This window comes from Rattus norvegicus, chromosome 1, assembly GCF_036323735.1.
Source record: "Rattus norvegicus strain BN/NHsdMcwi chromosome 1, GRCr8, whole genome shotgun sequence".
Classification (NCBI taxonomy): Eukaryota; Metazoa; Chordata; class Mammalia; order Rodentia; family Muridae; genus Rattus; species Rattus norvegicus.
The window spans coordinates 102,571,712-102,715,890 of record NC_086019.1 but is presented as its reverse complement, the minus strand read 5'-3'; the positions used below and the strand labels follow the sequence as shown (position 1 = coordinate 102,715,890).

General features: G+C 40.1%; 1 pseudogene; it reads right to left on the bottom strand.

The window, feature by feature from the left end:
- Window positions 1-34,575: 34,575 nt before the first annotated feature.
- Vmn2r116l-ps12 (vomeronasal 2, receptor 116 like, pseudogene 12) lies at window positions 34,576-122,973 on the bottom strand (annotated as a pseudogene).
- Between the last annotated feature and the right edge of the window lie 21,206 nt (window positions 122,974-144,179).

Below are 144,179 nucleotides of genomic sequence, written 5' to 3'. Positions count from 1 at the left end.
CATGCTACAGGCATATCACACAATCCTACAGGAGGAACGATTGTGTAGTGATCTAATCGAATTCTAAAGGAGATGCTTAATAGGCAAATGGGAGCAATAAATAACCTCAAAGATAGATTATATAGTGCATTATTAACTTTGAATTTTTTAAATGCTAATGAGCAAAATAGCACAGCTGCTGAAAGACTTTGGATTGTGGAAAAAACTACTGAACTAAATAAGCCTGTTCATATTAATGATATTCTGACATCAGAATTGAAAATGGGAAATATGTTGTGCTGGGGGAGGGGTTATGCCTATGTTTCCACAGGAAAAGAAAACCTGTGGGTTCCTTCCAAGTTGATACAGATCAGACATGAGAAAGGGAGACGACCTGAACAACTTGGTGACCAGGAAGAAAAGGGAGACTAGCACAATCAACAAATAGATGACGTATATGTGGTGTTTAAGTCTCTGTATATAGAGACGTCTCTGGGACTGACTGAGACTAAAATGTCTATATGCAGCCAATAACATTTATTGGGTACAAATTTCTTATAACTTGTCATTTCATACCATTCTTAAGATTACATGTATACAAAATTATATTATAGTTTAATTATGTGATCAAACTAACCTCTGAAGAAAGGCAGTCATCTCTCTTTATTGATCTTCATTAACCAATCTGTGCACCCTGCACACTCCATGTGATGTCTTTACAAAACTATATGATGCTTGTAAGTTTTGTGTGTCACAGGATGAAAGAAGAGAAAGACAGCCCTGAAAATATCCACACTCCAGGATGCTGAGAGCCTGGGATCTTCCATTCCAGCTCTGTATTTGCTTCTACCTCAACTACATCGAAGCTGCTTCTTTTAAAGACTTGCTTCCAGAACTTTTCCAGAACAGCTAGCTTGCCTATCTAGCCTTTCACACTGTCATAGTCAAAATGTAAGCTAAGCAGTGAAATTTCTCAGCACATAGTGACTAGAAGGCAAATGATGCCAGCTAGCTCTCCTATGACAAAGCCAATTTTCCTATTTTCCCTTGGGCCCCAAGAAGGGAATTCTTTGCCCCAATTTAGCTGGAAGCAGACAAGGAAGATTTTTGTCCCAATTCCTTATGTTGGGGGTGGATGGTTCTGCTTATTTTATGAATTATAGATATGTTGTCATTTAAGGGATACTTTATAAATGTTGCTTTGGATAGGGAGGGAACTGGAGAGTTTAAACCCAGGAATTTCTACCTTTCCTTTCCTCTTCTCTATCCTTCCTTCTTAGGTGAAGGGGAAAGGGGTGGAAGAGAAAGGGGGATATAATACATCATAGAAGTTAGAGAAATAGACAAATAGGGATAGGTTAGCAAATTTATATACAAAAATATTACATAGCTATATCTTACATTGGTAGAAATCTTTGCAATTAATACAACGTTGAAGTTATAGTCTCTTACATTGATATAGACTTTATTTGATACAAATTTAAGGTTTTCATTAGCATGAATTTTTATTGATATGAAATTGGGATTAATATTGTTACTCTCATATAGGCATGTGCCTATACAACACATTGAAGAATATAAGGCTTAGACCCAGTCCTATAACTGCGATTATAAACATTGTTAAGGACCAAATAGCAAACTCATGGTTCTGAGTAATTAAAAGTGTGTCTTTGAGACAATTCAATTAGAAATGGCCAAGAGTAGTCAAGGCTCAACAGTTCAGAAACGCTTTGTGTAGACAAACAGTCTTCAAACATGCCAGAAGTCCACAGAATATGACATTTATGGACATTTCTTTATTAAAGATCACTTGACTAGAGACCTATCTGCTCCTGACAGCGACCCTTCTTGGATTCTAAGAAGAAATGGAGAATCAATGGAGTTGCTCCAATTGTGGCAAGACAGCCACGAGGTAAAAATTGTCTCAATTCATCTACAGACAAAATACTGTCCAGAACAAGGACAAACTGTGCAGAATAGTTAACTGATAATCTCTGCCAAGACTGGGTAATCAGGCCTTCAAAATTCTGCATTACAAAGGTCTGTCAGATGATCCTGAGCCAGAAGACTGAAGATTAATGCTCCAATGTCTTGAGGAATGAGGGACTGTCCAGGTGAACAGCAGTCTTTATAAATTGGCTTAAGTTTTGGAAGCTGTGTTTTGTGCTTCTCATATTTTCAGGGAATATTAGTCACTCTTGGATTCTGACAGGGGTGAAGACTGGTTGAAACCCAAGCAGTTTAGCATTGATTTAGACTTAAGAAGATGGTTCTCAGATGTCATAAAATCTAAGCCAGTATGCATACTAGGTGTAGAATTATAAGTCTTTTAAGTTAGGATAGATGGCAGAGTGCCTTATTGACTAGGTGTTAAGTGTATCTTATACTTTATAAATTGTAGAATGGTAATAGTGGTACTCAATTTATATCTGAGGAAAAAAAGCTTTTTAACTGGACAAAAGGGGAAATGTGGGTTACTCTAATGCTTTTGTATTTGATGCTAATTATGTTTCCCCAAGAGGGGCTGCCTAGGATGCGGAGTGAATCATGTGTTCAGGTGAGTTCAGAAGTTTCTTCCCATTTTAACTTGTAAAATAAAGGTGAGAGCCTGTGATTGGGCAGGGGAAGTGAAAGTGGGGCTAAAAAGTTTTAGAGAGAAAGAGTGGGAGAGAGAGAGAGAGAGAGAGAGAGAGAGAGAGAGAGGATGGCTCAAGAAGAGGAGGTAGAAGCAAGATGAAGCTGAAGCACATGGTCTGGAAAAACTGGGATCACATAGCTGGGGAATAGAATAGTGTAGTGGTAGATCTGCCCAATCTAGGTGCAAAGCTTGTATTCATATTAATTGAGTTGTGCTTTATTTGCATGGACTTATTTTGGTTGGAGAATTTACCGCAACACAGTTACCCTCAGTTCTTTTTCTTAGCTTGCTGATTGTGGGTCAAGATGTGATGTTTCAGCTGCTGCTCCAGCCACCTGCCTTCACACTTTCACTACATTATCATAAGACTCTCACCCCCTAGAAACATAAGCACATTTAAACCCTTTCTTTTTTTTTAAGATTTATTTATTTATTATATGTATGTAGGTGAGGACACTGTCACTGTTTTCAGACACATCAGAAAGGGGCATCTAGTCCCATTACAGATGGTTGTGAGCCACCATGTGGTTGCTGGGAATTGAACTCGGACCTCTGGAAGAGCAGTCAGTGCTCTTAACCGCTGAGCCATCTCTCCAGCCCCAATCCCTTTCTTTTCATAAGTTGTCTTGGTTATGGTGTTTTGTCAGAGCAAAGGAAAGAAAAGAAACCTAATATGGTGACCTTGTTAAAAAGAGAAAAAATATGTTAACTTAAGATTCAATGTATAGATTACTGTACTGGTTTGATTGGAGCCTTGAATTCAGTTAGCTTTATCCATGTAACAAACTATGTAAAGACCCAATGACAAGGACCAGCTTCTTCTTGTAGAGAAGTTCTGAGGAAGGGATGTTTGGGAGCAGTGAAACAAAAAATTAGAAGTTAAATGGTGGCTCAAAACTGGAGGGCTGTGTTCTGCTGGAGACACCTTTCCAACGTGCTTTCTTTCTGTTCTGCTTTATTTCTCTCTGCTCTGCTTTTTCTGGAGATATCCAGACAACTCTCTGTATGTTTTGCTCCAGGAGTTCTCTGCTATTCTAAAAAAAATCTCCAGACAGCTCATCCCCAGTAGATCATAAGCCCAGCATTTGATTTTATATATCAATCCAGTCATTACTTCAGGTTTCCTTTTCATTATCATATGAAATCGCATCCCTTGACTCCAGCCCTTTAATTCTTAGGAAACAGCAAGCACACATTAATTTATAACATTACAAAAGAAGTCAGAGATCTGCCTGCCTCTATTAAGCACAGATGCTAAACTAGCTGGGTGGGACCCCACACTGAAGTGAGGATTCCTACCACACCTGGGCCTACACTTCCTTTGTCCTAGGCTCAACCTTTAACTCAGGGATTTGCTTGCCTTTGTAAACATAAACAAACAAACAAACAAAAAAGCTTAGCTGTGTGGCATCTACTGCAATTGTTACTCCCTAAATCTCATTATCACCTCACTTAGTATATTTGTTACAAGTTGTCTTATAGTTTAGCTGCCTCTGTTCCTTTAGATTTGTGAAGCCCCTCATATTGCATTCTTCTCTTTTGCAGAATTAAAAAATTACATATTTTCAAAGTTGTATCTTTAGAATTTGTTTCCACAGCCTTAACGACTGTGCTGAATGTACCAGCATTTACCATTTTTCTAAGACAGTAGCCACACCTTTGCCTTCTGACCTTGTACTCATTCTGATTATCATGAAATCATCTCAGTTAACAGGGAGGGCATTCATTAAAAAAGGAGTGTAAAATATGTACATTATTATATAAACAAGCTTTATGCCCATTTTTGCAATCAACACTTGTGGAGGCCCCCATCTGATAGCCCTGTCCCACGGGCAGGAGGCATGTCATTCTGTCCCCACCAAGGCCATGCTGGACCTGGCAACCCAGAATAAGGAAAGAAGATCATGGAGATCAAGATGAGTATGACCTGAATCTGAGACATGAACTGTTGAGAAATCCCAGCAGACAAAGTTACAGAGATGCTGGTTTGTTTCTCAGGAGTCTCCAGAAAGGCTTCTTAACCCTAAATTTCAAAATTCTGGCCCCAGACTGACTGGCATGCTCTGCCTTCACTCTTTGGCTTTCCAGTCCTTTTTTTATCATCCTTACCTCTTGCTCCATCCCCAACTGTATATAACTCTCTGACCACACTCTTGTTCCCATGCGTCTCAGTCTGAGAAAACTCATCACCCGTTATCTTCCTTTCTGTATACGAATGGCTTGAATCTCCCAGATGTCTCTTCCTAGTCAGTTCTCAGACATTCTTTTCTCTTTTGCTTCTCATTAAGAATCTCAAGACATCCCATTTCCCTTTGGGGCCTGATTATTTTGTTTTGTTATGTTGCGGCTTTGGAGATATGAGCTTGTGATCAAGTAGGATGTGAACTCACTATTTAACATACTCTAGCCTTGAACTCATGATCCTTCCTGCCTCTGCCTCTATAAATAGCAAATATCTACCAGTTAATTTTCTGTTACAATCAGATTTTCTCTCCGGCATTTCCTCATGGTGTAAGTCAGACTAGCAATCTATTCATACTTGATGATCTGTCTCCAATACCTGCAACTAAGAATGACTTATACCCTTGTTTCAATGCATAGAATATTGCACGATTGAAATTACTTGACTTTTAAGGTTACTTCATAAAATGTCAAAGAATGTTTTCATTGTTGATGTAAGTAAATACATTCTCTAGAAGCCTTCAGCCGCCATGTAAGATTCTGATTCACTCTGAGGTCACAAGGTTTAGAAAACACAAAATAGTGAAGATGGAGAGAAAATTATAATGCCCACCAGCTTCCAAAGCTTCATCATAGTGGCCCAAGGTTTATCACATATCAACCACAGAAAAACATGGATCACAACCATCCAGTCAGACCCCTCTAAATCTCCTATCATATAAGAGGTAGGAGCAGCTCAAAGGTACTATGGTTTAAGGTAATTGTAGCCATGCATCAGCAAATAGCTATAACACTTTCCTTCACACATAATAACTGAGCTGACCTGAAGGTCTACCACCAGACTCCATTGGCAGGTCTCAAGGGGGTCTCAGAATGACCCACCAATTTGATCAAGTTTCTTGAGTTTAAGCAGAGACCAGATGAATTGCCTTCAGCCTTTCTAAAGTGGCTCATGGAGGAATTCTGCCAATGTATACCCTATGAACCCAGTAGTGAGGCACACAAACCTACTGTGACTATTGCTTTTATAGACGAGGCTAATAGAGATATCAGGAAAAAACTTCAGAGGCTAGAGGGACTACAGGATAAGTCATTGAGGGATTTAGTGCAGGTTGGTGAGAAAGTCTGAGACAGGAGGAGAAGGAACAGAGAACGAGAAAGAAAGATGAAAGAGATGATAAAAGAAAAGTGACAGAAAAGGAATTTACAGAGAATATTGGCTACAGTAGTAAGGGAAAGCAGAGAAGAGAGACTCCAACCAAAGAGAGACAGAACAACATGTTGAAAAGGACTAGTGTGCATATTGTGAGGACAGGGACCACCGGGTCCAAGAGTGCCCTAATAAATGGAAGCCAGGGGCAGGAAATCCCAGGACTTGGGAAAAGCACCACCAAACAATGAAGGTGTTATTCCTGGGGGATGACAGTGACTAGGAAGGGCAGGGTTCAGATTCCTTCCCCAAGCCTTAAAAGTGGAAGGGAAACACACCCAATTCTTGTTGAATACTGGGACCCAACACTCAGTCTTCCTCCAAGCTGAAAGGCTAGTCTCCAGCAAAAAAAAAAAAAGGGTTCAAGAGGCCACTGGGACTAAACAATATTCATGGACTATCTGAGGAATAATGCACCTGGGTGTGGGCCGGGTATCCCACCCATTCATGGTCAATCCTGACTGCCACTATTCCTTGCTCAGGAGAGATCTGCTCTCCAAGGTGGAGGCTCAGATACACTTCCTTCCTGAGAGCCCTCAATTGAGAGGGCCTTCTGAAGAACCTGACCAGGTCCTTACTATTAGGCTGGAGGACAAATACAAATTGTTTGAGACCAATACCAAAAGACAGAATATTACTTGGTGGCTGGAAAAGTTTCCTCTTGCTTGGGCTGAAATGGCTGGGCTAAGTTATGTGTATCTGCAGGCTGTGTATGTGGAGCTTAAAACCCAGGCTGATCCTGTCTCAGTGTGCCAGTACCCAATGTTGGGGAAGGCATGAGCAGGTATTAAGCCACACATCTCTCAGCTCTTTCAGCTTGGGGTGTCACTTAGTGATGTTTAGCCTGGAACACACTGCTCCTGCCAGTTAAGAAGCCAGGCACTAGCGATTATCACCCAGTCCAGAACTTAAGTAAACCATGGTAGAGTGGCTGACATCTACCCTAATGTGCCTAACCCCTACACTCTGTTGAGTTCTTCACCAACCTTCCAAATTTTGGTACATTGTTTTAGACTTGAAAGACACTTTCCTCTGCCTCACCTTGGCACCCCAAAGTCAATAATACTTCACCTTTGGATGGAAAGACCCAGAGGATGGGACCACCAGTCAGTTTACATGGACTAGATTCTCCACTGGTTGGGCTCAATCTGGCCACCATGTGTGAGGTCCGAATTGAACCTGTTCCAGAACCTCTTGAGTGAGACTCATGGAGGCAATAATCAATGCAATAGCAAGAGGAGTTTAATTCCCACATGTCAGGGTCCTCCCAATTCAAGGGTAGATGTCCCTGAGCAGACTCTGACAGGAAATTATATACCTTACAAATAATTGGGGCAGAATTAAAATAATTGGTAACTAGTCAGGGTATTATTGATGGGGCAAAGTGACCTCCAAGTTGACTCATAGTCAGTGGACCATTCTGGAATCTCCAGGGGGGACAGTTGTGAGTCAAGGGGAAGTGAGTTGGGAGTTACAGGTGGCTTTGTTTGACAGTTTGGCTTGTAGTTGCTCTGGAAACTAACTACTCCTTGGAATGGAGGGGTTTTGTGCTTGGAGGTTTGTGGTGGAACTTTCCCACTGACCTTAGGTTGACCCCAACTCTGGTTCTTTCACTTGCTGCCTGGTCCCGTGTGTGTGGAGCCACCACAGCCCAAGGGTCAAATACTGGCAGAAGCCCATGGGTGAAGGAAATGTAAGACTTGGAGTGAGTCTTATCTACCACAAGACCCCTCAAGTGAGACATGAGAATGGATTTTGATGCAAATCCAAGAGGTTTATTTTTCTGGTGCATCAGGGTCAACCCTCAATCAGCCCCTTGTGGCAAGTGATGAGAAAGCAACCCCGAATGGCTATAACAAGAAGTTTTTATACATTTTAAGGGTGCAGGTTACATCAGCAAGGTTACAGTTTAAACTTATTGGCTAAGCATATTGACCTTTGAATCTATTGGCTAGCAAGCATATCAAATTTGAACTCTATTTGGGACTACTCTGCAGTTTTTCAAGAATTTTCCTACCTTCCAAGAACTGTGGGTAGAGAATGGAATTTGGCCTAGCCTTGACTCAAAGTGGGAAGCTAGTACTTTGTCTAATCTTAACCTGAGGCAGGGGTGTAAGGCTGGCAAAAGCCCCTAGGGTCCTTCACAGGAACCCCATAACCTACCTACTTTCTACCAGGCCAAGCTTCTTTTTTTTTTTTTTTTCCGGAGCTGAGAACCGAACCCAGGGCCTTGCGCTTACTAGGCAAGTGCTCTACCACTGAGCTAAATCCTCAACTCCCAGGCCAAGCTTCTTAATGGCTCTTACACTTTAGTAAGAACTAGGGTCTTTCAGAAAGACCTCTCTGACCAACCCCTGCTGGAAGCCGAGGCTATCCGGTTTACAGATCTTTCTTCATGAAGGTCAGAGATGAGTGGGTGCTACTGTGGTGGACCGCACAAATGTCAACTGGGCTGGCTGTGAAAGACCCAGAGTTGAGGCCAATCTGGGGTGGGTGATAAAATTCCCACCACAAACCTCCAAGCACAAGGACCCTTCCCTTCTAGGAAGAAAAAAGCTGGTTCAGCTCCTGGAATAGCTGCAAGCCAAACTGTCACACAAAGCTACCTGTGGCTTCCAACCTATCCCCCCTCGATAAGTCTTGAATAGTACAATGAGTTGATCTGAAAGTTGTTTTGCTCTACCAAATGCACATAGTACCCTGCTTGATTACCATTGTGCAAATTCTGCCTCCATTGTTTGAATTCTGCCCTAATTGTTTGCAAGGTATATAATCCCCTGTTATAATCTGCTCAGGGTTATCTCCCCTTGAAGTGGTATGATCCCCACATGTTGGAATTAAACTCCTCGTGCTTTTGCATTGATCACTGTCTCTGTAAGTCCTAGAAGAGGTACAATTCGAACCTCACAACTGACTCTCCCTACCACCTCCCACATGTTGGCCCAGAAAGTAGAGCTAATTTCCTTTGGAGCCTGGGGCTAGCAAGAAAATTAACATCTATAGGATTAGCAGGTGTGCCTTTGCTGCCAAGAGAAAGGACTGCTTACGTCAGAGGGAAAAAGAAATAAAAAACAGGAAATCTTGGATCTCTTGAATGCCTTGATGAAGCTAGCAACTGTGAGCATTATTCATTGACCAGGACATCAGAAGTGAAGAGATTCAGTGGCACAGGGCAATAATCAGGCAAATCAAGTGGCTCAAGAAGTGGCTATGCCAGAGCCTATTCTGGTTATGGGCCTGCAAAGAGACATCTGCTGGGAACTAGAATTGGACTAAGGGATGGCTTCACTTAGAATATACAACAAAAGAAAAGACCCAAATTGCTTAGAAGAGGAAGGACAATGACACACTCAAGAGGGGAAAACTGTACTTCCCAGAGAATGAACAAAAGAGTCACTTAGCCAAATGCACAAATGGACTCATTTAGGGGATAAGAAGCTCATCCAAGCAGACAAGGACCTTAGGTTTTCAGCCAAGAGAGACAGTAGAATGGTGTAAGGTACGTCAGCAAGTAAATGCTTATATAGCCAAGAGCAAATAGGGCAAGAGACCTAGGGGAGAATGACCTGGGGTATATTAGGAGGTCAATTTCACAGAAGTTAACTCAGGAAAATATGGTTACAAATACCTGTTAGTATTTGTAGATTCTCTAGATGGATTGAGGCTTTCCCCACTTAGCAGGAAACAGCTGCTTTGGTAGCCAAGAAGATAGTAGAAGAAAACGTCTTGAGGTTTGGAGTGCCCAAGGGAATTGGATCAGACAATGGTCCTGCTTTTATTCTAAGGTAAGTCAGGGTTTGGTAAAGATATTGGGGACTAGTGGAAAACTCCATTGTGCATACTGTCCCCAGAGCTCAGGGCAGGTAGAAAGAATGAACAGAACCCTAAAATAGACTTTAATTAAATTGACCTTGGAGATTGGTGCTGACTGGGTTGTGCTCCTTTTAACCTGACCCCTTTTAAGATCCTGTTTGGTACCTCAACTCCCTTGGTGTCCACTGGGCCCTCCCTGGAGGTATCCCAACACACTGATAGGAACCTCTTCTTGAGGCTCCAAGCCTTTCAGTCAATACAACATGAGATGTGGCCCAAACTGTCTGCTTTATATACTCCAGGAACGATGGAGACCCCTAACCATTTCCAGACTGGTGACTGAGTCTACGTCCAGAGGCATCAGGCATAGTTGCTGGAACCCCAGTGGAAGGGATCCTTCTTGGTATTGTAAACCACTCCTACAATCCTCAAGGTAGATGATATTGCAGCCCTGGTGCATGCATCCCATGTGAAACTTGCAGATGCCCCACTCCCTGGAGACTCCTGCTACCCACATGTGCTGGTCCATCAAACCTGGACTGTGGTTTCCAGTAGAACTGGAGATGAGGCCATCTCCCTGACTGCCTCCAAACCTCTGGTGGCCTGCCCTGACTTTTGCCCTGTGCCAGTTGGTGGCAGGACTTGATTCATGGGACATCCCCACCCATGATGGGAGTGCTGGCAGAAGCCAACTGCCCATATGGGAAAAAGCGGGTGCTGGGATTGGGGGTGGTGATAGGATGTGCATTCCCTGCACAGAGGTATCATCTGTGGGAGACTCCTACTTACGTTTGCCCTGGAGATAGAAGAAACCGGACAGAAGTTCATAGATGCAGGGGACCAGACCAGCTTTATTGCGGTCTGGGGATGCGGGACTACAAGAAGACACATACTGGAACCCCTCCTCCTCTTGGGACTTGATCACAGTAAAAAGAATTTATACTTCTGAGGGGGCCTTACCAGGGGGACTGAGGGTATTGGGGTACCTTCTGTGCAAACACCACCTATAATGCAATAGTAATTAGATTCACTCGGAAAGGCAATGAAGCAACAAGATGACTAAAGAGAAAAACTTGGGGACTCAGGTTTTACAAATTGTGCTATGATGGGCAGGTGAGAGAAGGGCTGGCCAAACAGGAGGGGGGAGGGGGGAGTGTCAGGGCTGGTTTGAAGCTTGGTTTAATTCGTCCTTTCAGCTAACCACCTCATATTCACCTTGTTAAGACCCCCAATTGCTCTGCTATTGTTGCCCTTTAGACCCTGCATATTGAACAAGCTTATAGCCTTCATAAAAAGAGAGAATAGGTGCAGTACAGTTGATGGTCCTATGCCAACCATGTGAGACCCTGAGGACAGGACCTGAGAATATGAGTTAGTCACCAGAGACCCCTGAGCACAGCTCCAGGATTAGGGCTTGTACAAGAAAAGGGAGGGAATGAAGGACTCTAAGGTCTTTTGCCAATCTTACACCCACCGCCTCAAGTCAAGACTAAGCCAAGTTCCATTCTCCACCCATAGTTCTCCAGAGGAGCAGGAACATTCTTGAAAAACTGCAGAATGTACTGACTGATAGTCACCTGACCCTCTGGTCCCAGATAGAGTTCAAATGCATGCATATGCTTGTTAGCCAATAGATTCAAAGGTCAATATGCTTAGCCAATAAGTTTAAACTGTAACCTTGCTGATGTAACCTATACCCCTAAACTGTATAAAAACTTCTTGTTATAGCCTTTTGGGGTCCACTTCTAGTCAATCGCCATGAGGGGCTGCTTGAGGGTGGACCATACCTGGTCCTGTTTCCCTTTCCCTTCCCCAGCTCAGTCCCATCTTCCACTCTTCTCCCTCTGCCTCCCATGATTATTTTGTCCCCCTTCAAATTGGGATTGAAGCACTTTATTTTTTAATATATCATTATTTTCTATTTATTTTAAATATTTATGTATTTATGTATTTATTTATTTATTATGTATACACCATACAGCTTTTTGTCTGCATGTATACCTGCAGGCCACAAGAGTATACCAGATCTCATTACAGATGGTTGTGAGCCACCTTGTGGTTGCTGGGAATTGAACTCAGGACCTGGGATGAGCAGACAGTGCTCTTAAGCTCTGAGCCATCTCTCCAGTCTGAAACACTTCTTGTTTAACTGTTATGGTCTGTGGAGTGTATCATTGGTACTCTGTACTTTTTGGCCCTGGCACATAATGCAGCAGAGGGCTGCCTTGTCCAGCTTCAGTGGGAGAGGATGTACCTAATCCTGTAGAGACTTTATACCCCAGGGATAGGGGATGACTGGAGTAGGGGCTGGGGGACCGTCTAAGAGGTGAAGAGGAGGGGGACAGACTCTAGGAGGGGGGAACTTGAGGAGGGGCAATATTTGAGATGCAATAAATAAAATAAACAATTTAAAACATGAATAAAATAAAAGCTTGCAAACAACACACCAAAATTAATCCAAATATATATCACTTAATTAACTTATTTACAAATAAATTTTGCATTTGAAATGGTTCTGTAGAAATTCACATTAATTTTTACTCTTTCAGTATTGAAGGTATTTCATACACTTAACTTCCAGCAAGATGAAAATAAGCATTTCTAATAGTTCAGAGAGTGTCCTGAAAAGGGTAAGGGGAAATAATCAGAATGGAAAGCGAAAGATAAGGGTACCTGGGCTCAGTTGAAGCTGCAGTCCTCTATTCCCCAAGAAACACACTTTGACAACAAATGGGAAAGATCCTGAGCTGCCTGATCCTAGTCGATGTGAATCAGAGCTTAATGTTCAAAAAAAAAAAAAAAAGTGTGGAAAAAGAAAAAAATTCAAATAACAAAGTGAAAAACTCCAAACCATAAATAAATAAATAAATAAAGACCAAAAATGATAAAACCACAAGAAAAAGGGCTGAACAGGCAGAGAATTCTCAGAAGACATACTTTTAATAATTCTCTGTAGTGTTATAACCTAACATGTAAGGGAAAGGCAAATTAAACTGGTTTAAATTTCCATCTCACATGGGTCAGAAAGCTCATCATAAAAGGACAACAAGGTTCTGCTTAGGATGTGAAGAAAAGGGAGCCCTTATACACTGTTGGAGGGGAACTTAGTGGTGGCAATGTTAATGAAGTCAGTAGGGTTTTTGTTGTTGTTCTTTGGTTGTGTAGATGTGTTTTTGAGATAGGGACTCATTATGCAGCCTCAATAGTGTTTTCTAAAATTACTAAAAGTAGATCTACCCTGTGATCCAGCTAATCACGACTAGCTACACATACACTGGGAATCCATATCGTAGCAAAGAGATGCTAACATATCCATGCTTACCACTACTCCTTCCACAATTTTCACAAAGGCAAATAAATGGACTCAGTCTATAGGTTCAGCAACACAGATAGATGTATAATGAACTCTGGCATAAATTTAATGGAATTTTTTATTGGGTCATCAAAAATGAAACTCATAGAAAGATGGAATGAATTGGAAAATATGAGTGAGGTACTTGAGGACTAGAAGGACAATCCCACCACGTTCTCTCTCGTGTACAGATACTAACTTCTGATTTCATGCATGTGCAGCTTCAGCTCTGTCTCTCTTCGGTGACTCATCGCTGTGTGTGAGGCAAGCACTCCATCTTCTTGGGGAATGAGCTGTGGTTCAGGCTGAAAGATGGATGGGCATTGTGAAATGTTTACTGACGACAGTGTAACAGTAAGGAAAGAAATTCTGGAAAACCAGGTGGTGCTTGAGATGCAATAAACGGGTATAGTTATCAATAGTGATGTGCTTAAAAATAACAGATACATAAGGAAAATTGATATTTCATGTAGTTTATTGTAATTATGACAAGCAGTGAATGACAGCTGAGCCTACTCTTTTGGATCTTTATCTTTGACCATGAAACTGTGTTCCCTAAATCATCACCCCTGTACTCTGTTCTCAGTGAGAAGATCTAGGACCATCTGTGAACTGGCCATGATCACACATTGCTGTGTAATCCTGGTATTTGAATAGTATAGATAAGAAGATCAGAGTAAGTTCAAGGCCAGCTTGGTCTACATAGTACTAGAGCATCCAGGGCTAGAATATATTTACCCTGTAGACACCTCAGATTATCCTTGGCTTTAGTCTCATACCCTACATTAGGTCTACTGATTCATTTACAGTGTTGGATGCATTCCCCATTTTATTGGCCTCTCCCCATTTAGCATTAGTGCTAATGTCCACCTAGTTCTACACTGTTTCTATTATGCAACTTAAAAAGGAAAGTTTACTTCTCTTTTTAAGTTTCTTTCTTAAAGAAGAAAGTTCAATCCTCTGGGGATCCTGAGATACCCCCAGTCAGAACATGATGGTTCATCTCATATTTTCACTTTTAGTGTTCCATATGGCTTCACTTTCCTGTTTCCTGATAACCCTTCCTGGTTTTCAATCTTTGAAAATTTAAAAAAGGTCAGGTGTGGTGGGAAACAACTTTGGTCCCAGCACTTAGAAGTCAGAGGAGGCCATGGGATGTCTTGAGAGTGCAAAGCCAGAATGATCTACATGGCCAATTGTAAACCTGCCAACAGAGTGAGCTAATCTGAAACATAAACAAATGAGAACCCTTTAAAGGTCAGGAGAAAATAAAGAGACACTGGTGAAGAGAAGTTGTTGTTCTTGAAGATGTCCTGGGTTCCATTCACAGCACCCAGATGAGGACAAAAAAATCATCTGTAACTCCAATTCCAGGGGGGGCTAAACTTTCTTCTGACCTCCATAGGCACAATTGTACACACAGGCAAAACACATGACATAAATCTAAAAAAAACCCTTAAAAGTACTAGAAAAAGTACTTTAAGGAGGATATAATACCACAGTCTCCTAGAAATAGATACAAACGCTGGTAGTAAACAATGCCCCTGGCCATGTGAGACAGCGTTGGACTTTCAGTGCATCACATTCCTTCGGCCTTGTCCCGTTGTAAAGAACTTTGATGGCGGCCTCCTTATCATTGGAGCGTTGAGTGCAGCTGTGGTCTTTCTGAGAGAATAAGAATCACTAGATGAGCCATTGTAAGTACTGGCAAGATTTACCTCTGTCAGTGGTAGCGCTCATGCACTCCTTACCACAAGTGGGAGGTGTGTATGCTGAGGTAACCATTAAGAAAGAACCGGAAGTGACCTAAGGGGACACACCCTCTTGGATCCTAAGGAGTTTGTGGTTAGGACAGCGCGTGTGTTTTGATATGGACCATTGGAATTGTGGGTGTCTGTGGGTGGAGTTTGTTCCTGGCTCTGTGGGCTGCAGCGTGAGGTGAGTGGTGGCCGGGCTGCTAGGAAACTGGGCTGTCACGCCTCGGTTTGTGCTGACTGACGGCTGCAGATGAGTATCAGCCCTGTTTTCATTCTTGTCTTTCGCTTCTCTTTTGTCACTTCCCCATGTGTTCTGCCGTAGGATTTTGCCACGTCGTTCGTGAACGTTGTGCATTCAGGACACAGTTTGGGACAGACTCAGTGCCTGGGTGCTGCAGTGTCCGAGCCTGGGACCAATGAATGGTGCTTGTGAAGGTGACCGCGGTGCTTGCTGAAGGTGACCGCGCCATATTCTGGTCCCTTATTATTTAAGCGAAAAACTCCAAGGAGTAAGAGAAAACGGGAAAATGAGTTTATGTACGTTTGGCCCAAACTACGGACACAGTATCTATGATCAGCCTAAGCAGCATTAGCAACAGATTGCTTCTATTAAATAGAAGGACCTGTGTGAAAGCCAGGACATCGGGGTAAGCTATTTAGTATGGTCCCAGTCATCTGAGCTGGGCTATAAGGCTTAGTGTTTGCCCTAGACACCAGGTGTTCTGATCATTTTCCTTCCCTGTGTCATATTTCCTACATGGAGCTGAAAACAGAAAGGGGATTTTTTTTTTTTTTAAAAACCTAAACCGAATTCAATTTCTATTGCGAGTTTACCTACCTATTGGGGTCTGTTGCAGATGTGTGGCTAGGTCAGTAGTCTGGCCTGTCCTTCTGACCTGTGGTTGTAGGAAGGGCAGTGGGTTGGTGGGAGGGAAGAGAAAGGTGATCAAAAGAGGTTTTAGGTCAGAAACCTAGGCTTTTGCATCCAAACAGGCCTGGGCCAGCCTCAACTAGTATGTCTCCTGTAGAGACCAGTGATGAGGAAAGGCGGAAAGAGGGAGGGAGCTGAGATGTGGATGAGCAGTGCTGGGTTCCCAGTACCCACATTCACATTGTGGCTTTGATCTGCCAGGAACAGTTCATAGGAATCCCTTGTTCCCGTCTGTCCTCCTGGTGTGCACACAGACAGATAAAACATCCCTGTAAAATAATAATAATTTTTATTATTAGAAAGAAAAGACTGTTAAAAAAATCTTTTTCCCCAGTGAGCTACTTTCTACAAGTAACCCCCCCCCCATCTTTTGGGACAAAAAGGAAAGAAAGTCAGAGGATGAGATTCCATACATTGCTCATGTTAAGTAGACAAATAGTTAAAGTGACCGAGTGTCCCCATGTCTGTCTCTGTTGTACAGAGATCCAGTGTCTCCATGTCCATCTCTCGTGTCCAGATGTGAGGTTAAGTTTAGAAACAAGAGTTATGTATTAAAGTAGTTCGGCAGGCTGTGGCAGCACACAACTGTCCTGCAACCTTAGCACTCTCCATGCAGAGGCTGGGGGATGACTGCATTGTGGAGACCAGGCTGGGCATGAAGGAGGTTAGAGTCAGCACAGAGTAGGAGTCAGAGCCAAAGAGGACAAGACATACAAAAGCGGATTCGTGTGTGTTTCATTTTTAAGTATTTTTACTTTATGTACATAAGGGTTTGACTCGATATATATATAGGCACATCAAGTGTGTGGCAAGTGCCCGGAGAAGCGAGAAGAGGAGATCTGAGACCCTGGAATTAGAGTTTCAGGAGGTTGTGAGCCACATGTGTGTGGATGCTGAACCTGGAACCTTTGCAAGATAACCAAATGCTCTTAACCTCTGAGCCATCGTTTTCGAGTTTGTTTTTTTCTCTTACTACAGCAGTTTTGACAAGCTTAGAAGACAGACAGCATTTGGTTCAAGCACGGAGAGCCCAAGTTTGTCAAAATTACACATCGCGCTTGCCAGCCTCATGTCTATAAATCAAACTAGATTAGCTTTGGGAACATGGCCAGTCAGAGACATGCGTCTTTGACATGCATTGTCCTTGATTTTAAATTAAAAGTTGTTGAGGTTTGGTCTTCTGCACTGCGTATTCAAATGCTGATTTCTGTGTGCTGAGATCTCATTAAAGCCCAGACATGGAAATGATCATGAAGTTTGAAGGATCTCCCATATTAATGTGGTATAATTAATGCTCCACAATTAACTCAAATGAGTGTGCAGAGAGCCAGGGGTCCCAGGGAGAAGAGCAGGGAGAAGGAGCTCACCACAAGGCAGGTGAGGGTACAAGAGAAGAAGGGCCATGAGGTCGAGGAAGGAGGAGATTGTTGCTATGGGATCAGGCACGATTCACCAAGGGGGGTTCTCCATGGGGACACCCAGGAACACCAAGGAGCCAAGCAGAGACCGAATGCAAGTAACTCAGAGAGTGTGGCTGGGAAGTAGCGAGGAAGCATAGGGGCTTAAAACTTGTGCTCAGTTATTCTGATTAAAAACTTATTGAATAAATCAATAGGTCTCTGTCTCAAATATTTGGGGGCTAGTCAGGTTAGGAAAACTGTCTCTTAAATCGAATCATAGACAAAGTCTTTGGTGTTGAAACTCACAGTGACAGCCTGGCACGCGGTGTGTGGTGCCTCCTTTGCATGGCCCGAGCAGACTGTTCCCCGAACCTCAGCGAGTACAGCGTGGGTTCTGTGGGCGTGGAGTCGGCACCGTAGAGTCAGAGAGGAGAGGACATCATGCGTCTAATAGTGGCGCCATTAAATCTTCAGAGATGTCTTTTTAGTAGCTATTATTTCAAATTCAGTTATCCAAGAAATGACTGTGACCAAGACTCTGAGTTAATATGGGTTTATTTTCTTGCCTTCACTCCGAGTAAGGGGAAGCCTAGCTGTGTTGCAGGAGAGCACGGATGCTCTCATTATAGTCCTGTCAAAATCCCTAAATGCTGGGTCTTTTTTAATTTTATTTTTGCCTACAAAGAGGTTGTTTTGTTTTGTTTTTATTTCCTTCCTCCTACCATGGTGTGGGGAGCGGGTGTGGTGGCAAGCCCAAGATGGCGCCCGGGACGCTGCTAAGTCTTATGACTAGCACTTGACTTCCTCATACACCCAAAAGTAAGCCACGCCCATCGTGAGAGCTGCGCAGGTGCACCATGACACAAGATCAGGCCATTTGGCATGGACCTATGAACTGAGACTACATAGACTGGACTGATGGGGCGTGGTTACAGGTTTGTTAGTAGGGGAGTGTGCTTGGGGGTAAGAGATTGCTGCTTGCATGCAGAAAGAAAGGTTCCTGAATAAACTGCTTTGAGAAGAACGTCGTGGTGTCGCTCCTTTCTGCGGGATGGAGACGGAGACGACAAGTGGTGGCCCATATGGGGACATTCGTTCAGAACTCATCACAGTCAGGGTGGCTAGCTGGTAAGTTCCCAGGTAAGTGGGACGAGCTAATCTCTCGGGTTGAGACTATAAGGTTCCCGGTTTTGGGACAAGTTGCACCAAGCACAATGGGGACCTCGACCTCTGCTCAGACAGTTTGCCAGGCCCTCAAGGATTTATTGAAAGCGAAAGGAAGCGGGCTAAAGAAAGACATAGTGGAGAATTTTTTAAAAGCAGTCGACCAAGTTGCTCCATGGTTTCCTGTAACAGGACGCCTGACGATGCCCAGTTGGGAAAAATTAGTGAAAGACTTGAGGTTTGCCGAGGAGCAGGGGGTTTTACCAAAAAGAGTAATGCCAGTATGGAAATTAGTGAAAAATTGCATAGGAGACAAGGAAAGATGTGGTGCAGAGCTAAAAAAGGGCAATGAGGCGATAAGTCAGGTTAGAGAGGAACACTCCCAAAAAAATCAGAGACTGAGGGAACTTCTAGTGAGGGAGATATGTCGGAAGACGTTCTGGAGAGCATTGCAGACAGCTTAGAGAAAGTAAAACTGAAGGTAGAGCCATCAGCTCCGGGGCCGTCTCATCCACCGCTGTATGATCCGGTCAGGGTAGAGGGACATAGTCTACACCCAGCAAACTGGAGGGAACTGCGAGCCCAATGCTTCACTGTATTTCAGGATGTGCAGGGCAATCGCACACATGAGCCGCTAGATTGGAAGATTGTCCAAAGACTGGCCGAAGGAGTTCGTGCATACGGTGTTACCGCTGCTTATGTAGTGGTGCAGTTAGAATCCTTACATCGCTTTTGTATGACTCCTAGTGACTGGCAGAATCTGGCTCATGCCTGTCTGACATCAGGCTAGTATTTGGACTGGAAGGTATACTTTATTGAGTTTGCCGCCGAGCAGGCTGTGGTCAACGCTTGTAACGGGCAGCAAGTTTGGGATCAGGACATGTTGCTAGGACAAGGGAGATTTGCGGCAGCTCAGATCAATTATCCTCTTCAAGTATATGGACAAATCAACACCATAGGGACCAGGGCATGGAAATCCCTTCCTAATAGAGGAGAGGTGAGCAGAAACTTGATTAAGATCATCCAGGGACCCACCGAGGCCTTTGCAGATTACGTGGCTCGTATGGTGGAGGCGGGAGGCCGGGTCTTTGGTGATCCTGATACCACCATGCCACCGTTGAAACAGCTTATCTTTGAGCAGTGTACTAAAGAGTGCAGACAAGCTATTACTCCGTGTAAGGGAAAAGGCTTAGACGTGTGGATGAAGCTCTGCAGGGACTTGGGGGGGGCGGGCTTTGTCTAATTCAGGGTTGGCTGCTGCCGTCATGCAGATGTCCCAAGGACGGAATGGCCAAAAGAATAATAATTGCTTTAAATGTGGTCAGCCTGGCCATATGAGGTGCCAATGCCCACAGCTAAAACGAACAGGGGATCAACGGCCTAAGATGCCTGGACTATGCCCCAAATGCAGAAAAGGTAATTACTGGGCCAATGAGTGCCGGTTGGTTAAGGACATTCAGGGGCAGCCACTTAATACCGGTGCCCAGCCAAAAAACTTGAGGAGGGGCCCCCAACACCAGGGCCCACAAATATATGGGGCGGTGTCAGAAGGATGGCCCAACCTGAATCTTCCGATGCACTGGGGCTGCCCCAGAGAGCAACAAAGGGAAGTGAAGGACTTGACCTCAGTTCCACCACCAGACTCATATTAACCTCCCGAACGGGAACTCAGTTAGTGGATACAGATTTTAAGGGCCCTTTACCTGCTGATACAGTGGGATTGATTTTAGCTCTGTTACCATGCAAGGGTTAATAGTTCATCTCAGGGTGATTGATCCGGATTTTACCGGGCAGGTTAAAATAATGGTGTCTTCCCCTAGAGGCGTCGTTGTGATAGCTCCTGGGGATAGGATAGCTCAATTGCTCCTTTTACCTAGCTATCACTCTAAATTTCCTGCTAAAGATTTGGAATGAGGAAGTAAGGGCTTTGGCTCAACTGGGGTCTCTAACATCTTTTGTTCCTTGGACCTTGACACCCGGCCACTGTTAAAACTGTCTATTGAAGGGAAATCTATATCTGGCCTCCTAGATACTGGTGCTGATTGTAGTATCATCAGCATCAAGGATTGGCCCACTGGGTGGCCAAGACAATAGTCAGAGCAAACACTGAGAGGACTAGGATATGCTCAAATGCCGGAAATGAGCTCTTGTATCCTACATTGGAAGGATGACGAGGGACATTCTGGTGAGTTTCAACCATATGTATTGGCTGTTCCAGTGTCCTTATGGGGTCGTGACCTGATGAAAGAAATGGGCTTTATTTTAACTAATGAAGGTTGCCACAGCACGCAGGCCCGGGATATGATGATGGGAATGGGCTATGTCCCTGAAAGGGGGCTAGGCCGTTCTTTACAAGGCAAAGCCTCCCCTGTGACGGTCCGCAAAAAGACTGATTGTGGCAGTCTGGGTTTTTCATAGGGGCCACTGAGGGAGCTTTACCCATTACATGGAAAACTGAGGATCCGGTGTGGGTTCCTCAGTGGCCACTTCCCTCAGAAAAGTTGAATGCTGCCCAGGAATTGGTACAAGAACAGCTAGAATTGGGCCATATACGCCCTTCTACTTCCCCCTGGAATACTCCTATATTTGTTATAAAGAAAAAATCAGGGAGATGGAGACTTTTACATGACTTGAGAGAAATAAATAGACAAATGGTTTTGATGGGCTTGGTACAGAGAGGGCTGCCATTGCTGTCTGCTTTGCCCAAAAATTGGCCTATAATAGTTTTAGATATTAAAGATTGTTTTTTCTCAATTCCTTTGCATAAGAATGATATGGTTAGGTTTGCCTTCACTGTTCCTTCTCAAATTCATGAAGAGCCTGATAAAAGGTTTGAGTAGATGGTTCTGCCACAGGGTATGGCAAATAGTCCTACTATGTGCCAACTATATGTTGATACAACCTTAAAAGAGGTTAGACAGAGGCTTCCTAAGGTGAAATGTTATCATTACATGGATGACATCCTTATTGCAGCTCCCAGAGAGGAGTTGCTTGATGAGGCGTATAGCTGCGTGGTTACACAGTTAAGGGAAAGGAACTTGGTTGTGGCCCCGGAAAAGGTTCAAAAGGACCTGGTAGTAAATTATTTAGGGACAAAAATAACTACAAACTCGGTGTCCCCTCAAAAGATCCACATTTGCACTGATAAATTATGTACATTAAATGATTTTCAAAAATTATTGGGAGACATTCAATGGGTCCGCCCTTATTTGTCTTTAACCAATAAACAACTACAGCCACTATATGACCTCTTACCAGGCAATACCGATTTGAATTCTCCCAGATGCCTTAATGATGCTGCCAGAGTGGCTTTGAGTTTGGTGGAGCAGGGCATTCAAGTTGCTGCTTTGAAGTGCCGAGATGAGTCACAGCCTATTGCATTGTTTATCCTGCCAACAAAATCATAGCCAACGGGGGTCTTATGGCAAGGGGCTCCCTTGCTTTGGATACATCCAAAGATATCCCCAGCCAAAACACTTGTTCATTATCACACCTAAGTGGCTCAGTTAGCCTTGCTTGGCATTCAGCAATGTATATAGTACTTTGGCATCCCACGAAAGATTCGATAGTTCCCTATAATGTAAAGCAGCTGGAAGTGTTGTCAGCCTCAATAGATGATTGGGCTATTGTGAGGTGCAGTTTTCAGGGCAACTTTGATAATCATTTTCCCAAGGATCCAATATTGCAATTGATTACAGCTCATCCTGTGATTTTTCCTCATATTACTTCTAAACATCCCTTAATGGATGCTCTGGTCATCTTTACAGATGGTTCCAAGATGGATTGTGGAGCATATGTAGTTGCAGGAGCAGCACCAGTTACTATACAATTTCCCTCTGCATCACCCCAAATTATTGAGTTACAAATTGTGATTAAGGTGTTTGAATTATTTCCAGGTCCTTTTAATTTGATCTCTGATAGCCAATATGTTGTTAATATGTTACTCTGTTTGGAAGTGGTGGGCAAAGTTAATTTAAAATCTACCATTGGAAATTTAGTTGTTACCTTACATGATTTAATTTTAAAGAGATCCTCACCTTTTTTTGCACAACATATTCATGCTCATACTGGGTTGCCTGGACCCCTAGCTGAGGAGAATGATATTGTAGATAAAGCCTCAAAGGCATGCATGGCCTTTTTCATTGCTTCACCTGTTGCATTGACTCGAGATTTTCATGTTAATTCAAAGACCCTGTCATCCCGCTTTAATATTTCTCGAGCGGAGGCAAGAGATATTGTAAAAATGTGCCAAACATGTGCCCCATTATTGCCTCAGACTGGAGTGGGGGTCAATCCACGTGGGTTGCACCCTCTACACTTATGGCAAATGGATGTTACCCACTTTCCATAATTTGGAAAGTTAAAATATCTTCATGTTTCCATCAATACAGCTTCTGGAGTTGTTTTTGCCTCTCTACATACAGGAGAGAAGGCACGTCACGTGATTGCACATTGCTTTGAAGCTTGGGGTGCCCGGGGACAGCCTAAAGAATTGAAAACTGATAATGGGCCGGCATATACTTCTGCTTCTTTTGTGTCCTTTTGTAAAATGATGGGTGTTCGATTGACTCATGGATTGCCCTACAACCCTCAGGGGCAGGGCATTATTGACCGAGCCCATCGCACCCTAAAGGAATACTTAATTAAACAAAACAGGGGAATTGCCTCTGCTGGCTCCACCCTTAGGGAAAGATTAGCCATTGCCCTTTTTACCTTGAATTTTTTGAATGAGGACAAACATGAGCGGGTCGCAGCCGAGCCTTACAGCAACCCTGATGCTTCTTCAAAAGGAATTGTCATGTGGAAGAACGCCCTAACTGGTACTTGGCAGGGCCCTGATCCAGTGTTGGTTTGGGCGAGAGGGTCTGTTTGTGTGTTTCATCGCTGTGGGTCCTGGAAAGGCTGACCAGAGCGGTCCAAGATGAACGGAAGGAGGATACTATGGATGTTCCTAGTGTTGCCGATGCTTCCTGCAGTGATGGCTGAAGACCTACGCTGGGGATCTTTATCTGTATTTTCCAAACCCCTGCCATTGACACATTTGGCACAAGTGTTTCCCCGGTTTTTCTCTTCTAATGCTTCGTTACAGTTACCCTTTTTGCCATGGGATGGAGAAATAGCGCCTGTCAGTGATTCATTGGAGCTTCAGCTGAAGGGATTGCTATGCTTTCAGATGATTCAAAATATTTCTCAGAATAGTGATTGCATTCAAATGTATAATCAATCAGCTGCATGGTTTGACATGCCTATCAATAGTTCTACCAAAGCTAATGCCACATGGATTTGAGGGGTGTGGCCTGCCAGTATTTCCAAAGGCAATGATACCATACCTTCCCAACCTAGATGGGCTCCCTTTTGCAAGGATACCCATGAATCACTTCCGCCATGGGCTGGGTGTTAGACTAGAAAGGCAGCATGGGCTGTAAAGAAGTATTTTACCTTTTCTCCTTATATTAGCACAGCCCATAATGGCTCATTTTCAGGATATAATTGGACCTATCAGAATCCTGCTCAGGCAGTAGCTAGTAATCCTTTCAATGTGTGGTTGTTGTGTGGAGTGAATGGTAGTTGCACAGATATCTCTCCTCTGAGCATGTTAGTGGGAGTGGTTGGGGTAATGTAAGCTTTCGTTGGAATGGATCTATAGGGTTTGAAACCTCTGTTTCTCAACTTGCTTATGGGCTTAATGTTTCCTTTAAGGCTATGCCTGTCTGTATGTGGCCTCCTTTTGTGTTTATTGTCTATAATGGGAGTTATGATGATTATGTTGTTAATTGTAGTAGTGGTAGTTGTTTCTATAGTATGTGTTGGAATGCATCTGCATATTCTTTAGCTGTTGTGACTAGGATGTCTCGTTTTGTACCCTGGCCTGTTCAGGCACCTTCTGCTATGACTTTGTTTAGGCAAAAAAGGGATTTTGGCATCACTGCAGCCATTGTTTCTGCTATAGCAATCTCTGCCGCCGCAGCCACAGCTGCAGCCGTATCCCTTACCTTGGTAGTATAGACTGCTGCCGCTGTAAATAGTTTATCCACAGGTGTTGCAGAAGCTTTGGATTTATCCCACAACTTATCTTAGTATATTACAGGAAATTGTTCTCAACCTAGTTCGGGAGCTTAGATAATCCATCATCCATATCAACTCCACCTGTGTGGACGTGTCTTTAGCTGGAGGACTGGCCAATTGGATCACCACAGCTGCCTCTCAGCTAAAAGAATGGGCAGGACTCACTGGACTCGCCCTGTGCCTGATTCTTATGAGTGTCCTGGTCTTTTGGTGCATTTGTCGTATGGGGTTTCATCAGCGCAGAACTCAAGCTTTAATGATTCAGGCTTTTGCAGCAGTGGAGAAATGACAGTCTCCTCAAGTGTGACTTGGCATGCTAGAGAAGTAGTCAAGGACGGGTAAGACTCCCTGGGTGTGTCACCAACCTAAGACAGGGATCAAACCTAAGATGTTTGTCGCCCGATGATGGGTAAGGGGCATTGCTGCAGGGGGCAACCTAAGACAGGCATTCTATCTGCCAAATATAAAGAAGGGGGAGATATGGGGAGCGGGTGTGGTGGCAATCCCACGATGGCACCCGGGACTGCTGCCAAGTCTTATGACTAGCACCTGACTTCCTCATACACCCAAAAGTAAGCCACTCCCATCGTGAGAGCTGCGCAGGCACACCATGACACAAGATCAGGCCATTTGACATGGACCTATGAACTGAGACTACATAGACTGGACTGATGGGGCGTGGTTACAGGTTTGTTAGTAGGGAGTGTGCTTAGGGGTAAGAGATTGCTGCTTGCATGCAGAAAGAAAGGTTCCTGAATAAACTGCTTTGAGAAGAACGTCGTGGTGTCGCTCCTTTCTGCGGGACGGAGATGGAGATAACACCATGGGCGCTAACCTTTCTTTTTTGACAGTGTCTTGGAGTGCAAAGTTGGACGTTGGTGTAGAGGCTTACTTTATGTTGGACGTGCTTCCTATGAGACGGTGTTGGAACAGTTTGTCTTTAGGGCCTTTTAAAGTTAAGTTTCCACTTTCATTTCTAACTCAAGGAATTGATTATACACAGGAACAATATTGATCTCTTAAAATTCTATGGGTCTTTATTACTCATAATAATTTAAAACTTACCAGTTTTCTGCGACTTTGGGATTGATGGGAGAAAGTATGTGTGGTGTCTGAATGATGCACAAAGTCACTTCTCAGTACTGTGCATTACATTCTTGGTGCAATTGAATTAATGAAGTCCTGTTTTGCAAAGAAGACTCAAACATGAGAGAATATTTATCTTTTAATAGATGTTGAAGTGCCAACAAGGACAGTGATGTTGGCGGATGGAGGTTGGGCATGTATCTTAACAGCAAAGGCATTTTACAATACTGAGACCTCATGTTTTGGTATGAATTTCGCTTTCTGTTTCTCATGTGTCTCATGTGCTTTTGACAGTGCATTCAGGAGAAGCAATGTTGTTGTGCAAAGGAAACTTGTGAATGAATCTACTCATGAATCTCACTGCAATGTTTCAGCATATGATATTTTAGGCTGGGACATGGAAACCCAATAGAATACCTCAGTGGAGGCAATGGTGGAACATTGATTTCCTCCTTCTTGGTCCTAAGCATCTAGATTTTTCACCCATAATGAGAGATTGTTTCAGCTGCTGCTAAGCCATAGATTTCATTAGTTATTCTCAGTAGAAGCATCAATGTTGTTTTATACAAATGCCCCGTGGAAATATAAACCAAGAAATTCTTTGGGTGTCTGACTGATAGCCATGTTCAGGCTCTTTGGAAATGTAGGTATGCATGTGTAATATATCACAAGTCAAGTCACCTGCACAGGTCCACAATGTAGTCCTTCGCCTTGCTTACAAATCAGGGTACCTAAGTGCCAAAATGGCAGACCCTAGGCTTGGCCTGCCTCTAGAACCTGTGGGGAAGTACATCTGCCTTTGTTCAGGGAAAGGGGTGAGCTCATGTAGGATTCACGCTTTCCAATCTTTGGGTATAGTAGGAGGTGGGAGTTTGTTGTTGGCTTCAAATCCAGATTATCAGGAAGGTGAAATTTTGAGAAGCAGTTTCTTGCAAAGATCTAAGCAGAAGGGTAATGGTAGATGCCCTGTTCTCAGGTAAATGTATACTCTCTGTACATGGGGAGTGGACACATTGACTGTTTTTACAAGAATGCTGGTTTGCAGAATCCATCACCTTTCCTGTTTCCTCCCTTTTTACAGTGCTTTGTTTTCCTTTTCTCAAATGACTGTCAATGTCAACTCTTGTGAAAATCATGTTATCTGTTTGCCTTTGTCTGTTTTCCATTTTCTATTCTTCAGGATAAATTCTCCCCAGCATACATAACCTGCAGTGTCTTTAAAATTTTAATTTTATAAATAAAAAACAGCCTACTGATAATGGAATTGGGTCATCACTTATGAATAAGGACCCATTTTTTTAATGGCTCTTTTATCTAGAGTTCTATTGGACTTGGTATTCAAGTCTGAGAAAGAGACACAAAGAAATGGTGTGATTCTTTGACAAGAATGATGTTTGAAGCCAAAGTATCAGAAGAGACTTCTTCCCTCCTATACTAAGATGAAATATTTGTGTTATAAACTTGCAGGTCAGAAATGTGTTAGACATAGGTAGTGTCAACTTTTCTTAATTTGTTCTCGTTACCAATCATCTTGACTTTATGTGACTTGAAACAGGGAGTCCTACAAATTGTTCTGGTTGTTACCTACCAAATCACCCTGAACAAGCAATGCCCTTCCTTATGCTGACACCTGCCAGCAATCTCTCCAGTGGGAGTTGGTTCTAATTTTCTTGCTGTGGCTGAGGACCTTCCCCATTATTTACCTTCACCATGATTTTTTTCCTCTTTACCAGTAGTATCAGCTTTAAGGAAATTTACAGAGAAATGTACAAATGTTAACACACCTAATATCACCAAAACATTACTTTTTTTTTACAAAGCTAAAAAGTAGGGCATTCAGGAAAAAAATACTTACTGAAATATGATCATGAGAATCATTCTCCTTTTCACCAAAACAATTTATTAAAATCACAAATGGTAGAACTTAATATTTATACTCACCTTCCCTTTATTTTCTCATGAGCTTTCTTACTTGTTTGTTTGTTTATTGTGTGTGAGTACACGATTGCTGTCTTCAGAAACACCAGAGGAGGGCATCAGATTCCATTACATGTGGTTGCAGGGAATTGAACACAGGACCTCTGCAAGAGTAGCCAGTGCTCTTTACCTCTAAGCCATCTCTCCAGCCCTCTCATGAGCTTTCTATTCTGCTTCTTTTCATAAATGAATGGTTATTACCTCTTTATATAACCAAGTTGTGTTTAATTATTATTTGATCAACTTCTGCTACCTTCTTATTGTAGTTTTCTGTTGAGAACAGAAAGCATATGTCAAAATTCCATTTTATTTATATGCATGGTATAGAAGAGTACATATGTTTTTACATTCTTACCACTCTATTTGGCAACATGACGCTGGAGTTGGAGAATCTAAACATGAAGGAGACTAAGGTCTCACATATTAAACATCTTTTTTCAGGGAATAGGACAGTATATATTTTGAGGGTTAGGCACTTATGAGCAGAGTTCACTTGAGCTGAAGCTACACACAGTTTCAAGGGTGAGGTCACATGAATTAAGGCTGTGTATTGTTACAAGGGTAAGGTCATTAGTTCAAATTGTATATAGCCAAGAGGGCAAGGTCACATTAAGCCAAGCTGTGGTTCTCACACACCAGTGGTTCTCAACATTCCTAATGCTGTTATAGGTTAATACAGTTCATACATGCTCATATGTGGGTATACCTGTGTGTGGGCAGACCCACCTGGACCCACCTGGCAATTCCCATGACCATCAGGAATAGTGTTTTCTAATGTTTTAGGCAGAGTCACAACCTACAGTTTGAGAAATGCTGTTAAAGAACTTTCGGGTGAGCTTTTAAGTTGCTAGAAGAGATTGTCAGGTTGTGTTATGTAGGCACTTAGTGCTATGAATTTTTTCTTCTTAGCATTGCTTTCATTGTCTTCCATAATTTTCAGTATGTTGTGTCTTCATGTTCATTGAATTCTAGAAAGTCTTATATTTTCCTCCTTTATTTGTGTCCTGACCCATTTTTCTTTCTGTTTCTTTTTATTTTTTCATACAATGCATCCCTACCATAGTTTCCACTTCCTTCACTGCTCCCAGTCTCTTTCCCTCTTCCTCCCCACCTGTTTGCCTTCAGAAAACAGCATGCCTCCCAGGTACATCAGCTGAACATGGCACGAGAAGACACGATAATATGAGGCAGAGGCCTTCATATCAAAGCTGGATGAGGCAAGCCAGTAGTGGGAAAAGGATCCCAACAGGCAAAAGATTCAGAGCCCCATCCCCTATACACACATAATACATACCTACTGTTAGGAGTCCCACAAGAGCACCAAGCTAAGCAACCATACATATATGCAGAGAAGCTAGCAGAGACCTGTGCAGTATTCATGATTGCCTCTACAGTCCCTGTGAGCCCATATGGGCCCAGGCTAGTTGATTCTGTGGGCTAGCTTTCCTATTATCTTCAACCTCCTTGGCTATGATAATTCTTTCTCCTCCTCTTCTACATGGTTTCTTCAGTACTGCCTAATGTTTGGCTGTGAGTGTCTGCCTCCGCAAAAAGCTGTTGGAGAAAACCTCTTTGATGAAATTGGAGCTAGTCACTGATCTGTGAGTATAGCAGAATATTATTAATAATCATTTCATTGATTTTGATTTTCTTTTTCCAGTCATGTTTGGTTCTATCCTAGGTCTCTGCGCTCTTCACTGCCCAGCTCCTAACTATCCAGGAACTGTCTGTCATGGCTTCCTCTTGTTGCATGAACCTCAAGATAGTTCCGTCAATGGCCACTCTCACAAGTTTAGTGTCTGGATTGCTCCTGCACATCTTGCAGGCAGGAAAGACTGCATGTTGGACAGATTGTGGGTTGAAACCTTTGTGACTGGATTGGTGTCCCAGTCCTACCACTGGTAGCCTTGCTTGTTTGCAGAAGATGGTTTGTTAGTGCTCGTTACGCCCCATTACTATGGGATTTCACTAGGGTTACTCCCATAATTTCTAGGGAATTTTCATAGCATTAGGCTTCTTTCTCACACCACCCCCAAATATGTCCCCAATTTACTAGACTCCATGTACTTTCTCCTTCCATCAATCTCCCCATACCTAATCCCTCCTGTTCTCATCCCACCCACCCCTAGTTCACCTGCAAAATCTATTCTATTTACTTTTTCCAAGGAAATCCAGAGAGATGTCTCAGGCATTAAAAGGTTAGGCTCACAACCAAAATATCCTTAACCCATTTTTTGATTCTATAGATTGTTGTTCAGTTTTCATGGTTAGTAAGTTTTCTGTTTCTGTTATTCCCTTTCTTTTCCAACTTTAATCCATGGTGGTATGATAGGATGTAGGAGTACTTCAGTTTTCATGTATTCTAAAGACTTACTTTTTACCCAAGTATGTGGTTAATTTTGGAGAAAGTTCAGTTAAATGTCAAGAAATTATATTGTTTTTTTGTTTGGGTGAAATGTGCTGCAAACGTGTGTTATGCCCATTTGGTTTATAAAATTCATTAGCTCAAGTATTTCTCTGTTTTGACTGGATGACCCTTTCCACTTTCTGGTTTTTAGAGACTTTGTTGAGAAGTAGGATATAATTTTAATAGGTCTGACTTTATATATTATTTCATATTTTTCACTTGCAGCTTCTAATATTCTTTCTCTGTTTTGTATGTTTAGTGTTTGATTACTATGTGGCAAGTTTATTTTTTATCCTGGTGCAATCTGTTTGGTGCTCTGCATACTTCTTGTAATAGTATAGACATCTCCTTTAGGCTAGGAAACTTTACTTCTGTGATTTTGTTACTGTGTAGCAATGAACATGTATGTGCAAGTATATCTGTGTCAACAAAATGGTATACCATGTGACATATTATGACACGCTATAATTTCCAAAATGAGACGTTTTTGTTTCCTTTTGTTTTTTTTAAAGATTTATTTATGCACATCAAAACAATCATCCATCATGATCAAGTAGGCTTCATTCCAGGGATGCAGGGATGGATTTATATACGGAAAACCAACAACGTAATCCACTATATAAACAAACTGAAAGGTAAAAACCACATGATCATTTCATTAGATGCTGAGAAAGCGTTTGACATAATTCAACACCCCTTAATGATAAAAGTCCTGGAAAGAACAGGAATTCAAGGCCCATACCTAAACATAGTAAAAGCCATATACAGCAAACCAATAGCTAACATTAAACTAAATGGAGAGAAACTTGAAGCAATCCCACTATAATCAGGGACTAGACAAGGCTGCCCACTATTTCCCTATTTATTCAATATAGTCCTCAAAGTCCTAGCCAGAGCAATTAGACAACAAAAGGAGATCAAAGGGATACAGATTGGAAAGGAAGAAGTCAAAATATCACTATTTGAAGGCAATATGATTGTATACTTAAGTGATCCCAAAAGTTCCACCAGAGAACTACTAAACCTGATAAACACCTTCAGCAAAGTGGCTGGGTATACAATTAACTCCAATAAATCAGTAGCCTTTCTCTACACAAAAGAGAAACAAGCCGAGAAAGAAATTAGGGAAAAAACACCCTTCATGATAGTCCCAAATAATATAAAATACCTTGGTGTGACTTTAACCAAGCAAGTAAAAGATCTGTATGATAAGAACTTCAAGCCTCTGAAGAAAGAAATGAAGAAGATGGAAAGATCTCCCATGCTCATGGATTGGCAGGATTAACATAGTAAAAATGGCCATTTCACCAAAAGCAATTTACAGATTTAATGCAATCCCCATCAAAATACCAATCCAATTCTTCAGAGAGTTAGACAGAACAATTTGCAAATTCATCTGGAATAAGAAAAAACCCAGGATACCTAAAATTATCCTCAACAATAAAAGGATGTCTGGGGGAATCACTATCCCTGAACTTAAGCAGGATTACAGAGCAATAATGATAAAAACTTCATGGTATTGGGACAGAGACAGACAGATAGACCAATGGAATAGAATTGAAGACCCAGAAATGAACCCACACACCTATGGTCACTTGATTTTTGACAAAGGAGCCAAAACCTTTGGAAAAAAGATAGCATTTTCAGCAAATAGTGCTGGTTCAACTGGAGGTCAGCATGTAGAAGAATGCAGATAGATCCATGCTTATCACCCTGTACAAAGCTTAAGTTCAAGTGGATCAAGGACCTCCACATAAAACCAGATACACTCAAACTAATGGAAGAAAAAGTGGGGAAGAATCTCGAACACATGGGCACTGAAGAAAATTTCCAGAACGAAACACCAATGGCTTATGCTCTAAGATCAAGAATCGACAAATGGGATCTCATAAAACTGCAAAGCTTCTGTAAGGCAAAGGACACTGTTGTTAGTACAAAATGGCAACCAACAGATTGTGAAAAGATCCTAAATAATCCTACATCTGATAGAGGGCTAATATCCATAATATACAACAAAATCAGGAAGTTAGACTCCAGAGAGCCAAATAACCCTATTAAAAATAGGGTACATAGCTAAGCAAAGAATCCTCAGCTGCGGAATACTAGATGGCTGAGAAGTACCTAAAGAAGTGTTGAATGTCATTAGTCATCAGGGAAATGCAAACGAAAACAACACTGAGATTCCACCTCACAGAAGTCAGAATGGCTAAGATCAAAAACTCAGGTGACAGCAGATGCTGGCGAGGATGTGGAGAAAGCGGAACACTCCTCCATTGTTGGTGGGATGCAGACTGGAACAACCATTTTGGAAATCAGTCTGGAGGTTCCTCAGAAAATTGGACATTGAACTACCTGAGGATCCAGCTATACCTCTCTTGGGCATATACCCAAAAGATGCCCCAACATATAACAACGGCACATGCTCCACTATGTTTGTAGCAGCCTTATTTATAATAGCCAGAAGCTGGAAAGAACCCAGATGCCCTTCAACAGAGGAATGGATACAGAAAATGTTGTACATCTTCACAATGGAATATTACTCAGCTATCAAAAACAATGACTTTATGAAATTCGTAGGCAAATGGAGGGAACTGGAAAATATCATCCTGAGTGAGGTAACCCAATCACAGAAAAACACACATGATATGCACTCATTGATAAGTGGATATTAGCCCAAATGCTTAAATTACCCTAGATGCCTAGAACACATGAAACTCAAGACGGATGATCAAAATGTGAATGCTTCATTCCTTTAAAATGGCAACCAGAATCCCCTTGGGAGGGGATAGGGAGGCAAAGTTTAGAACAGAGGCAAAAGGAAAACCCATTCAGAGCCTGCTCCACATGTGGCCCATACATATACCGCCACCAAACTAGGTAAGATGGATGAAGCAAAAAGTGCAGGCTGACAGGAACTGGATGTAGATCTCTCCTGAGAGACACAGCCAGAATATAACAAATACATAGGCAAATGCCAGCAGGAAACCACTGAACTGAGAATGGGACTCCTGTTGAAGGAATCAGAGAAAGAATTGGAAGAGCTTGAAGGGGCTCGAGACCCCATATGAACAACAATGCCAAGCAACTAGAGCTTCCAGGGACTAAGCCACTACCCAAAGACTATACATGGACTGACCCGGGGCTCCAACCTCATAGGTAGCAATGAATAGTGTAGTAAGAGCACTAGGGGAAGGGGAAGCCCTTGGTCCTTCCAAGACTCAACCCCCAGTGAACGTGATTGTTGAGCAGAGGGTGGCCAGGGGGGCAGGATGGGGAAGGGAACACCCATATAGAATGGAAGGGGGAGAAGTTAGGGGGATGTTGGCCTGGAAACCGGGAAAGGTAATAACAATTGAAATGTAAATAAGAAATACCCAAGTTAATAAAGATGGAGGAAAAAAAAAGAAAATATGTAAGAAAAATAAATAAAAGCACATTGCTTTTCCAAAAAAATTATTTATTATATATAAATACAGTGTAGCATCCATATAGAAGTGGAGGTGGAAGGGTTAGGGGGATGTTGGCCCAGAACCTGGGAAGGGGAATAACAATCAAAATGTAAATAAGAAATACTCAAGTTAATAAAGATAAAAAAAAAGAGAGAGAGAGAAGGGAGTGCGCTTCTGGTAGACCAGCCTTGTGCTGCTTGGTTTTGGTTCTGAAGGACTGTGGGACAGCCTTAGCACTGGGCACATATGAAGACTCTATGATAACGTTTTTCAACATTCATTTGTCAACATTCAACATTCAACATTCATTGGAATTTATACATTACTTTCATGTCTCTAAGAAAGACTTTTAATTTTTCAATGAAGTATATAACCTCCATATTACATCTGCTGTAGAGTTTTACTAACTCCATCTTCCATAGTCCTCTTAGTAATCTGAGCTAACCTGCATGCTTCTTTCCAATGTGGTGTGCTCATAACAGCCTATGAAAAACCTAATCAGTCACTCCCATCTTGTTTATGAGCTCTAAGTTTGTAAACAAATGCTATTTACAACTCAGGCTCTTTTTTAGTTCCCCAGAGTAAGTGGCTTCATTTTTCTCTCATGCAACAAAATAATGATATATTAAAATAGAAGGAACTTGTACTGCATTCAACACCATACTATTTTTTTTTCTGATCACTGGAAATAAGAACATGTTAAATTGAATCTTGAGAGACACTTTGTTCTAATAATGGTCAGCCTTCAGAGTAGAATATAATAGAATATTCTGGAGTCCAAAACTAAACAAATCAATTATATGATTTTTTAAAGGAAAGAAGGGCACAAAGATTACACCATGGCTGGATATGTTGACACATCTTCCACAGCAGCACTTCGAATGCAAAGTAAAGCACATTGTGTCCATTAGTTGATGATACATTGGTATAAATATGGCAAAGTAGGCCAATAAAGGGTACATAGTAAAATTATGTCACAAAAAACCATTCAATGAATCTAAAACATAAAATAAAATTAATGGTTTCAGTACAAAGAGAGTTTAATAAAATTGGATAAAGAACTATGAGTGTACACAATCACATCATATTATACCTGAATAAGACATTTAGAATGCTGGGGCACTGAATTAAACCATAATATTTAACTTACTATCATAGATAAATTTTAATTTTTAACTAAATTTAAATGGATATTGCTTCTTGAATGTTTTTTGTGCCTGATACCAGGACAGGAGTTTTTTTCTGGCCTTAACAAAATAATGTAGCACTTGGGTGCAAAAATCAATCCAAGGAGTGCTATACTGGAAGCCAAGATGGAGAATACTTCCATAGCCACCATGACCTTTCCCTTCGTGCTGTGATAGACAGGGAGGAAAGTGATCCAAACACAGAAGAATACCTGCATGCTGAATGACAGGAACTTGGCTTTGTTGAATGTGTCAGGCAGATTCCTGGACAAAAAGGCCATGGTGTAGCTCCCAAGTGCTAAGGAGCAGAGGTACCCCAGGACAGTGTGGAAGGCAACTGTTGAACCCATGTTGCACACAATGATGATGTGACCACGCTCGGCATGAGTATCTTGATCAATGAAGGGTGGAGAGGTAACTAACCAGATTCCTCAGATAATAATTTGGATCAGTGTGCAGAAGGGAATGATGAAATTAGGGGCTCTTGATACCATTAACCACCTCACCATTCTAGCTGGAACAGTGGCCTTGAATGCAATAATCACTGTAATGGCTTTGGCCAACACTGTGGAGAGAGCCAGAGTAAACAAAATTCCAAATGCTGTCTGCTGCAAGATGCAAGTGGCTGTCCTGGGCTGTCCAATGAAGAGCAAGGAACTGAGGAAACAGATGAAGAGTGTCAATAGCAGGATATAGCTGAGAGACCGGTTGTTAGCCTTGACAATGGGTGTGTCTCTGTGCTTCACAAAGACAACAAGAACCACAGCTGTGAGCACAGAGAAGCCCAGTGCTGTGATGGTGAGTGCCATCCCCAGTGGCTCTTCATAGGCCAAAAAGCTCACAGATTTCCGGAGGCAGTGGTTCTTCTCTGAGTTGGCATAGTGACTTTCTGGGCACTTCAGACACTGATCCATATCTGTTCAGAAATGAAAGTGACTGTGAATCAATCTTCAGGTCTTTCTTTCTTTCTTTCTTTCTTTCTTTCTTTCTTTCTTTCTTTCTTTCTTTCTTTCTTTCTTTCTTCCTTTTCTTTTGTTTTTGGAGCTGGGGACCAAACCCAGGGCCTTGAGCTTGCTAGGCAAGCGCTCTACCACTGAGCTAAATCCCAAACCCCAAGTTTTCCTTTCTCCCCTTAATAAATTAATTATGCCCAGCTCATTGAAGTGCTTCCTGATTCACCTCTTTTTATTGTTTCAGAAAGACATTTTTAAAGGACTCCGTGCATTATTTCAAATCTATACTGTGCTCTTTGCCTGTGCTGAAAAAAAAATCAAACAGCCCACTGCTTTTGTTCTCCCTTTGTATGCTTTCCTGCAATTTGTGACTCTGTTGCATATATTTTATGAGTCATAACATTTCAGAGCAATATTGTATAATTGCAATTTGATTCTGACATCACCTTATGAAAAACGTCTAATCCTGGACATATTTCTTTTTATACAATACTGTCATTACTGTTTGAAATTCACTTCTTAAATTGTGTTGTCAGATTTGGGACCCATAGTTACTTATTTTCATAAAATCTCTTGGGAACTCCAATTTGGTTAATACCCTGAATGATTTCAAAATAATAAACACTATTACATTTTTGGAGCTTAATTCCTTCACTAGTATAATGTTGTAACATCTATCTATGGCATTATTTGTTAGCACATAGGTAGAGAACTATTACTAGGTATTAAAAATAGTTTTTCAATATTCTGCTCCTAAACATTTGTGAATTTTACCTTGAAGTAAAAAACATGTGCCTCAGTTCATAATGCCATATTTCTATTACATTAAATCTTTTTGTATTTCTGGACACTATCAACCTTATCAAGGGATTTTCTCTGCTTTATATTTTTAAAGATTTTATTTATTCAGTTTATATATGACGGGTGCACTGTCACTGTCTTCAGACACACCAGAAGAGTGAATCGGGTGGTTGTGAGCCACCATGTGGTTGCTGGGATTTGAACTCATGACCTCTTGAAGAGCAGTCAGTGCTCTTAACTGCTGAGCCATCTCTCCAGCCCTCTGCTTTATATTTTGGGCTAGCATTATCAAGGTTATTTTTAGAAGTATGAAGTTTCTTCTCTGATATCTTGCTCTCTTTACTTTAATGACCATGGAACTCTACTCATATTTCCTCAAGCTTTTTACACATACACAACTTGTCCCTTTGCTACTATTATGAGCATTTTGCTGTTGCTTTTATATTGTACAGTATATACTTCAAGAGTAGAATTCTATCTTTGACTTACTTTTTTTTTATATTGAACCAGTTTTTTACTGTTTTATATAATATTCAAAATAAAAACAGTTGACAAGGATATTTAATCCCTCATTCCTTAACTTATTTAAATAATAAAAATGCCAACAAGTTATTTTATCAGGTACTTTCACTGTGTTCAGCTCAAATTTAATAGAGAAATAAAAATGCAATAGATTAAGTGATTGTGCAGCTCCAGCATTCTGGTTGTTTGCTTTTATATTTTGTTTGTTTATTTTGTTGCTTCTATGACAGAAACTATAGAAAATGGAATATGAATGTTTCAGTGTTTCTCATCCCTTTCCCAATGAAGAAGCTTCTGAAATGACAGCCTGATAATACGTATTTCCAAGGTGAAGTCCTTGTGTACTGTTACTCCAATATAGTTTCCCCGGACGCTTACTGAAGAAGTCCACCACAGCCCCACACTGGCTTCCTTGCAGCATCCTGTTGCATCAATGCATCAGCCACATGAGCTCAGTTCGGAAGGGACTGTGTATGGTTACACACCTCCATTAGTAGCTCTTAGCTGCAGAGGTTCATAATGTGTTTGCAAAGACCTTGCTAGTCTGTTCCTTACTTTAGTTGACATAGAAACCCAGCTATATGGTAGTAATTTTGTTTTGAGCATTTTGTAAATGTTCTCCTACAGTCATTTTTACAAGCTGCTTCAATTGTGAGGGAGCAGGGCTATCAAAGGAGTAGAAGTGCTGCAGTCAAATGTCTCATAAAAACACCCATTTTAAAATTCATAGTAAAATTAAAATACTTCATTTTATCTTGAAGTGGCAACTGGAAAATATGTTTTACAAATGAAAACAAGAGACTGGAGAGATGGCTCTGTGATTGTGAGCACTGACTGTTCTTCCAGAGGACCCAAGTCCAATTTCCAGCACCCACATGGAATCTCACACCTATCTGTAACTCCAATTCCAGTACTCTGACAACCTCACATGCTCATATACATAGGTAAAACATGGATGAACATTAAAGAAAAAATAATTTATGTATTTAAAAAATTAAAATGGAATTGCCTTGTAGTTTATCAATATGTAAAGCACTGGTCTTGCTTTTGTGGTTATTGAATTAGTACCATACATTCTTTCAGATACTATGTTTTTATTACCCTGAGAAATCATGAGGGAGGAATTAAGTATTTTTCCCTTTATGGGTGGCCTTGTACTTAATGGAAGTTACACCCACTCATATCAGAAAAGAAATACGTGAGAAACTATATTTCTGTAGTTCAATATAAATCCTTAACATCATAGACTAAATACTTCAGATTAATAGTAGTTGGGTTGTATGTCGCTTGTGGACAAATATTAGATAAAACAATTAGCTCCCTGCCCGTCTTCTTCTTTACAAATATTTTTCCTTATAAGGATAGAGACCTAAAACTTGCATATGATTTTCCAGCATCTTTCCTTTCAGAGGATAAGCTGATAGACAAGTGTGCAGAGAAATCCTGTTGCACTACATCATTATTTGGCTTCACAGTTGTCCAGAGGAGAAATCAGAGTGTCAGAAGCAGTCTGGGCAGCAGCTCTCTACTCCCAGACCCTGTGAGAGAGAGACCCAACCGCCTGGTCAGGTGGGCACTCCTGAGGCTGCAGAGCGGAAGAGACCACCAACACTGCTCACCCCTGCCCACATCCCTGGCCCAAGAGGAAACCGTATAAGGCCTCTGGGCTCCCGTGGGGGAGGGCCCAGGAGCAGCAGGACACCTGCCAGAGACACCGCCGGACCCTGAAGGAAACAGACCGGATAAACAGTTCTCTGCACCCAAATCCCGTGGGAGGGAGAGCTAAACCTTCAGAGAGGCAGACAAGCCTGGGAAACCAGAAGAGACTGCTCCCTGCACACACATCTCGGACGCCAGAGGAAAAAGCCAAAGACCATCTGGAACCCTGGTGCACTGAAGCTCCCGGAAGGGGCGGCACAGGTCTTCCTGGTTGCTGCCGCTGCAGAGAGCCCGTGGGCAGCACCCCACGAGCAAACTTGAGCCTCAGGACCACAGGTAAGACCAACTTTTCTGCTGCAAGAAAGCTGCCTGGTGAACTCAAGACACAGGCTCACAGGAACAGCTGAAGACCTGTAGAGAGGAAAAACTACACGCCCGAAAGCAGAATACTCTGTCCCCATAACTGACTGAAAGAGAGGAAAACAGGTCTACAGCACTCCTGACACACAGGCTTATAGGACAGTCTAGCCACTGTCAGAAATAGCAGAACAAAGTAACACTAGAGATAATCTGATGGCGAGAGGCAAGCGCAGGAACCCAAGCAACAGAAACCAAGACTACTTGGCATCATCGGAGCCCAATTCTCCCACCAAAACAAACATGGAATATCCAAACACACCAGAAAAGCAAGATCTAGTTTCAAAATCATATTTGATCATGATGCTGCAGGACTTCAAGAAAGACGTGAAGAACTCCCTTAGGGAAACACAGGAAAACATTAATAAACAAGTAGAAGCCTACAGAGAGGAATCACAAAAATCCCTGAAAGAATTCCAGGAAAACACAATCAAACAGTTGAAGGAATTAAAAATGGAAATAGAAGCAATCAAGAAAGAACACATGGAAACAACCCTGGATATAGAAAACCAAAAGAAGAGACAAGGAGCTGTAGATACAAGCTTCACCAACAGAATACAAGAGATGGAAGAGAGAATCTCAGGAGCAGAAGATTCCATAGAAATCATTGACTCAACTGTCAAAGATAATGTAAAGCGGAAAAAGCTACTGGTCCAAAACATACAGGAAATCCAGGACTCAATGAGAAGATCAAACCTAAGGATAATAGGTATAGCAGAGAGTGAAGACTCCCAGCTCAAAGGACCAGTAAATATCTTCAACAAAATCATAGAAGAAAACTTCCCTAACCTAAAAAAAGAGATAGCCATGGGCATACAAGAAGCCTACAGAACTCCAAATAGATTGGACCAGAAAAGAAACACCTCCCGTCACATAATTGTCAAAACACCAAACGCACAAAATAAAGAAAGAATATTAAAAGCATTAAGGGAAAGAGGTCAAGTAACATATAAAGGCAGACCTATCAGAATCACACCAGACTTCTCGCCAGAAACTATGAAGGCCAGAAGATCCTGGACTGATGTCATACAGACCCTAAGAGAACACAAATGCCAGCCCAGGTTACTGTATCCTGCAAAACTCTCAATTAACATAGATGGAGAAACCAAGATATTCCATGACAAAACCAAATTTACACAATATCTTTCTACAAATCCAGCACTACAAAGGATAATAAAGGGTAAAGCCCAACATAAGGAGGCAAGCTATAACCTAGAAGAAGCAAGAAACTAATCGTCTTGGCAACAAAACAAAGAGAATGAAAGCACACAAACATAACCTCACATCCAAATATGAATATAACGGGAAGCAATAATCACTATTCCTTAATATCTCTCAACATCAATGGCCTCAACTCCCCAATAAAAAGACATAGATTAACAAACTGGATATGCAACGAGGACCCTGCATTCTGCTGCCTACAGGAAACACACCTCAGAGACAAAGACAGACATTACCTCAGAGTGAAAGGCTGGAAAACAATTTTCCAAGCAAATGGTCAGAAGAAGCAAGCTGGAGTAGCCATTCTAATATCAAATAAAATCAATTTTCAATTAAAAGTCATCAAAAAAGATAAGGAAGGACACTTCATATTCATCAAAGGAAAAATCCACCAAGATGAACTCTCAATCCTAAATATCTATGCCCCAAATACAAGGGCACCTACATACGTAAAAGAAACCTTACTAAAGCTCAAAACACACATTGCAAGTCACACAATAATAGTGGGAGATTTCAACACCCCACTCTCATCAATGGACAGATCATGGAAACAAATTGAACAGAGATGTAGACAGACTAAAAGAAGTCATGAGCCAAATGGACTTAATGGATATTTATAGAACATTCTATCCTAAAGCAAAAGGATATACCTTCTTCTCAGCTCCTCATGGTACTTTCTCCAAAATCGACCATATAATTGGTCAAAAAACGGGCCTCAACAGGTACAGAAAGATAGAAATAATCCCATGCGTGCTATCAGACCACCACGGCCTAAAACTGGTCTTCAATAACAATCAAGGAAGAATGCCCACATATACGTGGAAATTGAACAATGGTCTACTCAATGATAACCTGGTCAAGGAAGAAATGAAGAAAGAAATTAAAAACTTTTTAGAATTTAATGAAAATGAAGGTACAACATACCCAAACTTATGGGACACAATGAAAGCTGTGCTAAGAGGAAAACTCATAGCGCTGAGTGCCTGCAGAAAGAAACAGGAAAGAGCATATGTCAGCAGCTTGACAGCACACCTAAAAGCTCTAGAACAAAAAGACGCAAATACACCCAGGAGGAGTAGAAAGCAGGAAATAATCAAACTCAGAGCAGAAATCAACCAAGTAGAAACAAAAAGGACCATAGAAAGAATCAACAGAACCAAAAGTTGGTTCTTTGAGAAAATCAACAAGATAGATAAACCCTTAGCCAGACTAACGAGAGGACACAGAGAGTGTATGCAAATTAACAAAATCAGAAATGAAAAGGGAGACATAACAACAGATTCAGAGGAAATTCAAAAAATCATCAGATCTTACTATAAAAACCTATATTCAACAAAACTTGAAAATCTGCAGGAAATCGACAATTTCCTAGACAGATACCAGGTACCGAAGTTAAATCAGGAACAGATAAACCAGTTAAACCACCCCATAACTCCTAAGGAAATAGAAGCAGTCATTAAAGGTCTCCCAACCAAAAAGAGCCCAGGTCCAGACGGGTTTAGTGCAGAATTCTACCAAACCTTCAGAGAAGACCTCATACCAATATTATCCAAACTATTCCACAAAATTGAAACAGATGGATCACTACCGAATACCTTCTACGAAGCCACAATTACTCTTATACCTAAACCACACAAAGATCCAACAAAGAAAGAGAACTTCAGACCAATTTCCCTTATGAATATCGACGCAAAAATACTCAACAAAATTCTGGCAAACTGAATCCAAGAGCACATCAAAACAATCATCCACCATGACCAAGTAGGCTTCATCCCAGGCATGCAGGGATGGTTTAATATACGGAAAACCATCAACGTGATCCATTATATAAACAAACTGAAAGAACAAAACCACATGATCATTTCATTAGATGCTGAGAAAGCGTTTGACAAAATTCAACACCCCTTCATGATAAAAGTCCTGGAAAGAATAGGAATTCAAGGCCCATACCTGAACATAGTAAAAGCCATATACAGCAAACCAGTTGCTAACATTAAACTAAATGGAGAGAAACTCGAAGCAATCCCACTAAAATCAGGGACTAGACAAGGCTGCCCACTCTCTCCCTACTTATTCAATATAGTTCTTGAAGTTCTAGCCAGAGCAATCAGACAACAAAAGGAGGTCAAGGGGATACAGATCGGAAAAGAAGAAGTCAAAATATCACTATTTGCAGATGATATGATAGTATATTTAAGTGATCCCAAAAGTTCCACCAGAGAACTACTAAAGCTGATAAACAACTTCAGCAAAGTGGCTGGGTATAAAATTAACTCAAATAAATCAGTAGCCTTCCTCTACACAAAAGAGAAACAAGCCGAGACAGAAATTAGGGAAATGACACCCTTCATAATAGACCCAAATAATATAAAGTACGTCAGTGTGACTTTAACCAAGCAAGTAAAAGATCTGTACAATAAGAACTTCAAGACACTGAAGAACGAAATTGAAGAAGACCTCAGAAGATGGAAAGATCTCCCATGCTCATCGATTGGCAGGATTAATATACTAAAAATGGCCATTTTACCAAAAGCAATGTACAGATTCAGTGCAATCCCCATCAAAATACCAATCCAATTCTTCAAAGAGTTAGACAGAACAATTTGCAAATTCATCTGGAATAACAAAAAACCCAGGATAGCTAAAGCTATCCTCAACAATAAAAGGACTTCAGGGGGAATCACTATCCCTGAACTCAAGCAGTATTACACAGCAATAGTGATAAAAACTGCATGGTATTGGTACAGAGACAGACAGATAGACCAATGGAATAGAATTGAAGACCCAGAAATGAACCCACACACCTATGGTCACTTGATTTTTGACAAAGGAGCCAAAACCATCCAATGGAAAAAAGGTAGCATTTTCAGCAAATGGTGCTGGTTCAACTGGAGGGCAACATGTAGAAGAATGCAGATCGATCCATCCTTATCACCCTGTACAAAGCTTAAGTCCAAGTGGATCAAGGACCTCCACATCAAACCAGACACACTCAAACTAATAGAAGAAAAACTAGGGAAGCATCTGGAACACATGGGCACTGGAAAAAATTTCCTGAACAAAACACCAGTGGCTTATGCTCTAAGATCAAGAATCGACAAATGGGATCTCATAAAACTGTAAAGCTTCTGTAAGGCAAAGGACACTGTGGTTAGGACAAAACGGCAACCAACAGATTGGGAAAGATCTTTACCAATCCTACAACAGATAGAGGCCTTATATCCAAAATATACAAAGAACTCAAGAAGTTAGACCGCAGGGAGACAAATAACCCTATTAAAAAATGGGGTTCAGAGCTAAACAAAGAATTCACAGCTGAGGAATGCCGAATGGCTGAGAAACACCTAAAGAAATGTTCAACATCTTTAGTCATAAGGGAAATGCAAATCAAAACAACCCTGAGATTTCACCTCACACCAGTGAGAATGGCTAAGATCAAAAACTCAGGTGACAGCAGATGCTGGCGAGGATGTGGAGAAAGAGGAACACTCCTCCATTGTTGGTGGGATTGCAGACTGGTACAACCATTCTGTAAATCAGTCTGGAGGTTCCTCAGAAAATTGGACATTGAACTGCCTGAGGATCCAGCTATACCTCTCTTGGGCATATACCCAAAAGATGCTTCAACATATAAAAGAGACACGTGCTCCACTATGTTCATCGCAGCCTTATTTATAATAGCCAGAAACTGGAAAGAACCCAGATGCCCTTCAACAGAGGAATGGATACAGAAAATGTGGTACATCTACACAATGGAATATTACTCCGCTATCAAAAACAACGAGTTTATGAAATTCGTAGGCAAATGGTTGGAACTGGAAAATATCATCCTGAGTGAGCTAACCCAATCACAGAAAGACATACATGGTATGCACTCATTGATAAGTGGCTATTAGCCCAAATGCTTGAATTACCCTAGATCCCTAGAACAAACGAAACTCAAGACGGATGATTAAAATGTGCATGCTTCACTCCTTTTTTAAATGAAGAAAAAGAATACCCTTGGCAGGGAATAGAGAGGCAAAGATTAAAACAGAGACTGACGGAACACCCATTCAGAGCCTGCCCCACATGTGGCCCATCCATATACAGCCACCCAATTAGACAAGATGGATGAAGCAAAGAAGTGCAGACTGACAGGAGCCGGATGTAGATCGCTCCTGAGAGACACAGCCAGAATACAGCAAATACAGAGGTGAATGCCAGCAGCAAACCACTGAACTGAGAATAGGACCCCCGTTGAAGGAATCAGAGAAAGAACTGGAAGAGCTTGAAGGGGCTTGAGACCCCAAAAGTACAACAATGTCAAGCAACCAGAGCTTCCAGGGACTAAGCCACTACCTAAAGACTATACATGGACTGACCCTGGACTCTGACCCCATAGGTAGCAATGAATATCCTAGTCAGAGCACCAGTGGAAGGGGAAGCCCTGGGTCCTGCTAAGACTGAACCCCCAGTGAACTAGACTATAGGGGGAGGGCGGCAATGGGGGGAGGGTTGGGAGGGGAACACCCATAAGGAAGGGGAGGGGGGAGGGGGATGTTTGCCCGGAAACCGGGAAACGGAATAACACTTGAAATGTATATAAGAAATACTCAAGTTAATAAAAAAAAAAAAAAAAGAAAGCAGTCTGATCCAGGTGCTTTGAGAAACACGGCTTCCTCTTCCAGTGTTCCCTCCATGTTCCTGCTGACGTTTGTGTGCCTTGGCACTGACAGCGTTCTTTCTGGACTGTGTGACAATTAAGGATATTTTTTAAACTTAGAGAATACTTTATTAGTTTTTGTAATCAAACCCACGTAGATAAGACCTTACATATTTAATACAGTGTGTTACCCCTGTACAAATGGGAAAAACTTAAGTTCAACATTTCTAGACTAATATGGCTGTTAATTTCTGTACAGTGCCAACTCAACACAGTAAACAGGGATACTTTTTTCCAAAGTTGACAGCACAGCTAAAGTTTCAAAAAATTCAAATTATATATCTGTATATATATTTATATTTATATAAAAAGACCAATAATAGCAGTGTGTTATGCATCAACAGCAGCAACAGCTTTTCCAGGTTCTGCAGTCATGTGAACAAAACTGTAGAGACATCCAGCACACTCCATTAAAAAAAAAAGTAAAAAAACAAAACCCGAGAAAACAGCACAGTTCTGTTACTCTTGTGGTACCTCGCACCATTTTTTTTTAAAATTAGCTTCTCAATCATCATCTGGAAAGAAAACATTCTGAGCAACATCATTAAAAACAGCTCTGATAAAGCACGGTCACTACTACGTATCATAAAGCAGGTACAAGCTATTTTACATCCACAGAGGTATGATACAGTACTGTCCTACATCTATAATACTAGAAGATACAATTTAAAAGGCATTATTTGAGACTTGATTCTACTTTTCCAGCAGAGGGCCCAAAGTATGGTGTGACACAGCTTTGTAAAGAAACATACTCTAGACAGGATTTCCTTTCACTAGTGGCACAGTTCTAAGGATTCATTCTCTCCATGAATGTCAGCTAAAACCGTTATTAAAAAAATGAAATATCCCTAGAACAAAACCGTATAACCACCGGATTCACATGAAGATGACCTAGTGGAGACAAGCTGGACCTCACCTTACCAACAAGCTATCAAATCTGTTACGTTTAAACAGTGAGGCCTCCAAGGAAGGAGATGCCAAGTAGTGCTTCAAAGCTTCGGACCACAATCAAACACAGCATCCTTTTCAACAGAAGCAGAAGCTCATCTGAATATGCTCAAGGATGCTGACATCAACATTTAATCATCTCCTCACTCATCCAGGAAGAAGGGGAGATCAGTTACTACTGGACTTTATTGTGTTCAACCAAATCACCATGTTACAAAAATAGCAAGCTGCCATAATAAAAAATAAGGCTCCTCTATCCAGCACCAGGTAGCTTCATTTTACTTTCAAGCCTAGAAATTGCACACTTGTATATAAACCAATCGAAGATGAGGATTGAGAGTTCATCTTGGTGGATTTTTCCTTTGATGAATATGAAGTGTCCTTCCTTATCTTTTTTGATGACTTTTAATTGAAAATTGATTTTATTTGATATTAGAATGGCTACTCCAGCTTGCTTCTTCTGACCATTTGCTTGGAAAGTTGTTTTCCAGCCTTTCACTCTGAGGTAGTGTCTGTCTTTGTCTCTGAGGTGTGTTTCCTGTAGGCAGCAGAATGCAGGGTCCTCATTGCATATCCAGTTTGTTAATCTATGTCTTTTTATTGGGGAGTTGAGACCATTGATGTTGAGAGATATTAAGGAATAGTGATTATTGCTTCCTGTTATATTCATATTTGGATGTGAGGTTATGTTTGTGTGCTTTTCTTCTCTTTGTTTTGTTGCCAAGACGATTAGTTTCTTGCTTCTTCTAGGGTATAGCTTGCCTCCTTATGTTGGGCTTTACCCTTTATTATCCTTTGTAGTGCTGGATTTGTAGAAAGATATTGTGTAAATTTTGTTTTGTCATGGAATATCTTGGTTTCTCCATCTATGTTAATTGAGAGTTTTGCAGGATACAGTAACCTGGGCTGGCATTTGTGTTCTCTTAGGGTCTGTATGACATCAGTCCAGGATCTTCTGGCCTTCATAGTTTCTGGCGAAAAGTCTGGTGTGATTCTGATAGGTCTGCCTTTATATGTTACTTGACCTTTTTCCCTTACTGCTTTTAATATTCTTTCTTTATTTTGTGCGTTTGGTGTTTTGACAATTATGTGACGGGAGGTGTTTCTTTTCTGGTCCAATCTATTTGGAGTTCTGTAGGCTTCTTGTATGCCCATGGGTATCTCTTTTTTTAGGTTAGGGAAGTTTTCTTCTATGATTTTGTTGAAGATATTTACTGGTCCTTTGGGCTGGGAGTCTTCACTCTCTTCTATACCTATTATCCTTAGGTTTGATCTTCTCATTGAGTCCTGGATTTCCTGTATGTTTTGGACCAGTAGCTTTTTCCGCTTTACATTATCTTTGACAGTTGAGTCAATGATTTCTATGGAATCTTCTGCTCCTGAGATTCTCTCTTCCATCTCTTGTATTCTGTTGGTGAAGCTTGTATCTACAGCTCCTTGTCTCTTCTTTTGGTTTTCTATATCCAGGGTTGTTTCCATGTGTTCTTTCTTGATTGCTCCTATTTCCATTTTTAATTCCTTCAACTGTTTGATTGTGTTTTCCTGGAATTCTTTCAAGGATTTTTGCGATTCCTCTCTGTAGGCTTCTACTTGTTCTCTAAGGGAGTTCTTTATGTCTTTCTTGAAGTCCTCCAGCATCATGATCAAATATGATTTTGAAACTAGATCTTGGTTTTCTAGTGTGTTTGGATATTCCGTGTTTGCTTTGTTGGGAGAATTGGGCTCCGATGATGCTATGTAGTCTCGGTTTCTGTTGTTTGGGTTCCTGCGCTTGCCTCTCGCCATCAGATTATCTCTAGTGTTACTTTGTTCTGCTATTTCTGACCGTGGGTAGACTTTCCTATAAGCCTGTGTGTCAGGAGTGCTGCAGACCTGTTTTCCTGTTTTCTTTCAGCCAGTTATGGGGAGAGAGTGTTCTGCTTTCGGGCGTGTAGTTTTTCCTCTCTACAGGTCTTCAGCTGTTCCTGTGGGCCTGTGTCTTGAGTTCACCAGGCAGGTTTCTTGCAGGGGAAAAGTTGGTCCTACCTGTGGTTCCAAGGCTCAAGTTTGCTCGTGGGGTACCGCCTAAGTCCTCTCCGTGGCAGCAGCAACCGGGAAGATCTGCGCCGCTCTTTCCGGGAGCCTCCGTGCACCAGGGTTCCAGATGACGTTTGGTGTTTTCCTCTGGCGTCTGGATGTGCACAGAGTGCAGTCTCTTCTGGTTTCCCAGGCGTGTCTGCCTCTCTGAAGGTTCAGCTCTCCCTCCCACGGGATTCGGGTGCAGAGAACTGTTTATCCAGTCTGTTTCCTTCAGGTTCCTGGGGTGTCTCAGGCGCAGGGTTCTTGCCGCTCCTGGGCCCTCCCCTACGGGAACCCAGAGGCCTTATACAGTTGCCTCTTGGGCCAGGGATGTGGGCAGGGGTGGGCAGTGTTGGTGGTCTCCTCCGCTCTGCAGACTCAGGAGTGCCCTCCTTATCAGGCGGTGAGGTCTCTCTCCCACGGGGCATCTTTGACTTACATAAGAAACATGATGACTGTGTCATTAACTAATTCATGTAATAATGACACTTTATTTGAAAATTAGGTTTTGCTCATTCTACCAGCTTGCATCAATTATATCTTGAATTGTAAATTGTTATCATGTGTATTTTTACCCTAATATGTCTTATGTATGACTTGGAAATATATTCAATAAATAAAATTGTGCAGGACTTTGTATCTATGAATGAAGTTCTCCTATTCTGTTCATACTGAAAATATCTACGGACATTCCATATAGCTTAAGTGCAGGCAAGAGACATTTCAAAGTTACTTTGAGCGCCCATGAGAATTCATGGTGGTAGGAATTCGTATCAAAGAAGGATGAACTCAATGCTGTCCTTGAGCTTAATCTACTTATTGTAAAAAAATCTAAATGTTTGTTTTTACGTACATCAACAGGTGACATTTTCATTCAAACTCCAAGAAATCTATTTTTTTTAAAAAGAATTATTCATTTCATTTATATGAGTACTAGATTGTACATATTTTCAGTGGGTCCCATTATAAATAGTTGTGAGCCACCATGCGGTTGCTGGGAATTGAACTCAGGACCTCTGGAAGAGTAATTAATGCTCTTTTTTTTCATTGTATGACCTTGTACAAGGTACTTTTTTTTTATTAACTTGAGTATTTCTTATATACATTTCGAGTGTTATTCCCTTTCCTGGTCTCCGGGCAAACATCCCCCTCCCCCCTCCCCTTCTTTATAGGTGTTCCCCTCCCCATCCTCCCCCCTTGCCGCCCTCCCCCCAAAAATCTAGTTCACTGGGGGTTCAGTCTTAGCAGGACCCAGGGCTTCCCCTTCCACTGGTGCTCTTACTAGGATATTCATTGCTACCTATGAGGTCAGAGTCCAGGGTCAGTCCATGTATAGTCTTTAGGTAGTGGCTTAGTCCCTGGAAGCTCTGGTTGCTTGGCATTGTTGTACATATGGGGTCTCGAGCCCCTTCAAGCTCTTCCAGTTCTTTCTCTGACTCCTTCAACGGGGGTCCTATTCTCAGTTAAGTGATTTGCTGCTGGCATTCGCCTCTGTATTTGCTGTATTCTGGCTGTGTCTCTCAGGAGAGATCTACATCCGGCTCCTGTCAGTCTGCACTTCTTTGCTTCATCCATCTTGTCAAATTGGGTGGCTGTATATGTATGGGCCACATGTGGGGCAGGCTCTGAATGGGTGTTCCTTCAGTCTCTGTTTTAATCTTTGCCTCTCTCTTCCCTGCCAAGGGTATTCTTGTTCCCCTTTTAAAGAAGGAGTGAAGCATTCACATTTTGATCATCCGTCTTGAGTTTCATTTGTTCTATGCATCTAGGGTAATTCAAGCATTTGGGCTAATAGCCACTTATCAATGACTGCATACCATGTTTGTTTTTCTGTGATTGGGTTACCTCACTCAGGATGATATTTTCCAGTTCCAACCATTTGCCTACGAATTTCATAAAGTCATTGTTTTTGATAGCTGAGTAATATTCCATTGTGTAGATGTACCACATTTTCTGTATCCATTCCTCTGTTGAAGGGCATCTGGGTTCTTTCTAGCTTCTGGCTATTATAAATAAGGCTGCGATGAACATAGTGGAGCACGTGTCTTTTTTATATGTTGGGGCATCTTTTGGCTATATGCCCAAGAGAGGTATAGCTGGATCCTCAGGCAGTTCAATGTCCAATTTTCTGAGGAACCTCCAGACTGATTTACAGAATGGTTGTACCAGTCTGCAATCCCACCAACAATGGTAGTGTTCCTCTTTCTCCGCATCCTCGGCAGCATCTGCTGTCACCTGAGTTATTGATCTTAGCCATTCTCACAAGTGTGAGGTGAAATCTCAGGGTTATTTTGATTTGCATTTCCCTTATGACTAATGATGTTGAACATTTCTTTAGGTGTTTCTCAGCCAATCGACATTCCTCAGCTGTGAATTCTTTGTTTAGCTCTGAACCCCATTTTTTAATAGGGTTATTTGTCTCCCTGCGGTCTACCTTCTTGAGTTCTTTGTATATTTTGGATATAAGGCCTCTATCTGTTGTAGAATTGGTAAAGATCTTTTCCCAATCTGTTGGTTGCCGTTTTGTCCTAACCACAGTATCCTTTGCCTTACAGAAGCTTTACAGTTTTATGAGATACCATTTGTCGATTCTTGATCTTAGAGCATAAGCCACTGGTGTTTTGTTCAGGAAATTTTTTCCAGTGCCCATGTGTTCCAGATGCTTCCCTAGTTTTTCTTCTATTAGTTTGAGTGTATTCTGGTTTGATGTGGAGGTCCTTGATCTACTTGGACTTAAGCTTTGTACAGGGTGATAAGCATGGATTGATCTGTATTCTTCTACATGCTGACCTCCAGTTGAACCAGCACCATTTGCTGAAAATGCTATCTTTTATCCATTGGATGGTTTTGGCTCCTTTGTCAAAAATCAAGTGCCCATAGGTGTGTGGGTTCATTTCTGAGTCTTCAATTCTGTTCCATTGGTCTATCTGTCTGTCTCTGTACCAATACCATGCAGTTTTTATCACTATTGCTGTGTAATACTGCTTGAGTTCAGGGATAGTGATTCCCCCTGAAGTCCTGTTATTGTTGAGAATAGTTTTAGCTATTGTGGATTTTTTGTTATTCCAGATGAATTTGCAAATTGTTCTGTCTAACTCTTTGAAGAATTGGATTGGTATTTTGATGGGGATTGCATTGAATCTGTAGATTGCTTTTGGTAAAATGGCCATTTTTACTATATTAATCCTGCCAATCGATGAGCATGGGAGATCTTTCCATCTTCTGAGGTCTTCTTCAATTTCTTTCTTCAGAGTCTTGAAGTTCTTATTGTACAGATCTTGTACTTGCTTGCTTAAAGTCACACCGAGGTACTTTATATTATTTGGGTCTATTATGAAGGGTGTTATTTCCCTAACTTCTTTCTCGGCTTGTTTCTCTTTTGTGTAGAGAAAGGCTACTGATTTATTTGAGTTCTTTTCATACCCAGCCACATTGCTGAAGTTGTTTATCAGCTTTAATAGTTCTCTGGTGGAACTTTTGGGATCACTTAACTATACTATCATATCATCTGCAAATAGTGATATTTTGACTTCTTCTTTTCCTATCTGTATCCCTTTGACCTCCTTTTGTTGTCTGAGTGCTCTGGCTAGAACTTCAAGAACTATATTGAATAAGTAGGGAGAGAGTGGGCAGCTTTGTCTAGTCCCTGATTTTAGTGGGATTGCTTCAAGTTTCTCTCCATTTAGTTTAATGTTAGCAACTGGTTTGCTGTATATGGCTTTTACTATGTTTAGGTATGGGCCTTGAATTCCTATTCTTTCCAGGACTTTTATTATGAAGGGGTGTTGAATTTTGTCAAATGCTTTCTCAGCATCTAATGAAATGATCATGTGGTTTTGTTCTTTCAGTTTGTTTATATAATGGATCACGTTGATGGTTTTCCGTATATTAAACCATCCCTGCATGCCTGGGATGAAGCCTACTTGATCATGGTGGATGATAGTTTTGATGTGCTCTTGGATTCAGTTTGCCAGAATTTTATTGAGTATTTTTACGTCGATATTCATAAGGGAAATTGGTCTGAAGTTCTCTTTCTTTGTTGGATCTTTGTGTGGTTTAGGTATAAGAGTAATTGTGGCTTCATAGAAGGAATTCGGTAGTGCTCCATCTGTTTCAATTTTGTGGAATAGTTTGGATAATATTGGTATGAGGTCTTTATGAAGGTCTGATAGAATTCTGCACTAAACCCGTCTGGACCTGGGCTCTTTTTGGTTGGGAGACCTTAAATGACTGCTTCTATTTCTTTAGGAGTTATGGGGTTGTTTAACTGGTTTATCTGTTCCTGATTTAACTTCGGTACCTGGTATCTGTCTAGGAAATTGTCGATTTCCTGCAGATTTTCAAGTTTTGTTGAATATAGGCTTTTATAGTAAGATCTGATGATTTTTTGAATTTCCTCTGAATCTGTTGTTATGTCTCCCTTTTCATTTCTGATTTTGTTAATTTGGATACACTCTCTGTGTCCTCTCGTTAGTCTGGCTAAGGGTTTATCTATCTTGTTGATTTTCTCAAAGAACCAACTTTTGGTTTTGTTGATTCTTTCTATGGTCCTTTTTGTTTCTACTTGGTTGATGTCAGCTCTGAGTTTGATTATTTCCTGCCTTCTACTCCTCCTGGGTGTATTTGCTTCTTTTTGTTCTAGAGATTTTAGGTGTGCTGTCAAGCTGCTGACGTATGCTCTTTCCTGTTTCTTTCTGCAGGCACTCAGCGCTGTGAGTTTTCCTCTTAACACAGCTTTCATTGTGTCCCATAAGTTTGGGTATGTTGTACCTTCATTTTCATTAAATTCTAAAAAGTCTTTAATTTCTTTCTTCATTTCTTCCTTTATCAGGTTATCATTGATTAGAGCATTGTTCAATTTCCACGTATATGTGGACATTCTTCCCTTATTGATATTGAAGACCAGTTTTAGGCTGTGGTTGTCCGATAGCACACATGGGATTATTTCTATCTTTCTGTACCTGTTGAGGCCTGTTTTTTGACCAATTATATGGTCAATTTTGGAGAAAGTACCATGAGGAGCTGAGAAGAAGGTATATCCTTTTGCTTTAGGATAGAATGTTCTGTAAATATCTGTTAAGTCCATTTGGCTCATGACTTCTCTTAGTCTGTCTACGACTCTGTTTAATTTCTGTTTCCATGATCTGTCCATTGATGAGAGTGGGGTGTTAAAGTCTCCTATTATTATTGTGTGAGGTGCAATGTGTGTTTTGAGCTTTAGTAAGGTTTCTTTTACGTATGTAGGTGCCCTTGTATTTGGGGCATAGATATTTAGGATTGAGAGTTCATCTTGGTGGATTTTTCCTTTGATGAATATGAAGTGTCCTTCCTCATCTTTTTTGATGAATTTTAGTTGAAAATTGATTTTATTTGATATTAGAATGGCTACTCCAGCTTGCTTCTTCTGACCATTTGCTTGGGAAGTTGTTTCTCAGCCTTTCACCCTGAGGTAGTGTCTGTCTTTGTCTCTGAGGTGTGTTTCCTGTAGGCAGCAGAATGCAGGGTCCTCGTTGCATATCCAGTTTGTTAATCTATGTCTTTTTATTGGGGAGTTGAGACCATTGATGTTGAGAGATATTAAGGAATAGTGATTATTGCTTCCTGTTATATTCATATTTGGATGTGAGGTTATGTTTGTGTGCTTTCATTCTCTTTGTTTTGTTGCCAAGACGATTAGTTTCTTGATTCTTCTAGGGTATAGCTTGCCTCCTTATGTTGGGCTTTACCATTTATTATCCTTTGTAGTGCTGGATTTGTAGAAAGATATTGTGTAAATTTGGTTTTGTCATGGAATATCTTGGTTTCTCCATCTATGTTAATTGACAGTTTTGCAGGATACAGTAACATGGGCTGGCATTTGTGTTCTCTTAGGGTCTGTATGACATCTGTCCAGGATCTTCTGGCTTTCATAGTATCTGGTGAGAAGTCTGGTGTGATTCTGATAGTTCTGCCTTTATGTTACTTGACCTTTTTCCCTTACTGCTTTTAATATTCTTTCTTTATTTTGTGCATTTGGTGCTTTGACTATTATGTGACGGGAGGTGTTTCTTTTCTGGTCCAATCTATTTGGAGTTCTGTAGGCTTCTTGTATGCCTATGGTTATCTCTTTTTTTAGGTTAGGGAAGTTTTCTTCTATGATTTTGTTGAAGATATTTACTGGTCTTTTGAGCTGGGAGTCTTCACTCTCTTCTATACCTATTATCCTTAGGTTTGATCTTCTCATTGAGTCCTGGATTTCCTGTATGTTTTGGACCAGTTGTTTTTTCCGCTTTACATTATCTTTGACAGTTGAGTCAATGATTTCTATGGAATCTTCTGCTCCTGAGATTCTCTCTTCCATCTCTTGTATTCTGTTGGTGAAGCTCGTCTACGGCTCCTTGTCTCTTCTTTTGGTTTTCTATATCCAGGGTTGTTTCCATGTGTTCTTTCTTGATTGCTCCTATTTCCATTTTTAATTCCTTCAACTGTTTGATTGTGTTTTCCTGGAATTCTTTCAGGGATTTTTGTGACTCCTCTCTATGGGCTTCTACTTGTTTATTTATGATTTCCTGGAATTCTTTCAGGGATTTTTGTACCTCCTCTCTATGGGCTTCTACTTGTTTATTTATGATTTCCTGGAATTCTTTCAGGGATTTTTGCGATTCCTCTCTGTAGGCTTCTCCTTGTTCTCTAAGGGAGTTCTTCACGTCTTTCTTGAAGTCCTCCAGCATCATGATCAAATATGATTTTGAAACTAGATCTTGGTTTTCTGGTGTGTTTGGATATTCCGTGTTTGCTTTGGTGGGAGAATTCGGCTCCGATGATGCCATGTAGTCTTGGTTTCTGTTGCTTGGGTTCCTGCCCTTTCCTCTCGCCATCAGATTATCTCTAGTGTTACTTTGTTCTGCTATTTCTGACAGTGGCTAGACTGTTCTATAAGCTTGTGTGTCAGGAGTGCTGTAGACCTGTTTTCCTGTTTTCTTTCAGCCAGTTATGGGGACAGAGTGTTCTGCTTTCGGGCGTTTAGTTTTTCCTATCTACAGGTCTTCAGCTGTTCCTGTGGGCTTGTGTCTGGTGTTCACCAGGCAGGTCACTTGCAGCAGAAAAGTTGGTCTTACCTGTGGTCCCGAGGCAGCACCCCACGAGCTCTTTGTGGCGGCAGCAATCAGGAAGATCTGTGCCGCCCTTTCCGGGAGCCTCCGTGCACCAGGGTTCCAGTTGGCGTTTGGTGTTTTCCTCTGGCGTCAGAGATGTGTGCAGAGTGCAGTCTCTTCTGGTTTCCCAGGCGTGTCTGCCTCTCTGAAGGTTTAGCTCTCCCTCCCACGGGATTTGGGTGCAGAGAACTGTTTATCCGGTCTGTTCCTTCAGGTTCAGGTGGTGTCTTAGGCGCAGGGGTCCTTCTGCTCCTGGGCCCTCCCCCACGGGAACCCAGAGGCCCCAAATACATTTTCCTCTTGGGCCAGGGATGTGGGCAGGGGTGGGCAGTTTTGGTGGTCTTTTCCGCTCTGCAGCCTCAGGAGTGCCCACCTGACCAGGCGGTGAGGTTCTCTGCCACGGGGTCTCGGAGCACAGAGCTGCTGCAGGCTGGGATCCGCAAGTAATTAATGCTCTTAACCACTGAGCAATCTCTCCAGCCCCCAAGAAGCCTATCTTAAGTGATCTGTGATGAAGGCCAAGAGATATGACTGTGGAAGATCCTGAAATAAGTGATGCCTATCCACACACAAGTACTTTATAATGCATAGGCATTCTAAGGCATAGTGGAAATAAAGTCATAATGATTATTAGATGGGGACTGAGAGTTGCCTCCTACCAGGCAATACACACATAGCTTTAAGGAACTCTCAACAATTAAGGATAATTTTTTTGGTTGTTTCTGCATAAGTATGGGTAGTAATAAAATGAGCAAATTGTATTATCCTTCCTTGCTAAACTATACCCTGCAAAACGGTCAAAGAATTAAGCTAATCATTTCATTTACATAACAGTTGATAACTACACTGGTCCTCAAGTACATTCTAAACTCAAAGGTCATGAGGATGATGATGATTAAACCAAAGAGGTGATGTACCAAATGAAAAACATCATGAAACTGTTAAAGAGATGATGAAAGATGGAATTACTTGACAAGTGCTAGAAGGAGTGAGTGAACCTCAGAGGTATTGAATACATGTGGGAAACTGTAAGAGAATGACATTGACAAAAGAAAAAATATGGAGGATATACTCAACAGAGAATGAGGTAGATTACCTGCAGACCTTCTCTTCTCTTTATTCCCCTAGAGCTTATTCCTCAATGTTGTCTTTCGTGATGCAACAAAACATCAGCTGCAGCCTCCCTTCCTCCCACATCTTCTGTGGATACCACAGATCATCCCACACATATAACAAAAAAGAGTATTAAAAACAAGTGGAAAAGATGTAGCATATAGAGCAGACACAATGCAATTTCAACTGACACCTCATTAGAAACTCTAAGTCCAGAAGGCTCTGGAGGGATCTACTGCAGTCTGTATGATCCTCGCACATATGACTCTACCCAGCTAAATTTTTTTTTAAAGTTCAACTTTCTCTTTAAATAAGACATTTGGGAATGGAATCAAACTTGAAAAACAGTAACACTTATTTTGGCAAGATAGTAACCAAAATCTAAAGTACAAGATTTAAATTATTATTTTAATTATTATTAATTTAAATTTAAATTAAAACACATTAAAGAATAAACCATAACATGGGGGAGGGGAAACACTGCAAACATAAGATACAGTATGTCTAAGAATTTTGAAATAGTAATTTAATGGTAAAAACTGAAAATTTTTGCTGTTTTAGCCAGAGATTAAGTGTATCTTTTGTTTCTCCCAAATATAATCAGAGTTTATGAGTTAATTATAGCTTTTTTCTCAGTACAAAACAACCACCAAACACACACAAAATACTTATTTGCTAATCATTTTCCTGCTCAATCAACATAGATGCAAAAAATACAATAAAGTCAGATTTAAACACTGTCTATCTACAAATCTAGCCATAGAAAAATGTGTGAGTGGCAAAAGTCTAATTTATTGAGGTTAAATACATTGACAAAAACCCAGGAAACAGAATACTCTTACTGAAAAATTAATAGAAACAAAACACATATGACCACCACTACTACCACCACCACCAGCAGTCACAAGAGTACAATAAAAGAAATCAACAGTTATTGGTCATTGATATCCCTCAATATCAATGATCTCAGTTTATGGATTCAGAGATACCAAATATAGGAACACAATAAAAATAGTATACAGAGAAAGTTGATAGCTCTTTGTGCCTACATAAAAAAGAGGAAGTCTTATATAAAGAATTCAACAGCATACCTGAAAGCTCTAGAACAAAAAAGATAATCTGAAGAAATAATAGAAGCCTTATTCATAATAGCCAGAAACTTGAAGCAACCATCATGAATTTTGTAGGCAAATGGGTAAAAGTAGAAAATATTAACCTGAGTGATGCAAACAGGACCCAAAAGGACATACATGGTCCATACTTACTGATAAGTGCATATTAGCCAAAGTGAATACACATGATACAACCCACTGGGCATAAGAAGTTTAGCAAAGAAGGCCCAAGTGAGGAAGTTTCAGTAACACTTAGAAGGGTAAATAAAATAATCACAGGAGACAGAGGGAGGAAGGGAGTAGAAAAGGGGGCATGCTCAGGTATTGGGAGTGGGAGACAGGAGAGAAGCGCAGAGGGCCAGGATAATGAATGCAACCATTTGAATGCTGGAGATGGTTGGGGAGAATCTCTACAAAGTGCCAGAGACCTGTGGTGTGAGAGGCTCTCAGGATTCAATGGGGGTGACCTTAGCTGACATGACCCACAGTGGGATTAGAACCTACAGACACCACCTTTAGTAGATAGATAGGACCCCTAAGGAGGGATGGGTCACCAATTTACCTCCAAAAATTTTGACCCAAAATTGTTCTTGTCCAAAAGAAATGCAGGAACAAAAATGAAGCAGACTCAACAAAGGCAGTCTAGGGTTAGACTGGCCCAACTTGGGATCCATTCCATGGACGGGCACCAACCTGACACTATTATTGATGTTTTGTTGTGCTTGGAGACAGGAGCCCTAAACATGGCTGTCCTCTCAGAGATTCTACCAGCAGCCGACTGAGACAGAAGCAGATAGGTTGGGGACCCATATGGAAGAGGTAGGAGGATTGAAGGAGCTGAATGTAATGGCAACCCTGTAGGAAGACCAACAGTGTCAATTAACCCAGACCCCTGGGAGCTCCCAGAGTCTAAGTCACCAAACAAAGAGAATAAATGGCCTGGTGGATGGCCCCAGTACATATGTAGCAGAAGGATGCCTTGTTTGACCCCAGTGGGAGAGGATATGCAAATCCTATAGAGATTTGATGCCCCAGGGAAAGATCATGCCCTCCCTCCTCCCTTGTGGGGCAGCCTCTCAGAGGTGAAGGAGAGGGAAGATGGGGTGAAGAACTCTGGGAGGTGGGATAGAAAGGAGGGTCAACATAGAAAGGAGGGATGTGTGAAAATAAAATAAGTAATTAAAAAAATAAAAAATTAGGGCTCAAAACAATACAATAACAATAAACAAAACAATCCAAAGAATCAATAAAATAATTTGTTCTTTGTGAAAAATCAGTAAGAAATCCTTCTCTAAGTTAACTAAAGATAAAGACTTTTGAAAGTTTTAAAAATCAGAAACAAACAACCAAACAAGCCCCCCCCCCCCATCAGAAATAAAAAGACTTAAGAAGAGACACTTATAGGATAAGGAGATTCTTTTAAAATTTGTACCCTACCAAACTGAAAATCTAAATGAAGTGGAAATTTTTATCATTTGATACTACTTACCAAAGTTAAATCAAGATCATGTAAATAATTTAAATATACCAGTAACCTACAGCTAGATAGAAGCAGTCATTAAAATCTCCCAAACAAAAACATGCTAGGGCAAGATGGTTTTAGTGCAGAATTCTCCTAGATTTTTCCAGAAAATTTAATGCCAGTATGTCTTTTTTTTTTTTTTTATTAACTTGAGTATTTCTTATATACATTTCGAGTGTTATTCCCTTTCCCGGTTTCCAGGCAAACATCCCCCTCCCCCCTCCCCTTCCTTATGGGTGTTCCCCTCCCAACCCTCCCCCCATTGCCGCCCTCCCCCCATAGACTAGTTCACTGGGGGTTCAGTCTTAGCAGGACCCAGGGCTTCCCCTTCCACTGGTGCTCTTACTAGGATATTCATTGCTACCTATGGGGTCAGAGTCCAGGGTCAGTCCATGTATAGTCTTTAGGTAGTGGCTTAGTCCCTGGAAGCTCTGGTTGCTTGGTATTGTTGTACTTTTGGGGTCTCGAGCCCCTTCAAGCTCTTCCAGTTCTTTCTCTGATTCCTTCAACAGGGGACCTATTCTCAGTTCAGTGGTTTGCTGCTGGCATTCGCCTCTGTATTTGCTGTATTCTGGCTGTGTCTCTCAGGAGCGATCTACATCCGGCTCCTGTCGGTCTGCACTTCTTTGCTTCATCCATCTTGTCTAATTGGGTGGCTATATATGTATGGGCCACAAGTGGGGCAGGCTCTGAATGGGTGTTCCTTCAGTCTCTGTTTTAATCTTTGCCTCTCCCTTCCCTGCCAAGGGTATTCTTTTTCCTCATTTAAAGAAGGAGTGAAGCATTCACATTTTGATCATCCGTCTTGAGTTTCGTTTGTTCTAGGGATCTAGGGTAATTCAAGCATTTGGGCTAAAAGCCACTTATCAATGAGTGCATACCATGTATGTCTTTCTGTGATTGGGTTAGCTCACTCAGGATGATATTTTCCAGTTCCAACCATTTGCCTACGAATTTCATAAAGTCGTTGTTTTTGATAGCGGAGTAATATTCCATTGTGTAGATGTACCACATTTTCTGTATCCATTCCTCTGTTGAAGGGCATCTGGGTTCTTTCCAGCTTCTGGCTATTATAAATAAGGCTGCAAGGAACATAGTGGAGCACGTGTCTTTTTTATATGTTGGGGCATCTTTTGGGTATATGCCCAAGAGAGGTATAGCTGGATCCTCAGGCAGTTCAATGTCCAATTTTCTGAGGAACCTCCAGACTGATTTCCAGAATGGTTTTACCAGTCTGCAATCCCACCAACAATGGAGGAGTGTTCCTCTTTCTCCACATCCTCGCCAGCATCTGCTGTCACCTGAGTTTTTGATCTTAGCCATTCTCACTGGTGTGAGGTGAAATCTCAGGGTTGTTTTGATTTGCATTTCCCTTATGACTAAAGATGTTGAACATTTCTTTAGGTGTTTCTCAGCCATTCGGCATTCCTCAGCTGTGAATTCTTTGTTTAGCTCTGAACCCCATTTTTTTAAGGACAAATATTTTTTTTTTATTTTTTATTTTATTAACTTGAGTATTTCTTATATACATTTCGAGTGTTATTCCCTTTCCCGGTTTCCGGGCAAACACCCCCCTCCCCCCTCCCCTTCCTTATGGGTGTTCCCCTCCCAACCATCCCCCCATTGCCGCCCTCCCCCCATAGACTAGTTCACTGGGGGTTCAGTCTTAGCAGGACCCAGGGCTTCCCCTTCCACTGGTGCTCTTACTAGGATATTCATTGCTACCTATGGGGTCAGAGTCCAGGGTCAGTCCATGTATAGTCTTTAGGTAGTGGCTTAGTCCCTGGAAGCTCTGGTTGCTTGGTATTTTGTACTTTTGGGGTCTCGAGCCCCTTCAAGCTCCTCCAGTTCTTTCTCTGATTCCTTCAATAGGGGACCTATTCTCAGTTCAGTGGTTTGCTGCTGGCATTCGCCTCTATATTTGCTGTATTCTGGCTGTGTCTCTCAGGAGCGATCTACATCCGGCTCCTGTCGGCCTGCACTTCTTTGCTTCATCCATCTTGTCTAATTGGGTGGCTATATATGTATGGGCCACAAGTGGGGCAGGCTCTGAATGGGTGTTCCTTCAGTCTCTGTTTTAATCTTTGCCTCTCCCTTCCCTGCCAAGGGTATTCTTTTTCCTCATTTAAAGAAGGAGTGAAGCATTCACATTTTGATCATCCGTCTTGAGTTTCGTTTGTTCTAGGGATCTAGGGTAATTCAAGCATTTGGGCTAAAAGCCACTTATCAATGAGTGCATACCATGTATGTCTTTCTGTGATTGGGTTAGCTCACTCAGGATGATATTTTCCAGTTCCAACCATTTGCCTACGAATTTCATAAAGTCGTTGTTTTTGATAGCGGAGTAATATTCCATTGTGTAGATGTACCACATTTTCTGTATCCATTCCTCTGTTGAAGGGCATCTGGGTTCTTTCCAGCTTCTGGCTATTATAAATAAGGCTGCAAGGAACATAGTGGAGCACGTGTCTTTTTTATATGTTGGGGCATCTTTTGGGTATATGCCCAAGAGAGGTATAGCTGGATCCTCAGGCAGTTCAATGTCCAATTTTCTGAGGAACCTCCAGACTGATTTCCAGAATGGTTTTACCAGTCTGCAATCCCACCAACAATGGAGGAGTGTTCCTCTTTCTCCACATCCTCGCCAGCATCTGCTGTCACCTGAGTTTTTGATCTTAGCCATTCTCACTGGTGTGAGGTGAAATCTCAGGGTTGTTTTGATTTGCATTTCCCTTATGACTAAAGATGTTGAACATTTCTTTAGGTGTTTCTCAGCCATTCGGCATTCCTCAGCTGTGAATTCTTTGTTTAGCTCTGAACCCCATTTTTTTAAGGACAAATATTTTTTTTTTTATTTTTTATTTTATTAACTTGAGTATTTCTTATATACATTTCGAGTGTTATTCCCTTTCCCGGTTTCCGGGCAAACACCCCCCTCCCCCCTCCCCTTCCTTATGGGTGTTCCCCTCCCAACCATCCCCCCATTGCCGCCCTCCCCCCATAGACTAGTTCACTGGGGGTTCAGTCTTAGCAGGACCCAGGGCTTCCCCTTCCACTGGTGCTCTTACTAGGATATTCATTGCTACCTATGGGGTCAGAGTCCAGGGTCAGTCCATGTATAGTCTTTAGGTAGTGGCTTAGTCCCTGGAAGCTCTGGTTGCTTGGTATTTTGTACTTTTGGGGTCTCGAGCCCCTTCAAGCTCCTCCAGTTCTTTCTCTGATTCCTTCAATAGGGGACCTATTCTCAGTTCAGTGGTTTGCTGCTGGCATTCGCCTCTATATTTGCTGTATTCTGGCTGTGTCTCTCAGGAGCGATCTACATCCGGCTCCTGTCGGTCTGCATTCTTTGCTTCATCCATCTTGTCTAATTCGGTGGCTGTATATGTATGGGCCACATGTGGGGCAGGCTCTGAATGGGTGTTCCTTCTGTGTCTGTTTTAATCTTTGCCTCTCTCTTCCCTGCCAATGGTATTCTTGTTCCCCTTTTAGAGCAGGAGTGAAGCATTCACATTTTGATCATCCGTCTTGAGTTTCATTTGTTCTAGGCATCTAGGGTAATTCAAGCATTTGGGCTAAAAGCCACTTATCAATGAGTGCATACCATGTATGTCTTTCTGTGATTGGGTTAGCTCACTCAGGATGATATTTTCCAGTTCCAACCATTTGCCTACGAATTTCATAAAGTCATTGTTTTTGATAGCTGAGTAATATTCCATTGTGTAGATATACCACATTTTCTGTATCCATTCCTCTGTTGACGGGCATCTGGGTTCTTTCCAGCTTCTGGCTATTATAAATAAGGCTGCAAGGAACATAGTGGAGCACGTGTCTTTTTTATATGTTGGGGCATCTTTTGGGTATATGCCCAAGAGAGGTATAGCTGGATCCTCAGGCAGTTCAATGTCCAATTTTCTGAGGAACCTCCAGACTGATTTCCAGAATGGTTGTACCAGTCTGCAATCCCACCAACAATGGAGGAGTGTTCCTTTTTCTCCGCATCCTCGCCAGCATCTGCTGTCACCTGAGTTTTTGATCTTAGCCATTCTCACTGGTGTGAGGTGAAATCTCAGGGTTGTTTTGATTTGCATTTCCCTTATGACTAAAGATGTTGAACATTTCTTTAGGTGTTTCTCAGCCATTCGGCATTCCTCAGCTGTGAATTCTTTGTTTAGCTCTGAACCCCATTTTTTAATAGGGTTATTTGTCTCCCTGCAGTCTAACTTCTTGAGTTCTTTGTATATTTTGGATATAAGCCCTCTATCTGTTGTAGGATTGGTAAAGATCTTTTCCCAATCTATTGTTTGCCGTTTTGTCCTAACAACAGTGTCCTTTGCCTTACAGAAGCTTTGCAGTTTTATGAGATCCCATTTGTCGATTCGTGGTCTTAGAGCCTAAGCCATTGGTATTTCGTTCAGGAAATTTTCTCCAGTGCCCATGTGTTCAAGATGCTTCCCCACTTTTTCTTCTATTAGTTTGAGTGTGTCTGGTTTGATGTGGAGGTCCTTGATCCACTTGGACTTAAGCTTTGTACAGGGTGATAAGCATGGACCAATCTGCATTCTTCTACATGTTGACCTCCAGTTGAACCAGCACCATTTGCTGAAAATGCTATCTTTTCTCCATTGGATGGTTTTGGCTCCTTTGTCAAAAATCAAGTGACCATAGGTGTGTCGGTTCATTTCTGGGTCTTCAATTCTATTCCATTGGTCTATCTGTCTGTCTCTGTACCAATACCATGCAGTTTTTATCAATATTGCTCTGTAATACTGCTTGAGTTCAGGGATAGTGATTCCCCCTGAAGTTCTTTTATTGTTGAGGATAGCTTTAGCTATCCTGGGTTTTTTGTTATTCCAGATGAATTTGCAAATTGTTCTGTCTAACTCTTTGAAGAATTGGATTGGTATTTTGATGGGGATTGCATTGAATCTGTAGATTGCTTTTGGTAAAATGGCCATTTTTACTATATTAATCCTGCCAATCCATGAGCATGGGAGATCTTTCCATCTTCTGAGGTCTTCTTCAATTTCTTTCCTCAGTGTCTTGAAGTTCTTATTGTACAGATCTTTTACTTGCTTGGTTAAAGTCACACCGAGGTACTTTATATTATTTGGGTCTATTATGAAGGGTGTCGTTTCCCTAATTTCTTTCTCGGCTTGTTTCTCTTTTGTATAGAGGAAGGCAACTGATTTATTTGAGTTAATTTTATACCCAGCCACTTTGCTGAAGTTGTTTATCAGCTTTAGTAGTTCTCTGGTGGAACTTTTGGGATCACTTAAATATACTATCATGTCATCTGCAAATAGTGATATTTTGACCTCTTCTTTTCCGATCTGTATCCCTTTGATCTCCTTTTGTTGTCTGATTGCTCTGGCTAGAACTTCAAGAACTATATTGAATAAGTAGGGAGAGAGTGGGCAGCCTTGTCTAGTACCTGATTTTAGTGGGATTGCTTCAAGTTTCTCTCCATTTAGTTTAATGTTAGCAACTGGTTTGCTGTATATGGCTTTTACTATGTTTAGGTATGGGCCTTGAATTCCTATTCTTTCCAGGACTTTTATCATGAAGGGGTGTTGAATTTTGTCAAATGCTTTCTCAGCATCTAATGAAATGATCATGTGGTTTTGTTCTTTCAGTTTGTTTATATGATGGATCACGTTGATGGTTTTCCGTATATTAAACCATCCCTGCATGCCTGGGATGAAGCCTACTTGATCATGGTGGATGATTGTTTTGATGTGCTCTTGAATTCGGTTTGCCAGAATTTTATTGAGTATTTTTGCGTTGATATTCATAAGGGAAATTGGTCTGAAGTTCTCTTTCTTTGTTGTGTCTTTGTGTGGTTTAGGTATAAGAGTAATTGTGGCTTCGTAGAAGGAATTCGGTAGGGCTCCATCTGTTTCAATTTTGTGGAATAGTTTGGATAATATTGGTATGAGGTCTTCTATGAAGGTTTGATAGAATTCTGCACTAAACCCATCTGGACCTGGGCTCTTTTTGGTTGGGAGACCTTTAATGACTGCTTCTATTTCCTTAGGAGTTATGGGGTTGTTTAACTGGTTTATCTGTTCCTGATTTAACTTAGATACCTGGTATCTGTCTAGGAAATTGTCCATTTCCTGAAGATTTTCAAATTTTGTTGAATATAGGTTTTTATAGTAAGATCTGATGATTTTTTGAATTTCCTCCGAATCTGTAGTTACGTCTCCCTTTTCATTTCTGATTTTGTTAATATGGACACACTCTCTGTGTCCTCTCGTTAGTCTGGCTAAGGGTTTATCTATCTTGTTGATTTTCTCAAAGAACCAACTTTTGGTTCTGTTGATTCTTTCTATGGTCCTTTTTGTTTCTACTTGGTTGATTTCAGCTCTGAGTTTGATTATTTCCTGCCTTCTACTCCTCCTGGGTGTATTTGCTTCTCTTTGTTCTAGAGCTTTTAGGTGTGCTGTCAAGCTGCTGACATATGCTCTTTCCTGTTTCTTTCTGCAGGCACTCAGCGCTATGAGTTTTCCTCTTAGCACAGCTTTCATTGTGTCCCATAAGTTTGTGTATGTTGTATCTTCATTTTCATTAAATTCTAAAAAGTTTTTAATTTCTTTCTTTATTTCTTCCTTGACCAGGTTATCATTGAGTAGAGCATTGTTCAATTTCCACGTATATGTGGGCATTCTTCACTTATTGTTATTGAAGACCAGTTTTAGGCCGTGGTGGTCCGATAGCACGCATGGGATTATTTCTATCTTTCTGTACCTGTTGAGGACCGATTTTTGACCAATTATATGGTCAATTTTGGAGAAAGTACCATGAGGAGCTGAGAAGAAGGTATATCCTTTTGCTTTAGGATAGAATGTTCTATAAATATCCGTTAAGTCCATTTGGCTCATGACTTCTCTTAGTCTGTCGACATCACTGTTTAACTTCTGTTTCCATGATCTGTCCATTGATGAGAGTGGGGTGTTGAAATCTCCCACTATTATTGTGTGAGGTGCAATGTGTGTTTTGAGCTTTAGTAAGGTTTCTTTTACGTATGTAGGTGCCCTTGTATTTGGGGCATAGATATTTAGGATTGAGAGTTCATCTTGGTTGATTTTTCCTTTGATGAATATGAAGTGTCCTTCCTTATCTTTTTTGATGACTTTTAGTTGGAAATTGATTTTATTTGATATTAGAATGGCTACTCCAGCTTGCTTCTTCTGACCATTTGCTTGGAAAGTTGTTTTCCAGCCTTTCACTCTGAGGTAGTGTCTGTCTTTGTCTCTGAGGTGTGTTTCCTGTAGGCAGCAGAATGCAGGGTCCTCGTTGCGTATCCAGTTTGTTAATCTATGTCTTTTTATTGGGGAGTTGAGGCCATTGATATTGAGAGATATTAAGGAATAGTGATTATTGCTTCCCATTATATTCATATTTGGATGTGAGGTTATGTTTGTGTGCTTTCATTCTCTTTGTTTTGTTGCCAAGACGATTAGTTTCTTGCTTCTTCTAGGGTATAGCTTGCCTCCTTATGTTGGGCTTTACCATTTATTATCCTTTGTAGTGCTGGATTTGTAGAAAGATATTGTGTAAATTTGGTTTTGTCATGGAATATCTTGGTTTCTCCATCAATGTTAATTGAGAGTTTTGCTGGATACAGTAACCTGGGCTGGCATTTGTGTTCTCTTAGGGTCTGTATGACATCAGTCCAGGATCTTCTGGCCTTCATAGTTTCTGGCGAGAAGTCTGGTGTGATTCTGATAGGTCTCCCTTTATATGTTACTTGACCTTTTTCCCTTACTGCTTTTAATATTCTTTCTTTATTTTGTGCGTTTGGTGTTTTGACAATTATGTGACGGGAGGTGTTTCTTTTCTGGTCCAATCTATTTGGAGTTCTGTAGGCTTCTTGTATGCCTATGGGTATCTCTTTTTTTAGGTTAGGGAAGTTTTCTTCTATGATTTTGTTGAAGATATTTACTGGTCCTTTGAGCTGGGAGTCTTCACTCTCTTCTATACCTATTATCCTTAGGTTTGATCTTCTCATTGAGTCCTGGATTTCCTGTATGTTTTGGACCAGTAGCTTTTTCCGCTTTACATTATCTTTGACAGTTGAGTCAATGATTTCTATGGAATCTTCTGCTCCTGAGATTCTCTCTTCCATCTCTTGTATTCTGTTGGTGAAGCTTGTATCTACAGCTCCTTGTCTCTTCTTTTGGTTTTCTATATCCAGGGTTGTTTCCATGTGTTCTTTCTTGATTGCTTCTATTTCCATTTTTAATTCCTTCAACTGTTTGATTGTGTTTTCCTGGAATTCTTTCAGGGATTTTTGCGATTCCTCTCTGTAGGCTTTTACTTGTTTATTAATGTTTTCCTGTGCTTCCCTAAGTGTGTTCATGTCTTTCTTGAAGTCCTCCAGCATCATGATCAAATATGATTTTGAAACTAGATCTTGCTTTTCTGGTGTGTTTGGATATTCCATGTTTGTTTTGGTGGGAGAATTGGGCTCCGATGATGGCATGTAGTCTTGGTTTCTGTTGCTTGGGTTCCTGCGCTTGCCTCTCGCCATCAGATTATCTCTAGTGTTACTTTGTTCTGCTATTTCTGACAGTGGCTAGACTGTCCTATAAGCCTGTGTGTCAGGAGTGCTGTAGACTTGTTTTCCTCTCTTTCAGTCAGTTATGGGGACAGAGTGTTCTGCTTTCGGGCGTGTAGTTTTTCCTCTCCCCAGGTCTTCAGCTGTTCCTGTGGGCCTGTGTCTTGAGTTCACCAGGCAGCTTTCTTGTAGCAGAAAATTTGGTCTTACCTGTGGTCCCGAGGCTCAGGTTCGCTCGTGGGGTGCTGCCCAGGGGCTCTCTGCAGCGGCAGCAACCAGGAAGACCTGTGCCGCCCCTTCCGGGAGCTTCAGTGCACCAGGGTTCCAGATGGTCTTTGGCTTTTTCCTCTGGCGTCCGAGATGTGTGTGCAGGGAGCAGTCTCTTCTGGTTTCCCAGGCTTGTCTGCCTCTCTGAAGGTTTATCTCTCCCTCCCACGGGATTTGGGTGCAGAGAACTGTTTATCCGGTCTGTTTCCTTCAGGGTCCGGCGGTGTCTCTGGCAGGTGTCCTGCTGCTCCTGGGCCCTCCCCCACGGGAGCCCAGAGGCCTTATACAGTTTCCTCTTGGGCCAGGGATGTGGGCAGGGGTGAGCAGTGTTGGTGGTCTCTTCCGCTCTGCAGCCTCAGGAGTGCCCACCTGACCAGGCGGTTGGGTCTCTCTCTCACCGGGTCTGGGAGTAGAGAGCTGCTGCGGGCCGGGATCCTCGGGTGTGGGATTTCCAGTAAACACAGAACGTGCCTGGTCCTAGAGAAATTCTGCTTCCGTTTGTCCCAAGCTCACCAGGCAGCTTTCTTGCAGCAGAAAATTTGGTCTTACCTGTGGTCCCGAGGCTCAGGTTCGCTCGTGGGGTGCTGCCCAGGGGCTCTCTGCAGCGGCAGCAACCAGGAAGACCTGTGCCGCCCCTTCCGGGAGCTTCAGTGCACCAGGGTTCCAGATGGTCTTTGGCTTTTTCCTCTGGCGTCCGAGATGTGTGTGCAGGGAGCAGTCTCTTCTGGTTTCCCAGGCTTGTCTGCCTCTCTGAAGGTTTAGCTCTCCCTCCCACGGGATTTGGGTGCAGAGAACTGTTTATCCGGTCTGTTTCCTTCAGGGTCCGGCGGTGTCTCTGGCAGGTGTCCTGCCGCTCCTGGGCCCTCCCCCACGGGAGCCCAGAGGCCTTATACAGTTTCCTCTTGGGCCAGGGATGTGGGCAGGGGTGAGCAGTGTTGGTGGTCTCTTCCGCTCTGCAGCCTCAGGAGTGCCCACCTGACCAGGCGGTTGGGTCTCTCTCTCACCGGGTCTGGGAGTAGAGAGCTGCTGCGGGCCGGGATCCTCGGGTGTGGGATTTCCAGTAAACACAGAACGTGCCTGGTCCTAGAGAAATTCTGCTTCCGTTTGTCCCAAGCTCACCAGGCAGCTTTCTTGCAGCAGAAAATTTGGTCTTACCTGTGGTCCCGAGGCTCAGGTTCGCTCGTGGGGTGCTGCCCAGGGGCTCTCTGCAGCGGCAGCAACCAGGAAGACCTGTGCCGCCCCTTCCGGGAGCTTCAGTGCACCAGGGTTCCAGATGGTCTTTGGCTTTTTCCTCTGGCGTCCGAGATGTGTGTGCAGGGAGCAGTCTCTTCTGGTTTCCCAGGCTTGTCTGCCTCTCTGAAGGTTTAGCTCTCCCTCCCACGGGATTTGGGTGCAGAGAACTGTTTATCCGGTCTGTTTCCTTCAGGGTCTGGCGGTCGCCAGTATGTCTTAAATTAGTCCATAAGAAGCAACAACAACATGCCCATTTTGGTCATGCTTCTTCTTGAGTTTCATGTGGTCCATGGATTGCATCTTGGGTAATTTGAGCGTTTGGGCTAATATCCACTTATCAGAGAGTGCACACAATGTGTGTTTTTTTGTGATTGGGTTACCTCATTTAGCATGATATTTTCTAATTCATTCCATTTACCTATGAATTTCATGAAGTCATTGTTTTTGATAGCTGAGTAGTACTCCATTGCGTAGATGTACCACATTTTCTGTATCCATTCCTTTGTTGAAGGGCAACTGGGTTCTTTTTCAGCTTCTGGCTATTATAAGTAAGGCTGCTATGAACATAGTGGAACATGCATCTTTGCTCTATGTTGGAGCATCTTTTGGGTATATGCCCAGGATTGGTACAGCTGGATCCTACGGTAATGCAATGTCCAATTTTCTGAGGAACCTCTAGACTGATTTCTAGAGAGGTTTTACCAGTTTTCAATACCAACAACAATGGGGGGTGTTCCTCTGATGAATGATGACCAAAATGAGGATGCTTCACTCCTTCTTAAGAGGGGACCAAAAATATCCATAGTAGGGGATAGGGAGGCAAAGTTTAGAGCAGAGACTGAAGGAACAACCATTCAGAGCCTGCCCCACATGTGGCGTGCATATATATATATATATATATATATATATACCAAAATGAGATACGATGGCTGCAGCTAAGAAGTTCATGCTGACAGGAACTGGATATAGATCTCTCCTGAGAAACACAGCCAGAACAAATACAGAGATGAATGCTATCAGCAAACCACTGAACTGAGAATGGGATCCCTGTTGGAAGAACTAGAGAATGGATTGAAAAAGCTGAAGAGGCTTGCAACCCCATAAGAACAACAATGCCAACAAATCAGAGCTTCCAGGGACTAAACACCTACCCAAAGACTATACAAGGAATGACCCATACCTCCAACTGCATATGTAGCAAAAGATGGCCTTGGTGGGTACCAATGGAAGGAGAATCCCCAGTGTAGAGGATTGTGGGTGGGGGGAGGGTGGCTGGATGGGGAGGGGAACATCCTTATAGAAGGGGAGGTGGAGGGGTTTTGGGGCTTATAGATTGGACACCAGGAAAGGTAATAACATTTGAAATGTAAATAAGAAATACCCAATTAAAAAAACAATGACTTCCTGCAATTCATAGGCAATGGATGGAACTAGAAAATATCCTGAGTGAAGTAACCCAATCATAGAAAAACACACATGGTATGCACTCACTGATAAGTGAATATTAGCCCAAAAGATGGAATTATTCAAGATATAATCCACAGAGCACATGAAGTTCAAGAAGAAGGATGACCAAAATGCGGATGCTTCACTCCTTAGAAGGGGGAACAAAATATTCATAGGAGGGGATATGGAGGCTATGTTTGGAGCAGAGACTGAAGGAATGGCCATTCAGAGCCTTCCCAGCATGTGGCATATATATATATATATATATATATATGATCTCCACCAAAACTAGATAAGATTGATGAAGGTAAGAAGTGCATGCTGACAGGAACTGGATATAGATGTCTCCTGGGAGACACAGCCAGAGCGTGTCAAATACAGAGGTGAATGCTAGCAGCAAACCATTGAACTGAGAAAGAGATCCCCATTGGAAGAGTTAGAGAAAAGATAGAAGGGGTTGAAGGGGTTTTCAACCCCATGAGAACAACAATACTAACCAACCAGAGCTCCCATTCATGGGACAGACCCATGAATCCAGCTGCATATGTAGCAGAGGGTGTCCCTGTTGTGCCCCAAATGGAAGGAGAAGCTCTTGTTCCTGCCAGTGTAGGGGAATGTTGGGGAGAGGAAAAGGGGTTTGGATGGGGGGGGGACCACCCTTATAGAAGAAGGGGAGTGCGGATGGGATAGGAGGTTTATGTCCAGGAAACCAGGAAAGGGAATAATATTTGAAATGTAAATAAAAATTATCCAATAAAAGAAAAAAGAGAAAAAAATTTATTACATAACAACAAGACAAAGAAATTGTAAAAAAAAAAAAGTCCTACTTGTTCTTTGTGTATTCAAGTACCATTAGCTGCTGGAAGTAACTCTTAGTGTACCCACAGAAATGAAATTTGACTGATGGATGTATTTTGCTTTGCAGAATTTGGAAAACTATAGTGTATATATCATACAATTGATGTATTTGAGATTTCAATAGGCTTCCGCTTTTAGTTCTGAAAAGGCTGATTCTGTAATTGCACATTTGTTGCTAGTGATGCTTATCATGGGGAAACCTTTACAAATTTAGACTGATAATGGCTCCACAAACATTTCCAATAATATAGAGCTATTTTGTCTATTATAACATAAAGCATATTTCAGGTATACCAGACAATCCAACAGGACAAGCAATTATACAAAGATGTAATCATACCTTAAAGGAGATGCTTAATAAACAGAAAGGGAGAATAAGAACTCCCAGAAATAGACTTAATACTGCCTTATTAGCTTTAATTTGGAATTTGTTGAATGCCACGGAATGATGCAGGGACAACAGTTGTAAAAAACAAAAAGAAGCAACAAAAACAATATTTCTGAAATCATTTGATATGGTACAGTTACCCTGGTACTCAATTCACATAGCACCTGAAAGAAAAATAATTACAGAGTAATATTTTTATGTACATGGTTGCAAAAATACTAAATAAAATTCTTGAAACTGGATGTAACAATACATCCACCAGACAAGATGAATAAGGTTTATCTCAGTGATTCAAAGATAGTAACATACAAAAATAAGTAGATTCAACATTTCATATAAATTAACTGAAAGAAAAAATGAATAATCATATCATTCGATACAGAATAGGCCTTTGATAAAATCCAACGTACCTTCATTATAAAAATTCTGAAGAGATGAGGGACACAAGGGCCATACTTAATTGTAAGGAAGGTAATTACAGCAATCATATAGCCAAACATCAAACCAAATGGATAAAAACACACAATGTAATTCCACTAAAATCAGGAACAAGACTAATTAGTGTATTCTCTACATATCTATTCAGTATAGTACTCCAAGTTTTAGCTAGAGCAATAAGACATCTGAAAGAGATCAATGCAATAAAATCTGGAAAAGAAATCAATGTACTGTCATTTGCAAATGATAGAATATTATACATAACTCAATATAAGACTTCCACTAGAAGACTCCTCCATCTGAAAACCACTTTCAGCAATGTGGTTGGATATGAGATTAACTAAAAATAAATCAGTAGCCTCTCTATATACAAAAGGCAAATGGACTGATAAAGAAATCAGAGAAACACAACCAATTCACAAAAGCCTCAGATAATATTAAATATCTTGGCATAATTCTAACCAAGGAAGTTACAGTCTTCTGTTTTAAAAGCTTCAAGTGTTTGAACAAAGAAATTGAAAGAGATATGTGAAAATGAAACATTATTCTATGCTCATGACATCTATGGGATTAACACATTAAAATGAACACCCTACCAAAAACATTTTAAAGATTCTATGCAACCCCCTTAAAAATTCTAGCATGGTTCTTTGGAACTTTAGAGGATAATTCTCAACTTCACATGGAAAAACACACAATACCCAAAATAGTCCTGAACAATGAAATCATTGCTGGATATATCACCATCCTTGATTGAACCCTGTTTAACAGAGATATAACAAAACCTGCATTGTATTGGCATAAAAACAGACACTTTGGTCAATGAAATTGAACTGAAAACCAAAATATAAATCCCAATACATATGGACACCTGAATTTGATAGAATTCAAAAATACATACTGGGAATAAGGCAGCATCTCCATCAAATGAAAATGGTAAAATAGATTTCTGCATGGAGGACAGAAATAGCTCCATATTCATTGCCTTGCAATAACCTCAATTCCCAATGTTCCCAGACCAGGACATAAAAGAAGAGACACTGGATCAGAGAGAAGATAAAGTGGGGCGTAACCCTGAATTCATTGGAACAAGTGAAGACTCTTTTCACTGATAGCATAGGCACTAAGGTGAACAATTAATATATGGGACTTCATGGAAGTGACAAATTTGTAAGACAAAGGACACAGTTATTTAGACAAAGCAGTTGCTAACTAATTGATAAATCATTTTTTTACCAAACTATACATCTGACAGAGCACTAATGTCCAGAATATATAAAGAACTCAATAAGCTAGATATGGAAAACAAATTATCCAACTAGAAAATAATGTAGAACCCTAACAAAGAATGTTCAATAAGTTGAGAAAAACTTTAATGTTCAACATCGTTAGACACATGGAAATCTAATATAAATCAGATCTACTTTTGGTTTACACCCCACATTGATAACTGAGATCAATGGTACAATGATACCTCATGTTGCTGAGGATATGGAGTGGGAACACTTCTCCATTGTTGGTGGAAGTGAGACCTTGTATAACCACTCTGGACATCAATAAGTTAACTCCTCAGTACATTAGGAAGTGAGCTATCACAAAAACTAGCTATACAACTTTTTAGCAAACAACCAAAAAACACCCCATCCTAAATATTAAAACACTTCCTCAAACATGACCAATGTAGACTTATATTCAAAATAGAAACTAGAAATAAATTACATGCCACCCAACTGAAAATGGATAAAAATCATGGTATGGTTAAGTGTTGGAATATTATTCAGCTGTGAAAAAATGACATCATGAAATTTGCAGGAAAATGGATACTAGAAAAAAAACCATTCTCTTGAGTGAGATAACCCAGACCTAGAAAGACAAATATGATACCTATCACTTACAAGTTGATATTTGTCCTTAAGTAAATAATAAGCAATTTACAATAAATTGACTCAGAGATGTTAGGTCAGTTGTTCTTAACCTTCTAGTGCTGTGATCTTTTAATCCAGTTCTTCATGTTGCTGTGATATCCAGCAAAAAGTTACTTTTTTGTTATTTCATAACTGTAATTTTGCTATTGCTATGAATCATAATGTAAATATATTCCCCTTAATACTCTTAAATGACCCTTGTGAAATAGTTTTTCAATCCCCACAGACTGAGAAATGATGGACAATTTGAATCTCTGAAAGTGATTCTATTGAGGACTCCTAGTAATAGATGATAAGGAATCTCCTGTAGCCAGGCTAGAAGTACTGGAGCTAAATCACTTTCATTCACGTTTTTGGCCAAGAAAGTCTTATGGAATCACCAAATAATTCAGGCTGACAAAGGCCTAGTTTCCAAAAACTGAGAGAATGGGTCCTTGTTTCAGAGGACAACATTCATACAAATTACTGAATATAGAAAAGTTGACCTGGTGCCCACATGGAGCCTTGATGCCTGTGTTTTCTCAGCCATTTGTGATTCCTCTATTTAGAATTCTCTGTTCAGATCTGTACATCATTTTTCAGTTGACATTTTTATAGCTATTTCACTAAGTTCTTTATATATTCTGGACTTTAGGGATTTTTTTTTAATTTGGAGTTGGTAAACATAATTTATTGTCCTGTAGGGAGCTGCTCTGTTTGGTTGTTTTCACTTATAAACTTGCTCTTTTGTAATGAGAGAAAGAACATGAGTTCATCCACATGTTGGAAGGGAACTGGGAGGAACAGAGTGAGGAAAAACTATAATCATGATACTTTTTAAAAACAAATTGTTTTCACTAAAAAAAATAAAATAAAATTAGTAGTGAATTCAAAAGAAAGCAAGCAAGAGTTTATAGAAGAATGTGTGGGTATAAAATGAAAGAATAGAATGAAATAAGAAAAATAACAAAATTAAAAAATAAACTAAACATGTTAGTTTAGCAGAAGCAGAGGTTATAAGATCAGCACCAGATTTCACACACAGATATATCCAGATGTGATGTTCCCATTTGAAAAAGAAATTGGATCTAAACTAGTGATTTTAAGTGATAATGAATGATTTCAATATAGCATTCTAACAAGAGGTCTGAAGGATGAAACTCTGTACAACATCATCATCTAATTAAGACCAGCACAATGGCAATGCCAGTAGACATTCCAACATTCATTTGGGTCTTTCAATCTTTGTTCATAAACAGAGCTTTAACACTATGATAGAGGAAATCTAATTTTAAATGTGGTTTTATTTTAAAATAGTTTTTCAAGGAGCTAGCTGTGACCTGACCCCAGATCTCCATTGTTTAGCTGCTCTGCCAGCTGCCATGAGGCCCTCTGAACAAGGAACAATCAGGTCAGATCCCTTCCCCCAATTCCACTTCTATCTCTCAGGGCAAGCCCAGATGCCCTGAGCTAGCTGCAGACTGTCACACTGACCTATATTGTTTGTTCTCAGTTCTGCTGGCCTCAATCAGGCCCAACAAACATGGAATATCCAGGCCTGCTATACTAAGAACCTCCATTACACAACTGTCCACCAGAGGCCTCCTACACAAGGAACATCCAGATTAGGCCTGCTTTCCCAATATTTGGTACACTAGGAATATCCACAGACAACCAGATGCCGAATGGCCAGCACTAGATTCCAAACAAGAGCCAAGGTAATATGGAACCTTCAGAGCAAAGCTATCCCACTATACCAATCCCTGAATATCCTAAGACAACCAAAGCATAAGAAAATGACCTTAAATTCACCCTTATGAAGATGATTGATACCTTTAAAGAGAAGTCCCTCAAAGAACTTTAGGAAGATAATAAATGTAGATGCCTTTAAAGAGAAAACTGATTAAGTCCCTTAAAGAAATACAGGAAAATACAATTCAACAGGTGAAGTAAGTGAATAAAAAGCTCAAGACCTATAAATGAAAATAGAAGTAATGAAGAAAACACAATCTGAGGAAATCTATGAAATTCCTGATACAGAACACCTAGGAAAGACCAAACCTAAAAAAAAAATAGGAATAGAAAGGAGGAGAAGAGAACCAGCTTCAAAGACTGCAAAATATTTTCAGGAAAATTATAAAACAAAATTTCCTCAATCAAAAGAAACAGATGCCTATAATAATCCATGATGTGTACACAAAACCAAGCCAATCAGACTAGAAAGGAAAATACTCTCATCACATAATAAACGAAACACAAAATCTCTAAAGAAAATATATTAAGAGTCATAAGGGAAAAATTTGACATGCAAAGTCCTACCAGAATTACACATGACTTCTCAACCTCAACAGAGACTATAAAGGTTAGAAGAGCATGAACAGAGAAATGTCTTACAGCTTCTAATAAAGCACAGATGCAAACCTAGAATATTCTACCCAGCAGAACTCTCATTCACTATAGGTGGAGAAAATAAGATATCCCAAGTCACAAGCATATTTTAAAAATATCTATCTACAAATCCAGCCCTACGAAAAGTACTAGAAGGAAAATTGCAACCCAAGGAGGAAAACTAGACATAAGAAAACACTAGTAATAAGTAATTTTACACCAATGAAAACAAAATAAGGGAAGTGTGGGGCAGTGGATCATGTCAGGAGACTTGATGAGGCTGAGTGGGCTTGGAAGCCCTGGAATCTCATATCAAAGAATGGTAGGTATTCACCTGTTCCTGACCACGCCCCTGTCATGTGACCACAGCATCCTATGGAGAGGATCATGACAATAGATCACATAGGGGCAGCACCCCAAGCCCCTCTATAGTAGATGAGGCATTCCTAACATCTCAGACCAAGCCAATGTAAGGCATCTATTGTCAGATGCCAATCTACACCAAAATGTATATAACACCCTATCCAGAAGGAATAAATGTGTGAGAATTATTCTATGAAGGATATGAGAACTTTTGTCATATGAGAGTTGTAACACCTGAAGGGGGAATATTATTTTTGCCCAAAGTGCTGACTCTGGAGCAGTGGCAGAGGTCAGAGCAGTAGAAGCAGATGAGCAATTACAGTCCTCTCTGTTTTTGGCCAGCCCGTCTGCTGTGTGTATCTTGCTGCTCTAGAGTAGGAACAGCCACAGGACAGAGCAGTGGTCTTCTTGTTCTGACTCTCTTCTCCCCTTCAGAGAGTGTAATTTCTTGACCACTCCAGTCAGGCCTGAACTGCCACGGATCTCTATGGATAGTGTATATAGACTGGTAATATAGACTGGCAACAGGCAACCACATGGGGCAAGAATAGCAGTCACACTAAAATCAATGGGATGGGAAGGTGAGGGCTCCTCCCCCACTCCAACTCTAGAGACAAAGTTGCTTTTTGTAGATTTAGACAAGCTAAAGGGATGTTTAAAGTCTTCTGGCCAGAGCAACTCTCTGATATTGGCTGAAGGTTCCTCTAGCCCCTGTCGAAAACCCAATAGCCCATAACAGACATTGACAAACACTCTATCTAACTTTTCCTTAAAACAAAAACAAAAAACCTGGTAACACAACAATCACATAAAAGCCACAGGGTGGCTGCCAGTTCTTAAATCAGCAGAAAGGATTAGGATTTTAGACCTCTGTAAAGTTCCTCCAAAGCCAATAGGCCAAGCAAGTGTTCCCATTAGACAAGACATTTCTCCTCTTTTCTGTCATGGATAACTCCTCATCACATAGAAGAAACCCAGGTTATAGAGATATATGCCCTGCTAAAAGCCCACAAAATAAAAATAGCCAAAACCCAAGCTTCCTTATTTTAGGAAAAAGTCCTTCAGATAGCACCATACGTGGTCAATGATAATATTTACAGCCCTGAGTTATGGACCCAAGAAACTTTTCTCATCAGAAATAGAGATACTAAAGAAGAAAAAAACCCTCCTGTGATTTTTTGCCAATCTTAGCTACAGTCTGACAATACATAAGACTGTCTGAAATAGGACAGATTAATAACAACATAGCCCCAGAATTCACTCAGCCAGATGACCCCAAAGATCAAGGTCTTAAAGACCATTCTATTTCAGATCTCATATCTCTTACCCAACGAGCAAGAAAAATAAAAATCATTCTACACAGCCCCTGCCCCCTTATCCCTCAAAAAAGTACTAAATGAACCATATACTCACCTCCATCCTCCTTCCCTCTCCCAAAGACTGGGCTCCATTAAAAAACAACTAGACTGCTTCTGGCCTCTCCCTGCACTTCACATTCTCTCTTGGGAGAGAGGTATCTCTCTTCCCCTCTCCCTGAGACACAAATGACAAAGTCCTACCAAAGCTTCAACAAAAACCTGCCAAACTCCAGAGTCACCGACCCTCAACCACCTATTATACAACTTTATAATTTTCATTACTCCCTTATAAAAACAAACCCTGTCTTTCATATTGCTCAAGACTCTGATACAGAAATCCCCAAACAGCCAATCATTCTCTATAAATATTAACTCCAATCAAACTAAACCACTCAACCCATTCCAAGTATCCACGCTAAGCCTCAGACTTAAAAATCTCAGAAAATAAAAAAATATGACACCCACACACCTTAGATAAAATTTCTCCTACAGAGCCATATTGTTCTGTAAAGTGCACCAAATTAAAAAAAATTATTTGTCAGTCCTACCTGCCCAGTCTGATATTTTTACAATGAGAGACACTATTTCAAGATAAATGTCTTCAACAAGTCAAACAAAATTGAGACTGACGTGACACTCCATAGGGTTGTGATAAACTCTTTGGCCAAAAAGATGTTTCCACTATAACACAACAAACAACACAGGCAACAATCTATTATAATCAGGTCTGCCTCTTAATAACCCAAGCTAGAGACAGCCTCAAACTACTCTCAGGTTTAAAAAACCTTGCCTTCTCCCTGATTTTTCTGTGCCAGCTACCACCACCACCACCACCACGACCACCACCACCACCACCATCAACAACAACAACAACAACAACAACAGCAACAACAACAATACCCCACAAATATATCTATTCATAACACTTCCTGGGGAGGATTGTTCTCTCCTGAAAGTTTCATCACTGGAAGCTGCCTGGGACCACCACACTCACTTCCCACCCAGAGTCCCTGACCTTGAAACTAGCTCATCCCCTCTCCACAGTCTCCCTCCTCTCCCCCTCCCTCAGCATCTTACTGCTTTGTTCCTCAGGAACAGGCATGATGGTCTAGCTTCCTCTCTCTGCTCAAGCAGAAGTTGCCCTCTCTGCTAATGCCAGCATTCCCAACTCTAGAGTAGCAACAGCTGTGAAAGAGAGCAGAGAATATCTCAGTCTGACTCCCCTCTCCCCTTGGGAGATTACAATTCCTTGAACACTCTATCTGGGTCAGAATCCCTACAGCTATCTCTGGATAGCATCCCGTATACACACCAAAAGGGAAGCACACATGAGTACACAGAAACACACACACACACACACACACACACACACACACACACACACACACACAGTACCACCACCACCACCACCACCACCACCACCACCACCACCACCAACAACAACAACAACAACATCAAAATAATAGAAATCAATGATCATGGGTCATTAACATCTCTCAACAACAATTGACTCAATTCCCCAATAGAAGACACACGCCAAGAGAATGAATGAGAACACAGGACCCATTATTTTGCTGTATACAAGTAACACACTCCAGCAACAATGACAGTCATTACTTCGCAATAAAAGCCTGAAAACATGTTTATGAATAAATAGAGCCAAAGAAGCAAGCTGGCGTAGCTGTTATAATATCTAATAAAATAAGCTTTCAATGAAAATTAAGCAAAAGAGATGGGGTATGTGCAGTTCATACTCATCGAACAAAAAAATGCAATAAAATGACAGCTCAATTTGAACATATATGTCCCAACTCCAGGGCACCCACATTCATAAAAGAAATGTTACTAAAACTTAAACCACACCTCAAACCTCATGCATTAATAGTGGGAGACATCCTCACACTCTCCCCAGAAGACAAGTCATCAAGAATCAGATACTAACAGAGAAATAATGAAACTAAGTGAGGTTATGAATCCAATGGATCTAAAAGATATTTACAGAATCCTTCACCCAACACACACAAAAAAATACCATTTTCTTAGCACTTCATGGAACCTTCTCCAAAGTTGACTATATAGGTGGTCACAAAGCAATCTCAACAGAATCAAGAAAATTGAAATAGTTCCCTGTATCTAATTAGACCACCATGGATTAAAGCTGGATTATTTTTTTCTTTTTTTAAAATTTTTTATTTTATTTTATTTTATTTTTTAACTTGAGTATTTCTTATTTACATTTCGAGTGTTATTTCCTTTCCCGGTTTACGGGCCAACATCCCCCTAACCCCTCCCCCTCCCCTTCTTTATGGGTGTTCCCCTCCCCATCCTCCCCCCATTGCTGCCCTCCCCCCAACAATCACGTTCACTGAGGGTTCAGTCTTAGCAGGACCCAGGGCTTCCCCTTCCACTGGTGCTCTTACTAGGATATTCAATGCTACCTATGAGGTCAGAGTCCAGGGTCAGTCCATGTATAGTCTTTAGGTAGTGGCTTAGTCCCTGGAAGCTCTGGTTGGTTGGCATTGTTGTTCATATGGGAAATCGAGCCCCTTCAAGCTCTTCCAGTTCTTTCTCTGATTCCTTCAACGGGGGTCCTGTTCTCAGTTCAGTGGTTTGCTGCTGGCATTCACCTCTGTATTTGTTGTATTCTTGTAAAGCTGGATTATTTAGAACAACAGAAGCAACAGACAGACCACATAATCATGGAAACTGAACAACTCTCTACTCAATGATAAGTGCCAAGAAGAAAGTTCATAGCACTGAGTGCCTTTGTAAACAAATTGGAGAGTTCTCATACTAGCAATTTAAAAATACACCTGAAAGCTCTAGAAAAAAAAAGCAAATGCACCTAAGAGGAACATATGGCCAGAAATTATGAAAATCAGTCTGGAGGTTCCTCAGAAAATTAAACATTCCATTACCTGAGGACCCAGCAATACTTCTCTTGGGCATATACCCAAAATATGCTCCAACATACAACAAAGACACATGCTCCACTATGTCCATAGCAGCCTTATTTATAGTAACCAGAAGCTGTAAAGAACTGAGATGCCCTTCAACAGAGGAATGGATTAAAAAATGTGGTACATCTACACAATGGAGTACTACTCAGCTATCATGAACAATGACTTCATGAAATTCATAGGCAAATGGATGGAACTAGAAAATATCATCCTGAGTGAGGTAACCGAATCACAGAAAAACACACTGGGTAAGCACTCATTGATAAGTGGATATTACTCAAAAAGCTCGAATTACCCAAGATGCAATCCACAGACCACAGGAAGCTCACGAAGAAGGATGACCAAAGTGCTAGCAGCAAACAACTGAACTGAGAACAGAACCCGCTTGGGGGGAGATTAGAGGAAGTATTGAAAGAGTTGAAGGAGCTTGCAATCTCATAAGAACAACGATGGTAACCAACCAGAGCTTCCAGGGACTAAACCACTACCGAAAGACTACACATGGACTGACCCAGGGCTCCAACTGCATATGTAGCAGAGAATAGCCTTGTTGGGGCACCAGTGGAAGGGGAAGTCCTTCGTCCTGCAAAGGTTGGACCCCAGGGCAGGGGAATATGGAGGGGTAGTAAGGGTGATATATGGGGGAAATACCCATATGGGGGAGGGGAAGGGACGGGGGATTATGGACAGGAAACCGGAAAGGGGAATAATGGCATTTGAATTGTAAGTAAAGAAATATGTCCAATAAAAATAAAAAAAACAACCCTGGGCTTTTGAGGCTATAGAGATGGCTCAGTGGGTAATAGTACTGACTGCTTTCCAGAGGTCCTGAGTTCAAATTCCAGCAACCACATGGTGGCTTATAACCATATGTAATGAGATCTGATGCCCTCTGTTGGTGTGTCTAAAGACAGCTACAGTGCACTTATATTTAATAAATAAATAAATATTTTAAAAAACCTGGACTTTTTGTCCTCATGTGATGATCTACCAGAGAGTGGTTCTTTTTTTTTTTCCATCTTTATTAACTTGAGTACTTCTTATTTACATTTCAATTGTTATTCCCCTTCCTGGTTTCTGGGTCAACATCCCCCTAACTCCTCCCCCTCCCCTTCTATATGGGTGTTCCCCTCCTATTAACGCCCCCCCCGTCACCAATCACGTTCACTGGGGGTTCAGTCTTGGCAGGACCAAGGGCTTCCCATTCCACTGGTGCTCATACTAGACTATTCACTTCTACGTATGAGGTTGGAGCCCAGGGTCAGTGTTTGGGTAGTGGCTTAGTCCCTGGAAGTTCTGGTTGGTTGGCATTGTTGTTCTTATGGGGTCTTGAGCCCCTTCAAGCTCTTTCAGTGCTTTCTAAGATTCCTTCAACCAGGATCCTGTTCTCAGTTCAGTGGTTTAATGATGGCATTCACCTATGTATTTGCTGTATTCTGGCTGTGTCTCTCAAAGAGATCTACATCTGGTGCCTGTCGGCCTGCACTTCTTTGCTTCATCCATCTTATCTAGTTTGGTGGCTGTATATGATGGGCCACATGTGGGGCAGGCTCTGAATGTGTGTTCCTTCTGCCTCTGTTCTAAACTTTGCCTCCCTATTCCTTCCCAAGGGTATTCTTGTTCCCCTTTTAAAGAAGGAGTGAAGCATGCGCATTTTGGTCACCCTTCTTGAGGTTCATGTGTTCTGTGCATCTAGGGTAATTCAAGCATTTGGGATAATATCCACTGATCAATGAGTGCATACCATGTGTGTTTTTCTGTGATTGGGTTACCTCACTCAGGATGATATTTTCCAGTTCCCTCCACTTGCCTATGAATTTCATAAAGTCATTGTTTTTGATAGCTGAGTAATATTCCATTGTGTAGATGTACCACATTTTCTGTATCCATACCTCTGTTGAAGGGCATCTGGGTTCTTTCCAGCTTCTGACTTTTATAAATAAGGCTGCTATGAACATAGTGGAGAACGTGTCTTTGTTATATGTTGGGACATCTTTTGGGATATGCCCAAGAGAGGTATAGCTGGGTCCTCAGGTAGTTCAATGTCCAATTTTCTGAGGAACCTCCAGACTGATTTCCAGAATGGTTGTACCAGTCTGCAATCCCACCAACAATGGAGGAGTGTTCCTCTTTCTCCACATCCTCGACAGCATCTGCTGTCACCTGAGTTTTTGATCTTAGCCATTCTCACTGGTGTGAGGTGAAATCTCAGGGTTGTTTTGATTTGCATTTCCCTTATGACTAAAGATGTTGAACATTTCTCTAGGTATTTCTCAGCCATTCGGGATTCCTCAGCTGTGAATTCTTTGTTTATCTCTGAACCCCATCTTTTAATAGGGTTATTTGTCTACCTGGGGTCTAACTTCTTGAGTTCTTTGTATATTTTGGATATAAGCCCTCTATCTGTTGTAGGATTGGTAAAGATCTTTTCCCAATCTATTGTTTGCCGTTTTGTCCTAACAACAGTGTCCTTTGCCTTACAGAAGCTTTGCAGTTTTATGAGATCCCATTTGTCGATTCGTGGTCTTAGTGCCTAAGCCATTGGTATTTCGTTCAGGAAATTTTCTCCAGTGCCCATGTGTTCAAGATGCTTCCCCACTTTTTCTTCTATTAGTTTGAGTGTATCTGGTTTGATGTGGAGGTCCTTGATCCACTTGGACTTAAGCTTTGTACAAAGTGATCAGCATGGATCGATCTGCATTCTTCTACATGCTGACCTCGAGTTGAACCAGCACCATTTGCTGAAAATGCTATCTTTTTCCATTAGATGCTTTGGCTCCTTTGTCAGAAATCAGGTGCCCATAGGTGTGTGGGTTCATTTCTGGGTCTTTAATTCTATTCCACTGGTCTATCTTTCTGTCTCTGTACCAATACCATGCAGTTTTTATCACTATTGCTCTGCAATACTGCTTGAGTTCAGGGATAGTGAATCCCCCAAAAGTCCTTTTATTTTTGAGGATAGTTTTAGCTATCCTGGTTTTTTGTTATTCCAGATGAATTTCGAAATTGTTCTGTCTAACTCTCTGAAGAATTGGATTGGTATTTTGATGGGGATTGCATTGAATCTGTAGATCACTTTTGGTAAAATGGCCATTTTTACTGTGTTAATCCTGCCAATCTATGAGCATGGGAGATCTTTCCATCTTCTGAGGTCTTCAATTTCTTTCTTCAGAGGCTTGAAGTTCTCATCGTACAGATCTTTTACTTGCTTGGTTAAAGTCACACCAAGATATTTTATATTATTTGGGACCATTATGAAGGGTATCGTTTCCCTAATTTTTTTCTCAGCTTGTTTCTCTTTGTGTAGAGGAAGGCTACTGGTTTATTTGAGTTAATTTTATACCCAGCCACTTTGCTGAAGGTGTTTATCATGTTTAGTAGTTCTCTGGTGGAACTTTTGGAGTCACTTAAATATACTATCATATCATCTGCGAATAGTGATATTTGTAAATGTAACCTGTTCCAACTATAATTTTTGGGTTTGTTAAGGATAGATACTCAAGAAAATACCTGGAGTCATGGCCTCACTTAGAAATTTCTAACTTTGTGCTTATTTGTGCTTATCATGATCTCCAGAACACAGAAGGGCTTCAAAATAAGGTCAAATAAAAATGTTTCCTTAAAAAACAAAAGGAATACTTCATTTATGACTTTCCTAAAGACTTAGACATAATTTTCTCTGGAAAAGACATAAAATAATTCATAATGCACACAAAAGCAATAGATGGCAGAAAATAGTCAAATTCAGGGCTGATATAATCCACAGACCACATGAAGCTCAAGAAGAAGGATGACCCAAGTTTAGATGCTCCAGTCCTTCGTAGAAGAGGGATCAAAAATATTCATAGGAAATATGGAGACAAAGTTTGGAGCAGAGACTGAAGAAATGGCCGTGCGGAGCCTGCCTCACCTGGGGATCCAGCCCATATACATACAGCTACTAAACCAGATAATATTGCTGATACCGAACAGTGCATGCTGACAGGAGCCTGATATAGCTGTCTCATGAGAGGCTCTGCCAGAGCATGGCAGAGACAGAGGTGGCAGCTTGCAACTAACCACTGAACTGAGAATGGGTTCCCCATTGGAGGAGTTAGAGAAAGGTTTGAAGGAGCTGAATGGGTTTACAGCCCCAGAAGAACAACAATACCAACTGACCAGAGCTCCCAGGGACTAAACCACCATCTAAACATCACACATGGACAGACCAATGGCTCTATTTGCATATGTAGCAGAGGATGGCCTTGTTGGGCACCAACGGGAGGAGAAGCCCTTGGTCCTGTCAAGACTTGACTCCTCAGTGTAGGGTAATGTCAGGGAAGGGAGGCGGGAAGGGGTGGGTGGATGGGTGGGGGGAACATCTTCATAGAAGAGGGGGCAGGGGGATTTCAATAGGGGGTTTATGGATGGGACACCAGGAAAGGGGATAACATTTAAAATGTAAATTAGAAAATCCAGTAAAAGATACAAGGAAAAATACAAAATATCTTGCTGGGATCTCCATGGGGTGATAGAATTTCTGGGTGGAGTGAGGCAAGGGAGATGAAAATAGGATGAGCTGTAAGAAGTGTGATATGAGATGGAATTGAGGGTGAGAATGAGGACAAGGACAACTAGAAATAAAGTGTATTATTGAAGGAACAACATGGAAACCTGATGCAAGGGAAACATCCTTTAACAGTGATAGAAATAGAATCCCACTGCCCATCTCTGGTCAACAAATGAAGTTATGAATACTGGGACTGGGTTTCATGAATGAGTTGTTTGTTCAAAAGGTGCCCTGCATTCCTTCCCACCCCCACAAAAAACAGGCTATTGCCAAGACAGTAGGTTGCTCTGCAAAACCTGATAACAAAGTCCCACTGCTCCAGATAAAACATAAGAAACTTAGCAATGATAGAGATTAAATATATCTACTGGAGAAATCAAATCTAACTGCTTATTCCCCTAAAGTGTAAAACAACAGCAGCAGCAGCAGCAACAACAAATCCCTGTATTGGAAATAATGGTAAAGAGGATGTGAGAAACCCAAGTTTTAAGTGAATGCAACATGTGACCGAGTATTGTTTGAAAATATATAGAAATGGTGCTAAAAACACTGTGTCCATGGTGAAATGAAAAAGGCCATTAATGTGTGGGAAAAGTGAGTATTCAGGAAAAAATATGTGTAGTGGATCAGCAATATAAGTCAAGGATGATTTCAATATCTAGAGAATGTGATTTAAAAAAAAATAAAACTAGCAGCAATCCTTAAATTTCTAATAAGGAAATGTGAGATAATCTCTTACTTATTTCCAGTCTTTCCCCATTTGCTTAGGTATAGCAGACTCCTGTGGATGAGCTGGAAACTTCTCTGTAAGCCTGTATTTACCTGTCTCGTTGGAAATCTCATTGTCTGCACAAGGAGTACAATCAAAGCAGCAGACAGCCTTGCCTTCCTGGGCAGCTTTCCTGAATCCAGGCCTACAGCTCGCACTGCACACAGACTGAGGAACCTGAGAGAAATGTAAGCTATTAGTCAATGCTTGGGCTCATTTGAAAAATCCAAGTATTTCTGACTGTAATTGAGCAGTTAATTTTACAATTGAAGCTAATGGGTTTTGGTATTGCTAATTTTATCTACACAGGCCATATGTTTAAGATTTGGTCCAATTCCTGAAGACATTGATAATTATAGATGATTAAAGGAATGTTCAAGAAAGTCATGATATGAATTCAGATTTAACTTGTCTCTATGCTTACTAGGGGGAACTTTTATATTGAAAGTAATTGTTTTTTTCAAGTTGTTTTATATTTTATTTCATTTTTATCAGATATATTTCTTTACTTACATTTCAAATGTTATTCCCTTTTCTGGTTTTCTGTCCATAAGCCTCCATCCCCTCACCTCCCCTATGGATGTTTCCCCCATCCATCCCCCTTACCCCCCTCCCACACACACATTCCCCTTCCCTGGCGGTCAAACCTTGGTAGGACCAAGGACTTCCCCTTACACTGGTGCCACAACAAGGCTATTCTCTGCTACATATGCAGTTGGAGCCCTGGCTCAGTCCATGTATAGTCTTTCGATAATGGTTTAATCCCTGGAAGCTCTGGTTGTTTGGCATTGTTGTTCTTATGTGAAAGTGGTTGTTAATGTTGATTGACAACTTTACAGATCTTGGATTCATCATGGAAGCAAATCTTATGCATCTCCATGCTTAATTTTATATAGGCACTTACTGAGATCTCAAAATGGTGGTCAGTATTTCACTGGCTAATGTCACACAATGAAAAGGTGATAGAAGTGAGCAACCACATCCTTTCTTCTCTGGTTCTAATTCTGGTCTATGAACATGTTGTCATCACTACGTCTGGCTTTCAAAACATTTTTTGCCCAACACAATATAACGAGTGTTACAGAGTCAGCCAATAAAAACTTGTCCTCCTCTTTGTTGCTTTGGTTGAATATTTACATGAAGTAGCAAGTCAAGCATTACACATAACAGAAACACACACAAATATACACACAAACAGACACATACACCTGTTATACTATTGTGGCTTTTCTCAAGCTGGGAAACTAGAATGCCATCTTACATTACTGTAATTTCTTCATTTAGGTGACAAAATGAATATATCAGTGGCCTGAGGCAGTAACTAATAGACAATCTATTTTTAAGAAATGTTTGGGCATTATCAAATTTAAAATAAACATATCCATTGACCAGAGTTAAGGCATGAGAAAATAGTCTATGTTATCTGTTTTTATGTGAAGATCCTTAATGGTAGTTCAATATTTATTGGTATTGAGTAAGAGTCTAATGATCATTACATCCTGAGAATTACCTTAGTTCTAAGAAAGGTAAGAGAAGTGAAAAAAGTCACAACTCACCTTTGTAAACCTTGTAGGCCATTGTATCATCTCTTCACATAAAGATAACTGTACACCCTGGTGAGCACTTAGAGAATAGGTTCCTACTTTCACCTTTAATCCAAGACCACTTGGAAAATTCCAAAAATTAAGAATGTCATACTTTGTATCTAAGTTTCTTCCCCCATCCATTAGTGTGTGTCCTCTCACATGGCTTTTCATTATTGTGTTCTTTAGGAAAGGGAGAAGCTAAAAGAAATGCAAAAACACAGGTTAAAAATCATATGAGGTACTAAAACATTTTTTTAATTAACTTGATTATTTCTTATTTACATTTCGAATGTTATTCCCTTTCCCAGTTTCTGGGCAAACATCGCCCTAATCCCTCCCCCTCCCATTCTTTATGGGTGTTCCCCTCCCCACCCTCCCCCCATTGCTGCCCTCCCCCCAACAATCACGTTCACTGGGGGTTCAGTCTTAGCAGGACCCAGGGCTTCCCCTTCCACTGGTGCTCTTACTAGAATATTCATTGCTACCTATGAGGTCAGAGTCCAGGGTCAGTCCATGTATAGTCTTTAGGTAGTGGCTTAGTCCCTGGAAGCTCTAGTTGCTTGGCATTGTTGTTCATAAGGGGTCTGGAGCCACTTCGAGCTCTTCCAGTTCCTTCAATGGGGGTCCTATTCTCAGTTCAGTGGTTTGCTGCTGACATTCGCCTCTGTATTTGCTGTATTCTGGCTGTGTCTCTCAGGAGCGATCTACATCCGGCTCCTGTTGGCCTGCACTTCTTTGCTTCATCCATCTTGTCTAATTGGGTGGTTGTATATGTGTGGGCCACATGTGGGGCAGGCTCTGAATGGGTGTTCCTTCTGTCTCTGTTTTAATCTTTCCTTCTCCATTCCCTGCCAAGGGTATTCTTGGTCCCCCTTTTAAAGAAGGAGTGAAGCATTCACATTTTGATCATCCGTCTTGTGTTTCATGTGTTCTATGCATCTAGGGTAATTCAAGCATTTGGGCTAATATCCACTTATCAATGAGTGCATACCATGTGTGTTTTTCTGTGATTGGGTTACCTCACTCAGGATGATATTTTCCAGTTCTAACCGTTTGCCTATGAATTTCATAAAGGCATTGTTTTTGGTAGCTGAGTAATATTCCATTGTGTAGATGTACCACATTTTCTGTATCCATTCCTCTGTTGAAGGGCATCTGGGTTCTTTCCAGCTTCTGGCTTTTATAAATAAGGCTGCTATGAACATAGTGGAGCACGTGTCTTTTTTATATGTTGGGGCATCTTTTGGGTATGTGCCCAAGACAGGTATAGCTGGGTCCTCAGGTAGTTCAATGTCCAATTTTCTGAGGAACCTCCAGACTGATTTCCAGAATGGTTGTACCAGTCTGCAATCCCACCAACAATGGAGGAATGTTCCTCTTTCTCCACATCCTCGCCAGCACTTGTTGTCACCTGAGTTTTTGATCTTAGCCATTCTCACAAGTGTGAGATGAAATCCCAGGGTTGTTTTAATTTGAATTTCCCTTATGACTAAAGATGTTGAACATTTCTTTAGGTGTTTCTCAGCCATTCGGGATTCCTCAGCTGTGAATTCTTTGTTTAGTTCTGAACCCCATTTTTTTTTTTTTTTTAGCATTTTACTTTTTTTTTTTTTTTTATTAACTTGAGTATTTCTTATATACATTTCGAGTGTTATTCCCTTTCCCGGTTTCCGGGCAAACATCCCCCTCCCCCCTCCCCTTCCTTATGGGTGTTCCCCTCCCAACCCTCCCACCATTGCCGCCCTCCCCCCATAGACTAGTTCACTGGGGGTTCAGTCTTAGCAGGACCCAGGGCTTCCCCTTCCACTGGTGCTCTTACTAGGATATTCATTGCTACCTATGGGGTCAGAGTCCAGGGTCAGTCCACGTATAGTCTTTAGGTAGTGGCTTATTCCCTGGAAGCTCTGGTTGCTTGGCATTGTTGTACTTTTGGGGTCTCGAGCCCCTTCAAGCTCTTCCAGTTCTTTCTCTGATTCCTTCAATAGGGGACCTATTCTCAGTTCAGTGGTTTGCTGCTGGCATTCGCCTCTGTATTTGCTGTATTCTGGCTGTGTCTCTCAGGAGCGATCTACATCCGGCTCCTGTCGGTCTGCACTTCTTTGCTTCATCCATCTAGTCCAATTGGGTGGCTGTATATGTATGGGCCAAATGTGGGGCAGGCTCTGAATGGGTGTTCCTTCAGTCTCTGTTTTAATCTTTGCGTCTCCCTTCCCTGCCAAGGGTATTCTTTTTCCTCATTTAAAGAAGGAGTGAAGCATTCACATTTTGATCATCCGTCTTGAGTTTCGTTTGTTCTAGGGATCTAGGGTAATTCAAGCATTTGGGCTAATAGCCACTTATCAATGAGTGCATACCATGTATGTCTTTCTGTGATTGGGTTAGTTCACTCAGGATGATATTTTCCAGTTCCAACCATTTGCCTACGAATTTCATAAACTCGTTGTTTTTGATAGCTGAGTAGTATTCCATTGTGTAGATGTACCACATTTTCTGTATCCATTCCTCTGTTGAAGGGCATCTGGGTTCTTTCCATTTTCTGGCTATTATAAATAAGGCTGCGATGAACATAGTGGAGCACGTGTCTCTTTTATATGTTGAGGCATCTTTTGGGTATATGCCCAAGAGAGGTATAGCTGGATCCTCAGGCAGTTCAATGTCCAATTTTCTGAGGAACCTCCAGACTGATTTCCAGAATGGTTTTACCAGTCTGCAATCCCACCAACAATGGAGGAGTGTTCCTCTTTCTCCACAACCTCGCCAGCATCTGCTGTCACCTGAGTTTTTGATCTTAGCCAATCGCACTGGTGTGAGGTGAAATCTCAGGGTTGTTTTGATTTGCATTTCCCTTATGACTAAAGATGTTGAACATTTCTTTAGGTGTTTCTCAGCCATTCGGTATTCCTCAGCTGTGAATTCTTTGTTTAGCTCTGAACCCCATTTTTTAATAGGGTTATTTGTTTCCCTGCGGTCTAACTTCTTGAGTTCTTTGTATATTTTGGATATAAGGCCTCTATCTGTTGTAGGGTTGGTAAAGATCTTTTCCCAATCTGTTGGTTGCCGTTTTGTCCTAACCACAGTGTCCTTTGCCTTACAGAAGCTTTGCAGTTTTATGAGATCCCATTTGTCAATTCTTGATCTTAGAGCATAAGCCATTGGTGTTTTGTTCAGGAAATTTTTTCCAGTGCCCATGTGTTCCAGATGCTTCCCTAGTTTTTCTTCTATTAGTTTGAGTGTGTCTGGTTTGATGTGGAGGTCCTTGATCCACTTCGACTTAAGCTTTGTACAGGGTGATAAGCATGGATCGATCTGCATTCTTCTACATGTTGCCCTCCAGTTGAACCAGCACCATTTGCTGAAAATGCTATCTTTTTTCCATTGGATGGTTTTGGCTCCTTTGTCAAAAATCAAGTGACCATAGGTGTGTGGGTTCATTTCTGGGTCTTCAATTCTATTCCATTGGTCTATCTGTCTGTCTCTGTACCAATACCATGCAGTTTTTATCACTATTGCTCTGTAATACTGCTTGAGTTCAGGGATAGTGATTCCCCCTGAAGTCCTTTTATTGTTGAGGATAGCTTTAGCTATCCTGGGTTTTTTGTCATTCCAGATGAATTTGCAAATTGTTCTGTCTAACTCTTTGAAGAATTGGATTGGTATTTTGATGGGGATTGCATTGAATCTGTAGATTGCTTTTGGTAAAATGGCCATTTTTACTATATTAATCCTGCCAATCCATGAGCATGGGAGATCTTTCCATCTTTTGAGGTCTTCTTCAATTTCTTTCTTCAGTGTCTTGAAGTTCTTATTGTACAGATCTTTTACTTGCTTGGTTAAAGTCACACCGAGGTACTTTATATTATTTGGGTCTATTATGAAGGGTGTCGTTTCCCTAATTTCTTTCTCGGCTTGTTTCTCTTTTGTATAGAGGAAGGCAACTGATTTATTTGAGTTAATTTTATACCCAGCCACTTTGCTGAAGTTGTTTATCAGCTTTAGTAGTTCTCTGGTGGAACTTTTGGGATCACTTAAATATACTATCATATCATCTGCAAATAGTGATATTTTGACCTCTTCTTTTCCCATCTGTATCCCTTTGATCTCCTTTTGTTGTCTGATTGCTCTGGCTAGAACTTCAAGAACTATATTGAATAAGTAGGGAGAGAGTGGGCAGCCTTGTCTAGTCCCTGATTTTAGTGGGATTGCTTCAAGTTTCTCTCCATTTAGTTTAATGTTAGCAACTGGTTTGCTGTATATGGCTTTTACTATGTTTAGGTATGGGCCTTGAATTCCTATTCTTTCCAGGACTTTTATCATGAAGGGGTGTTGAATTTTGTCAAATGCTTTCTCAGCATCTAATGAAATGATCATGTGGTTCTGTTCTTTCAGTTTTGAACCCCATTTTTTAATAGGGTTATTTGTCTACCTGGGATCTAACTTCTTGAGTTCTTTGTATATTTTGGATATAAGGCCTCTATCTGTTGTAGGATTGGTAAAGATCTTTTCCCAATCTGTTGGTTGCCGTTTTGTCCTAACCACAGTGTCCTTTGCCTTACAGAAGCTTTGCAGTTTAATGAGATCCCATTTGTCGATTCTTGATCTTAGAGCATAAGCCATTGGTGTTTTGTTCAGGAAAATTTTTCCAGTGCCCATGTGTTCGAGATGCTGCCCTAGTTTTTCTTCTATTAGTTTGAGTGTATCTGGTTTGATGTGGAGGTCCTTGATCCACTTAAACTTAAGCTATGTACAGGGTGATAAGCATGGATTGATTTGCATTCTTCTACATGTTGCCCTCCAGTTGAACCAGCACCATTTGCTGAAAATGCTATCTTTTTTCCATTTGATGGTTTTGGCTCCTTTGTCAAAAATCAAGTGCCCATAGGTGTGTGGGTTCATTTCTGGGTCTTCAATTCTATTCCATTGGTCTATCTGTCTGTCTCTGTACCAATACCATGCAGTTTTTATCACTATTGCTCTGTAATACTGCTTGAGTTCAGGGATAGTGATTCCCCCTGAAGTCCTTTTATTGTTGAGGATAGCTTTAGCTATCCTGGGTTTTTTGTTATTCCAGATGAATTTGCAAATTGTTCTGTCTAACTCTTTGAAGAATTGGATTGGTATTTTGATGGGGATTGCATTGAATCTGTAGATTGCTTTTGGTAAAATGGCCATTTTTACTATATTAATCCTGCCAATCCATGAGCATGGGAGATCTTTCCATCTTCTGAGGTCTTCTTCAATTTCTTTCTTCAGGGTCTTGAAGTTCTTATTGTACAGATCTTTTACTTGCTTGGTTAAAGTCACACCGAGGTACTTTATATTGTTTGGATCTATTATGAAGGGTGTCGTTTCCGTAATTTCTTTCTTGGCTTGTTTCTCTTTTGTGTAGAGAAAGGCTACTGATTTATTTGAGTTAATTTTATACCCAGTCACTTTGCTGAAGTTGTTTATCAGCTGGTACTAAAACATTTTTAAAGTGCTACAAGAAATTTCAGTTGACACAGCCATGTCCATTGGAAATGGTGAAAGTCATGAAGCTTGGACAGTTGTTTGCCACAAGTCAAGCAAAGATAAGCCAATGCTTGGATCATTTTCATGCTGTTTCTCTTTTAGGATTGTTCTCTGTCTCTAGAATTCTTGGAACTTTCTGCATTATGATTTATTTTATGTCTTTTCCAGAGAAAATTATGTCTAAGTCTTTAGGAAAGTCATAAATGAAGTATTCCTTTTGTTTTTAAGGAAATACTTTTATTTGACCTTATTTTGAAGCCCTTCTGTGTTCTGGAGATCATGATAAGCACAAATAAGCACAAAGGTAGAAATTTCTAAGTGAGGCCATGACTCCAGGTATTTTCTTGAGTATCTATCCTTAACAAACCCAAAAATCATAGTTGGAACAGGTTAAATTTAGAAATATTTGAGAAATTCTAACTGGCCAGGAGAACTGATAACTGACTGTACACCATTTTTTTTACAATACATTTAGACTTCTCTTAAAATGTACTTTAACTCTAGGGCATCATACATGATATACTCACTGAGGAATGGAACTCAGTAAATAAGATAGATTGATTAAAATAAACTTTTATTACTTAATACACATGATGAAATTATATAAATAAAAACATTACATACTAGTATTAGCTATTCATGAAATGACCAGTTTATGTATTTTTTATTTGTTGGAGTGTAAATACTGTAAATACTGACAGCTTAAGAGCATGCCGTTATATAATAAATGTTTGCTTTGGTAGAGACACTTCTTAAATTCTTTGAATTAGAATTGTAAAGTAGATTTAAAAAATCTGTTCTATTTGTACTTTCTAATTTTGATTGAACTTCTAACCATGAAGATGTAATGGAAAATCAATAACCATGCATGGAGACAAAATGATATAATCTGTATTTCTTGGATAATCTTTGGATGTCATTCTTCTGTGGAACCTGTATACATGAGGAATCAATCTGACTATTAGTGGGACAGAACATTGTGATTTCCCTGACAACCATGCCTAAGTCACTCCTCTCTCACAGACTCATGATCTTCTCTTGAGGAGCCCTAAGTACCTTCAGGGTTGCTCCCTGACCCTCAATGGTGTCCGCACAACAAGGATCATCATTAAAGGAGCCATCAAAGATCCTGAGATACTTGCATGGAAATGCATTAAATTTCAAAAGTCTCATTCTGTACAAGATGAATCATTGAACTAAATATTGGAAAGATACAAAGATACCAATGTACATGGACTGAGATAATTCATATTTTGTTGATAAGCTAGCCCTACCTATTCACTTTAGGAATATATTTAGAGATTCTGTCCTTAAAAAAAGGACCTGAAAGTCTGAAGTACACATTAAAGTAATCCTTAACTTTAAAACCCTGTGGTAGTACTCAGGATCATTTTAACTCTTAAAGATACACTGAATGCAGGCCAGACACCACCTGGACATGAAGGGAACCATTTAACAGTTCTCTGCACCCAAATCCCGTGGGAGGGAGAGCTAAACCTTCACAGGGACAGACATGCCTGGGAAGCCAGAAGACACTACACTGTGCCCACATATCTGACTCCAGAGGAAAATACCTAATGCCATCTAGGACCCCGGTGCACGGGGGCCACAGGAAAAGGCGGCGCAGTCCCTCCTGGTTGCTGCCCTCATAGAGAGTTGAAAAGCAGTCCCACACTAGCAACTTGAGCCTGGGACCACAGGTAAGATCAACATTTCTGCTCCAAGCGACCTGCCAGGTGGACTCAGGACACAGGCCCACAGGAACAGCTGAAGACCAGTAGACAGGAAAGACTACATGCCTGAAAGCAGAACACTCTGTCCCCATAACTGGCTGAAAGAAAACAGTAAAACAGGTCTTTAGCACTCCTGACATACAGGCTTATAGGACAGTCTAGCCACTGTCAGAAATATCAGAACAAAGTAACACTAGAGATAATCTGATGGCGAGAGGCAAGCGCAGGAACCCAAGCAACAGAAACCAAGACTACATGGCATCATCGGAGCCCAATTCTCCCACCAAAACAAACATGGAATGTCCAAACACACCAGAAAAGCAAGATCTAGTTTCAAAATCATATTTGATCATGATGCTGGAGGACTTCAAGAAAGACGTGAAGAACTCCCTTAGAGAAACACAGGAAAACATTAATAAACAAGTAGAAGCCTACAGAGAGGAATCGCAAAAATGGCTGAAAGAATTCCAGGAAAACATAAATAAACAAGTAGAAGCCCATAGAGCGGAGACACAAAAATCCCTGAAAGAATATCAGGAAATCATAAATAAACAAGTAGAAGCCCATAGAGAGGAGTCACAAAAATCCCTGAAAGAATTCCAGGAAAACACAATCAAACCGTTGAAGGAATTAAAAATGGAAATAGAAGCAATCAAGAAAGAACACATGGAAACAACCCTGGATATAGAAAAGCAAAGAAGAGACAAGGAGCTGTAGATACAAGCTTCACCAACAGAATACAAGAGATGGAAGAGAGAATCTCAGGAGCAGAAGATTCCATAGAAATCATTGACTCAACTGTCAAAGATAATGTAAAGTGGAAAAAGCTACTGGTCCAAAACATACAGGAAATCCAGGACTCAATGAGAAGATCAAACCTAAGGATAATAGGTATAGAAGAGAGTGAAGACTCCCAGCTCAAAGGACCAGTAAATATCTTCAACAAAATCATAGAAGAAAACTTCCCTAACCTAAAAAAAGAGATACCCATAGGCATACAAGAAGCCTACAGAACTCCAAATAGATTGGACCAGAAAAGAAACACCTCCCGTCACATAATTGTCAAAACACCAAACGCACATAATAAAGAAAGAATATTAAAAGCAGTAAGGGAAAAAGGTCAAGTAACATATAAAGGCAGACCTATCAGAATCACACCAGACTTCTCGCCAGAAACTATGAAGGCCAGAAGATCCTGGACTGATGTCATACAGACCCTAAGAGAACACAAATGCCAGCCCAGGTTACTGTATCCTGCAAAACTCTCAATTAACATAGATGGAGAAACCAAGATATTCCATGACAAAACCAAATTTACACAATATCTTTCTACAAATCCAGCACTACAAAGGATAATAAATGGTAAAGCCCAACATAAGGAGGCAAGCTATACCCTAGAAGAAGCAAGAAACTAATCGTCTTGGCAACAAAACAAAGAGAATGAAAGCACACAAACATAACCTCACATCCAAATATGAATATAACAGGAAGCAATAATCACTATTCCTTAATATCTCTCAACATCAATGGCCTCAACTCCCCAATAAAAAGACATAGATTAACAAACTGGATATGCAACGAGGACCCTGCATTCTGCTGCCTACAGGAAACACACCTCAGAGACAAAACAGACATTACCTCAGAGTGAAAGGCTGGAAAACAATTTTCCAAGCAAATGGTCAGAAGAAGCAAGCTGGAGTAGCCATTCTAATATCAAATAAAATAAATTTTCAATTAAAAGTCATCAAAAAAGATAAGAAAGGACACTTCATATTCATCAAAGGAAAAATCCACCAAGATGAACTCTCAATCCTAAATATCTATGCCCCAAATACAAGGGCACCTACATACATAAAAGAAACCTTACTAAAGCTCAAAACACACATTGCACCTCACACAATAATAGTGGGAGATTTCAACACCCCACTCTCATCAATGGACAGATCATGGAAACAGAAATTGAACAGAGATGTAGACAGACTAAGAGAAGTCATGAGCCAAATGGACTTAACAGATATTTATAGAACATTCTATCCTAAAGCAAAAGGATATACCTTCTTCTCAGCTCCTCATGGTACTTTCCCCAAAATTGACCATATAATTGGTCAAAAAACGGGCCTCAACAGGTACAGAAAATAGAAATAATCCCATGCGTGCTATCAGACCACCACGGCCTAAAACTGGTCTTCAATAACAATCAAGGAAGAATGCCCACATATACTTGGAAATTGAACAATGCTCTACTCAATGATAACCTGGTCAAGGAAGAAATAAAGAAAGAAATTAAAAACTTTTTAGAATTTAATGAAAATGAAGGTACAACATACCCAAACTTATGGGACACAATGAAAGCTGTGCTAAGAGGAAAACTCATAGGGCTGAGTGCCTGCAGAAAGAAACAGGAAAGAGCATATATTAGCAGCTTGACAGCACACCTAAAAGCTCTAGAACAAAAAGAAGCAAATACACCCAGGAGGAGTAGAAGGCAGGAAATAATGAAACTCAGAGCTGAAATCAACCAAGTAGAAACAAAAAGGACCATAGAAAGAATCAACAGAACCAAAAGTTGGTTCTTTGAGAAAATCAACAAGATAGATAAACCCTTAGCCAGACTAACGAGAGGACACAGAGAGTGCGTCCAAATTAACAAAATCAGAAATGAAAAGGGAGACATAACAACAGATTCAGAGGAAATTAAAAAAAATCATCAGATCTTACTATAAAAACCTATATTCAACAAAACTTGAAAATCTTCAGGAAATGGACAATTTCCTAGACAGATACCAGGTACCGAAGTTAAATCAGGAACAGATAAACCAGTTAAACAACGCCATAACTCCTAAGGAAATAGAAGCAGTCACTAAAGGTCTCCAAACCAAAAAGAGCCCAGGTCCAGACGGGTTTAGTGCAGAATTCTACCAAACCTTCATAGAAGACCTCATACCAATATTATCCAAACTATTCCACAAAATTGAAACAGATGGATCACTACCGAATACCTTCTACGAAGCCACAATTACTCTTATACCTAAACCACACAAAGACACAACAAAGAAAGAGAACTTCAGACCAATTTCCCTTATGAACATCGACGCAAAAATACTCAACAAAATTCTGGCAAACCGAATCCAAGAGCACATCAAAGCAATCATCCACCATGACCAAGTAGGCTTCATCCCAGGCATGCAGGGATGGTTTAATATACGGAAAACCATCAATGTGGTCCATTATATAAACAAACGGAAAGAACAAAACCACATGATCATTTCATTAGATGCTGAGAAAGCATTTGACAAAATTCAACACCCCTTCATGATAAAAGTCCTGGAAAGAATAGGAATTCAAGGCCCATACCTGAACATAGTAAAAGCCATATACAGCAAACCAGTTGCTAACATTAAACTAAATGGAGAGAAACTTGAAGCAATCCCACTAAAATCAGGGACTAGACAAGGCTGCCCACTCTCTCCCTACTTATTCAATATAGTTCTTGAAGTTCTAGCCAGAGCAATCAGACAACAAAAGGAGGTCAAGGGGATACAGATCGGAAAAGAGGAAGTCAAAATATCACTATTTGCAGATCATATGATAGTATATTTAAGTGATCCCAAAAGTTCCACCAGAGAACTACTAAAGCTGATAAACACCTTCAGCAAAGTGGCTGGGTATACAATTAACTCCAATAAATCAGTAGCCTTTCTCTACGCAAAAGAGAAACAAGCCGAGAAAGAAATTAGGGAAAAAAACACCCTTCATGATAGTCCCAAATAATATAAAATACCTTGGTGTGACTTTAACCAAGCAAGTAAAAGATCTGTATGATAAGAACTTCAAGCCTCTGAGGAAAGAAATGAAGAAGATGGAAAGATCTCCCATGCTCATGGATTGGCAGGATTAATATAGTAAAAATGGCCATTTTACCAAAAGCAATCTACAGATTCAATGCAATCCCCATCAAAATACCAATCCAATTCTTCAAAGAGTTAGACAGAACAATTTGCAAATTCATCTGGAATAACAAAAAACCCAGGATAGCTAAAGCTATGCTCAACAATAAAAGGACTTCAGGGGGAATCACTATCCCTGAACTCAAGCAGTATTACAGAGCAATAGTGATAAAAACTGCATGGTATTGGTACAGAGACAGACAGATAGACCAATGGAATAGAATTGAAGACCCAGAAATGAGCCCACACACCTATGGTCACTTGATTTTTGACAAAGGATCCAAAACCATCAAATGGAAAAAAGGTAGCATTTTCAGCAAATGGTGCTGGTTCAACTGGAGGGCAACATGTAGAGAATGCAGATCGATCCATGCTTATCACCCTGTACAAAGCTTAAGTCCAAGTGGATCAAGGACCTTCACATCAAACCAGACACACTCAAACTAATAGAAGAAATACTAGGGAAGCATCTGGAACACATGGGCACTGGAAAAAATTTCCTGAACAAAACATCAATGGCTTATGCTCTAAGATCAAGAATCGACAAATGGGATCTCATAAAACTGCAAAGCTCTGTAAGGCAAAGGACACTGTGGTTAGGACAAAACGGCAACTAACAGATTGGGAAAAGATCTTTACCAATCCTACAACAGATAGAGGCCTTATATCCAAAATATACAAAGAACTCAAGAAGTTAGACTGCAGGGAAACAAATAACCCTATTAAAAAATGGGGTTCAGAGCTAAACAAAGAATTCATAGATGAGGAATGCCGAATGGGTGAGAAACACCTAAAGAAATGTTCAACATCTTTAGTCATAAGGGAAATGCAAATCAAAACAACCCTGAGATTTCACCTCACACCAGTGAGAATGGCTAAGATCAAAAACTCAGGGGACAGAAGATGCTGGTGAGGATGTGGAGAAAGAGGAACACTCCTCCATTGTTGGTGGGATTGCATACTGGTACAACCATTCTGGAAATCAGTCTGGAGGATCCTGAGAAAATTGGACATTGAACTGCCTGAGGATCCAGCTATACCTCTCTTGGGCACATACCCAAAAGATGCCCCAACATATAAAAAAGACACATACTCCACTATCTTCACTGCAGCCTTATTTATAATAGCCAGAAGCTGGAAAGAACCCAGATGCCCTTCAACAGAGGAATGGATACAGAAAATGTGGTACATCTACACAATGGAATATTACTCCGCTATCAAAAACAACAAGTTTATGAAATTCGTAGGCAAATGGTTGGAACTGGAAAATATCATCCTGAGTGAGCTAACCCAATCACAGAAAGACATACATGGTATGCACTCATTGATAAGTGGCTATTAGCCCAAATGCTTGAATTACCCTAGATGCCTAGAACAAATGAAACTCAAGACCCATGTTCAAAATTTGAATGCTTCACTCCTTCTCTAAAAGGGGAACAAGAATACCCTTGGCAGGGAAGAGAGAGGCAAAGATTAAAACAGAGACTGAAGGAACACCCATTCAGAGCCTGCCCCACATGTGGCCCATACATATACAGCCACCCAATTAGACAAGATGGATGAAGTAAAGAAGTGCAGACCTACAGGAGCCGGATGTAGATCGCTCCTGAGAGACACAGCCAGAATACAGCAAATACAGAGGCGAATGCCAGCAGCAAACCACTGAACTGAGAATAGGACCCCCGTTGAAGGAATCAGAGAAAGAACTGGAAGAGCTTGAAGGGGCTCGAGACCCCATATGTACAACAATGCCAAGCAACCAGAGCTTCCAGGGACTAAGCCACTACCTAAAGACTATACATGGACTGACCCTGGACTCTGACCTCATAGGTAGCAATGAATATCCTAGTAAGAGCACCAGTGGAAGGGGAAGCCCTGGGTCCTGCTAAGACTGAACCCCCAGTGAACTAGACTGTTGGGGGGAGGGTGGCAATGGGGGGAGGGTTGGGAGGGGAACACCCAGAAGGAAGGGGAGGGGGGAGGGGGATGTTTGCCCGGAAACCGGGAAAGGGAATAACACTGGAAATGTATATAAGAAATACTCAAGTTAATAAAAAAAAAAAACAGGAAAACAGGTCTACATCACTCCTGACATACAGGGCTGTAGGATGGTCTAGCCACTGTCAGAAATAGCAGAACAAGGTAACACCAGAGACAACATGATGGTGAGAGGCAAGTGCAGGAAGCCAAGCAACAGAAACCAAGATTACATGGCATCATCAGAGCCCAATTTTCCTACCAAAGCAAACACTGAAAATCCAAACACACCAGAAAAGCAAGATCCAGATTAAAAATCACATTAGATCATGATGCTGGAGGACTTCAAGAAAGACATGAAGAACTCCCTCAGAGAAATGCAGGCAAACATAAATAAACAAGTAGAAGCCTATAGAGAAGAATCACAAAAATCCCTGAAAGAATTCCAGGAAAACACAGTCAAACAGGTGAAGAAATTAAAAATGGAAATAGAAGCAATAAAGAAAGGACACAGGGAAACAACCCTGGATATAGAAAACCAAAGGAAGAGACAAGGAGTCATAGTTACAAGCATCACCAACAGAATACAAGAGAGAGAAGAGAGAATCTGGGGAGCAGAAGATTCCATAGAAATCATCAACACAACAGTCAAAGATCATGTAAAACAGAAAAAGCTACTAGTCCAAAACATACAGGAAATCCAGGACTCAATGAGAAGATCAAACCTAAGGATAATAGGTATAGAAGAGAGTGAAGACTCCAGCTCAAAGAACCAGTAAATATCTTCAACAAAATCATAGAAGAAAACTTCCCGAACCTAAAGAAAGAGATGGCCATAAACATAAAAGAAGCCTACAGAACTCCAAATAGATTGGACCAGAAAAGAAAATCCTCCCGTCACATAATAATCAAAACAGCAAATGCACAAAATAAAGAAAGAATATTAAAAGCAGTAGGGAAAAAGGTCAAGTAACATATAAAGGCAGACCTATCAGAATCACACCAGACTTCTTGCCAGAGACTATGAAAGCCAGAAGATCCTGGACAGATGTCATACAGACCCTAAGGAAACAAAAATGCCAGCCCAGGTTACTGTATCCAGCAAAACTCTCAATTAACATAGATGGAAAAACCAAGACACACCGTGACAAAACAAAATTTACACAATATCTTTCTACAAATCCAGCACTACAAAGGATAATAAATGGCAAAGTCCAACATAAGGAGGCAAACTACACCCTAGAAACTTGGCAACAAAACAAGGAGAAGAAAAGCACACAAACATAATCTCACATCCAAATATGAATATAACAGGAAGCAATAATCACTATTCCTTAGTATCTCTCAAAATCAATGGTCTCAACTCCCCAATAAAAAGACATAGATTAACAAACTGGATACGCAGTGAGGACCCTGCATTCTGCTGCCTACAGGAAACATACCTCAGAGACAAAGACAGACACTACCTCAGAATGAAAGGCTGGAAAACAACTTTCCAAGCAAATGGTCTGAAGAAGCAATCTGGAGTAGCCATTCTAATATCAAATGAAATCGATTTTCAACTGAAAATCTTCAAAAAAGATAAGGAAGGACACTTCATATTCATCAAAGGAAAAATCCACCAGAATGAACTATCAATCCAAAATATCTATGCTCCAAATACAAGGGGACCTACATACATAAAAGAAACCTTACTAAAACTTAAAGCATTTTATTTTACTAAAAAAAAAGCAGGAGATCTCCCCCCTCTCATAAATGGACAGATCATGGAAACAGAAATTAAACAGAGACATAGACAGACAAAGAGAAATCATGAAACAAATGGACTTAACAGATATTTATAGAACATTCTATCCTAAAACAAAAGGATATGCCTTCTTCTCACCACCTAATCATATTTTCTCCAAAACTGACCATATAATCAGTCATAAAACAGGCCTCAACAGATACATAAAGATAGAAATAATCCCATGCGTCCTATCAGACCACCCCGGCGAATGCTGGTCTTCAATAACAGTAAGGAAAGAAAGCCCACATATACATGGAAGTTGAAAGGTGCTTTACTCAATGATAACCTGGTTAAGGGAGAAATAAACAAAGAAATTAAAGACTTCTAGAATTTAATGAAAATGAAGGTACTACATACCCAAACATATGGGACACAATGAAAATTGTGCTAAGACAAAAACTCATAGGTCAGAGTGCCTGCAGAAAGGAACAGGAGAGAGCATATATCAACAACTTGACAGCACACCTAAAATGTCTAGAACAAAAAGAACCAAACACACCCTAGAGGAGTAGGAGGCAGGAAGTAGTCAAACTCAGAGCTGAAATCAACCAAGTAGAAACAAAAAGGAGTATACAAAGAATCAACAGACCCAAAAGTTGGGTCTTTGAGAAAATCAACACGATATATAAACCCTTAGCCAGACAACAAGAGGACACAGAGAGTGTGTATAAATTAATAAAACCAGAAATGAAAAGGGAGACATAATTACAGAATCAGAGGAAATTCAAAAAATCACCAGATCCTACTAAAAAAGCCTATACTCAACAAAACTTAAAAATCTTCAGGAAATGGACAATTTCCTAGACAGATACCAGGTACTGAAGTTACAGATAAATCAGGAACAGATAAACCATGTAAACAACCCCATAACTCCTAACGAAGTAGAAGTAGTCATTAAAGGTCTCTCAACCAAAAAGAGCCCAGGTCCAGACAGGTTTAGTGCAGAATTCTATCAGACCTTCATAGAAGACCTCGTACCAATACTATCCAAACTATTCCACAAAATTGAAACAGATGGAGTGCTACCAAATTCCTTCTATGAAGCCACAATTACTCTTATACCAAAACCACACAAAGACCCAACAAAGAAAGAGAACTTCAGACCAATTTCCCTTATGAATATTGAAGCTAAAATACTCAATAAAATTCTGGCAAACCGAATCCATGAGCACATCAAAACAGTCACTCACCCTGATCAAGTAGGCTTCATCCCAAGCATGCAGGGATGGTTTCATATATGAAAAACTATTAACGTAATACACTATATAAACAAACTGAAAAGTAAAAACCACATGATCATTTCATTAGATGCTGAGAAAGCATTTGACAAAATTCAACACCCCTTCATGATAAAAGTCCTGGAAAGAATAGGAATTCAAGGCTCATACATAAACATAGTAAAAGCCATATACATCAAACCAGTAGCTAACATTAAACAAAATGGAGAGAAACTTGAAACAATCCCACTAAAATCAGGGACTAGACAAGGTTGCCCACTCTTTCACTACTTATTCAATATAGCTCTTGAAGTCCTAGCCAGAGCAATCAGACAACAAAAGGAGATCAAAGGGATACAGATTGGAAATCAAGAAGTCAAGATATCACTATTTGCAGATGATATGATAGTATATTTAAGTGATCCCAAAAGTTCCACCAGAGAACTACTAAAGCTGATAAACAACTTCAGCAAAGTGGCTGGGTATGAAATTAACTCAAATAAATCAGTAGCCTTCCTCTACACAAAAGAGAAACAAGCCGAGAAAGAAATTAGGGAAACGACATCCTTCATAATAGACCCAAATAATATAAAGTACCTCGGTGTGACTTTAACCAAGCAAGTAAAAGATCTGTACAATAAGAACTTCAAGACTCTGAAGAAAGAAATTGAAGAAGACCTCAGAAGATGGAAAGATCTCCCATGCTCATGGACTGGCAGGATTAATATAGTAGAAAGGCCAATTTACCAAAACTGATCTACAGATTCAATGCAATCCCCATCAAAATACCCATCCAATTCTTCAAAGAGTTAGACAGACGAAATTGAAAATTCATCTGGAATAACAAAAAACACAGGATAGCTAAAACTATTCTCAACAATAAAAGGACTTCAGGGGGAATCACTATCCCTGAACTAAAGCAGTATTACAGAGCAATGGTGATAAAAACTGCATGGTATTGGTACAGAGACAGAAAGATAGCCCAGTGGAATAGAATTGAAGACCCAGAAATGAACCCACACCTATGGTCACTTGATTTTTGACAAAGGATCCAAAACCATCCAATGGATAAAAGATAGCATTTTCAGCAAATGGTGCTGATTCAACTGGAGGTCAGCCTGTAGAAGAATGCAGATCGATCCATGCTTATCACCCTGTACCAAGCTTAAGTTTAAGTGGATCAAGGACATCCACATCAAACCAGATACACTGAAACTAAGAGAAGAAAAAGTAGGGAAGCATCTCAAACAAATGGTCACTGGAGAAAATTTCTTGAATAGAACACCAATGGCTTATGCTCTAACATCAAGAGTCAACAAATGGGATCTCATAAAACTGCAAAGCTTCTGTAAGGCAAATGACACTTTTGTTAGTACAAAAGGGCAACCAACAGAGTGAGAAAAGATCTTTACCAATCCTACAACAGATAGAGGCCTTATATTCAAAATATACAAAGAACTCAAGAAGTTAGACCCCAGGGAGACAAATAACCCTATTAAAAATGGGGTTCAGAGCTAAACAAAGAATTCACAGCTGAGGAATGCCTAATGGCTGAAAAACATCTAAAGAAATGTTCAACATCTTTAGTCATAAGGGAAATGCAAATCAAAAGAACCCTGAGATTTCATCTGACACCAGTGAGAATGGCTAAGATCAAAAACTCAGGGGACAGCAGATGCTGGCGAGGATGTGGAGAAAGAGGAACACTCCTCCACTTTTGGTGGGATTGCATACTGGTACAACCATTTTGGAAATCAGTCTGGAGGTTCCTCAGAAAATTGGACATTGCACTACCTGAGGACCCAGCTATACCTGTCTTGGGCACATACCCAAAAGATGCCCCAACATATAAAAAAGACACGTGATCCACTATGTTCATAGCAGCCTTATTTATAATAGCCAGAAGCTGGAAAGAACCCAGATGCCCTTCAACAGAGGATTGGATACAGAAAATGTGGTACATCTACACAATGGAATATTACTCATCTATCAAAAACAATGCCTTTATGAAATTCATATGCAAATGTAGGGAACTGGAAAATATCATCCTGAGTGAGGTAACCCAATTTCAAAAAAACACACTTGGTATGCACTCATTGATCAGTGGATATTATCCCAAATGCTTGAATTACCCTAGTTGCACAGAACACATGAACCTCAAGAAGGCTGACCAAAATGCGAATGCTTCACTCCTTCTTTAAAAGGGGAACAAGAATACCCTTGGGAAGGAATAGGGAGGCAAAGTTTAGGACAGAGGCAGAAGGAACACCCATTCAGAGCCTGCCCCACATGTGGCCCATCATATACAGCCACCAAACTAGATAAGATGGATGAAGCAAAGAAGTGCAGGCCGACAGCAACCGGATGTAGATCTCTCCTGTGAGACACACCCAGAATACAGAAAATACATAGGTGAATGTCAGCAGCAAACCACTGAACTGAGAACAGGACCCCCGTTGAAGGAATCAGAGAAAGGACTGGAAGAGCTTGAAGGGGCTCGATTTCCCATATGAACAACAGTGCCAAGCAACCAGAGCTTCCAGGGACTTAGCCACTACCCAAAGACTATACATGGGTTGACCCTCGGCTCCAACCTTTTAGGTAACAATGAATAGCCTAGTAAGAGCACCAGTGGAAGAGGAAGCCCTTGGTCCTGCCAAGACTGAACCCCCAGTGAACATGATTGTTTGGGGGAAGGTGGTAATGGGGGGAGGATTGGGAGGGGAAGCCCATACAGAAGGGGACAGGGGTGGTTAGTGGGATGTTGTTATGGAAACTGGGAAGGGGAACAATAATCAAAATGTAAATAGAAATACTCAAGTGAATAAAGATAAAAAATGATGCTAATATAATATTTTGGGAAATTAAAAAAATAGATATACTGCCACGATATCTTCACTGAGAAATATATATGGCAAAGCTCAACTTTTCACTTTGAAGATATTGTGAAGAATCCTGCGAGGCAATGTGGTACATAACTTCCATATTAACATAAGGTTTGTTTCTTGTTACTGACACTTCATTAATTAAGAACCCTTATTCAGGTTTTAATATTTATCTCCAGACATAGAAAAATATTCTCTTTCTTGTTTATTGTTAACATAGTCTAGAACTTAGGATGTCCAATTTGAGACAGATGCTTGACTCCAACCATTGGACTGAGAATGGGGTTCCCAATGTAGGAGTTAGAGAAAGGACTGAAGTAGCTGAAGGGGTTTTCAACCACATAAGAATAACAACAATACCAAACAACTAGAAAACTCAGAGCTCCCATGTTCTAAACCACCAACAAACGAGTACACATGGTGCAACCACTGGCTTCAATCCCATATGTATCAGAGGATGGCCTTGTCAAGCACCAATGAGAGGAGAGGCCCTTGGTTCTCTGTAGTCTAGATGCATCAGTGTAGGGGAATGACAGTATGGAGAGGCAGTGGGTAGGTAGGTGTGGCAGCACCCTTAAAGAAGGAGGGCGAAATGGCATAGGGGGATTCCAGAGGGAAAACCAGGAAAGGTGTTTGAAATGTATTAAGAAAATATCCAATTTTAAAGAAAGTTAAAAAAAGAGAAATAATAAAAAAATGCCACATGGCTGACATTACAATACAAAGGAAGAAGTATCACCTGCCAGTGTGAGAATACCATTCCTTATTCATTAGCATATGATTGTGTCTGTATTTGTTGAAGATTTAACTCATGGAGACTATAGGCCACAGCATACACAGCATTGTATATATTGTAGCCTTCTTCATTCATAGTTGGGTCAAAATGTGTCTGGGAAGTAATTACAAAGAAGCATTGGGTTGGCAGTTCTCCAAAAGTTGACAGTCAAACTTAGAAAACGAGCACTTGAAAAACAAAAACCAAAATTTAGGAAGATAATCATCTTCTGGGTATTTGTAAGGATTAACTGTTTGAATAAAATTCATAAACTCAATCATATCTTCATGGCGGTATGAAAAAATGAGACTCCCATGAAAAGACTCTAACATAAAATAATCAGAATGGCTATCAACATCCCATGAAAAGTTCAAGACCCAAACTTTCCATGTAACTAACAGTTGTGCAATATGCCGAATTAACCCTTCTACAGAAATGATGTCCCCATAAATAAGTATCACATTTGCTGATGATTCCTCAATCTTCTCCATATTTTTCCATAATGCATTGGAAAATGCATTCCATGTGCCAGGGATCATTTTCAAAAAAGCTATGCAGATGTTATTGCTCTCCATATTTTCTCTCAAGTCTGATAGAAACTGAGTACCTCTGTGGTCATCTGGGAGCATCAGACCAACCCAGGACCAGCTGAAATGAAGCATCAAAAGGACTATCGCAAGTGACAGAGATGTGTCCTTGGGAGCCATCTGATAGAGTGAATTAAATTGACCTCGGTCATTCAAGATAGAATCAAAAGGCCCAAAAGTGAGCTGAAGAGATAATAAAATACATTGCCATGAAATACAATCTCAGATCAAAATCAACAGATGGAAACAGAATTCAAGATGAAGATGGGCTTATTTGTAAACTCACTACATTTTTTTCTCTACAAAAATTGCTGACAGTCTTCCAGTTCCAATAACCTAGCTGGTCTTTCCCACTTCTCTGTTCATTCTATTTTAAGAAATGGAAATATGGGTCTATTAAATATCTTCATACTTTTCTTTGATAGGTCATTAAATCCAGTACCCCTATTTTACATTTTCAGATACCTATAATGCCACAAAGGATATTTTTCTCCTAGTTCTTACATCCCATTCCTCACCTGAGGTATTTTGTAGAGTTGTAGCAGTGTTCCAATGTGGGCAGAGGCTGACCATGGTGGTCCTGTGAGTACAGCAGGTGACTTTCTCTTGTGCCCACAGTCACAGTTAGGAAGGGGACTGATTATCCCCGTATGCCAAAGAAAGGCACTATAAAAATATTCTTTTCAGTATACAGAATATTATAGACATCATATCCAAGAGTTGTATTGGGTAGAAGATCAGGGTTTCTGTTGATCTCTTCAATGGCAAACATCAGGGCCAGAACAAACTTGTAGTTCTTAAATTTATACCTGCACAGATTTCACAAAATTACACAGGAAGAAATCATAGACCATACAACCTTTCTATTTGGTGTAAATGTAAATGTAAATGTAAATGTTTCTATGAAATCATTATTTTAGTATCTTCTCATGAATGATTGGAATGAAAATGGAGATTTTAAGAAGATGAGATTAGTAATATCCTACACTCATTCATTATGGTGCATGAGATTCTAGGTTATCATTATATTGCTTTATTTATCTTTAATGTGTGGAAAAATTAAAAAAAAAACTCCATGAATAAGGAATTAGGTTCTGAAAAACAGCAGAACTCTTGTCTGGAACTTGGCTTTTCAGTTTCTTCAGTTATTGAAGGACAATATGTCTTGATCCAATCTCCCACTTTTCTGTAACAATACCCACCTTAAAATTAGCAAAAAATTAATTCAAATAATATATCACCACAGGTGTCATTTCTAAGACTTTTTAATAGGGTGGTCTGGAACATACTATGTAGAACAGGCTGATCTTGAAGTAATGAAGATATTCTTGACTCTGTCTCTTGGTTAATGGGATTAATTAATGTGAAACCACACCCAAATTTATTTCACCTTTGTGTGTGTTCATTAGTTTTGTATAACACTTATGTAGATGTGAGGTTTTGTGTAGGTATAGATTCATCAGTTTCATGAACTATGAGTCCAAGGCAGAGAAGGACATCCAGGGTCAGTTCAGGTTATCCACATGATTTCACGTGGAGTCTCTTAATTTGCTTAATTATTGATTGACTGACTAACTTATTTGATTGACTGAGACAGGTTCTGAACATGTAGCCTTGGCTGGCATGGAACACACTTTGTAAACAAATTTGACCTCAAAATCATGAAGACTTTCTGCCTCTCCTTTCCCAGTGCTGGAGAGAAGAGAGAATACTATGCTAACTGACTTCCAGTTTCTTCATTGTTTTCAGCACATAAGACTTGAACTCTAGCCAGCAAACTTGTAGGGAGTCACCTCTCCTATTCTACCCTCCATATGATCATTAGAATACAAGAGTATACTCATGATTGTTAGGAGGTCCAAGGTAAGGTCCTCAAACTTGCACCTAGAGCATTTTACCTTGTTAGGCAACTATGTCTAACAATAATGTGATAAGAGAAAACATTAGACCTCTAGTAATGCCAAAGATTCACCCACAAAGAAATAGCATTACATTTTAGTGTAAAAGTCTGCAATTGACAAAAACGGTTTCCTTAAGATTATATTTAGCAAATTGTTCTTCAGTTGCACATAAAATATTTCTTAAAGAACATTTTCAGCATTTTTATAGAAAAGTAGCATTATGTTTTATAGTTTCAAAAGACATATAGGGAAGAAGAATATTTCTACACTAAAAAATACTTGACAAAAAGGAACATGACATCTTTAGACGCAGAAATTTTCTACAGAATTCTGGCATTTTAGTCACATTTAAAAAATTCTGTTTTGCGTTTTTTGTTTATGCTTTAGTGAATGTTTGCTTCTTTGATACTTTGTGCTTCACTCCTTTTCTAAAACTTCTTTTTTTCCATTCATGTAACTGCAGATATGCCACATATCTGACATTCATGATGTCACAAGAAAAATGTTGCTGCTGTTCTTCCCTCCTCTGTACTCCTTTTTATAATTTCATGCCCCGAGGTATATTTTATTTAAACCAAGTGGATTTTTCTAGTAACATGACACAAAATAAAACAAAAGACTTTGTGTATATAATTATTTAAAACAATATGTAAGGATAAAACTTTTATTTATCAGGATGAAATTATGACAGCTACAGATTTCATAAAGAACATGAGAGACTACAAAGACAAAAATATGGGTGAAAAGTATAGGTATGAAAATACTTTACGTAAAATGTATTATGAAGGAAGCTGAGGAGGATGGTGGCCCTATGGAAAGACCAGCAATTTCAACTGACCTGTATCCCTGAGATCTCTCAGAACCTGGCCCACCAATCAGCATATACTAGTTGATATGAGACTCCTGACACATATACATCAGAAGACTTCCTGGTCTGGGCTCAGTGAGAGAAGATGCACCTAGCCTTTAGAGACATGAGGCTCCAGAAAGTGTGGAGGTCAGGTGGGGTGGAGGTGGGGGAGTGGTGACATACTCTTGGAACCAGGGAGAGGAGGTATGGGATAGTGAGTGTTCAGGGGACAGACTGGGAGATGGATGAAGACTGGACTATAAAAAGGATTAAAGAATAATAATTTAAAAAAGAATTCTTAAATCAAATGTACAGGGAAACAAAATTAACCACACCATAACCACAGCTCCATGAACATTCATACAATTAAAATAACCATTCGGAGTCACATTTAGAGAGTCAAATATCATACATTTTCATACTCTTCATCTAGAATATCTCTCAGGAAGACACAAGATTGGATCCTGCAGAACTTGATGGAAAGACTCCATTGCTGAGGACTCTGCATACCTGAATCACGGAATATAGAGAAATGACACTGTTACTCACCTGGATTCTTTATATCTCCTGGCTAGATTTCAGAGTGCTGGAATATGCTATTCATGCTACCAAAGAAAATGAAATAATCATCATTCTCACTAAGCTGGGTACCATGAGGGATACAGTAATGACTGGTTTATCTGATATGCCATCTGGTACTAAGATGGGCACACATGTTACATGTGGATCCAACCTTTGTCTGATTCAATATAATATTCACTCCCCAGTATAGAAAACATCCATGGCACTATAAAATTGCAAGACTCTGTGATAAGGAAAGTCATAGTCACACAGGAATAGTTTAATAATTTTATTATATTAAAGCACAAAACCAACCACTAATAGTTAATTGCTGTACCGGTGAATTAGTGCTTCCATTAGATATTCTCATAGGGTGTTTTTACAGTAAATGATACATAGTACACAAACCAATGCCTGTGATACAGAAAATAATAGAGTATAAACATGGGTTAGATATCACACCCCTACAAACAAGGCTGAGCAATCATGGCCAAAAAGAAGTAGAAAGATTGTATAGACTAGAGGCTGTGGATAATCTCAAGAAAGCAATATTTTCTTTCCACAAGAGATGCACATTTGAACCCAGCACAATTATGAAAGCATGTACAAGACCATGTGTATTCAAACAAGACACAATACCAACATGGAGGCGATAGTCATGAAATTTCACCCTGAGCTAAGATACTATTGAGATTTGATAGTTACTAGGTGAGAGATAGTCTATTTCCTCACTGTTGTGACCCTTAGGAGGTCAACCACACTCAAAGGAAGGTTTCAGTGATGATAGAACTTATAGAACACAAACTGTACTTGACTGGAAAAAAAGAAAGAAGTTAATTTTGTAAGAGGATAAGGGTCAAAAGAGAAGATATGAAAGTATAGGATGGGGTGGGCGATTACACTCAAAATGTTTTGTATGAAGTTAGTAAAAAATTAAATGCTTTTCAAGGAAAAAAATTAAAAAGTTCGAGTTAAATGATACCATCGCACAGTTCCCTGCACCCAAATCCCATGGGGAAGAGAGCGTACTATACAGGAGTTTGGACATCCTGACGCTGTAGGACAGACTTGGACCACTGCACACCTCGGCCCACGTCCCTGGTCCAAGGGGAAACTGCACAGTGCCTCTGGACACAGGGATATGAGAACAGTCAGCTGCCATACCCGCTGTTCTGGTCTGTGCCCAGGACCATTGGAACTGGCCAAACAGCTCCCTGCGCCCAAATCCTGTGTGGGAGAGATCTGGACCCTCAGAAGTGCGAATATTCCTGAGAAGTCAGAGGAGAATACCCTCTGTCCACAGTCCAGACACAAGAGGGAATCGGATATTGCCAAATGTGCCCGTGGGGTCCAAGGACTTACATGAGCAACCAGGGGCAGGACTCTTTGATTCTGGCCCACGCCTAGAGCTGGAAGACAGTCTTCAGGAGCACTGCCACACTTGAAATCAGAGCACCTGTTCTCAGGAAAGGCTGTAAGAAAACAGGAAATCAGTTCTACAGGAGTGCTGACTCAGAGGCCTACAGCAAGGTAAAGTCACTCCCAGAAACAGTAAGACAAGTAAAAACTCATGACAACCCAATGGGTAGAGGCAAGCGCAAGAACCTAAGCAACAGAAACCAAGACTACTTGGCATCATTAGAGCCCAGTACTCCCACCAAAGGAAATACTGGATATCCAAACATAGCAGAAAAGCAAGAATTAGATTTAAAATCACATTTTTTAGAATGATGGAAGACTTTAAGAAAGACTTAAAGAACTCCCTTAGAGAAATGGAGGAAAACCCAAGTAAACAAGTGGAAGCCCTTCGAGAGGAAACACAAAAATCCCTGAAAATTATAGGAAAACACAAGCAAACAGGTGAATGAATTGAAAATGGAAATAGAAATTATAGAGAAAGCACAAAGGGAGACAACCCTGGAAAAAGAAAACCAAAGGGAGTGACAAGGAGTTGTAGATACAAGCATCATCAACAGAATACAAGACATAGAAGGGCAAATCTCAGGGGCAGAAGATACCATGGAAAACATTGACATGACTGTCAAAGATAATGTAAAATGCAAAAAGCTTCTGGCCCAAAACATACAGGAAATCCAGGACACAATGAGAAGATGAAACCTAAGAATAATAGGTATAGAAGAAGGTGAAGACTCCCAATTTAAAGGGCCAGTAAATATATTCAACAAAATTATAGAAGAAAACTTCCCTAACCTAAAGAAAGAGATGCCATAAAGATACAAGAAGCCTACAGAACTCTAAATAGATTGGACCAGGAAGGAAAATCCTCCTGTCACATAATAGTCAAAACACCAAATGCACAAAACAAAGAAAGAATATTAAAAGGAGTAAGGGAAAAAGGTCAAGTGACATATAAAGGCAGACCTATAAGAATTACACCAGACTTCTCACCAGAGACTATGAAAGTCAGAGGGTCCTGGGCAGATGTCATACAGACCCTAAGCGAACACAAATGCCAGCCCAATCTACTGTATCCAGCAAAACTCTCAATAACATAGATGGAGAAACCAAGATATTCCATGACAAAACTAAATTTACACAATATATTTCCACAAATCCAGTCCTACAAAGGATAATAGATGGAAAACTCCAACACAAGGAGAAAACTACACTGTACAGAAAGCAACAATATAATTTCCTTGCAATGAAAACAAAAGAGAGACAAACAAACATAATTCCACCTCTAACAACGAAAATAACAGAAAGTGACAATCACTATTCCTTAATATCTCTCAACATCAATGGACTAAATTCCCAAATAAAAAGACATAGACTAACAGACTGGATACATAAAGAGGACCCAGCATTTTGCTGCATACAGGAAACACACCTCAGAGACAAAGACAGACACTACCTCAGAGTAAATGGCTGGAAAAGAACTTTCCAAGCAAATGGCCTGAAGAAACAAGCTGAAGTTGCCACTCTAATATCAAATAAAATTGACTTTCAACCAAAAGTCACTAAAAAAGATAAGGAAGGACACTTTATATTCATCAAAGGAAAAATCACAAAGATGAACTCTCAATCCTAAATATCTATGCTCCAAATACAAGGGCACCTACATTCCTAAAAGAAACCTTACTAAAGTTCAAATACACATTGCACCTCACATGATGATAGGAGGAGATTTCAACACCCAACTCTCATCACTGGACAGATAATGGAAACAGAAATTAAACAGAGACATGGAGAAACTAACAGAAATTACAAATAGATTTAACAGATATTTATAGAATATTCCATCCTATAACAAAAGGATATACCTTCTTCTCAGTACCTCATGGAACCCTCTCCAAAACTGACCATATAATTGGGCACAAAACAGTCCTCAACAGATACAGGAAGATAGAAATAATCACATGCATCATATCAGATCACCATGCACTAAGACTGGTGTTCAATAAGAAGAATAATGGCAGAAAGCCCCCATATACATGGAAGTTGAACAGTGTTCTACTTAATGACAACTTGGCCAAGGACGAAATAAAGAAAGAAATTAAAGACATCTTAGAATGTAATGAAAATGAAGATACAACATTCCCAAACTTATGGGACACAATGCAAGTGGTACTAAGAGGAAAACTCATAGCTCTGAGTGACTGCAAAAAAAAAAAAAAAAAAAAAAAAAACCAGGAGAGAGCATATGTCAGCAGCCTGACAGCACATGTAAAATCTCTAGAAGAAAAAGAAATAAAAAACCTAAGAGGAGTAGAAGTCAGGAAATAAACAAATTCATAGTTGAAATCAACCAAGTAGAAATGTAAAAAACTATACAAAGAATCAGCAAAACCAGGAGCTGGTTCTTTGAGAAAATCAATAAAATAGATAAATCCTTAGCCAGATGAAACAGAGGTCACAGAGAGTGTATCGAAATTAACAATATCAGAAAGGAAAAGGGAGACATAACAATAAAATCTGAAGAAATTAAAAAAAATCAACAGATCCTACTACAAAAGCCTATATTCAAGAAAATTTGAAAATCTGTAGGAAATGGACAATTTTCTAGACAGATACCAGGTAACAAAGCTAAATCAGGAATAAATAAACCATCTAAACAACCCCATAATTACTAAAGAAATAGAACCAGTTATTAAAAGTCTCCCAACCAAAAAGAGCCCAGGTCCACATGGGTTCAATGCAGAATTCTATCAGACCTTCATAGAAGATCTCATACTAATACTGTCCAAACTATTCCACAAAATTGAAACAGACAGAGCACTTCCAAATTCCTTCTATGAAGCCACAATTACTCTTATACTGAAACCACACAAAGACCAAACAAACAAAGAGAACTTCAGACCAGTTTCCCTTATGAATATTTGTGCAAAAATACTCAATAAGATTCTTGCAAACTGAATCCAAGAACACAAAAAAACAACCATCCATCATGATCAAGTAGGCTTTATCCCAGGGATGCAGGGATGGTTTAATATATGAAAATTCATCAATGTAATCCACTATATAAGAAAACTCAAAGATAAGAACCATGTGGTCATTTCATTGGAGGCTGAGGAAGAATTTGACAAAATTCAACATCCCTTCATGATAAAAGTCCTGGAGAGATCAGAAATTCAAGGCCCAAATCTAAACATAGTGAAAGCCATATACAGCAAACCTGTAGCTAACATCAAACTAAATGGAGAGAAACTTGAAGCTATCCCACTAAAATCAGGGATTAGACAAGGCTACCCACTCTCTCCCTACTTATTCACTATATTACTCGAAGTCCTAGCTAGAGCAATCAGACAGCAAAATGAGGTCAAATGGATACAATTTGGAAGGGACGAAATCAAAATATGACTATTTGCAGATGATATGATAGTGTACTTAAGCGACCCCAAAAGTTCTACCACAGAACTACTTAACCTGATAAACAACTTCAGCAAAGTGTCAGGGTATAAGATTAACTCAAACAAATCAGTTGCCTTCCTGTACTCAAAGGATAAATAGGCTGAAAACGAAATTAAGGAAATGACACCCTTCACAATAGTACCAAATAATATAAAATATTTTGGTGTGACTTTAACCAAGTAAGTGAAAGATCTTTATGACAAGAACTTCAAGTCTCTGAAGAAAGAAATTGAGGAAGATCTCAGAAGATGGAAAGATCTTCTATGCTTATGGATTGGCAGGATTAATATAGTAAAGATGGCCATTTTGCCACAAGCAATCTACAGATTCAAAGCAATCCCCATCAAAATTCCTACTCAATTCTTTATAGAGATAGAGCAATTTGAAATTTCATTTGGAATAACAAAAAACCCAGGATAGTGAAAACTATACTCAACAATAAAAGAATTTCTGGGAGAATCACCATCCCTGATTTCAACCAGTAGTACAGAGCAGTAGTCATAAAAACTGTATGGTATTGGTACAGAGACAGGCAGATAGATTAGTGGAACAGATTTGAAGTCCCAGAAATCAATCCACACACGTACAGTCACTTGATCTTTGACAAAGGACCTAAAACCATTCAATGGAAGAAAGATAACATTTTCAACAAATGGTGCTGGTTCAACTGGAGGTCAGCATGTAGCAGAATGCAAATTGATCCATTCTTATCGCCCTGTACAAAGTTTAAGTCCGATGACATCCACATCAAATGAGATACACTCAAACTAATAGAAGAAAGAGTGTGGGAAGAGTCTTGAACACATGGGCACTGGGGAAAATTTCCTGAAGAAAACACCAATGGCTCATGCTCTAATATAAAGAATGGACAAATGGAACCTCATAAAATTGCAAAGCTTTTGTAAAGCAAACGACACTGTCATTAGTACAAAACGGCAACCAAAAGATTGCCAAAAGATCTTTACCGATCCTACATCTGATAGAGGGCTAATATTCAAAATATACAAAGAACTCAAGAAGTTAGACTCCAGAGAGCCAAATAACCCTATTAAGAAATGGGGTACAAAGCTGAACAAAACATTCTCTGTAGAGGATTATTGAATGGCCAAAAAGCACCTAAAGAAATGTTCAACATCCTTAGTCATCAGGGAAATGCAAATCAAAAGAACCCTGTGATTCCACCTCACACCCGTTAAAATGGCTAAGATTAAGAAACTCAGGTGACAGCAGATGCTGATGAGGATGTGGAGAAAGAGGAATGTAGAGAATAGCCATGTTGGGGCACTAGGAGAAGGGGAAGCCCTTGGTCCTGTCAAGGTTGGACCCCCAGTGCAGGGTAATATGCGGGGGCATAAGGGGAATGTATAGGGGAAATATCCATGTGGGGGAGGGGGAAGGGAGGTAATGGGGGCTTGTGGACAGCAAACCATGAAGGGGAATAATGTTTGAAATGTAAGTAAAGAAATATATCTAATAAAAAATATAAAAATATTTAAAAGGTTCATCTAATGGAGAGTCATTGGGTCAGAATTGTGAGAAACAAGAAAATTATAGTTTTTATCAATAGACAGTATAGATTTAAAAGCATATATACATAAATATGGCATGTATTATTTTGACAATTTTGTACATCTAAGCAAAGGTTTATGAACACAATATGGAGAGAAATCACCACTACATAATTCATGATGAAGCAGCATAGTCAATCCAAACTTTCCACATAAAGTAATGATAAGGAGATAGGGACTTTGCCTCCATGATTTCATTACTTTTAGATTCACATTTTGAGAAAACATAGTATGTCTAAACATGTATGATTCATGACAAATTTATGTACAATTAATGATAAAACTGTTTAAAATTCAACACTATTTTACTTCATACTTTGTAATTTTTTTTCATGCACCGTGTTTAAAACTGGATTTTATAGATTGGTTAAACAGTCATTTTGATTAATATATTCAAAGTACGTAATGTTCATGAACATTTTTTATAAAAAATGACTGGATTTGTTTTTCTTTTTCTTTTTCCTTCCCATATTATAACCCATCTATATCCATGCTCTCTGTCTCTGTCATTCTCTCTCTCTCTCTCTCTCTCTCTCTCTCTCTCTCTCTCTCTCTCTCTCGTGTGTGTGTGTGTGTGTGTGTGTGTGTTTAGAAAACAAACAGCAAAATTGAAAGAGCAACCAAGCAGTTACTTTGAAAAAACAGGGAACCTGAGTTTGATGGTACAACATTAGTAACAAAGTCCAAGAGGCAAAAGCAGGTAGATCTCTGATTTCAGGATCAGCCTGGTATACATAGAGGGTTTTAGGGCAGCCAGGGCTAAAAAAGAAATTTATTTCTCAAAGAAGGTAAGAAAGAATGAAGAAGCAAACAAAGAAAAAGAGAGAAAGAGAAACAAAAATGTTCCATGTGGAATATGGGTGCATGCCTTCAGGCTCAGCACTTAGGAGGCAGGGGCACACGGATCTCTGACCACCTGGTCTACATAGTATGTTCTTCATTGCTTTTCATTATTGGAGGGAGTCAGGACAGGTACGCAAGTAAGGCAGATCTCTGTACACAGGAATTGATCTACTGGCACCATGGAGCAATGCTGATTATTGTTTTGCTCACTTTGGCTGGCTCAGTCTTTTTTTGGAACCCAGTGCCACATTTGCAGAGGTGGTACCCCAACCACAATGGACTGGGTCCTCTCACATCAAGGAAGGATTAAGAAAATACCCTACAGGTCTGCCTACAGCCTGATTTTATTGAGACAATTACTCAATTGAGTCTTCCTCCTCTCCCGTGACTCTAGTCTGTGTCTAGTTGATATAAAACTAATCAGCACACCAAGAAAAAAGATGAACAAATCTACAAATGTTTCAGAGAATGTGAAAATGTTAAGAACTTGGTAATAATACTTTAATAAATGTGTAAGATAATGAGTACATGAAAATAATCTTAATAAGTGGTTATTTACCAGATGTTTCTTGGAATAATGATCATAAGAGAACATGTAGACAAATCTGTAGAAAATTACTCAGAATTCTGAGTAATTTTTTTGTATTATTTCTAAATGTTTACTACATCATACAACTTACACTGAAAATTAGAGACTACTTTATGAATTATTTACTTATTCAATTAGAGGAGATAAAGTTGAAACATTATACAATTTAACAATTTCTTAATCTGTTAATTTAAAAGAACATTAACCTACAAAGGTCTAGATATTTTCTTCACCTGTTTCTGTTATCTATATTTATTTCTGTAAGTAATAGTTTGAGGTAAATGGTAGAAAAATATTCACAATGCTGACAATGACTGCTATAAGCACTCACCTAAGCAAACCAAGTAGGGAAGAACCCTGAACGCAGGAGCTGATCCACTGGCCATGGAGCAATGCTGGTTTTTTTGGTTTGCTCACTGTGGCTTGCTCAGTTTGTTTTCCTATTGAACTCAAGACCACGTTTACAGAGATGGTACCCTACCCACAATGGACTGGGCCATCCCACATCAAGGAAGGATTAATAAAATACACTACAAGCCTGCCTATACCCAATCTTATTGAGGTACTTACTCAATTGAGTCTCCCTCAACTCCAATGACACCAGTTTGTGTCAAGTTGACATAAAAGTAATCACCACACCAAGGAATGAGATAAAAAATCTACAAATGTTTCATACAATATGGAAATGTTAAGAAATTGGTAATAATAGTTTAATAAACATGTAAGATAATGAATACTCAAAAAATCTTAAGTGCTTCTTTACAAGATTCTTATTAGAATAATGATCATAACAGAATATGCAGATAAATCTTTAGAAAAGGTCAGCATTCTGAGAAGTTTCTTGTATTATATGAAAATGTTTACCACATCAGGTCATTTACACTGAAAATTAGAGAATACTTCATGAATTATTTACTTATTCAACTACAGTAGATACAGTTGAAACTTCACAAAATTCAATAATTTCTTAATCTGTTAATTTAGAAGAAAATTAACCTACAAAGATCTAGATATTTTCTACATCTATTTCTGTAGTTTATATTTATTTGTGTAAGTGATAGTTTGTGATAAATGCTAGAGTAATTCCTACAGTGCAGACAATGACTGCTATCAGCACTCACCTAAGCAAACTATGGCAAAGCTCTTGCATCAGAGAGGTTGGCACATACTTGAATGGCTGTTTGTGTTTGTGTTTCCAGCTATGCTGAAAGTTACCTTTGTATATTACAGCTTCTTTGTTAATTATCAACCTGAGTGCCAGTTAAATAACAAACAGTAGATGACAAAATATCAGTGAATACACTAAAGCAGATATCACAATTGTACTTCTCAAATAAATCAATGCAGCCAAAATACATGATAGATATCCATGAACGAATTTAAAGGCTACTCAAGGGCTATTCTAAATATGATGAAAAGAACACAAGGTTGCAATTCATGAAGTCACGACTTCAAGTGTAAGGCACCAGGCAAGAGTAGAGAAATGTGCTCAAGATAAAGATACATTTAGGGGTAGAATTATTTTCACTGCTAATACACGTAAGGATAAAATGGATAAAACAATCTCCCGTGACTTTTAGATACCAGAGCAATGTCCTAGGAAACTTAGAGCAGCTCCAATTTTTTATGTTCTTTTAGTTGGGAAAATATAATACAAATATGTGTATGTAGGTAATGTTTGGGAATTGTATAGACAAAACTGTTAAATATTTTATAGTGAAAATACTGTTTCTTTGTAATGAACTACTTTGATTTTTTTCTATATAAGATGTTGAATAATTTTTATAGGATGCAATACTTTCATTCTTTCATCATGGAAAAATCCAACTACTTATGGCTCTTGTCTCTGACAGTACACTCTATCTACCTATCGGTCTATTGCTGCATGAGGTAAAACGAACTACATACACATGTACATTCATGCCTGGACTGTTGAAAGTAGGGAAGAGTGGAAAAAGAGAGGAAGAAGAGACCTTAATTATAATGAAATAGAAGGAGCTCCACCCAGCATCCAGTGTCCCCAGGCCACTAGGCATATGACACATATTTAAGGTTTGATCCTTAAACAATTTTCTACCATGAATTCCCTTATTGAGATATTAATTATGGCATACAGATATAGAAGTTTGGCTCTATGGCCATCTTTGCTATGTTAGTTTCAAACTAAATGTGTCAAGACTCCAAATAGCTCATAATTTTTTCCATTTGAACATATTTCTTCTTCTACTATCCTTGATGTTTTTTTATTTTACACCACAGCAAATATTTAACAATTACACAGTGGTATCACACAGAGCACAAGTCACATTCAGAAGTATGTTTTCTTTCTTTCTTTTTAATCTGATTTTTTCTAATGATTTTCTCATACATTCAAAGGCAAACTCTATTGCCCTACTCCATGGTCTTTTTCCACTGATGCATGGGTATTTTTGGTATATACTTCGGATAAGTATACTTTATCTCCTCTATAAAGAGCAAAAACATAATTCTTGTCACTACTTTCCTAAGAAATCAGATTTTCTGACACTATTTCTTAATATTGCAAATTTCAGTAAAGCCTAAAAATGCCCTACTTGGCCATCCTCCCAGATAGAGTATTTTGGGAGCACACACACATGAAGGACGAAAAGCACTAGACACATATATGGTAATCAAATAAACAGTTAAATCTGCATTAGAATAAAAAAAACTTTTGGAGGAAAAACAAAAACAATATTAAAACAATGAAATTAAAAGAGAGATAGAAAGAAAAAAGAAAGAAAGAAAAGAAGGAATAAAGAAGAAAAGACATGTGTAGAACAGAAAAGGCTCCTAAATCTTAATGGGGCAGTCCTCTTCTGAAATCAGCTGGGTTTACCATAGTCATTACTTGTCACTCTTGCAATATTCTAGGCTCTCAGGGGTCTCTTCACTCATTTACATCATCTCTTCCCTCAAGAGTACATATGGACTTCAAGAAAACCTAGAAATTCAAAGTCATACTTAAATTAACTTACCCATATTCTGAAATCATTAATACTGAAAATACTCTAATTATCTGGTGTTACATGACAGACAAAAAATCATGGATATTGAATAACAACAGGGAAAGCAAAATGAATAACATCAAATTTATCACTTTTCCTTTTAAAGAGGAAAAGTAGTACACAAGAAAATATAGTTGAAGAGATCTGAGAATGGAAAATGATTGTGGAAAAAACTAAAGGAATTTTTTATCTATATATCCACTAAATCATAAGAATTCAGAACTTTTAGAATGAATAATTGTACTTACTGTATATGAGTGTCTCGATAACTGTATGGCATATATTTATGAGGAACTTTGTTGCCTGTGTATGCTACATGTAGAGGGAAAATGCACCAATTGTCACATCTCCTTTGTGGCAAAAATAATTCTTGCTTGTTAGATAGCAGTCATTGTCAGAAAAGGCACACACATAATCAGGAATATACAGGAGCCCAAATGTAAAAATCCAGAACATCCTATTAACATATATATCTGCCCAGCCATAAGACTGATAGATACATATCTAATGATTTTCAGTAGGTATATATTTAGTTCAAGTGTTTGTGAATATTTTGTGCTTCTGACTGTTAATTAGTACAGCTGTGGCATTAGTCACCCACAAGTTCGTAAGGACTCTTCTGGCACTGCCAATGAGAGTTGTATAACTCTGCTCCCTTAGGTGCTGCATCTGAGGCCCTGTTTCCTGATTTAAAAACAAATTGAAATTTATGTTTTGAATCTTCAATTTTTGCCAGAGGCACCATGATTTCAGCTAAGAAGTCACTGGGAGATAAATGATCAACTTCCTGACTGGGCTGTTGGGGCTTAATTTGAAACTTTTAATACGACAATTTTGGCTGATGAAATCATGCTACAACAGAGGTTGCAGTGGTAGATGAATTGGAAGAAGGCCTGAAAATGTCCATGCTAGTCTTGCACAGGGCATGTCAGTGGGCCATGCTATCACAAGGGCAATATTTGTATTTTATTCTTTGTACTCATTGACTCCTGTCTCAGAATTTTCTTCTATGTTATATTTTTATCTGAAGAAAATGTGTTGTCTGCACCAAACACAATCAGTTTATTTCTCACTTTGGAAAAGTTAGTAGTCCTGCTGGATTTCTCAAATTATCTACGTAATTTCAATGAAAAAAATCAAGTCTATATTCTGATATTTGAACTTCTCTCCTCATACATTTTTTCTTTAATCCAAGGTTAATGTTTGAGTAAAAGTGTCTTTGTGCTCCATTTCTGCATCTAGACCAGGATGTTAACCTGCTGTTCATCATGCTCTGAAATTATTAGGTGTTTCTTATTTAAGCAAAATGTATGGCAATTAAAGGCCTTACAATCTGTCCTTTCACCTAAATACTGAGGGAAGCGATCTTCAGCACAGTTCTCTTTCTAACCTCCAGCAGTTTAGGATAATGAATGTACTATCTACTGTGATAATGTTATGAAAGCATGCACTGCTCCCCAATAAGTCAACTTACCTACAGAAAAATGGGAGAATAGAGTGAACAAAATCCCAAATGAAACAAGAATAAAAAGCACTACCATAAGAAATGTTAACCAGTCACAATGTAGCTTGTTGGAACTGTTGTTTTGCTTTAGATTAACAATATTCAATGAGCATATAGTAGACAGAACTTGTCTATTATAAGACTGAATGCAATGAACAGGCACAGGGAAACTTTCTGCTCAGTATATCACAATTTTAGTGCAATCATAGGTAATAGAGCAAGCCTATGTGTCATTCAATTCAAATATGCTACTCCTTTTGTAACAGAGAACTAAATCTTCAGAAAAGGAAGTACACTGATGAATTTTTCAACAAGATTCTTTGGCAACATCTCTCTTTCCCCCGCTCCATCTTTCCCACTGTCTTTTGTGAGTTATAGAATCTGTTGCCTTGTTAATCAAGGGCCATAGTCACAGTAGTCCTGGCAACTGTTACCCATCAAAAACAACTACTCCTCTCCTCCTCTTCCTCCTATTCTTCCTCCTCCTCCCCACCACCAGCATTTCCATCACCCACCAACAACACCACAATAGTACACAGCCAAGAATGAAAATTCTGGATCATTATAATCTTCAGAAATAGTGGTAGAAGGTGTCAGAATGATTCCTTTTTCACATGAGAAAAGTGTAGTGTCTTTCATATGTAAGTTTCAAGAACGTTCCTAGGGAGAGAGAGCTGAACTCCCAGAATTGTGGACAATCCAGAGACCTCAGGACAGACTTCCACTTCTGCCCACTTCTGCCCATTTCTGCCCACATTCCTGGTCCAAGAGGAAACTACATAGTGCCTCTGGATACAGGGATATAGGATCAGCCAGTGGCAGGAACCAGTTGATTTCTGGCTATGCCAGGAACTGAATTGAACTGGTACCACAGCTCCCTGTACCCAAGTCCCATGGGGGAGAGAGCTGGACTGTCAGAAGTACGGATATTCCTGAGAAACTAGAGTCAACGAATATTTTCTGCCCACATTCCTGACTCAAGAGGAAATCATCTATTGCCATCTGTGCTCCCTAGGCACAGGGACATAGGAAGAGTCAGGGGCAGGACTCTTTGGGTTTCTGCCTGTGCCCAGAGCTGAAGCCAGTGTCTAGGAACACCTACACATCTGAGTGACGATCTCTCTGTTCACATATCTGGATGAAAGAAAACAGGTCAACAGGAGTGCTGACACACAGGCCTAAAGGAGGGCCAAGCCACATTCAGAGTCAGCAAGACAAGCCAACACCACAGAAAACCTCACTGTGAGAGGCAAGCATAGGAGACTAGGCAACAGAAACCAAGACTACTTGCCATCATCAGAGCCTAGTTCTCTCACCAAGGCAAAGAGTGGATATCCAAACACACCATAAAAGCAAGATTTAGATTTAAAATCACATTTTATGATAATGAAAGTGGACTTTAAGAAGGACTTAAATAACTTCCTGAAAAAAAATACAGGACAACACAAGTAAACAAATAGAAGCCCTTAAAGATGAAACACAAAAATCCCTTAAATAATCCCTTAAAGAATTACAGGAAAACACAACTAAATAATTGAAGGAAATGGACAAAACCATCCAGGATTTTAAAAATGAAAATAGAAACAATAAAGAAAGCACGAGGGGTTGGGGATTTAGCTCAGTGGTAGAGCGCCTGCCTAACAAGCGCAAGGCCCTGGGTTCGGTCCCCAGCTCCAAAAAAAAAAAAAAAAAAAAAAAAAAAAAAAAAAAAAAAAAAAAGAAAGCATGAAGAGAGACAACTCTGGAGATAGAAAACTTAAGGAAGTGATCAGGAGTCATAGATGCATGCATCACAAACAGAATACAAGAGAGAGAAGAGAGAATCTCAGGGGGCAGAAGATACCATAGAAATTCCTCCTGTCATATAATAGTTATGGTGTTTGGCATTAATAATAACACCAAATGCACAAAACAAAGATAGAATCTTAAAAGCAGTAAAGGAAAAAGGTCAAGTAACACATTAAGGCAGAACTATCAGACTTCTCACCAGAGACTATGAAAGCCAGAAGATCTTGGACAGATGTTATACACACCATAGAAGAACACAAATGCCAGCCCAGGCTACTATATCCAGCAAAACTCTCAGTTAACACAGATGGAGAAACCAAGATGTTCCATGACAAAACCAGGTTTATAGAATATCCTTCTAAAAATTCAGCCATACAAAGGATAATAGATGGAAAACTCCAACACAAGGAGGGAAAGTATACCTATTCAAAGCAAGAAAGTAATCTCCTTGCAACCAAATCAAAAGAAGAGAGACATACAAGTAGAATTCCAACTCTAACAACAAAAGTAACAAGAAGTAACAATCCTCACTATTCCTTAATATTCTTAACGTCAATGGACTCAGTTCCCCAATAAAAAGATATAGACTAACACAGTGGATCTGTAAAGAGGACCCAGCATTTTGCAGCATGCAGGAGACAAGACAGACACCATCTGAGAGTAAAAGGCTGGAAAACAACGTTCCAAGCAGATGGTCCAAAGAAGCAAGCGAGAATAGCCATTCTAATATCAAATAAAATCAACTTTCAATCAAAATTATCAAAAAAGATGTGGAAGGAAACTTCATATTCATCAAAAGAAAAATCCACCAAGATGAACTCTCAATCCTAAGTATCTATGCTCCAAATACAGGGTCACCTACATTCATAAAAGAAACCTTACTAAAGCTCAAAGCTCACATTGCACATCACAAAATAGTAGTAGAGTGTAGGGAGCGGCTAAAGATGGCACCGACATCCAGTGGTCGTTTGTGATAAACACCCACAGCGCATGTGTTGGCAGTTCTCCGGCAGCTTCAGGTTGGAGTGATATTCATACTAATGAGGTATTTCATGCTCCACCAATCCCTAGAGGACAAGTATATAGCCATAGCCTGTCTTGTATATAAGGCTGGTGCCTTTGTTCCTCAGGGTCCCCCGTATCAACAATGCGGTGTTCCTGCAATAAAGGCTGTTGAGAAGAATCCAATGGTGTTGCATCTCCCTTTCTGGATGAGGTAGGCATTACAACTGGTGGCCACGTACGAAGACCCGAGAAAATTCTCCTGGATTCAGAACTCTTCAAATTCAGGACGGCGACGTCGGTAAGGTTCCCGGATAAGGGACAATAAGGTTCCCGGATATAGGGACAATAAGGATCCTGGATAAGGGACTATAAAGCTCCCGGGTAAAGGGACTATAAAATTCCCTAATAGGGACAATAAGGTTCTCTGGAGTAAGCAGAGATGATGAAAGCCTTGGTTTAGAGGCAAAAATGTTTGTGGAACACAGCAATGTTGTTTTCCCCAATTGATCCTCTGTGGGTTGGACTAACACTTTTGCCTTTTACCCTTTTTGTGTTGTGGTGTTGTTACTGTTTGAATTGCCACCGTCCAGGACACGAGTGCATTTGCTGGGAAGAGCCCACTAATGATGAGCTACAAGATCCTGTGTAAATAAATACGTCAGCCCGCCCTGCTTGTAAATCGATCGTAAATAAGCTCGTAAAGCATGGGAAACTCACACTCCACCCCACTGCTGTCAGCTCTTCAGGAGCTTCTTGGTCAGCATAAGCTTAAAATCGAAAGGAAAATCCTGTTGAGTTTTCTTGATGAATGTAACCGTTGTGCTCCATGGTTTATAGTGTCAGGATCTCTTACTTTAAGAGCATGGGACAAGTTAGGAAAAGATCTGGATAGGGAAACAACAGAGGGCAAGCTTAAACCAGGGACAAAGCTGCTTTGACGAATGGTCCGTGCCTGCTTAGAAGATAAACGATGTGAAGAAGCTGTTAGGACAGGTCATAAATCCTTACAGAACAACAAGAAAGTATGTCAGAGGGAGAGAAAGTTTTGAAGGAAGAAAAAAAAAAGAAAGGGAGGAAAGGGAGTAAAAGAAAAGACAGAAAAAAACAAGGAGAGGATAGAGAAAGAAAAGAGCAATAGTCCAGACCTAGAGACAAAGAAAATATATCCCTCTTTAAAGGCATTGACCTTGGGAATGTCTAGTGACTCAAAGCTTAGTGAGAATGACTTGGCAGACCTTGAGGAAGAAACCAATCGTAAATAAAAGTTCCCCAGATAAGGCCTCCAGCTATGGAGCAAGTATAGTGAGTAGGAAATTTAATTTATTGGATCCCGCTCTAGTGGCGGTGTGTTGGTTGATAGCCACCGTTAATTTTTGAAGCATAGTGTTTTATCTGTACTTGTGCTCACAGCGCACACAGTAGGGGGGAGCGAAACTAGCTGTGGAGCTGCTGCAGTGAGCGTGGAGACTTCTCAGTCTCACCCAATTTTTCTGGCTCTTCAAGAGCTGTTTGAAAGAAAAAGGCTTAGGATAGAGAGATTTCTTAGTGAATTTGATGCCATTGCACCTTGGTTTGCTGTCTCTGGGAATCTCACAGTGGACAGCTAAGATAAGCTGGGGAAAGATTTAGATTTTGCTTGGGAGCAAGGAACCTTGAAAGCACTTAGTGCGTAGCTGCCTAGAAGATCAGAAATGCTGTCAACAGGCTATAAAAAAGGGACAGGCTGTGTTAGAAATGCTACAGGAGGAACGATCTGAAAAGGCTGGGAGTGAGGCGGGGGAAGATTCTAAGGAAAACAAAAACAAGAAAGGAATTTATCCATCCCTCAAAGAACAAGGTCAGAAAAAAAATAAAAAAAATTCCAGTTGTTGCTTTTAGTGGCCTGACCTTCAACACTTGCTCACAGAAGGAGAGCGTTCATTAAGAGAAGTTCTTTCAGGGAGCCTACCTTATCTGTTGGCCTTATTCCAAGAGAGGAGTCAGTCTCCAACATTAAGTTACCTTTCCCATTGGTCATCATTAACATGGAGAGTGCCTTTGATCCTATCCCCTCAGCAGCCAGTTCCTGCCCCTATGGTCAAAATGCCCCAGGTTTGGGGACAGGGGAGCCCCTGAAGTAGTTTCAGAAAAAGTCTACAGCAGACTGTGAGTAACTTTGTTTTGCCAGACAGAATAGGCTTTACTGTAAGATGATAAAAGGAGAAAGTCTTGGCACCGGCTCTTCAGCTTACTCCAATTAGAGGCTGTGGCCAAGGTCAAGATTAATGATTTCTTTTCCATGGGCCTTTAGCCCACTGAGACAGTTTTTGATAAAGGGCTGCTACTGAGGTCCTAAAAGTCCCAGGTGAACTGGTTACAATTCTTTTGTCAGCCACTTGACGAAAAAATCATCTAAAAACATTGAATGACTTTCAAAAATTACTAGAAAACATAAATTGGATTCGACCCTATATTAAAATGCCTAATATAGATTTACAACCACTCTATGAGATCCTGAAAGGGGATTCTCAGATTACTTCACCCCATGCTTTAACTAAGGAAGCACAATTATCCTTAAGGAAAGTAGAAGAAAGACTGGAAAGGGCAATGCTAAGAAGGTACAAGGAAAAGGAGGATCTCTTTTTGTGTATACTGAGAACCTTTCATCAGCCTACAGGAGTGCTATGGCAACAAGGACTTCTGTGGATTTATCCCCATATTTCTCCAAATAAGACCCTTGAATTTTACCCTTCTGCTGTTGCCCAGCTTGCTATGTTAGGTGTTAAATCTTGCATTCAGCATTTTGGTATTTTACCCAAGAAAATTATTATACTTATACTACAGCTCAGATGGAAACATTGTGTGCCTTGATAGATGATTGGGCCATATTACACTGTAGTTTTGATGGAAAGTTTGACAATCACTATCCTAAGGATCCTTTGCTATAATTTTTTACTGAACATCCAGTGATTTTTCCAAAGGTCACTGCCTCAGAGCCTTTGTCTGGAGCGTTAGATATTTATATAGATGGCTCCAAAACAGGTGTAGGTGCCTATATGGTTGATTCGCAAGAACCAGTATTAATTCAATACAGTCCAGGTACCCCCCAAATTACAGAATGTAGAATTGTATTGGAAGTTTTTTAAAAGATTTCATGATTCTTTTAATTTAATTTCTGATTCTGCTTATGTAGTTAACGCTGTGCGCTCACTTAAAATTCAGGGCCAATTAGGTCGACTAGTACTGTATGTCAAATTCTTTTAGAATTCCAAAAATTGATTTGGGCCAGAAAAAATAAAATTTTCATACAACATATTCAAGCTCATACTTATTTCCCATGGCCAGCAATAACGCCGTGGTGGATGCTAGTACTCGTAGAGAGTTTATTTTTCATGCTGCTCCGGTTGATCTCGCTAGAGAATTTCATCAGAAGTTTCATGTTCCTGCATTCACTCTTCAACAAAAATTTAAAATCTCTAGAGCTTCAGATCGTGATGTGGTATTACGTTGCCAGAATTGTGTTCAATTTCACCACCCTCCTCAGGTGGGGATTAACCCTCGTGGTTTGCTCCCGCTAAAACTTTGGCAAATGGATGTCACACATATATCTCAATTTGGAAATTTAAAATATGCTCACCTTTCTGTTGATACCTGTTCCGGTATTATACATGCCACTCTGATGACTAGTGAAAGGGCTCATAATGCCATTAGTCATCGCTTAGAGGCATGGACAGCCTGGGGAAAGCCTGATAGTCTCAAGACAGACAACAGGCCTGCCTACACAGCAAAGTCCTTTCAGGCATTTTGCCAGACAATGCAGGTCAAGCATACTACTGGATTACTGTACAATCCCCAGGGTCAAGGAATTTTGGAAAGAGCACATTGTACCTTGAAAGAGCTTATACAAAAACAAAAAGGGGGAATTGCCTATGGCAGAACATCAAGAGAATAGTTGTCATTAGCGTTTTTTACTTTGAACTTTTTAATCTTGGCCGCACATGGCCACACTACACCTATGACTAATGCAGAAGTAAAGTGGAAGGATGTCTTAACTAATGAATGGTGTGGCCCAGATCCCATAATTTCAAGATCTAGGGGAGCTGTTTGTGTTTTTCCACAGAATCAAGACAATCCAATCTGGGTGCCTGAACATTTGACTCGCAAACTGCCTCCTGCTATTCCTGAAGATGAGACTACGAACCCTACTATTACTACTGGGAATGGTAATTCAGGTTGATTCACTCACTCTGTGGGCTATTGCCAGATCCTGGCCAGTACTTATGCCAGTTCATAGCAATTCTACTGTTTTGCCAACTTTTTTCTCCACCTCCTGTTTGCGTGGTGTTCCTTGTATAGTGCCAAATGGAGAATTGCCCCAATGGTATACTGCCACTAATCTTTCTTTGTTGCATACATTATGTTTTACTCTTAAAAATTCCTCCCAGCCTTGTATATGGCTGTGAAGGACCACATTGGCTAATTGGTTAGATCCTGTTAGCAATAGTGCTATGGGCACTGGAACCATCCTGGCTGCTTTGAGTCAAATTACCCAAGGAGCCTCTTCAGGCAGTGGAGACACATCAACCAATAATTCTGCTGAGTTGAACATTACAACTTTGATTATAATGCATAATTGTAGTTTTCCATCACCCCCGGGGCAAGGCAATCACACACTGGATAACTCTACCTGTCGTAGAGTCCTACCTGCTTGCCCCCCATATCAAGCGTTTCCACCTAATTTTACCGCATGTCAGAGTCTATTCCATAGAGCAAAACAATTCCTACCGGAATTTGAATTTTCCCCTCCTCTTGGCAATGTACAGTATGATCGGGGAAAAAATAAGACTGGTAAGCGTAATTTTTGGCCTTGGTGTCAATGGGTATTATCAAATGAGCAGGGAGCATACACATCTCTAATTCCTTTTGCCCGATTATTAGGTGAAGACTTTACATTGTATAATATTTCAGCCACTAGAACAAATAACAAAACCAGTTTAGTAAATGTAAAGATTAATGGCCTTCTAGCAAATGATACTGCCGTTGGAGCTTCAGTATGTGGTAGACCACCTTTCTTCCTTCTGATAAGCACTAATGTAAGCGATAATGCTTTAAATTGTAATAACTCTGATGTAGTCTGCTATTTAGCTGAATGCTGGGATGGCACCAATGATACCACAGTGATGGTCAAGATTCCCTCCTTTGTGCCAATCCCAGTAGAGGCCAACCCAGATAATTTTCCCATACTTCATTTACTAAGAATCAAAAGGGATTTTGGTATTATGGCCGCTATAATTTCAGCCATTGTACTATCAGCCGCTGCAGCAACAACAGCCGCGATTGCAATGACTAATCAAGTACAGACGGCTGAGACTATCAATCAGATTGTGGAAAGAACCGCAGTGGCATTAGAGATACAAGAAGAATTTAATGCCCACTTGGCATCTGGCTTTCTATTAGCCAATCAACCGATAGATTTAATTCAAGAACAAATTGAAGCACTATATCATATGACACAGCTGTACTGCATTGCTTCCCTTAGAGGTTTATGCATTACTCCTTTGCAAGCTAACCTTTCTCAGTATTCTCAACAGAGCAAAGAAATCTCGAATTATCTGAAAGGAAACTGGTCCATGAAAGCGGAGCAATTATCGAGACAATTGCTGATGCAGATTGCTGTCCTTAACAACACTAGATTGGAACCCATCACGTTTGGAGATTTCACCTCATGGATTAACAATGCTTTCTCGATTTTTTTTAAAGAATGGGCTGGCATGTTTGCCTGGGGGACCATTGTCCTTTTGGGATGCGGAGTATGTCTATGGCTTTTCTGCCGTTTACAACAAGAACATGCCAGACACAAAGCGATTGTTTACCAAGCTATAGTTGCCATTGATAGTGGTACGTCTCCCAACATATGGCTGGCTTCTTTAAAAAATTAAGAGTTCACCCTAGATCATATTTTGTCATTGTCATGTGATGCCATTGTATCCAGAGGTGGGCAACTTTCCTCGGGCTCAGACCAACCTAAGACACGGGACCCGGTGGCAATAGGGTTACTGCAGGACAGGTAAGGCTGAGTTCGGGGAGGAACGACCTAAGACAGGAGCAATGACATAAATTGACGTGACACCCAGATCTAGACCAGTCATTTTTAGAGAACAAAAAAGAGGGAGCTGTAGAGAGCAGCTAAAGATGGCGCCGACATCCAGTGGTCGTTTGTGATAAACACCCACAGCGCATGTGTTGGCAGCTCTCCGGCAGCTTCAGGTTGGAGTGATATTCATGCTAATGATGTATTTCATGCTCCACCAATCCCTAGAGGACAAGTATATAGCCATAGCCTGTCTTGTATATAAGGCTGGTGCCTTTGTTCCTCAGGGTCCCCCATATCAACAATGAGGTGTTCCTGCAATAAAGGCTGTTGAGAAGAATCCAACAGTGTTGTGTCTTCCTTGCTGGACGAGGTGGGAGTTACAGTAGAGATTTCAGCACCCCACTCTCATCAATGGACAGATTATGGAAACAGAAATTAAACAGAGACATAGAGAAACTAACAGAAGTTATGAACCAAATGGACTTAAAGGTATTTATAGAACATTCCATCCTAAAACAAAAGGATATACATTGTTCGCAGCATCTCACAGTACCTTCTCAAAATTGACCATTTAATTGGTCACAAAATGGGCACCAGCAGATACAGTAGGATAGAAATAATCCCATCTTCCTGTCAGATAACCATAGACTAAGGCTGGTCCTCAATAGCTACAAAAATGTCAGAAAGTCCACATGAAAGTGGAAGAATCCTCTACTCAATAATAGCTTGGCCAAGGAAAACATAAAGAAAGTATTTAAAGACTTTTTAGAATTTAATAAAAATGAAGGCTCAATATACTGAAATTTATGGGTCAGAATGAAAGCAGTGATAAGAAGAAATCTCATAGCTATGAGTGCCTCAAAAAAGAAACAGGAAAGAGCATATATTACCAGCTTGACAGCACACTTAAAAGCTCTAGAACAAAAAGAATCAAATAGACACAAGAGCAGTAGAAGATAGGAAATAATGAAACTAGGAGCTGAAATCAACCAAGTAGAAACAAAGAGGACTATATAAAGAATCAACAAAACCAGGAAGAAGTTCTTTGAGAAAATCAACAATATAAATAAACCCGTAGCCAGACAAACCAGTGGGCACAGGGACAGTATCCAAATTAACAGAATCAGAAATGAAGAGGGAGACATAACAATAGAATCTGAGGAAAATTAAAAAAAAATCAGATCCTACTACAAAAACCTACATTCACCAAAACTGGAAAATCTGTATGAAATGCAAAATTTTCTAGGCAGATACCAGGCACCACATTTAAATAAGGATCAGACAAACCATCTAAAGTGTCGCATAACTCCTTCAGAAATAGATACACTTATTAGAAGTCTCCCAACAAAAAACAAACAAACAAACAAACAAACAAACAAACAAAAAACTCCATGACTAGAGGGTTTAGTGCAGAATTCTATCAGACCTTCATACCAATAGGAAACCTCATACCAATACTGTCCAAACTGTTCCACAAAACAGAAATAGATGGAGCACTACCCAATTACTTTTATGAACCCACAATTACACTTATACCTAAATCACACAAAGACCCAACAAAGAAAGAGAACTTCTGACCAATTTCCCTTATGAATATCGACACAAAAATACTCAATATAATTTTAGCAATCCATATCCAAGAACACATTAAAATGTTCATCCATCATGATCAAGTAGGGTTCATCCCAGGGATGCAAGGGTGGTTCAATATATGGAAATCCATCAATGTAATCCACTATCTAAACAAACTCAAAGATAAAACACATTATCATTTCTTTAGATGCTAAGAAAGAACTTGCAAAATTTGACACCCCTTTGTGATAAAAACCCTGGAAAGATCAGGAATTCAAGGCCCATAGCTAAACTTATTAAAAGCAATATACAACAAACCAGTAGCAAAACTTAAACTAAATGGAAGGAAAGTTGAAGCAATCCCACTAAAATCAGGGATTAGACAAGGCTGCCCACTCTCTCCCTACTTATTCAATATAGTACTCAAATTCCTAACCAGAGCAATCAGACAACGAAAGGAGGTCAAAGGGATACAAATTGGAAGGGAAGAATTCAAAATATCACTATTTGTAGGTGATAAGATAGTATACTTAAGTGACACCAAAGTTTCAGCAGAGAACTACTAAGCCTGATAAACAACTTAAGCAATGGGGCTGGGTATAAAATTAACTCAAACAAATAAGTAGCTTTCCTTTACTCAAAGAATAAACAGGCTGAGAAATAAATTAGGGAAAGGAAACCCTCCACAATAGTCCTAAATAATGTAAAATACCTCAGTATGACTCTAACTAAGCAAATGAATGATCTGTGTGACATGAAATTAAAGTCTCTCAAGAAGGAAATTGAGAAAATCTCAGAAGATGGAAAGACCCCTCCCTCCCATGCTCAGGGATTGTCAGGATTAACAGAGGAAAAATGGCCATTTTTTCTAAAAGCAATCTACAGATTCAATGCAATCCCCATCAAAATTACATCTCAATTCTCCATAGAGTTAGAAAGAGTAATTTGCAAATTCATTTGAAATAATCAAAAAATGAGGATAGCAGAAACTGTACTCAACAACAACAGATCTTCTGGGGGAATCACCATCCCTGACCTCAAGGAGTATTACAGAGAAATAGTGTTAAAAATTTTTATGGTATTGGTACAGAGACAGCAAGTAGATCAGTGGAACAGAATTGAAGACCCAGAAATGAACCCACAGACCTATGATCACTTGATCTTTGACAAAGGAGGTAAAACAATCCAATGGAAAAGAGATAGCATTTTCAAGAAATGGTGCTGGTTCAACTGGAGGTCAGCATGTAGAAGAATGCACATAGATCCATTCTTATCACCCTATACAAAGCTTAATTCCAAGTGGATCAAGGACCTCCACAATAAACCATATACATTCAAACTAATAAAAGAAAATATGAGGAAGATTTTCTATTACATGGGCAGTGGGAAAAATTTCCTGAAAAAAACACCAATGGTTTATGCTCTAAAATCAAGAATCCACAAATGGGACCTGAAAAAACTAGAAATCTTCTGTAAGGCAAAGGACACTCTCATTAAGACAAATTGGCAAATTTTCAACAAATGGTGCTGGTTCTACTAGATGTAAGCATTTCCCACAAATTTGGAAAAGATCTTTACCAAGTAAATATCCAAAATATATAAAGAACTCAAGAAGTTAGACTACAAAGATCAAAATAACCCTATTAAAACATGGGGTACAGAGCTTAATAAAGAATTTTCAGCTGAGGAATAATGAGTGACAAGTGACAGAGAAGTACCTAAAGAAATGCTCAACATCTATTGTGAGCAATGCCCTTGAAACCCTCCATTATTGATGTTAATGTTATGGTTAGAGTTAAGTATGACTGGGTTCATGGAAAATCCCCAGCCAGCTACAGAAGACTAATATAAATCTGGTGGTCAGGATAAATAATGATATGATAAAGTTGTGACCTTGCTGAGAAATACATCTGATGTCAAGATGCCCAATGTGATGACCTATAATCTGTCTGAGAAACCAACATCCTGCTGACTAATAGATATGACAAATCTGTAACTTTTCTTGAAAAACCAATCCTGTGGACACCAGCTGATCACATGAATACTGTGTCCTTAGCCTGCGTAAATGTTTCACACCCCCCCCTTTGTTACCCCTGTTATGGTATAAATTCAGCCTTTGGGAAAAATAAAATTTTTGCCATGATCAGGCTCTTGTCTTTGTGTCCTTCTTCACGTCTCTTGTCCCCCATTCTCTTCCAGGTATCCTCAGCACCCTTGTTGACAAACATCCTTAGTCATCAGGGAAATGCAAATCAAAACAACCATGAGATTCTACTTCACTCCAGTCAGAATGGCTAAGATCAAGAACTCAGGTGAGAGCAGATGTTGGCGAGGATGTGGAGAAAAAGGAACACTCCTCCATTGTTGGTGGGATTGTAATCTGGTAGAACAATTCTGAAAATCAGTTTGGACGTTCCTCAGAAAATTGGACATTCCACTACCTGAGGACCCAGCTATACCTTTCCTGGAAATATACCCCAAAATGTCCCACCATACAACAAAGACACAGTCTACTGTGTTCATAGTAGTCTTATTTTAATGGCCAGATCTGGAAAGAACCCAGATGCTCGTCAACAGAGGAATGGATACAGAAAATGTGGTACATCTACACAATGGAGTATTACTCAGCTATCAACAATGACTTCATTAAATTCATAGGAAAATGGATTGAACTAGAAAATATCTTCCTGAGTGTGGTAACCCAATCACAGAAAAACACACATGGTATGCACTCACTGATAAGTGGATATTAACCCAAAAGCTGAAGTTACCCAAGATACAATCCACAGACCACACATAGCTCAAGATGAAGGATGACCAAAATGCAGATGCTTCATTCCTTCTTAAAGGGGGAACAATAATATTCATAGAAGGGGATTTGGAGGCAACGTTTAGAGCAGAGACTGAAGGAATGGTCATTCAGAGCCTGCCCCATATATGGCTCATATATATATACTGCCACCGAAACTAGACAACGTTGAAGAAGCTAAGAAGTATATGCTGACATGAACTGGATATAGATGTCTCCTGAGAGGCACAGCAAGAGTATTTCACAAACAGAGGAAAATGTGAGCAGCAAACCATTGTACTTAGCAGGAGATCCCTGTTGGAGGGATTAGAGAAAAGATTGAAAGAGCTGAAGGGGCTTGCAACCCCATAAGAACAACAATGCCAACCAAACAGAGCTCCCAGGGACTAAGCCACTACCCAAAGACAATACATGGACTGACCCATGTGTCCAGATGAATATGTAGAAGAGGATGGCCTTGTTGGGCACCAGTGGAAGGAGAAGCCCTTGGTCCTACCTAGTTTGTACCCCAGTATAGGAGAATATCGAGAGGGGGCATAAGGTAGGGGTGGATGGGGAGAGGAACACATTTATAGTAGAAGGAAAGTGGGATGGAATACGGGGCTTATTTCCAGGTATCCAGGAAAGGGAATATTATTTGTAATTTAAATAAAAATATATCCAATTAAAACAAAGATTCTTTTGTGGAGGATAACCATAAGACTTAAACACATATGTTTGAAGAATTGTCCTGGTAGCAGTACGAGGCATTTATAAAACCTTTTTTCCTTGCATGTTGTGTCAAGAGTCATTCTTACAATGTTTTAAATGAATGTTTGTGAAAATACAATATTTTTGTTACTGATATAGGTATTATAATCCAACAAGAACAAAAACTAGCTTGTTACAAGTATTTAAGGACAAACATTAAAGAAAATTGAGTTAATTAGTAAGATTGTCTGTGAAGAATGGGGCCATGTACTGACCTTGAAGATGCAACTCTATGACCCTAATGCTTATGTACGCATCTCTATCAAGTATAGAGTATGTTGGTACTATCCTTACCTGTGTATCTATCAATTTCTGAGTTATTAAAGTACCCTGGTTTGAATGTGCATGGCCCTAGGTATGGCACTATTTAGAGGGGTAGCCTTGTTGAAGTAGATGTGTCAGTGTGGTTGTGGGCTTAAGACCCTCACCCTAGTTGGCTGGGAATCAGTATTCCACTAGTAGCCTTCAGATGAAGACATAGAACTCTCAGCCCCTCCTGCACCATGCCTGCCTGGATGCTGCCATTTCCCTACCTTAATGATAATGGACTGACCTTCTAAACCTGTAAACAAGCCCCAATTAAATGCTGCTTTTATAAGAGTTGCCTTATTCATAGTGTTTGTACACAGCAGAAAAAACCTACCTAAGACATGAGAATAAATTTAAAAAATTAATCTATACTTCCTGTAAACATGTATTCCTCTGGGTCTCATTTAAAACATCATACAATGACACACCTTGTAGATACTACAACTGGTACACCTAGAGCATCTGTAGGCACCATTCATGACACAGATTCAAAGATCAATGCCAGGTGCCTTACTAGTATTCTTTGCTTCCCTATCCTCATTTGAATCCTAGACCATTTCTCACTGCCAGAGGAAAGTTTTTTTAAGATTCTTTTATCTAACTCTTGAAAGAACTGGGCATAAGCTGTGCCAAAAAACCCCACAAAAAGCAAAAAGCAAAAACAAAAACAAAAAACAACAAAAACAAAGAAACAAACAAAAAACAGAACAAAAAAAGACCTGAATTCAAGTTGTTTTCTCAAATGATACACACGATAAATTAAGGCCCCAACAATATACATGAAGATGTGGCTCAGCTTTTACAGCTACTATCTGCTCTTTCAGAAGACTTGGGAACTATTCCCAGAACTAAAATTGAAGCTCACAACTATAGGTAACTCCAATTTTATGGAATACAATGCATATTTCTGATCTCTACTGGTAATAGTCATGGGTGTATTGGACAAACTTACATGTGGGCATAATTCCAATGCACACAAAATAAAAATATTAAATTTTTTGAATCTTCCCAAGACTGCTTTGAGTTGCCCTATTCTCAACAATGTAAATACTTCTAATGATAGAGAAGTCAAACTCTGATATCAAAATAGAGTTTGAATTTTTCAAGAAAATCCAAAGTGAAGGTATTCTGGAAAGGAAAACCTAATAAAGAAAATACAAATCTCGATGTAATACCACTTTCACAACACTGATGATGCAAAGAAGTTGAGAATAGAAGACCATTGAAGAGTGAATTTAAGGGTAAATTCAATAACAGCCAATGAAAAACCTGAAATTGTGTATGAATAGAGCACAAGAGAGTTTGGGGATACCAAGGAAAGACCAAATCTCAGAATTATGATTAGAGAAAGAGGAGAATGAAAAAAGAGAGAAAATATCTCCAGTGGAGGTATAATTTGAGGAATGTCAATGTTAAAAGGCATAAGCTATGTGTACTTAACAGGAAAGATGAAAAATTTAAAACTTTGAAAAACCAGAAGAAGCAAAGACTACAAATGTTTATGGGTTGGCAGGAAAAAACTTGTGAAAATGTCTAACCTATCAAAAGCAAATTATATATTCAATACAATCTCCAAAAATATTCAAGTCTTCAAAGAACCTGAAAATAGTCTTGAAGTACATGTGAAAACAAATAAAGGCCCAGGACAAAAATTCTTAATATAAAAATATTACTAGAGGCATTTCCATTCCATGTTCCACCTTAAATTTAAGAGGAATAGTATAACAACAGTATGGTACTGTGCACAAATGGGCTCACTGACAAATGGAGTAGAACTGAGGACCCACACACAAAATCGCTGTCTTGCAGTCATTTGATCTTTTAAAAATGATGTGATATATTAGAGAACAAACATCTTCCAAAGTGTTGGCTAAATTGCATAGCTTCACTTAGGGAAGAAACTAGATATTTACCTTCACCTTGTACAAAACTCAACTCTAGAAGTATCACAAAGGACTGTAACTTAACATGATATCCTAATCCTTAATCATGATATCCTATAGGTAATAGGGAAAAATATAGGAAATATCATTGAATTGGCTTGGAAGGAGTTTCTGAACAGGACCACAGAACACAAGCACAGAAATGAATACCATTATTAAGTGGACCTCATGAAACTAAAGAGCTTTTGCACCCAGCCTTTAGAAAATGAAACGGTATCAAGAAAGGGGAAAATCTTTACCAGCTATATGTCAGACAAGTTTATATTTAGAACATAGAAGGGATTCAAAAATCTGAACAGGACAGGCTCTGGATGGGGAAAGGATCTTCAACCCTACATCTGACAGAGGGGTAATATTGAAAATGTACACAGAACTCAGTAAGTTAGACAGTAATAAGCCAAATAACCCCATTAAAAATTATGTTGCTTTCAGCTTCTGACTATCACAAATAAGGCTTCTGTGAATATAGTGGAGCAAGTGTTCCTCTGCCACTTTTGGGTATATGCTCAAGAGTGGTATAGCTGGGTCTTCTGGTAGATCTATTTCTAGTTTTCTGAAGAACCTCGAGTTTGATTTCCAAGGTGGTTGTACCAGCTTGCAACCCACCAGCAATGGAGGAGTGTTCCTCTTTTTTCACATTCTCACCAACATGTGCTGTTATCTGAGTTTTTGATCTTAGCCATTCGGATCGTTTTTTTTTTCTTCTTTTTTTTTATTTATTTAATACTTAATAATAATTCTTTGGTTTCCGGGCAAACATCCCCCTCCCCCTCCCCTTCCCCATGGGTGCTCCCCTCCCAACCCTCCCCCCATTGCCGCCCTCCCCCCACCAGTCTAGCTCACTGGGGGTTCAGTCCTAGCAGGACCCAGGGCTTCCCCTTCCACTGGTGCTCCCACTAGGATATTCATTGCTACCTATGAGGTCAGAGTCCAGGGTCAGTCCATGTATAGTCTTTAGGTAGTGGCTTAGTCCCTGGAAGCTCTGGTTGCTTGGCATTGTTGTACATATGGGGTCCCGAGCCCCTTCAAGCTCTTCCAGTTCTTTCTCTGATTCCTTCAACGGGGGTCCTATTCTCAGTTCAGTGGTTTGCTGCTGGCATTCGCCTCTGCATTTGCTGTATTCTGGCTGTGTCTCTCAGGAGCGATCTACATCCGGCTCCTGTCGGTCTGCACTTCTTTGCCCCATCCATCTTGTCCAATTGGGTGGCTGTACATGCATGGGCCACATGTGGGGCAGGCTCTGCATGGGAGTTCCTCCAGTCTCTGCTCCAATCTTTGCCTCTCTCTTTGCCATTCTGATTGTTGTACTGTGGAACTCAGGATTGTTTTGATTTGCATTTTGCTGACAAGTAAGGTTGGTGAACATTTCTTTAAGTACCTTTAGGCCATTCAAGATTCTTCTGTTGCGCAGTCTCTGCTTAGTACTATACTTCATATTTTCATTAAGTTGTTTGGCTTTTGAAGGTTATCTTCATGGGTTCTTTATGTATTTTAGATATTAGCCATCTATAGGATATGAAGTTAGGAAAGATTTTTCCCAATGTTTGGGTTGTTGATTTGTTCTATTGATGGTGTCATTTGCCTTACAGAAGCTTATAAGTTTCATGGTTTCCTATTTTTCAATTTTAGATCCTTAGCCATTCGAGTTCTGTTTAGGAAGCCCCCCCCCCAACACCCGTGTCAATGAGGCTCTTTCCTATTTTCTCGTTTATTATGTTCCACTTACTGGTTTTATGTTGAGGTCCTTGATCCACTTGGACTTCACCTTTCTGCAAGTTGAACAAATACGCATCTCAGTGGGTTAAATCAGATAAAAAAAGACATGCATGATATTTACTCACTAGTAAGTGGATATTAGCCCAAAATGTGCAGGATAGCATCCACAGAACCCAAGAATGTACTCCAGCTGAAAGGTCCAGGTGAGGATGCATTCATCCCACTTAGGAGGGTGAAGAAAGCAATAGGGGTAGAGAATGAGGCAGGGAGTTTCCTAGGTTGGAAAAGGAAAGGGAGGAGGAAAAGGGGAATATGATCAGTTATGGAAAAGTGGGAGAAACAGGAGAGAAGGCTTGAGGACCAGCAAAATGAATGGAAATATGCAACCTCAAGGGGATGGAGGAACCCTCTAGAATGTACCAGAGACCTTTGAGGTGAGACTTTATAACGACTCAAAATTAGAGACCTTAAATACAACAACAACAGTATCCTTTGCCTTACAGAAGCTTTGCAGTTTTATGAGATCCCATTTGTTGATTCTTGATCTTAGGGAATAAGCCATTGGTGTTTTGTTCAGGAAATTTTCTCCAGTGCCCATGTGTTCGAGATGCTTCCCCACTTTTTCTTCTATTAGTTTGAGTGAATCTGGTTTGATGTGGAGGTCCTTGATCCACTTGAACTTAAGCTTTGTACAGGGTGATAAGCATGGATCAATCTGCATTCTTCTACATGTTGACCTCCAGTTGAACCAACACCATTTGCTGAAAATGCTATCTTTTTTCCATTGGATGGTTTTGGCTCCTTTGTCAAAAATCAAGTGACCATAGGTGTGTGGGTTCATTTCTGGGTCTTCAATTCTATTCCATTGGTCTATCTGTCTGTCTCTGTACCAATACCATGCAGTTTTTTATCACTATTGCTCTGTAATACTGTTTGAGTTCAGGGATAGTGATTCCCCTAGAAGTCCTTTTATTGTTGAGGATAGTTTCAGCTATCCTGTGTTTTTTGTTATTCCAGATGAATTTTCAAATTGTTCTGTCTAACTCTATGAAGAATTGGATTGTTATTTTGATGGGGACTGCATTGAATCTGTAGATCGCTTTTGGTAAAATGGTCATTTTTACTATATTAATCCTGCCAATCTGTGAGCATGGGAGATCTTTCCATCTTCTGAGTTCTTCTTCAATTTCTTTCTTCAGAGGCTTGAAGTTCTTATCATACAGATCTTTCACTTGCTTGATTAAAGTCACACCGAGGTATTTTATATTATTCGGGACTATCATGAAGGGTGTCGTTTCCCTAATTTCTTTCTCAGCTTGTTTCTCTTTTGTGTAGAGGAAGGGTGATTTATTTGAGTTAATTTTATACCCCACCACTTTGCTGAAGGTGTTTATCATGTTTAGTAGGTCTCTGGTCGAACTTTTGAGATCACTTAAATATACTATCATATCAAGTGCAATTAGTGATATTTTGACTTCTTTTCTAATCTGTAGCCCTTTGATCTCCTTTTGTTGTCTGATTGCTCTGGCTAGAACTTCAAGAGCTATATTGAATAAGTAGGGAGTGGGCAGCCTTGTCTAGTCCCTGATTTTAGTGGGATTGCTTTAAGTTTCTCTCCATTTAGTTTAATGTTAGCTACTGGTTTGATGTATATGGCTTTTACTATGTTTAGGTATGGGCCTTGAATTCCTATTCTTTCCAGGACTTTTATCACGAAGGGGTGTTGAATTTTATCAAATGCTTTCTCAGCATCTAATGAAATGATCATGTGATTTTGTTCTTTCAGTTTGTTTATATAATGGATTATGTAGATGGTTTTCCATATATTAAACCATGCCTGCATGCCTGGGATGAAGTCTACTTGATCATGGTGGATGACTGTTTTGATGTGCTCTTGGATTCAGTTTGCCAGAATTTTATTGAGTACTTTTTTTTGTCGATATTCATAACGAAATTGGTCTGAAGTTCTCTTTCTTTGTTGAGTCTTTGTGTGGTTTAGGTATAAGAGTAATTGTGGCTTCATAGAAGGAATTCAATAGGCGTACATCTGTTTCAATTTTGTGGAATAGTTTGAATAGTATTGGTAGGAGGTCTTCTATGAAGTTCTGATAGAATTGGGCACTGAACCTGTTTGGACCTGGGCTCTTTTTGGTTGGGAGACCTTTAAAGACTTATTCTATTATTTAGGAGTTATGAGGTTGTTTAAATGGTTTATCTGTTCCTGAATTTAACTTCGGTACCTGGTATCTGTCTAGGA